At 40.1% G+C, this 123994-nt stretch overlaps 2 protein-coding genes and 1 non-coding gene across 12 annotated transcripts; 1 reads left to right on the top strand and 2 right to left on the bottom strand.

The window, feature by feature from the left end:
• Positions 1–611: 611 nt before the first annotated feature.
• On the bottom strand, positions 612–24866 carry NUDT5 (nudix hydrolase 5). 8 transcript variants are annotated; one of them, XM_032349407.1, is made up of 10 exons: positions 24771–24866; positions 13642–13749; positions 11937–12004; positions 8259–8308; positions 6924–7031; positions 5586–5681; positions 4863–4964; positions 3376–3384; positions 3188–3241; positions 612–854 (listed from the first exon to the last, which is right to left on the bottom strand). In XM_032349407.1, exons 2-10 carry the CDS (start codon positions 13702–13704, stop codon positions 745–747), a joined length of 660 nt encoding a protein of 219 aa, XP_032205298.1. In that variant the 5' UTR covers positions 13705–13749; positions 24771–24866; the 3' UTR covers positions 612–744. The 8 variants fall into 8 exon arrangements, with proteins under 8 accessions (XP_032205298.1, XP_032205300.1, XP_032205297.1 ...); XM_032349409.1 differs by lacking the exon at positions 24771–24866 and adding an exon at positions 24566–24729; XM_032349406.1 differs by lacking the exon at positions 24771–24866 and adding an exon at positions 24570–24728.
• A 145-nt stretch (positions 24867–25011) lies between these two features.
• On the top strand, positions 25012–80858 carry CDC123 (cell division cycle 123). Of its 3 annotated transcripts, none has more exons than XR_004287126.1 (13): positions 25012–25127; positions 29907–29978; positions 43506–43563; positions 43816–43848; positions 50250–50345; positions 52385–52491; positions 64155–64203; positions 67645–67720; positions 69566–69688; positions 71063–71091; positions 76523–76651; positions 79170–79313; positions 79899–79988. XR_004287126.1 is itself a non-coding variant. In XM_032349404.1 (13 exons), exons 1-13 carry the CDS (start codon positions 25054–25056, stop codon positions 80636–80638), a joined length of 1011 nt encoding a protein of 336 aa, XP_032205295.1. In that variant the 5' UTR covers positions 25012–25053; the 3' UTR covers positions 80639–80858. The 3 variants fall into 3 exon arrangements, 2 of the variants coding, with proteins under 2 accessions (XP_032205295.1, XP_032205296.1); XM_032349404.1 differs by lacking the exon at positions 79170–79313 and adding an exon at positions 80612–80858 and having other exon boundaries at positions 79899–80036; XM_032349405.1 differs by lacking the exons at positions 50250–50345; positions 79170–79313 and adding an exon at positions 80612–80858 and having other exon boundaries at positions 79899–80036.
• Positions 33741–33865, bottom strand: LOC116594640. Its single transcript, XR_004287349.1, has one exon. It is a non-coding gene; the product is annotated as a U6atac minor spliceosomal RNA (small nuclear RNA).
• Positions 80859–123994: the final 43136 nt, after the last annotated feature.

Consider the following 123994-nt stretch of genomic DNA (forward strand, 5'->3'; position numbering starts at 1 on the left):
AGGTAAGGACAGGAAATGAAATTCTAAAATATATATACCTGCTTGAGGCAAGGGCCCTGTATTTTCATTAGCTTCTTAACCTTGTTATAATGAATGGAATCAACCATTTTTCAATACCTAACAGCTTGTTTACCTTCAGTAGTTAGGTGGGTAGGAGGACACTAGCCAAATATAAATAAATATTTGTTTCTCATGGATGTTATTCTCTGTTGATTTTACACTCTCTGCTCTGCAGGGATGTGTATTAATTCCAAATAGCCGATAATTAATAGAAGTACCAAGAAAGTCCCTGTATAGGTCTGTCTTCAAAAAAAAAAAAAAAAATCTTTGTTTAAACACTGATGTAGTAAATAGTTACTTGCATACCTAGTTACAGAAGTTTATATGGGGACCGAGGGTGGGAATAATTGACCTAATTTGGAATTCAGGTCATTTTTCTTCCAGAAATACTCCTGTCTGTTGGACTACATTAGGTAAGTAACAGCTGAACTTTAAAAATTAACTGGATTAAAAACAGTATCTGCATTTATGTTCTTTTTCATTAGCCTTTGCTGGAGTTTAGCATTTAAATGAAGACTACAGCCTACCTGTAATTATACCATATCACCACATGTATTCCGTATTGCTTTTATTTAATGAAAAAAAGCTAATTTCAAGTCTACAGGAAGCTAAGCTGAATACAAAGTCTTAGTGAAGGAGGCCTGATGGTCTTATTTATAAAAACATGGCTACTGTCCTTTGGCCTTAAAACTTCAGGAAAGGCACTTCAAACGGTTTTGTGTTTGCATGTTTCAGTGCCAGAGCGTAGGAGTAGACCCTGGCGTCCACGGTCAGGTGTTCTTCCGCTACCAGAGCTAGAGGAAACAAAGCACACAAGTTAGATAATGAAGTTCATCAAGGAAAATGCCCTTATCAATCAGTCCGTCTTCACTGAGCTACTACTATGTGCCAGATGCTAGAGATCAAGTGGCAAACAAGACATTTTCTGCCTTCAAGGATCTTATTCTAGTGAGAAAGAAGATGAAAGGATATATAAGCAGGATTCCATTTCCAGCAAGAGACAAGAGCAAGAAAAAAGCGTAAAGGGAGAAGATCACACATTCAGGATGATTTTATGTGTTAAAACGGCAACATTCTAAGTTTGTGGATCAATTGTTTGTTCATAGCTCGTTATAGGGCTCAGTGGTGATTCAGTGGTGATTCTTCCATCCCTCATGGAAGGGTTCATTCGTTTTCTCCACCTCTAGGGAGAGGTGTATTTTCTACACATAAGTTAAGCTGTGTGCATGACAGGACTGGAGCTCTAGCAAGAATGAGGTCTTAGGGGCCCCTGGGGGGCTCAATTAGTTAAGCATCTGACTTTGGCTCAGGTCATGATTCTGGGGTCCTGGGATTGAGCCCTGAGCCCTGCGCCTGGCTCCCTGCTCACTGTCTGCTTCTCCCTCTCCCTTTCTCTATGCTTTCTCTCTCTCTCCCTCTCTCAAATAAATAAATAAATAAATATATTTTAAGAAAGAATGAAGTCTCAGAATCCTACATTGTACAGTGGGCTTTAAGGAGAACTTCTGTATCGCTCAGGTGGAGGTGATCAGACTTGGGATCTGTCACTTGTTTTCCTAGCCACTAGTTTAGGAACATGCTCAGAGATATGTTGATCCTGGAAGGCAGGGTTATGGCCTCCTTCTCTGTGCACGGCGGGAGCTTGGTAAGTGTTGAAAACTATTTCTTACAGCAAACAACTCAAAATACCTTCCCAAATGTTACTTGTTGAATAAATGGTTTGATTACCATATTTTGACTCTAATAAGGAAAAATGGTTTTTCTTCCCCTTCCTCTTTCTACAGATCTGTCCGTCTCTACCTTCCTTCCTCTTCTTTTCTGTCTTCCCCTTGTCTAAGGCTAAAAGCAGGCTGAGTTGGGTGGGAGGGAGAAGGAAGGAAATTCTTTGCGAGAATATTTCCCTGAGACATAAAGCATTTAACATTTAAGCCCTCTAGTGCCAACATTATCATTTAATTCCCTGCTGCCTCTTTGGAGACAGGGGCTACCTCTCATTCCTGTTTAAGGAGAAAAGTGAGGAGAGGCTGTGGACCGTGTTCTGGCTCATGACTAACGCATGGCGGGCGGAGCCTCAGACCCCGGCAAACCCGAAAGACTCTGAGTCGTGCTGTCCGTTACTGGCAGCCAGAGATTTCTCTGGGTAAACCATGGCTTTCTTCGCTGTGAGTGTTTCTAACTCTGAGACTTGGTGCTCTTTACCTCAGGTCTAGTTCTTAAAAAGATAAAGGAGGAAGGGACGCTTTCCGGGAATTCTGAAATCAGTCATTTTTGGAAGCTCATACTATACTTACTTTTAACACAACACGGATATCAGAAATAAAATTATAAGCCACTGGTTCTTACGGAAGGGGCGGAAGAGAGCCCTCAAAGCCTCAGGCCAAACAATGCTTCAAGTTACTTTTCAAAGTAAAAAATTTAAAATATTCAGATTAGAAAGACTATCTGTTTCTTTACAAATGAGCAAACGGGACCCTCCCAGCTGGGCCTCTGTCTCCAGTACAGTACATCCTACTGTCGCTTCATCAGAGCAGATTTGTCCACATGACCTTATTTAATTTTTTATCAAATCCCTCTGAGATGGGCTGGCTGGGAATGACATGACGGAACTACATGACCAGTGATTTCCTAGGGGTCACACTGCCAATCTGGCTCACTGTATCACCGTATTGCTCTTCATATACCTCAGTCTTTGTGGAAGGAATATTGTTAAATTCTCCTTTAACTTCTACCCTGCAGAGAACCATCCAGCAGGCACTAGGAAGATCAGCTGAGAGGGATCTGCTTAGGCCTCTGCATTGCCATGGATTAGAGATTTGAGGTATAGAAGTTTTGGCAAATCTGCAGGAATATATCTTGACTCTCCCACAGGAAAAAAACAAAACAACAACCCTACTACTCAAAGCTTTCACTTGATGCAGAATGTTCTGCTCACATTTTCAAACTCTGTGCTACCCAGAAACGAAAATTACTGTTGGGGAACTGCAGTTGTACAACAGTTTCTTCGGTATTTGACTTTAATGAGGAGGAATATAATTACAGAAATGGAATTCTGTTTAGTGCCCCACTGGCTGGGGCCAGGGATGGGGAAACATTGAGGAAGTTGGGGAATAGTCTTAAGAATGCTTACCATCCAGTCTCTTGAGCAGGTCATTCTTTGGTAAGGAAATTACTTCGACAAATTCTAAACAAACAAAGTGCACGTGAAAACAAAGCTGAAGAATAAGAGGGCCTACCAGAACACCACAAAATGCCTGCAGCCATTTCCACTGCGCTAAGCCATACACACGGTCAGCCACTGCCAGCTGGGTAACATACCTCCATCTCCTGAAAACAAACACAAGGACGACATTGGAGAAAGGCTCGCTGTGGGTGCTCGCTGTGCAAGACACACTAGAAGTGTGTAAGAATTCGGCAGAAACTTGGGTCTCTGTGTACATGGTAAAAAGCATTCCAACAGTACAAAACCATTTCTGTTCTCCAAATGTGTAACAGCAACATTTAAAGCATGTTCTAGGAGATACCCGTATGTATTTTTAAGTTGTTAAAATATACAAAAGTCCCCATTTTAACCATTTTTAAAGGTACAGTTCAGTGGCATTAAATTCATTCACGCTGCTATGCAGTTACCAGCACCTTTCTCATCCTCATAAAGAGAAGCTCGGTAGCCATTAAGTAGTACGTCTGCATGCACACTGACCTTATTGTATGTTATATCTCTCTGAATATGTGGAGTTTTGGCAACCTCATATGAGTGGAGTTGCCAGATTTAGGCTTAAAAACATTTTTTTTTCCTTCCTTTTTTAAAGTGAGCTCTATGCCCAAAGTGGGGCCTGAACTCCTGAGCCGGAGGTCAAGAGTCGCATGCTCTACTGACTGGGCCAGCCCGGAGCCCCTGCGGACGCTTTTTTGTCAGGCGGCAAGAAGCACTCAGCACAGCGTTCAGGGTTCATCCCATTATAGCCTGCGCCGGCCTGTCTCCTTAAGGGCTGTACACACACACCACGCGTTGTTTCTCCATGCACCTGCCAGAGGCCACCGATTGGGTACTGTGAGTGCCACTATCCAAACGCTGCGGTGCAAGGATCTGTGCGAGCACTGGCTGTCAGTGCTTTGGGGGTATAGACCCAGGAATGGCAGTGCTCTGAGGACAGCGGACTCTCGCACTGCGGGTCCTGTGCATATTAGCGAGTTTGAACTGTGCATTTAAAATCAGCTGTGGTGGGGGCTGGACCACTCAGGAACACCTGAGCCGGAGAGCAATGGAAAAGTACGGCTGTGACGGGTGTGTGTGTGTGCACGCGCGCATGTGTGTAAGCAGTGCCTTCATTGGGTGGGAGACAACAGGGATGGACAGAGGCATCAAAGTTCAAGTCCAAACTTGCTGAGAAATACAAGAGAGCCAGGAGTTTCCTAAACACTTCTCTATGGAATCCGGTGCACAGTCAGTTGCTGTCTGCTCACAATTATTTATGCCATGTTTGTAATACACACAAAACCAGAAATGAGTGACTCTCAAGATTTTTCATTGTCTACTATTCAGACCTGGGGCTCCTTTTACAAAGTGGGAATAAACTCCACACAGAAAATATGGAAATACTGTAATTTAACATTTTATAAAGCATAAAGATCAGAAAGCACTGAAAGAAAATGCTAAAGGACCTGAAGATCAGGAAAAAAGCCTGGAGCCCTGATGACGTATCTACAGGCCCATTAATCTTCTGACAAGTCACATACCGAAATCAGTAGCAAACTGAATATTTAACGCAACAGAATCACCTTAAACACACCCTCCGCACGCTCACCTGGCTTTGGCTTAGGTCTCACGTTTTCAGCATCATCTCCGTTAATAGTTACTGTCACGATGTGTGTGGTACAGTTTGTCAAACCTGGATCCATACACACGGCTATGGAGAGAAGCGACAGGTCACCCTGACGGACCCCAGTCACATGCCACTTGTTTCCTTACTTAAATATCTTTGGAAGAAAACGGGGCTCATGATTCCCGGTTAACACAGAACTTGTGAGGAAAGTGACGGCTGGCCCGATTCGCTCAGCAGGGCTGCGGGCCTGCTGAGCACACGCGCAGCCAGCACTCATGTTTTCCCCTGAGTTCCTCAGTGTGGTGAGTCTGAGCAAAATTAGACACTACGCTAATTAGGTCACGCTGTCAACTCCTTTCGCCATGTCAAGAAAAGAATTCTAGCGAGGTGCGTGGCATGGGGATGAGGTTAAGAAATAAAAGATGAAGCTTAGGATGTGGGAAGCTTGGGAAGGTAACAAATTTCACTTTCTGCTCTAGCTTTGCGGCCTTCCTGTTCAAAGTGGCTCCCTTGCGGGGGGTGGCTTCTGTGTAGAGGATGACCAGATCTAACTGGGACTGCTCTTCAGTGAACTAGCCAAGACAAAAGCCACCTGAATCCCGAGCTTAATGAACATCTATGTTATCTTTTACACACAGAAGAATCTATGCTTCACTAACTTTCAAGAGTTTGTCCCCGACTGCTCACCTGGACAGCAATACACACCTGGAGAACATTCTGCAACATCACCTTTATAGCCCGTTTCTTCCTCAAGCTCCCGAAGAGCGGCTGCCTCTGGGCTCTCGTTATCATCGATGAGACCTAGAAGTTCAAATCATTTGTGATTTGAGGGGGGCTAGGGAAAGCCAGATTATTTCAAAACTCTCCTCCTTCTAGTATAATTGCGGTCGAGCTACCTCAGAAGAATCAGAGGACTGTGGAACATGGTTGTACAGGTAAAGCTGACTGAGGTTTGGAACTTTTCTAAGAAAAAAGGGCAAAAGAGGAAAGCCCTCAGCAGATCGAGTAGGTTCCGACAGCTCCCTTCTGTTCATCTTACTTATACCTCAACTGTTTCCACAAGTGTCTCGGCACTCGTGTTCTGCAGCCTGGACACCACGGATGCCTGTGAGGAGAAATGGCTTCATGGTGTGGGACCACTGGCCTGGGTGACGGAACCACCTATGTGCACCAGCCTGGGAAGCCTGGCACTATTTTCAGTTTCCTCATGTCACAGTGTCACCTATGTGCTTTCCTCCCTTGCACAGGGATTCTGGGGCCTGGAGAGAAATGCTGGCATGAGCATCGTGTGCGAGGGAGAAGCTGAGAGGCTGGTGGACCTGAGGCAGCTAACAGGGAGGCCAAGTGGGGAGGACCTTAGAACTTGGATTATTTTACTCGAAAGGAAATAATGCAACGAAAAAGTAAAATACAGCCTATTCTGTTACTTTTAAAGTTCAGTGAAATGGCAGGTAAATGAGAAGGAACGTTGGTATGCATTCTCACGGGCTGGAATTTGTACAAAACCTATATACCGCTAATGATAAATAAATGAGATGTAATTTCTTCAGATGGGAACAACCCCATTAAGTCCTACAATGATATACAGCTTCAAATTCTGGATAGCTCAACTTAACTGTGCAACTCAAGAGAATATTCTAATGGAAATTAAGACCATGTCCCTGGCCTGGGCACATAGAGGAAGATCAAGATGTCTTTTCCATTTACACAGTAAAGAGTCTGACCTAGTTATTACTGTGAATTTCTGGTTGGAGATGGATCACTAGTGATGGAAAATGAACTCAGCTGACAAATTAGGAAAATGCAATTCCTCAAAGAGAAGCTAGAGAGAATGCTGCCAAGAGGTGGCTTGGAAAGGTCGGCTGGGACACCACCCTTGCCTCGCTCCCGGGCTTAGCAGGCCACTAGAATGCGACAGAGCAGCTCGCTGCAGGGATGCTTCTGTTTTACTTAGAACCACAGGCACAGATAAAAATGTGTTCAGGGTCTAGGCACTGCAGTTCGCGGTCCTGGGCCTGGCGGCCCCTCGGTTCACAGACTCACCTGCGGGGAACTCTAGGCAATAGCCTCCCATCGGCGGTCGGAACTGCTTCACCAGAACAATGCACTCGTAGTGAAGCGTGCGCTGCAGCACTGGGATGACCGCCACACCTGTGGCCGGGAAACAAGACCAAGGAAGATCCCTAATGAAACATCCGTGAACACTTAGCCCAGGGTCAAGGACACATTCTCGCCTACGCTAACCTCTGCAGAGGCTCATTTCTCACTCTGAAGCAAGCCAGACAAGGGATGGGAGTGGGGGAGGTGGGGGGTTGGGGGCCGGTGAAGGGACATTCATCTCCCTGTGCTTGTATTTCCTTTAAAGAATGAATCAAGTCAGTCCTGCTGTTTGTGGTAAACGCTAGCTACACTGGATTTCACAATTTTAGGATCAAGGACCTTTTCTCCCAAGAGGGAAACGTTTTACGTGGCTTTAGAACAAAACACAGAAAAAACCCCACTGCGTTCTGGAAAACACAAATTGCCTACGGGAAGCTCTTGGCTACCCCTTTGCCCCCAACTATCCTGGCAGGCAGAAACAGCAGCTAAGGCAGCTACTCTGTTAATTTCCAGTAAAAACAGACAACAAAATGAAAGGGAGAAACAGAGATCTACTGCCCAACTTCCTCGAGACCAGAGATGATTTTCAGGATCTTAGCAGTCAAAGCATTTATTTATGCCTGGAAGGGACAGTGAAATGAATGAATAGAACAGTCTTCTCCTAATTCCATTTCCTCATCAACTTATAAAGCAACTGGTCCATCATAATGTAGGGCCAAATATTTTTCCAAATTAAAGACTTTCACCTAGGGTCTCTGAACAGAATACAAAGGATTTCTAAAAGTCTTATCTAGACACAGTATGTGGCTTCAAATTACACTGACTTATATTTGGCTATAAATATTCATATACCCTCCCCTCAGAACACTGTACTGAGAAGAAATAACAGGAGGCAAAAGTTATTTATAAAGAAAGCCTGATTGGGATGCCTGGGTGGTGCATTTGGTTAAGCGTCTGACTGCTGGTTTCGGCTCAGGTCGTGATATCAAGGCCTGTATTGGCACAGAGTCTGCTTAAACCCTCTCTCCCTCCGCCCCATACTCTACCCTCCACCCCGCCACGCTCTCTCTCTCGAAATGAATAAATCTATAAACTAAAAAAAGAGACAGCCTGATTTAATCATGTAGCACCGCAAAAAGGAAAGTTAGTTTAATGATAAAAGATCATAATTGAAGAGAACTGCTCTAAGGTCTTGGTTAAAGTAAAAAGAACCCCGCCTCCGGCAATAATGCGCGGTGACCTCCTTCATGAAGAGCTGTAACGGGTTTGCACTCCTACCATCAGCCGACTGTCCTTTCCTGGTTGTACGTTTCACAGTTTCCCAAGTTCTGTTCAGGCAGAGAAGAAAAAAAAATCACTGGTATTACAGAGGGGAATGTCCTTGGGTTTTTGGTCTACAACCAGAACTTTCAAATGCAAAGCATGCAAGTGTGCTAACGATAATGATGAAGAAGACCACAGCCATACACATCGGTATAGGAAACGCCCACTGTGCTTTCCTGTTGCTTCTGAAAATTCTTCTGAAGAAAATGTGCCACCCAACTCTAACCCTCTGAGTGCTATCTAAAGACAAGGCCTGTTATTCACTTGAGCTGCTTTTCAAATCGTTCACTGGAAGTATTTCAGGCTGGGTCATAAATCCACAGGTGAGCAGTTAAGCTGCAAAGCTACTGAGCAGTGTGCAGATTACGGTCCTATGAAAAGTCCAGAGTTTTTGCTAAAAAGAGAGGGTATTTGGTACAATAGGAACTACTGAACTGTTATTTACATGCGACCTAAAATAACAATTGAAGAAAGCAGGACCATTCCATTTATTCACTGAGGAATTATTAAATTTAGGTAGTGCTCTCTTTTGCATGTATGAGATCTATCTTACCTAAGGGGGAAATGGTCCACAGAGGAAAAATGAGTAGTGAACAAGTTCCTGCTCCCTTTCCCTGAGTAGCTGTTTCTTTCTGGGGAATGCTGTCCTGAAAATCTAGTTATTGCTGTAATTGTGTCTGAAGGGGAAGGGCATATGAGGGAAATTCCCCTTCACTCTCTTATCCCTTCAAGAGAAAGGAATAACAGATGGGAGTGAAGAAGCAGATGACCTCTGGATCTAGGAGAAATAAGACATGTGAGTGGTGCTGGAGACTAGGGTAAGAAAGGCATCAAGGTCTGCCTCCCCACAGAGGAGTGGGTTTGAGGAGATGGGCTCCCCAGAGGGGCCCTCGCACTTTTGACCTGCTCCTTCTTAAGGGTTGGACTGTGCCAAATTTCTGTGGAAAAAAATCCAAATATTTACTCTAGTTAAAAAACAAAACAAAACAACCACCCTTCTGGGGATGCTGGGTGGCTCAGTCAGTTAAGCCTCTGCCTTTGGCTTAGACTGTGACCTCCAGGTTCTGCGATCAAGTCCTGCATCAGGCTCCCTGCTCAGCAGGGAGTCTACTTCGCCCTCTGCCCCTCCCTGCTGCTTGTGTGCTCTCTCTCTCTCTCTCTCTCAAATAAATAAATAAAATCTTTTAAAAAACAAACAAACCTTTCTTACTATAAACTGTAGATCTTTTGGTGTTATACTCAAATTTTAATGGCAAATGTGTCAAAACGAACCTAAGAAAACCAAATGCTATTATGACAACTCACAACTGCCCAACATTCTGGTTAGTAACAAGAAGCCAACCAACAAGCAATTCTGATCAGTAAATAATACAGGTTGCAGGAGACAAAACACCTTTTGGCATAGGTCTCTCTGTTGTCTCTTAAGGTTAGTTGTAAAGACTGAAGAAGACAGTGCTGAGGAAACTGAAGGTACCACCCCAAAAACACTAGGAATAAGGGAAACAGAAAGAGTACCATCATTATAGTGGTTAAGATCAAGTAAAATAACCAGTAACGAGCCATAAATCAGCAAGGAAATATAAATGCATTTATAAGGAAGCCAGACCAGGAATGCCTCACAAAAGCTCCAATCATCTTCAAGGGACTGAGAGAGACATTTGATTGAGTCAGAAAATCTTGGTCTCTGCCTGCCTACCAGCCAACCTCATAGCCACAAACTCCCTGAAACTGTTCTCAGTTGTAAAGCTATGGACTTAAGAGTTTAAGTTATCTCAAACGCTTCTTATAGCTCTAGAATTCTGATTCTAGCTAAGTTATTCCGTTTTTTGAGTCTTTGCTATAGGAAAGCCTGTTTTCCCGTAATATGTTGTTGGCCTAGTCAACAAACACAAGAGGCAGGAATGGAAACAAATGAAGACTTTGGCTCTGTCCCAAAAGTCCATGAAGGGGCACAATGCCAGCAGTTTTTACACAAAATCAATTCCATATCTTAATTTTCAGATAGAAGCATATTTGAGCATACTGTGTTCCTGAGGCCTGGGACCTGGCCACATTTCTGGACTGTGTTCCTGTACACTAGTAATTTCCTACTTTGTTCCGCCCATCAGATTCACATCAGATAAGTGTTCTGTATATTCCCCTGTGTTGATGGACTGCAGTGTGCTTAGTTTTCTTATTTTGAGGTTTTAATTTAATAGTGCTATGGAGAGCTTAATGTTTCCTGCAGCTCTCTCACACTGGCACTTAGTAATACTTCTGCTGGCTTAGTAAATGTAATTAAAGTGGTATCAGTTACTACTGGCAAGTGTGCGTACTTTCACACGGAATGTAGATGTACTTCCTCACAAAGAAACCCGTATTCTTACCTGATCACTTAGCAAATGGACTTTTTATATTAACGAATTTATATCATGTAATCTGGATACTAAATTTAGTTCTATTTTTGTATTTTCTCATTTCACTTCATTCCTTTTTATATTTCATTGAAATGCTTAACCTGTTTTTAAACTTTTTTTTCTGGTAGTTAATTATAATATAAAAAAATTTCTAAACAGAAAATTGGGGAAACAGAAAAGGTTTACCACACAGCTGCCTCTAATATTCTGCCAGTTTTCCTTCTAGCCTTCTCTTATAAATACATACATACATATACATACACACACACACACAGAATTTAAAACACATATCTACCATTTCCTATATTATTATCAACTTAATCACCTTTCTCATATTGCTAGACTGTCTTCAGAATCTGCTTTGTAGATGACTGCAGAGATTTTACCAAATGAATACACTAAAAAATTATTTTCCCACTTTAGACTGAAGAATTTAGACTGAAGAACTGACTCACGATATTGTATCTGAGGTGTGCAACACAGTGACTCAATAATTAATATTCACCACACCAAGGGTAGTCACCGAAGTTGTTATAGTATCACGGACTATATTCCCTCATACTGTACATCGTATTCTCTTATTACAGTACACTGTTACAGTCACTTCCCAATTTTAAAAATGGTGAGGGTGCTTTCGATTTGTTGTCTTTTTAAATTTTGATGAACATTTTTCAGGCACAAACGTAACTCTAGACAGTGTCAGGAATATGATCACTTAGGTCGAAGGGTGTCTTGTCATAGTTTCATGGAACTGGCACATACTGTGAAATGCTTTGCAAAACTCCCTCTCCCCAACCACCAGTTCCCATTTCCACGAGCAAGGTGTAAAGGATAGAGGTTTTACTTCAAACCCAGCACTATCCTCTCCTTAATCCTTCTAGTTTACAAATTAAAAACTGGTGTGACCGGAAGGAGGCACCCTGGATGGTTCATTATTCTGCTGATCAGCTTAAGTGAGGCTTGGCCCCAAATTTCAGGTTCATACAAACCTCCTCAGGGAGAATGGTGTTAAAAATCAATTCTCAATTAGTTGTTATAACATACTGACAGTGTAATTTTATTCAGAGATTATAAGCAATCTAGACATTCTGACAATGGGAAAGCACTGAAATGGGTTTTTCATTTAAGACCAAGTTTATAATGAGGACACTATCAGAGTTTATGCCAAATGCAAAATGGAGACCCGACTGACAACCCAAACACTGTGCATTTTACAAAAGGGAAAAAAATCCTTTACCTTATTTTACCAGTAGGATCCATGTATGTTGTTTTTTCAAGCTTGACCCATTTTCCTTCTGAAATTAACTAAAAGGAGACATTAAATTGGGAAACTTTCAAACTGAGGATTTTATTTAGAAGGTTTGTTTTCTTTCAGATTTTCTCTGCCTGGCCCTCCCAGTGACCATCTATCCCTCCCAGTAGTTGTGTGAAGGTTTTCAGTTCAAAGTATGGAAAGTTTTGTTTCTGAAGGGTGGTTCAGCTTCTTTCTGGAGTTTTGGAAGTGATCCTGGGAGGTGAAAAGAGGTGATAGTTGAAAAACTCTTGGGAAGGTGCAGGGGAGTGGAGAGGGAGAACCAGGAATGAGGGGTTTTTGGGGACCTAGTGTTCTATCCTCTGAGCTGGGCGCTCGTCACACACGTGTGGGTAGAGACTCATCAGTGTGGTTTATGGTCAGCGACCACACCGGGAGGCTGACTGAAGAAACCATGTTCAACAACTGCATTTCCAGTGACACGTGGGTTTCCCACCCCATCCAAGACAGGTGGCCCAGGATTGTTTTCCCTAGACAATGAGTTTCCATTACCTGGACTAACTTACCTATGGCACTACACTGAACTGACAGGAGAGATTCACTGTGGACATAAAGCAGTAGCCTTTTCCTCACTATCCTATCTCTCACTTCTGGCCAGCAGCAACCTAATAATTATCAGCAGATCTATTCACAGACAACATGGAAAGATTTTAAAATCGTAAACAACTGCAGGAAGATGTCAAGGTCAGAGTTCCAAGGTGAAGGACTTAAAATTTATCCATTGCAATGGTTCCTGCAGAAAGAGACTTATTAAAAGCTAAATCAAATAACATATAACACAAACATTAGTTCTGGAATTCAGACTACAACTAACAATTTAGATTGTTACCGTTCTTAAACACAGATATTAAGACCATAAAGAGCTAACTAAGACGTGATGTGATACCTAAGTATGAAATGTCTAAACCCTAAAACTCACATTATGATTTATTCTTCTACCCAGGGAAGCTTTTAATAAAATTTTGAGAATTTTTGTATTAACAGCCAAAATCCATTTTAAAAACAGCTTCCATTTCATTAGTGCATATCATTCAGAGACATACTATTGCTCCCTTATGTCCCTGGTCCTAAAAAGGGAGTAGGAACAGTGTTTAAGAAACTTTTTTTTTTTTTTAAAGATTTTATTTATTTATTTGACAGAGAGAGATCACAAGTAGGCAGAGAGGCAGGCAGAAAGAGAGAGAGAGGAGGAAGCAGGCTCCCCGCTGAGCAGAGAGCCCGATGCGGGACTCGATCCCAGGACCCTGAGATCATGACCTGAGCTGAAGGCAGCGGCTTAACCCACTGAGCCACCCAGGCGCCCCAAGAAACTGTCTTTAAGAATTAAATACACAGGGGTGCCTGGGTGGCTCAGTGGGTTATAGCCTCTGCCTTCAGCTCAGGTCATGATCCCAGGGTCCTGGGATCGAGCCCCGCATCGGGCTCCTGGGGCTCTCTGCTCCGTGAGGAGCCTGCTTCCCCCTCTCTCTCTGCCTACTTGTGATCTCTATCAAATAAATAAATAAAATCTTAAAAAAAAAAAAAGAATTAAATACAAGCATCTGAAACAACAGTTCCTACATTTCATTTAAACTCAGCTCTGGGAAGGGGGGTGCAGAGAGGAGAAAGGGAAGTAAAAAACAATTTATACCTCCTCTGAAATAATAGACTGTTTGGTATTTTGAGGAGGATCCGCTGGTTCTTGGTTCTCCATTTTCAAACTACTTCGTCTTTCTAGTCCTCAGGCGGGAAGTTCACGCTGGAAGATAATAAAATTTGTTTAGGCTACATTTATTTTTCTGAATTAAACATTTGTTCAGAGGCCACCAGTCAGAGTACTTAAATGGTGGAAAACTTTTCTGACATCGTCAAAGCCGCTTTTCTCACGTGAACCTGGGAGGACTGCCCCAGGAGTCCTGCCTGGCCAAGGCCCCAGGAAACATCCAGGGAAGAACCCTCAGCCATCCTAGTTAGATTCAGCTCATCTTAGCTAAGCTCTTATTGGGTGGGCGCTAGGCACTTACATTCGTGGATTTTTTGACTCTAAATTTAAAAGCTTTCCAAGGGGGAAACAGTACAAAAATTGTATACCACTCCCCATTCCCACCCCTTCACTGCTGTCCCTTATCTACCTTTGACAGCTCAACTGTAAGACTTCTATGAGCTGCCTGTTTTTACCTCCCACACATCTTTTTTTTAAACTTGTGGTAAGTGGTTATACCATTTTAATAATGTTAAATTGTGCAGCTCAGTGGAATGAAACACATTTACATTGTGGCCTGTTCGCTTTCAAGTTTCAACATGTATCGAAGTCACAGCTGTGCATGAGTTGGCCAGTAGCACCAGCTCTGTTGTGGAAGCAGGCCCTGTCCCGTTCCACGTGTTGTACACTACTCCAGTCTCTATTCTTGGCTTATTCTCCTGTTTTGTATACCCTGAGTGTCTGAAAATCTTCTTCTGCCCTCAAAGTGGACTGACTAACCTGGCTGCATATAGAAGTATGGGCTGAAAATCTCTTTCTATCAGAAATATGTAGGCCTTGCTCAGTTGTCTTGCGTTGGCTGCTGTGACATCCAATCCTTTTTCTATGGGGCCTATTTTATTTCTCTGGAAACCTGTAGTTATTCATGTCTTTGTGTTGATGTTATTGTATTGGGATCTCAAATGGGCCCTTTCTTATTTTTATTGAGGCATAGTTGGCATACAATATTTTATTAGTTTCTGGGGTACAACATAGTGGCTCAACGTTTATATAATTTATGAAGTCAACCCCAGGAAAATCCGCTACCATCTGTCCCCATATAAACTTGCTACAATATTATTAACTATATTCTCTATGCTGTACATTGCATTCCCGTATCTCATTTATTTAATAGCTGGAAGTCTGTATCTTTTGTTTGTGTTTTTGAAGATTTACTTTTGAGAGAAAGAGCAAGTGCTCACAACCATGTGAGTAGGGGAGGGACCAAGGGAGACTGAGATAGAGAAAGAGAGCGAGCCTCAAGCAGATTTCTCCCAGCTGAGCTCTGAACCTGTCGAGGTTTGATCTCACAACCCTGAGATCATGATCTGAGCCAGAATCAAGAGTTGAACACTTAACAGTCGGAGCCACGCAGGTGCCCCTGTAAGTTTGTACCTTTAATCCCCTTCCCCTGTTTTGTCAATGGGTCCTTTCAATCTGAGAACCATACTCTGCTTCTTTATGGGGAACTTTTCTTGAAATATTTCATTGATAATCTCCTCCCTTCTATTCTCTCTGTTCTTTCTTTTAGGAACTGGTATTTAGCTGTTAGACTTCCTGAACTGATCCTCTGTCTTGTCTTTTTTCAATCCTATTTTCTATTTCCTCATTATTCTCTCTACAGTTCTCAGTGGCCACTCCAGTGCTTCACTGCTCTTAAGATCTATAGTTCCCTCACCTACTGTACCTCTTAACGTTCGCTATGTTTGCTCCAGGGAAGATACAGACCATCAACATCAACTATCCTAGGAAAGAGTGTCTTTGCTTTCTCCCTTTCTTCCCTTCCTTTCTTTGATTTTATTTATTTATTTGACAGGGAGAGAGAGAACAAGCAGGGCAAGAAGCAGGCAGAGGGAGAAGCGGGCTCCCTGATGAGAAGGGAACCCGATGAAGGGCTCAAACCCAGAACCCTGGGATCATGATCTGAGCTGAAGGCAGATGCTTAACACACTGAGCCACCCAGGCACCCCACTCTGTTTCTTCTGAGACCTAAAGTAGTAATATCACATTTGCAATTTTTATCTCATATGGCAAGTACCGTCCATCCTAAAATACACCCAACAAAACAAACACATTTAACCTTCTCACAACCCTATTCTCTCCTTCTGCCTTGCTAGACTTCTCAAAAGAACAGATGATACCACTGTGTGCACTTACTCAGCCCAGTGCAGTCTACTCCCTTACCATCTGCCTATCTACTCCATCTACCCATCACTCCCACACCCCAAGCCAGAAGTAGAGATAGCTCCAATCCCTTATTCTCCTTCACCAATTTATAATTTATCCATTGTAAGTACTAAAAATTCTGTCTCTAACATTTCTTAAAAGTGTCCTATCTTTACCATCACTGCTCTGGCTGAAAACCTCCCACCTGGGATGAAATTTCCAAAGTCATCTCCTCGACGTTAGATTTTTCTTTATGTTGTCCAGTGTTCAACACTGCTTACAGTTGTGTTGGTATAGAAATACCTAAAATTACTGCTGAATAAATGAAGGAAGATGGGACACCTGGGTGGCTCGGTTGGTTAAGCATCTGCCCTTAGCCCAGGTCATGATCCCAAGGTCCTGGAATCCAGTCCTCCATCAGTTTCCTTGCTCAGTGGGGAGCCTGCTTCTCCCCTTGCTTGTGTGCTCCCTCTCTGACAAATAACTAAATAAAATCTTAAAAAATAAATAAATGAAGGAAGGAGTAAAATGAACCTGGCTGGGTAAGTCTAGACAGCCATTCTGTTCCTAAGTAAACTAGGTTAGTTTAGGACCTGCTTAGACTTACTTTGAAGAATAGTTCTTTGTCTACTTGTCTTTATTTGACTAACTTAGTTAAACTCAATTTCAAAATTGTCTTGGCACATAGTTTTAAAGAGATTCACACTTCTTGATTTCAAAAGTCACTATAAAATCCACAGTAATCAAGATGGTGTGGGTACCTGCATAAGGACAGACATATCAGCTGATGGAATAGAGAGTCCAGAATTAAACCCACATATTTATATGGTCTAATGATTTTCAACAAGAATGCCACCATTTGGGAAGTGTGGGTGGCTCATTGGGTTAAGCCTCTGCCTTTGGCTCAGGTCACCATCCCTGGGTCCTGGGATCTAACACCGTATCAGGCTCCCTGCTCAGCAGGAGACCTATTTCTCCCTTTCCCACTCCCCTACTTGTGTTCCCTTTCTTACTGACTGTCAATTAAAAAAAAAAAAAAAAAGAATACCACCACTCAAGGCGGGTAACAAATAGCCTTTTTCAAGAGCTTGTTCTGGGCTTAGATACATACATTCATAAGAATGAAAAAGAACCTCACAGGTGCCTTGGTGGCTTAATCAGTTGAGCGTCTGACTCTCGATTTCACCTCAGGTCATGATTTTGGGGTCACTGGCCCTGCATTGGCCTCTACACTTGGTGCAGAGTCTGCTGGCGATTCTTTCTCTCTGTTCCTCCCCCGCTAGCGCTCTTGTGCTAAGTAGATGGGATCTTCAGAAGAAAAAAAAAAAAAAAGAAAATGAACCTCTACCTAACACTGTGTATAAAAATTAACTCATAATGGACAACTAATGTAAGAGCTAAACCTACAAAATTCTTAGGAGAAAGCATAAGTGTAAATCTTCATGATCTTCAGTTAGGCAATGATCTCCTAGATGTGGTCCGCAACACACAAGCAACCAAAGAAACTACATATCAACTGGACTTCCTCAAAAGTAAAAACTTGTGTGCTTCAAAGGATCCATAGAATGGGAAAAAAAGTCTGTAAATTTGATAGGAGAACTGTGCCTGAAATATGTGAAAAATCTCAGAATGCAATAATTAAAAGACAACCTAATTAAAAATAGACAAGGACCTAAATAGACATTTTTCCAAAGAATATATACAAATGGCCAATAAGCCCATGAAAATATGTTTGGCATTTTTAGCCATCAGAGGAAGGCAAATCAAAACCACAATGAGATACCACACTTCACCCCTACTATGGAGATTATAATAAAAGGTGGAGAATAACAAGTGGCAGTGAGGATGTAGAGAAACTGAGACCCTCATATGCTGCTGGAAGGATTGCAAGATGGTGCAGCCATTTTGGAACACGGTCTTCAAAAGGTTAACCAGAGTTTCCATATGACCCAGCAATTTCACTCCTAATATATACCCAAGAGAAATGAAACAAACTCTCATAAAAACTTTTACATAAATGTTCATCACAGTATAATTTGTAATACCCCCAGAGTGGAAACCACCTAAATGTCTATCAGTTGATGAGTAAATAAAATGTGGTATATCCATTCAATGGAACACTATTCACCCATAAAAAGAGTGAAGTACTGACACCTGCTACAAGATAGATGAACCTTGAAAACATTATGCTAAGTGAGAGAAGCCAGATACAGAAGGCCAAATATTGTAAGATTATATATATGAAATACCCAGAAGAGCAAATCTAGAGATACAGAAAGCAGATTAGTTAGTGGTTGCCAAGGGAACGGGGGAAGGAGAATACAGGGAGTGACTACTTGCCAGTATGGGGCTTCTTTTTGATGAAAGGTGTTCTAGAACTTAGTGGTGACGGTGGCACTATTTTGCAAATACACTAAAAACCATGGAATTTTACAGTTTAAGAAGGTGAATTTTATGGTACGTGAATTGCATCTCAATTTACAATCACTACCTTTGCAGTCTTAAAATCCCCAAGAGACAAGCAGTTGGGTTGTTGAAAGCCACAGTAGATCCAAAGAATGACCAAGTCTAGGAGACTAGTTCATGGAGCTTTGCTTTGGATTCAACAGGCTAATAATATATACATGGCATTACTATATCCAAGTGATCATTTTACTGTCCACTGGGTGTATATTTTGCCTGATACTCAATATATATTTCTGTTGTAAAATTAAATGTATTTCTGTTGTATCATGAGATTAATCAACATTGTTGCCTGCAGATTATTTTCTGGGTAAACCGAGGAATTCAATTTCCAGTAAGAACTTTGCCAAAAAAGTAAAACTTGAGGCATTAGGGAAGAAAGAAATGACTTTATGCTAAAGAAATAAAAACCACTTAATGAAGACAGAAAGAAATGTGTATACATTTTCACACTCGTTTAACCATAAAGAAGTATGCACAAATTGTATTAATGTTTATAAAAAATGAATTATCGACTGGATCTTAAGTAACTTGGCTAGCGCACCCTGTGGCAGAGGGGCTGGAATTCCTGTGAGGTGTGTCCTCAGTGCTGGAAACGCAGTAGTACACTGCACAAATGCCCTGCCTACCAGGAGCTTACTTTCTGGTGGGAGGAAGGGGAGAAAACTGAGGAATATACAAAATTTACATTAGAGACTCTTAAGCTTTACAGAGGAAGATGAAGAAGAGTAGAGAAGGTGCAGGGCAGGTGCTGGTATCTTCATGACGTGATCAGGGAAGCCTGCTTTGATTTGGTGACGTCTGAACAGACGCTAGAAAGTTAAATAAACAGTAAGCTATGTGCGTATTTAGAGGCAATCATTTAGCACAGTGACTATATGCCTATAGCGTAACAAAAGAGGCAGTTATTCCTGGTAAACTTTTAACTAGCATTAGTTTACATACGGCAAATAATTTACATCGTTAGGCAATCAAAGCAGTCTGCTGATCCAGAGGAACACTAACCACAGGTTAAATCAAAGGCTGGCTACTGGTCATTGCCTGAGTGGTCTCTAGAACCAGATAAAAGAACTTTCTCTACCTAGATTTTTATCTTTCAGATTTCCATTTCCTCTCTATTAGGAACATATACATCACAGAAAGAATATTTCCTCTGCTCTTAATTCTGTCACTCGAGAGAAACTTTTAGGCATCCAAGGGAACACATTTAGTCCACGATGTAATCTGAAATTTACAAGCAAGATGGTTGGATTAAGTAAAATTTCGACCTCCTTTTGAAAAGTTGTATCTTTGACCCCAAATAACTTTTCTGATGCCTACCCAAACTTCTTAAAAACAAAACTGCAGACCTCAAAAGGCTGACCACCACCAGAAGTTCGTAAAAGAAGAGTTAGATCATCTGTAACTTTTCTGTTACAAGGGTTCCTAATCTGGACTCCCAGAAAGTCTAGACAAAATGGAGGTCATCCCCCATCCCCAGGTGAGTATATAGGGGCAAAGGGGCCACTAGCTCCTTCAGATTTACATATAACTTTAAGGCATTTAAATTATCTGCTAGGCCCCCTTATCTTTATCTCTAGCTGCCTCCAGACTGTAAAAGGGATTGTTGATGGCCAAAAGGTGGAAAGTACTATTCTGAAGGATGATCCATCATTTAAACAGTTTAGTTAAACTCTATTATACCAGTCTCAGTAATCAAAAGATGGGAGTTTTGGTCAGCAAATGTTAAGCTATAAACAGTTGTTTCAAACAGACTGTATTAAAAAAAATTTAAGCTAGATTATTAGAGAGCTAGGAAGACAACAAACTACAGACATAAATTACAAAAAAGGAAAAAAAAAGTGGGTAGCAGGGCTGAGCCTCTCCAGGGTAAATGGAATGCAATCAGCCCCAAGAGGCAACAGTATTTTGAAGCAATCTGCTGACAGTGTAAATAACCAAAAAATGTGGTAAAAGGGTGATTTCAAAATAATTTCTTTATTCTGTGATTCCCAAAATGTTCAGGATTATAAAAGCATCTCAAAAATACTACTGAAACAGAAAAAAGAATATTATTTTTAGCACCATTTCAAAACTGGAAGCTAAATGGTGCCATGTGGGGACTGGTCCCTACAAGTAAGGCAGTACAGAAACAAACAAGGCTCCATTGCGCGTGGAACCCTCCTGTTTCAGTGACTGTGATAAAGCTTTCCTGAGCTGACTCCATCCTATTTTCAGATTTAAAAGTAAAGTGTAATGTAAATTTTATCCACTCCCTTAGCTAGAATTTCAAGTCATTTACATTTTGCTGCTAAGCTGCTAAGATGTACATGTTATACTTAAAATAATACCCGTGTACATAATGTTGTGTTCTTCTGTTTTAACTCACATAATCTGTTTTATGTAGTTTTTGTTTGGTCTGAACACTGAAGGTCTATGATATGTTAGCTGTATTTTTTCAGGGCACCAGAAACTCTCATGAGGGAAGACATCACAGGATTCTTAGAACTGCCATACAGTGGTAGGCAGGAGGTTAACTGACTTTATGAGAGGGGCAGTTCAAATGTTTGAAACACACACACACACACACACACACACACACACAGAAAGTGCAAACTGACCCATAATCCTGCCCTTGGGGACCTCATAGTTGGACTCACAAGGAACCAGAAGGGTAAATGTCTATTAAGAGATAAAGCAATACCAGGGTGTTTTAAGTGAGCAACAAATCACATCCACTTGGGAGGCAGGGAAAGTAATAGACTTTGAAAAGTTGACCACTACTAAGAGGCCATTTGATATTAAGATATGATTTAGACACCAAGACAGGGAAAGCATTTCAGGAAGGAACCACATGAAAAACAGAAACACTAATTAGGGGAAGGGTTGAGAAATTACTATAGTAGAGTTTGGCAAGCTCTGTGGTTCTCAATCTTTCTCTCCCACACCCTCCCACACCCTCTCCCCCTGCAAACTAACCCCACATGATGGGTGATGTTAACATATGCAAACACTTTCTAAGGGCTTACACAGATTTGGCTCGATGCCTGCCTCCTCTCCCAAATTTGCGGGCAAATAAAAAGCCCCAAAACGCGGGCATGCCATAAGCTCTTGCTACTGTGTAAGCGCCTCTTGGGGATAGCACTTAAAAATTCTCCACTGAAGGGAGGAAGAAAAATGATTATTTTTTCACAATCTTGGGTATTTCAGTACTAGTAACAACAGCTGAATTCAGGTTAAGTGGGGGCGGAGTTTGCACTCAGGCTTCTCATTATTCAGTTATTACCATATTGGAATCCCTACGGTTTGCTGAAGTTGCAAAGTGAAGCAAAAAAATCAAGAAATAACATGCTGGCGACTTTCTCCCAGATAAAAGTTGAGTATTGTAAACATTGTTTACGTTCAACCAAATAAAAGGTGTAGAAGTTCAAATCACAAGCAAAGCTTCTGACTGACCAAGGTCAGGCAGTTGAAACAGTTTAATAATTGGATTGAGATATTTCCAATAAGGCATTTTGAAAGAAATTAAGTGGGAGAGGATTAATTTTTGCAAAAATAACTTTATGACTGTGTAAGTCAAGCATCAAATGCTTAGGCCTGTCCAAGATGTCATCCCTCATTCTTTCAGAATAATTACACAGAAAAGCCATGTGATTTATAATAAATAAGTAATCAATTGGGATAGTTACATTTAATGGTCTTGGTTATAATCATAAAAATTTTAAAAACTTAATTTTTTAAAAGATATTTTGATCATTCCTTCTTTTGTACCACTTATAGCAAAATTTTGGTCCATCTCCAATGGATCCGCTTCACGTGAACTCTCCATTGCTGACAACAATTATCCTCAGATACCGAAGACTTCCTGTAATTTGTTAATTATGGAAAGCCACCAAGTTTCTTTTCTTTTCTGGCAGATGTGGGGGTTGGATGGGCAGAGAGGTAACATTTTCCTGAAATGAGGCTACTTGGTGATTTATAATCATTACTTTTAGTTTGGGTTGTGGACTAATTACCCTTGGGAGGGTTAATTGGTTACAGCTGTACAATGAGACCAGTAAAGAACCTCTTGCAATAGCTCAAGCAAGAGATACCATAGGTTTGGTCTAGGGTGGTAGCGGTGGCAAGGAAACAGACTTAATTCCTTGCATATGAAACTTTATTACCTGTCCTAAACCAGTGTCTACGGAAGGGGTTTTCAAAGCTAATTCCGAGAAGAAGTTCTTAAAGGACTTTGGGGCTTCAGGAGAAAGGGGTGGTACAGTCTTTAAATATGGACACACTGAGTTTGAGATGTTGACATGATATCCAAGTGGATAAAACCAGCAGGTAGATGGAAGTATTAATTTAGAAGGATTAGTCATGTGGGTTCAGGGCAGGAAATGTTTTCCATTATTTAATTTAAAATTACACAATAAACCCCCTCCCCCACAATCATTTAGCTACTGATATTTTTAGGCATGCATGAGAAAAAGCAACTATTTCCATTGTTGTAAAGGTTTTATTGAAGAGACTTGAGAATAAACACTTCATGGCTAAGTGAAGAAAAGACAAACATGGTGGCTAAAAAATAATCAAAGGGAATTTAGCTGTATCCATTCACAACACCAGAGCATCCGTTTGTAATGTTGATTTTTTTGAGGCTAGTTAAATGTGTAACTAGTTAACTTAAAAAATCAACTGTAATACTAAAAAGTCACCAAACTCACTTCTAAAGTATATAGCCCAAATAAAAGACATCTGTAACAAATTCCGTCCCTGTAGTATTTATATTTAAGTTTACAAACTTGACTGCTTCTCTACAAATAACCAGTTCTGTACTAATGCTTTGCAGTTGCCTCTAACTCTACACTCAAGTTTCCTGGGCTATTAACATATTACTCCTCCCAGAAGGATTATATTCCCAGTTTCTACTTTCTTCTATACATCTATTAATTCCTATCTCCAACATAAAATACCTTACCCTAATTCGCCTCATCAATGCTAATTCCTTCAGCAGCAACCTATTTACTCCTAGGTCAAATCAAAATGAACATCTGGACTGATTGCTCCATTCAGCTTTAGGTCTCCCTCAGATCTGGCAGTCTGGCACAATTCTCTCACATCTATGGAATATTGCTTCATTTCCCCCTCAAAACAGAAAGCACTACATAATCCTGGATCTCAGAAGTCCTTAGGAAAAACTACTGCCGCCCCTCCCCCAGCATACACTGCAACATTGTAACTTACCTCTGCTTTGAAAAACTTATCTTTAAAAATGATGCTCCCAACTAAATCACTTAGCCAGTAACATTTTTGAGAAAAACAAAACATGAAACTCTTTGGGGGAGGAGTTTCTAACTCCAAATAGGCAGAGGATCCTATAATTATCCTAATGAATACTTTTCTGAAGAGGCCTGTAGACGGTGGGGTTCCCCCCTTTCTAATCTAAAACTGCTCAGACGGACCAGAGTGTGCCGTTTTAACGAGGTACCTAAAATGTGTGCCCTTAGACAGACGTGACTGGGACAAGCCCAAGTCAAATTACTCAGCAGCTAGAATCTGATTCTTCTGCAAAAACGAACAAAAGTGAACTTCTAAAATATTCTATTGTCTGGTCGCCATCTGATACGGAAGGAATAAGGAAAATAACAGTGATGGAGAAAAGAGGAGGGAAAAAGAATGATACTGCAAATTTCACTAGACTAGAATTCTTCCAGTCTTAGGATTCCAGCATGGCCCGGCTACTGATACCATCTGGCTGTATTTTTCCAGGCTGCTACTTTGGCAAGGCTGGGATAAATGAATTTCACGCTCAAAGGAGTCACTTCTCCCCCCTTTCCTCGGTTTCCCCCCAATTTCTCTCTCCTCTTCTACCTTCTCAGGAGCGGACGGACAGGGTTCTGTCCCTCTCTCTCAAAATCCTCCTCCACGAACGAAGAAGAGGTGCCATTCCCCCCTTTGCAGATGCTTCAACCACCGCACCCACATGAACAGGTAACTGCGGTGTTTCCTGCTTTCTCTGCACCGAAGAGCCCGAGCCCAAGCTCTTCTACCCAGCCTCTGGTTTTCACTAAACTGGCCCTCCTTTCCGCGCCTTCGCGGCGGCCGCCCCCTCGCTTTCCGGGACACGAGCCCAGTCCGCAGACTGGGACACGCGCGCGCGCGGCTGCCGGCACGCACCAGAAGTACTCCCTCCCTCGTCCCCAAAGAGGGGACTGTACAGGATTGGCCCGCGCCCAGTTACCTACTCCAAGTGTGGGGTGAAGGGGAGGGTACTCCTTTGGGGAGGGGGACGAGAGAAGAAAGCACGAATCCGAAGCAGCAATCTCAGAAGACCCGGTGCTACTGCTTCAGGCACAGCCGCACCTCGCGGTGATAAGAGGATGTGCGCTCGGCCCCTCCCGGCACCCGTAGAATCCCCCGCCCGTAACCTTGCCTGAGACAATTACCTTCCGGGGCGGTGCGCGTCTTAGAATCTCGTTCTTACCACGTCCGGAATTCCTTTTTCGGGACGCGAACGCTCTGTGTGTGTGCGTCTGTGTGCGTGTGTGAGTGAATACTGAAAGGACGCACCGCGACGCTCCTCGCTCTCTTTTAGGCCCCCACCCCCTTACTTTATGGACCGGAAGAGTCCCTGAGCCAAAATAGCTCGGCGGGTACTTCCGGGACGGGAGACCTGGGTTCCGGGAGGGTGCTGGAAGGAAAGGGAGCGGCGGCGGCGGCAGCTGGAGGATGAAGAAGGAGCATGTCCTGCACTGTCAGTTCTCCGCGTGGTATCCACTGTTCCGAAGCCTTACCATCAAGAGGTGAGACAGGAGGGGTTACGTCGGGCCGATAGGCAAAAGGGAACTGCGACATTTTGAGCGAGTCCTAGCTCCATTAAAAAAAAAAATAATGCAGGCCTTATAGAGATCGGATGGGAGCACCAGTGCCAAGATTTCGACTTCCTGGTGATATTTCAGTGGGGAGGAGAGGGGGTTAATGAAGTCGATCCTTGTTTTCTGTACCTCGTGTTGCGTTCAGGGGGTGTGCTAAGGGAGGCAGAAGGGCATGTCGTGGTTCAGTGAAGGTCGGAGGCGGGGTGACTGGTGGATTAGGATAGTGCAGGGCTTGGATGTTCACCATCACTGCTGTTAGGGTAGTCAGAGAGGGGACGTGATCAGGAGAACTGGGTGGTCTGGACTTTGCCACCGACCAACCCGCTGGTGGACGTAAGTTGCTTTCAGTCGATGTAAAATGAGAACAGTGAGGTAGACTCTACCTGGAATTCTGTTGCGAAGCTCCCATAAGATAGTGTGCATGGAAACGTTAGTGTAGTTACATGCTGTTATGTTGGTAATGTACTGTGAGAGGAAGTCATCCCTGGAAAAGGAATAGAACAGTATTTGGTTTCTGTTTTCCTGGCCTACAACAGGGAATCCGTCCCTGGGTTGCAGGTCAAACAGGAGTAACTGTTCCATCCTTCACGGAGTCATTCAAGGTAACAGAGGCAAGGCAGCTAGGAGAATACCCCCAAATATTCAAAAGCAATCGTAACACCTGGAGAATGGTGAAGGAGTAGGCTTTCACTCACTAAGAAGGATTGACAAAGAACTGCATATTCATGGACAGGATTTTCTGTGTTTTGCCCAGTCGCTCTTTAGGCCTTGATTGTCACGTATTTAGGTATCAGCTGTCCTTTTCACATTTTGTCCTCTTGGTGCAGAGTGTGCATGCAGAGAGGGTAATGGTTTTGAAATCCCAAGGGATTGGAAGAGCCTAAGGAGATTAGTCAAAGGACAATTCTTTTTCATCCTGTTGGTCATACATAGAATCTGCTTCTAGTTGGAGGTTAGAGCCCCTTGAAGGAAGATAGATCATCTTTGCATTTGAAGGTGGTTGAAAGTCACACTAAGACGAAAGGAGAGCTTCAACAGCAGCGGTGGACAGTACATCTTATTAGAGAAGTTATCTTCTCTTAGTATATTCCAGTCTTTGTCACCCTTTGTAATTGAAATGGGCGTTTGGGTCTGAGATGATGCTAGAGTTATCTGTGTTGGTGTAAGAGAAGGTATTTCTGTGAACCTCCCAGACACAGAGTTCACTTGAACTGACCTGCATTCTGTTCAGGTGCCTTTTGCAACTGCAGTTTTCCTTTGCCTTCAGCAGGAGGGCACAATGGTTAGGATTTGGATACTGGCATCAGGGCCATCTGCCTGGCGTTGAATTTTGGTTCCATCAGCATCTTGAGCAAATTGCTTAATCTCTCTAAGCCCCATCTGGAATTTGAGAAAGTAATAGGATTGTCATGGGAATTAAATGAGATAAAATATTTTAAAGGCTTGCCACAGTTTCTGGCATGTAGTAAACACACAGAAATGCTGTTCATTGTTACATTTTGGATTTAATCAAAGCTTCACTGAAGCAAAATAAGTTTAGGATGTGTACCATTCATAGGGAGCTGAGAATGGAGAATAAACCAGGAGGTGGGATTTTCCCAACAGTTCACAGCTAACCCGTGTGGCCTGAAACTGTTCTTTAAACTCTTTCTTCAGTCTGTTTAGTTCTGTAGTGATATTACTGGAACCTCACATATGACAGGATATCCCTCCACAGTGTGGGCGAATCTCGTGGGGGCTCTGTTAGCTTTGCGTTGTCATTGTCAGCTTCCATGCTGAGATCATATTCTTGTTACTGACTCAGCATTATTTTTCAGTGTTTATTAATCCTGGTTCAGAGATGATTAGGTGGGTAAGAATACAGTTGTATTTTTTGACAAGTTCTAGGACTTTGACTCAGGCTTAAGAATCATTAGCTAGATAACTTCAGGCCTCTTTACTTCATGAATCTGTTACTTTCTTCAAACATAAAGGCTATGATAAATGATTTTAAAAGCCCGTTTTTACCTCTAAAATTATATTAGAATAACTTATCTGTATGTGCATAATTATATTCACTTGAATAGGATCTAGAATAGGATGTTGAATATAAGATACTGAATAGGATATAGAATAGGACAGGAAATTTGCCATTTAATTCTTTTACATCTGTCAGGCCTCATTGGATTCTCACCTGCACTTGGATTTCAATGACCCGACTTAAGCTCTTCTCTGACAGCCTTGTTAGGTTTGTGAAAAGCTTCCCTGGCATTTACTTATTTATGGCCTCAGTCTTTTAGGCACAGATCCTTCTTCTGAATTTTTTTTTTTTTTTAAGATTTTATTTATTTAACAGAGATCACAAGTAGGCAGAGAGGCAGACAGAGAGAGAGGGAGGGGTCAGCAGGCTCCCCACCAAGCAGGGAGCCTGATGTGGGGCTCAATCCCAGGACCCCAGGACCATGACTGAGCTGAAGGCAGAGGCTTAACCCACTGAGCCACCCAGGTGCCCCCCTTCTTCTGAATTTTGGCAGCATTTGGTACATCCTCACCTGGGACAGCACTTAACATGTTGTACTGTAGTTTTTTTTTCTTTTGTATTTTTCCCTCATCATAGGCTTTCAGTTCTTAATGAAATCACTTTGGTATCCTCCTTGTCGTACACAGTGTAATGCATGATACGCTCATTAGGATGACTTCAGAACTGGGGCTTTAGAAGTCAGTGACCCATGAGAAGTCATGGGATCTAGATGTCAGCTAGTATCTGTAAGAGTTGAAGACTCTCCAGTAGGAAGAATATGCAAAGAATTCAGAATAGAATCCAACAATAAACAAGATGTTTTGAATCTGGTCAAGGGGTGGTGCAGCCTGAAGGGAAAGTCCAGATTCAAAAATCAGACTTGAGTCTGATTGAGTGTAACTCAAAAATGATGGACCTGGACTCTGAAAACATTGATTTGGGGGCTTAGAGACATGACCAGCAGGGGAGAGGACTCTGTGCTCTCTTTGGGGTCAGGAAAACCACCGTTGATGTCTAGGAACTGGCCTTCCTGCCAGCGTTTCTCAGGCTCGGGCCCCCGAAAAGATAAACTTCAAAAATTCTCTTGGAAAACGAGTAAGAAAATTTTTCAGGATTTTAGGTAGTATTGTAAAGTGTGCAAGAACCTCCGATTGACTGCATTTATGGTTTAGTTTGCTGGGTTCATTACAAGGTAAATATTTAGGAAGGCTTGTTTGTGATTAGACAGTTGACATATTTAAAAATAAAATTGGATAGTTCTTTTGATAGTAGAGTTTTAAAATTTTAAGCAACTTTTAAGTTTCAAAGGCTCACTTGAAATTGGTTAAAATTTAGCAAATTTACAAATGGAATAGTAAGATCTGGTGGGTGACCTTAAAATCCTGAAGGACTAGGCTTTTGAATGTAAAATTATGAATTTGATAGATCAGCTGTTAATCTTTAAAACTGAAATAGTCCATGAATAATGTTTTCTGTGCACAAAAACCTTTTTTTAAAAAAAAGATTTTATTTATTTATTTGACAGAGAGAGATCACAAGTAGGCAGAGAGGCAGGCAGAGAGAGAGAGAGAGAGAGGGAAGCAGGTTCCTCACTGAGCAGAGCCCGATGCAGGGCTTGATCCCAAGGGCCTGAGATCATGATCCGAGCCGAAGGCAGAGGCTTAACCCACTGAGCCACCCAGGCGCCCCACAAAAACCATTTTTAATGTGCCAGAAAATAAGTAGATGATGCGTAAGTCGATGATGTTCTCTTGACTCTATGAAAGCAGGCCATCATTTCTTTTTACTTTTTAAAGAATACATACCTCAAAATAATAGCGTTCCTTTTATGTACCTGCGGCAGAATTGCTTGATGATTTATTATTACAGAGTAAAAAATCTAATGATCCCATGAGATTTTGAAATGACTTCCAGTTATGGCTTTGCCATCCCTTAATTATCTGAAACAGAGTAGACTAAAGCAGCTTTATAGCTCTGGCAGTCAGTTGAACAGAAAGCCACCAGAATACACCCAGACACATCATGACTTCTTAGCCCTTCACTCTCATTGCCAACCAAAGAATGGTTTCCAGATCCTAAGTCTGCCTCTGCCCTCTATCTTAGAAGATGGTCAGATGCTGTTTCTGCTTTTTTGCTACATTTTCTGGAAATACCTCCTGGTTCTGATTTCTTAAAGACAGATACTCAGAATTTTCTTGAGCTGATGCGCTTCATACTGTGATTTCAGTATGGTTCTTCGGGTTTGTCTGGTTTTGTTTTACCATGATTGTTGTAGTACATGAGCTGAAGTTAGTTTACCACAAGATTTGTTCATTTTATTCTAATTTTCAATGTGCTGCTACCAAATGTACTTTAAAAAAAAAAATTATTTATTTATTTATTTGACAGAGAGAGAGAGATCACAAGTAGGCAGAGAGGCAGGCAGAGAGAGAGGAGGAAGCAGGCCTCCTGCTGAGCAGAGAGCCCGATGTGGGGGGCTCGATCCCAGGACCCTGAGATCATGACCTGAGCTGAAGGCAGAGGCTTTAACCCACTGAGGCACCCAGGCACCCGCAAATGTACATCATTAACATTTCCTACCGTATATTAAAAATAAAGGAAATAAGTAATTAAAAAATTGAATTTTGATTTTTTGTTTCTCTCTGCTTATGTTTGGTCTTTTAAAATGATGCCTTTTTGATAAATGCCTTTTTTTTTTTTTTTTAAAGCGTCATTCTTCCACTTCCACAGAATGTGAAGGATTATTTACTCGATGATGGAACTCTGGTGGTTTCAGGAAGGTAAAGTATACCAGAAGGAATTCTTGGAGCTTTATTATGAAGAAATGTTGTGATGATTGAATCTCATTGACTACCATGTAAAATAAATACATTAGCCTTGGGACCATTCTCTACTTTTTTTTCCCTAGCTAAGATTATGTCCTTATCTTTGTCCTTTGTTTCTTGTCAATGCTCAATTAATAGTTAAAGAATTGAGTACTTCCTCCTCTAAAAGCTACCAGTTAAGAAATTGGGCAGTTATTTTCATCTTTTAACTTGAGAAAATGAGTGTGATAATTCTTTCTTCTGGAGGTAGGGAGACAGGTTGGAGGGAGAAAGAGGACATGCTATGAAAGTTTATTTATTTAAGTAATCTCTGCACCCAGTGTGGGGCTTGAACTCATGACCCTGAGATCAAGAGTTGCTTGCTCTTCTGACTGAGACAGCCAGGTGCCCCAGGATACGTCAGCCCTTAAGATAAAAAATTGTATCATGTAATTCCCTAACTTCTTCTTCCCTACGGTTAACCCCATCTCTACCTTCATGTTGTTCCTCTGTTCAAAAAGGGAAGACATTGCCATGCTTCAATCTTTTTAGTGCAAACTTGGAAAAGTTTAAGAATCATAGAATTTAATGAAGTTCCTATTTTTTCATTCAGGTTTCTGCTCAGAGGTTATGTTACCTAAGTGCTTATCTCTCACCTGCCTTAATAAAACAGCCTAATGAGAAGGAAACCTTGCTATATACTGAACTCCTTTTTTTTCTTTTTTTTTTTTTTTTTAAGATTTTGTTTATTTGTTAGAGAGACAGAGAGCATGCACACATAAGCAGGGGAAGCACCAGGCAGAGGGAGAAGCAGGCTCCCCACTGAGGAGGAGTCAGATGCCCGAATCAGTTCCAGGACCCTGGGATCATGACCTGAGCTGAAGGAAGATGCTTCAGCAGCTGAGCCACCCAGGCAGCCCTGTACTCCTTTTTGGTAGGATTCTAGGTTGGAAATCATTTTCCCTTGGCAATATTACAAAAATTTTTGATTATGGTAAAATACACATAGCTGTAGATTTCCTATCTTAATTATATTTAAGTGCACAGCTCGGTGGTACTAAGTACATTTATAATGTGCAGCCATCACCACCACCCACCTCCAGAACTCTGTTCATCTTGTAAAGCCAAAAGTCAGTCCCATGGAAACACTGCCTCTCTTCCTCCTCCCACTAGCCCCTGGCCACCACCGTTCTACTTTCTGTGCCTGTGACTGGCGTACTCTCAGTACCTACCCGAGTGGAATCGTGCAGTATTTGTTGTTTTGTGACCAGCTCTATTTCACCAGCATGATGTCGTTGGGGTTTGTCCATGTTCTGCTGTTTCAGTTTCCTTCCCTGTAAGGCTGAACGCTGCTCTGTGGCATGAGTGGGCACATTTTGGTGCCTTACGCTTCACCCCCTTGCCTCACTTCACTTTTCTGCATAATCCTTTCCTGCATGGAGTGAATCCTTGCTGGCTTCTGGAGAATTGGGACATGGACAGTTCTGTTCCTAGCTCTTGGAGCAGTGTCTGACACACAGGAGGTGCCTAATAGACATTTGCTGAAGGACGAAAATTACAAATAGAATTGTATATGTTTTCAATAACACTAATTCTTAAAAAGATGTATTTATTTATTTTAGAGAGAGAGAATGTGTGCATTCGAGTTGGGGGAGCAGAAGGAGAAAGAGTTGTTTTTTTTGTTTTTTGTTTTTTGTTTTAACACAAGCAGGGGGAGTGGGAGAGAGAGAAGCAGGCTCCCTGCCGGAACCTGGGATCATGACCTGAGCCGAAGGCAGATGCCTAACCAACTGAGCCACCCAGGCGCCCCAGAAGGAGAAAGAGTCTTAAACAGACTTCACGCTGAGCATGGAGTCTGAGGTGGGGCTCGAGCTCACAACTGTGAAAATCACGACCTGAGCTAAAATCAAGAGTCAGACGCTTATTCGGCTAAGCCAGCCAGGTGCCCCAAAGTAACACTGATTTTCGACCCGCCCCCCTTCCCTTGTCATGAATTTTCTGTGTAGCTTTCTGGATTATATTTCTGTTTTGGTATTCTCAGCCTCATAATAACTTGAAAATTATTATTTGAGAGTCTCATTAACTTAGAATAATTGCAAGATGAGGAATTTTCCTATCCTAAAGGCTGAGGGAACAGCCTTAAGGAGGGCTCTGAGGCATGGAAGGTGTTGACCTGCAGGACACTACAAAGAGGTCATGTGGCTGGAGCAGGGAGAGCTGAATTGTGTAAGAGTTGGTAACTGCCATAGGGGAGGTGATAAGAGGGTGTGTGAGAGTCCTGTTAAAGATCTTAGAATTTGTTCTGAGGTCAGTGGGAATGCATTAAAGAGCTCTGACCAAGAGAGTGACGCTGGCAGATTACAGGTTTTGAACTAGGACCAGTTACCATGTGGAAATTGAAGACCAGTTAGGAGGGTACTGCCTTGGATCCAGTACGAACTGACAGTGGCTTGAACTATGGTGGTGTCCCTGAAAGGGGAGAAGTGAATGGATTTGCGGTGTCTTGGAGCTGTGCCTTCAGGACTTGGTGACAGAGAAGGAGGTGGCAAGAATCACCCTCTCATTTTTGGCTGAACAGCTAGATGAATGAAGATTTTGCTCAGGCTGAGAAAAGCCTTTGATTTGAAAAGGGAGGTAATTTTTAGATTGGATTCCTTTTCTAGGTAAAAACTTGAAAATTATAGGTGTAACTTAAATGACTATTCTACTACAGGTGTGATCGTAAAACAAAGGAGAGATAAATACAGACACCTGTTTCATCACCTCTTCCATGAAAAATACCAAACATTTCCAGTCCCCAAGAAAGTCCCTACTACCTCTTTTTGGTCAATCCTGCCTACTTCCCCCTGCCCCACCCCAAGCAAATGCTGATCTGATTTACATCTCTGTGCCTTAGTTCTGCCAGTTCTAGAACTTTCTGTAAGTGAAATATAGTATGTATTTTGTGTCTGGCTGCTTTAACTCCACATAATGCTTTTGGGATTCATCTCGGTTGCTATGTTTTATAGCTAAGTAGCTTTTAAAAATGTGTCTTCTTTTTTGCTTTCAAAGATTTTGTTTTTAAATAATCTCTATGTCAACTGTGGGCCTTGAACTTAAAACTCTGAGATCTAGAGTCCTATGTTCCACCGACTGAACCAGCCAGGTGCCCCAAATATGTCTTTTTAAAGCTCAGTATTTGTGTTTTGTGTCTGGGCTTGGTTGTGTGTGGGCTCCTTAATATATTCCTTGCTATCCTAATCTTTTTTTTTCCCTTAGAGTCAGTGATACTTTATTTTATGTTATTTTATATTATTTTTTTTAATCTATGAATATATTTTTTAAAAGACATTATTTATTTATTTATTTGACAGAGAGAGAGAGATCACAAGTAGGCAGAGAGGCAGGCAGAGAGCAAAGGGGAAGCAGGCTCCCTGCTGAGCAGACATCCCCCCCCAGTGCGGGGTTTGATCCCAGGACCCTGAGATCATGACCTGAGCCGAAGGCAGAGGCTTAACCCACTGGGCCACCCAGGCACACTGAACATTTTTTTTTTTAAGTTTTTATTCAAATTCCAGTTAGTTAACAGTGTACTATTAGTTTTAGGTTTGTTGTATAGTGATTCAACACTTCATACATCACCCCGTACCCATCATGACAAGTGCACTCCTTATCCTCATCACCTAATTCACCCATCCCACACCCACCTCCCCTCTGGTAACCATCAGTTTGTTCTCTGTTGTTAGGAGTCTGTTTCGTAAAAAACGATGGTTAGAGCCTCAAAGTAGGTGGCAGTGCCTTAACCATATATGTGTTGTTAGGCCCGAGAGTCTCTTCCATCCTTGTAAAGGGGAGTGTCAACCCACTCTCAGTTCATGTAACACTTGCTATCCTAATCTGTTTTACCTTCCAGTGAAGAGTGGGGGATTAAAAAAATAAGATGAGAAGACCCTGTGGAACTTTAATTTACCCCAAAATAACATAATTTAACCTAACCTTAATGGATATCAAAATATTAAATGGGCTAACAGTTTTGGTTGTGGTAACCTTGGAGAACAAAACAACTTCCGAGTGAATAATATCTAGACTCACTAGTCACAATATCAGTCATCACTTACTGATTCAAGGTATTGATCAACAGAGCAAGTTACCCTGCGGATAACAGCACAGTCTTATTACAGAGTTCATATCAGTAGTAGGATTCATGGCCTCCAATCAGGAGATCCTAATGGTTTTCTTTTGTTCAGCAATTAAAGCCCTACATGATTTCATTTAGGGCAGAGTAATCCAGATTGGATTCTACCAGTAATTTCATCCTGAGTTCAGATAGTAATAGCTTTAGGTGAATGTATGTTTATTTAAAATATTATTTATAGAGTACCATAACTGCATCTATTGTTTTGTGAACATTTTAGCTCCTTTGTATGGAATGTTGCCCTGCATCAAAGAATACATTATTATAGTTACAGATAAATAGAGTAGAGTTAATGAACTAGAGTTACTGAGTATTCTTTTATTGTGAGTATGTCAGTAGTGAACTACTACTTGTTATTTGTACATACTGAGATAGATCAGTTAAGCATCTTTCTTTAGCATAGACCATGATTTGGTTTTATTTGGTAAAATAAATTCTGAGATGGTAGGGAGTGGGACCAATATGAATGCTTAGAAATTCCATCATGTGTAAAATTGCCCCCATCTCATTTTTAATTATCAAGGTGTAATACTTGCTCATGATAGTAAACTTGAAAACTACACAAAATATAAAGAAGCAGAAAAATCACGTATAATTCCACCATCTTAAAAGCAAATGCTGTTCAAATATTGGCATATCTTCTGTAGTCTTTTTTTTTTTTTTTAAAGATTTTATTTATTTATTTGACAGAGAACACAAGTAGGCAGAGAGGCAGGCAGAGAGAGAGGAGGAAGCAGGCTCCCTGCTGAGCAGAGAGCCCGATGCGGGACTCGATCCCAGGACCCTGAGATCATGACCTGAGCCGAAGGCAGCGGCTTAACCCACTGAGCCACCCAGGCGCCCTCTTCTGTAGTCTTTTTAAATACTTTTTTAGCCTAAATTATGAGCATACTACATAGATAATTTTATATTCTTTTATCATTGAAACCAGAGTGTAATTTTTCCATGTTTTTAAAATGGCATAAAGTTATTTTTAATTGCATAATTTTTGCATATAGTTTTTTATTACTGATTTAATTTCATAGTTGGACATACATAGGTCATTTACAACTTTACTGAAAAATAATTCAGTGAACATATTGTTTTGTGGAACACTGTTTGCATTTGGGATTATTTCTGTGCAATAAGAATCCTAGGCTCTAGTCACATGGAAAAGGTTATAAAAATTTTTAAGATGCTTGACCAGGGGACGCCTGGGTGGCTGTTTGTTAAGCATCTGGCTTCTGTTCAGATCATGATCCCAGGGTCCTGGTCCAGCCCCATATCAGGCTCCCTGTTCAGTAGGAGTCTGCTTCTGCCTCTCCCTCTGCCCTTTCCCCTGCTCATGTGTGCATGCTCTCTCTCTCAAACAAATACATAAAATTTAGGAAAAAAAAAAAAGACTCTTGACCAGTATTGCCAAATAGCTTTTGTAACCATTGTACCAGTTTATGGTCTTAACACTAGTGTATTAGGATACCCATCTCAGAAAGTGAAATTCTTAATTAAATGCTTTCTTCTAGGTTTCCAAGTTAGTTGTTACAACAAAGAAAATAAAAGACAGACCAAGTCTTTGAATATAATTTCCTCAGTTTCAGCTCCCATGAAGTGAATGTGGCCTTTTATCTCCTTAACCTGCCATTCAGCACTCTCTTGTTTGTTCCCTGGGTCAAATGGGGTGATTTTGGTTTCAAGTAATAGCATATCTTCTGTGGTCCAAGGGTTTGTGTGGCCCCCAAACTCATATGTTGAAATCCTAACCCCCGAAGATATTTGTTATTAGAAGGTGGAACCTTTGGAAGGTGATAAGGTCACGGGGCTGGAGGCTTCATGAATGGTTTTTATGCCCTAATGAGAGGTACCCCAGAGAGCAACCTTGTGCCTTCTGCCATTTAAGGACACAGCAAGAAGGTGGCTATCTGTAGCCTGGAAGAGGGCTATCACCAGCACCTGACCCTTTTGGCACCCTGATCTTGGACTTCTAGCCTCCCGAACTGTGAGACATAAATTCCTCTTCATACCCGGTGTATGTTATTTTGTTACAGTAGCCCAGACAGACTAAGACAATATCCAGTTTTAAACATGGCTTAAATAAGGAGGCAAATAACTTATTTCATAAGAAGCCCTAAGGCATGGCAGTTATTGTAAAGTATAGTAGTTCAGTGATGCTTCTCTCTGAATTTCCTGGTTTTCCTCTAGAGAGTCCAGGTTCACCATAGTCGGTTCAAAGATCATGTCCTCACAATATCATATCCAGAGATCCTGTCTCATGTCCCTCTTTAAGAGCAGGACAAACTTTCTCAGTAAGTCTCTAGCTCTTGTTGGTCGGGGACGGGTCCCTCACTGGTAGGGGGGGATGGAATAGCCGGGAGTGGTAGATTAGTCTGTACATACTGTCGTGGCTGGGGAGAAGTCCATAAGGCACAGGGGCACTTTGTTTCTGGACACATTGGAGGTTTTATTAACAGAGAAGTGGGGAAGTGGCTGTTGGGGTCTGCCATAAGTCTCGATTCTTCATGCCTAATCTCCCATTACCTCCACATAGAGGACATTTTTTCACTCCAGACTCTCAGCTCTATAAGGTGTCTTGTTTATACTTAAAAAAACAGTCTGGGCTCAATAAGTATTTGTTGAATGAGTGAATAAATGAACATGATTACTTCACTCTTTCCCCTGGCGGCCTAAATGGAGTCAGATGAATGGTACACACCAAGGATGGTAACTGGGTTTATCTTGTTTGCCAGTTCAGATCTCCTGGTAATGGTTTCCAAAATTTAGAAAGGGTTCTGAGGCTATATCCAGGGTTCAGTGAGAAAGAATGCTTGATTTGATTATTATTGCCTACAGAGGGTATGGGAAAGGAAGCTGATAATGTGCATTTCTAGTATAGGTGATGATTCTTTTTATTGTACATTATTGGGTGTGTCCCACCCTCATGAGATGGGTGCCGAGTGCGCTACAGAAATAACAAGATGGGGGATACACTTCCTGGGGAGTCTCTCTTTAGTAGCCAAGTCAAAGATATAAATAAATAGAACTCTGTTTTCTTGGAATAAAAGCATCTGTTCTTCTAATAATGTTTTTGAAGTTTAAATAATCAGTGGGGTGATTCAGGAAGTTTTTATGTAGAGGTGATACTGGAACTGGGCTCATAGGTTGGATCTGACTCAGGTCATTTGATGCACTGCTTCCAGGAATTAATCTTTACTTGTCCCTTTCTGATCCCAAGTTCTTTCATCACTTGTCTCCCTAAGGCAGAAAATAATAAATAAGACGCCAGTTATAAAACCCATATTAGGTGTGTTCATGATTTGAATCTTCACAACTCTTCGGGATAGCTGCTACTATCCTGATTTTGTAGATTTTTTAGATGGGATAATGGTGCAAAGCTCTTGAGAAACAGTGGTGGAACTGACCCACTAAAGCTCTTTCTGATCCAAAGCCAGTTCTCTTAAGGTTTCCCATTGTTCTTATGTTCCATCTCTGTGCTGGATATGATACAAGAAATGCAGAATACCTTAAATATTAGCATCATACTTCGGCCAATTCAGTCCTCAGTAGTCAGAGATATACCTTAGAAAGCCAGTCTGGGAAACTTGCAGATTTATACTCACCCATCATCTACGGTGACCAGGTTTTGGGACATACCTCATAGCAGGTACTGCAATAAATTCTTCTGAAGAAGTATATGGATACACTGGTCATAAATATGATGTTTTAAAGACTTTTTAAATTTATTTGACAGAAATCACAAGTAGGCAGAGAGGCAGGCAGAGGGGAGCAGAGAGTCCGATGCACAGCTTGATCTAGGACCCCGAGATCATAACCTGAGCCGAAGGCAGAGGCTTAACCCACTGAGCCACCCAGGTGCCCCATAAATAATGATTTTTTAAAATGTATTTCATTATACTAACAAAGTGATGTTTTAGAGCAGCGAAATACATTTTCAAGTTCATTGAGTACCTTTTGTATTGTAAGGTTAAATAAACCTTATTAAAGATAATGTATTTAAAAATGTGTGGTATTTAAAAAGAGGTAAGAGAAAGTCTGGCTCCCTGGGCCGGGTTTCACTAGTGGCAGTGTGTTAGCATTATCACTGTACTATAGCATCTGGTTCTTAGCTTCATGGATCTGGCAAGTCAGTTCTTTAGGAATGTGAAGGGTTGGTAAAAGTTCAGGAACTGGGGTGCCTGGCTGGGTCAGCCAGTAGAGCATGCGACTCTTGATCTTGGGGTTGTGAGTTCAGGCTTCACATTGGGTGCAGAGATTACTTTAAAAAAAGAAAATCTATGGAACTGATTGATACATGTTAAACCAGATTGATTGAATGATTGACAAGCCAGTGTGTCAATTTCTTGATTTATGAAGGAGGGTATGTCTTTCCAGTGATTGCTACTGTATCGTTTGCCATGTAATATACCCTCAACAAATTCGAAGGGAACCACTGTTGGTAGCTTTGCATTTATTAGCAATATACTTCACTATTTCTTGGTATTAGATCCACCTTAGATATTATTTCTTGACTTGTATTACAGTGTTTGAAGATTTAGTTTTATTGTGCCTTCTCTACGTTCATTACAGTTTTTGGTTAAGTGAGAGTCACTATTTACAATATACCACATTATTGTGGCTGCTGAGCCACACTGTACTGTGAGTACCTTTTCTTTCCTAATAACCATGCTCTTTAAATGTGCTTTGTTTTCCATGTGTCTCTCACTAATACCTAGTAACTGTTCAGGAGACAGGTCATAGCCTGTTAGCTATTTCTCTAAATACTCATGGACACTTCCAAATGGATCACTTCCATTTTCCTTTCCTGGATATTTCACTTTAGCAATCCCCGTCGTCCTGTTCCGCCTGGTAGCTCTTCAGGTCTGGTATACAGTTGTCATCCTGATACTTTACTATTTTGTGTTGGATTTTCTCTCCCTTGGATATCACATTTTTGGGTCTCTTGAGTTACTTGTTTTATTGACTCTTGTGCTCTGCAGTGCATAGGAGGAAACACTTTTGAGTCTTTCCATACCTGAAAAAATTTTTTATTCTACTATAGATTTTCCGGGCGGTGGGATGGGAGCATGAATTGGCTTAGTATGGGATTCTAGGCAGAAAATTTACCTTGTGATTTTGAAGGTATGGTCTACTGTCTTCTAGAATGCTGTGAGGTCCTTCGTCACTTTGATTTGTCTCCTTTATTATGACCCAGTTTTCTTTATGAATGTTTTTAAGAATTCCTCTTTCATGTTCTTATATTTCGTGATAGTCCTCTGAATGGCCCAAACATGCTGACTTAGAACAATAAACATTTTGTTTGTCCGTGATTGCTCAGGTGGGTGTTGAGAGACAATTCTCGCATCTCAGTTATTGCTTGTCTTGCACGCAGAGGCACTAAAGCTTTTGTTCTTGACTATCCTTTCTAGGATGTTTATATAGCAAACAGCTTGGAAGGTAGAGGTAGTGGCTCCCTCCCTAGCAGAGAGCAGGTTTATTTACTGTCTAGTGCAGGTAAAGACAAGTGTCTGCCCTTGGGTCCCAGACCGAACAGGTTCACCTGCAGCCCATTATAAAAGATGAGGTTCCCTAAATTCAAGGTTCCTCAGTTGTGAGGCAAACCTGGGCCACTCTTTGACCTCCCCTGGGACAGAGGGGCCAGTAGAATCTGATGGACAGATGAAGTTCATGCTTGATGCTGTGCTGTAGGTCAGAGAGTCCTTTGTTTCTGACCTAGGCGTCTTAGGTCTTCTGCCAGAGTCCAAGAAACTGTGATGAGCTAGCCTGTTAGCTTGCAAGTAGGGTAAAATCTCAGAACCCCTACACTTCTTCATACCGGGTGAGTCTTCTCTTGGTCTTGCTAAGATCATGTTGTTGTCATTTGGTGGTTCTGCTGAATACTTGGGTGCTTTTTAGGGTGGCCTCATTCCCATGTCTGGCCATTGATGCTGGCTGGGCCTCTCTTTCCATGTGGTCTCTCATCTCAGAAGACTACCCTAGCATCTTCACATAGTTGGTGGAAGCATTCCAAACAGGAGAGCAGAGGCTGTAAAGGCTTCTGACACCTAGAATTACATGGTGTCAGTTGGCTACATTTTGTTGGTCACAGTGAGTCTTGAAGTCAGTTTAAATGAAAGGAGTGGGGGACATAAATGCCACTTTTTGATGGGAAGAGTGGCAAAGTCACCCCATAGAGGAGTGTGTCAGACTAGATGGGAAGAATGATTGTGGTAGCCTTTGCAAGTCGCCTGAGTCTTCCCCCACCCCGCATTCACTGTGCTGTGTACTTGGTGAGCCCTTCCCTTCTAGAGATGTATTTTTCAGTTTGGGAACATTTAAAAAATACTCTATCTTTGGCAATTTTCTCATATTTTCTGGTTTCTTTTTCTCGAGCTCCTATTATTTAGATACTGAAGCTTGTTGGAATCTCTGAATTGTATCATTCTTTCTCTGTTATCTGTCTTCTTGGTTCTTTCTGGGAAATTTCCTTCATTTTGCCATTCATTCTGTTGAATTTTTTTTTTTTTTTAAAGATAGTATTTTTCTGACAGAGAGAGAGAGAGAGAGAGCACAAGCAAGGAGAGCAGCAGGCAGAGGGAGAGAGAGAAGCAGGCTCCTCGCCGAGCAGGGAGCTTGATGCAGGGCTCAATCGCAGGACCCTGAGCTGAAGACAGATGCTTAACTGACTAAGCTACACAGACGCCCCCATTTTATTAAATTTAAAAAATTTATTTCTTTAAAAGATTTTATTTATTTATTTGACAGAGAGATCACAAGTAGACCGAGAGGCAGGCAGAGAGAGAGGAGGAAGCAGGCTCCCTGCTGAGCAGAGAGCCTGATGCGGGACTCGATCCCAGGACCCTGAGATCATGACCTGAGCCGAAGACAGCGGCTTAACGCACTGAGCCACCCAGGTGCCCCAAAAAATTTTTTTATTTTTAAGAAAAAATTTATTGACAGAGCACAAGTGAGCACAAGCAGGGGGAATGGGAGAGGAAGAAGCAGGCTCCCCACTAAGCAGGGAGCCTGACATGGGGCTTGATCCCAGGACCCTGGGATCATGACCTGAGCCCAAGTCAGATGCTTAACCTACCGAGCCCCCCAGGTGCCCCCTATTGAATTTTTAAATAGCAGCTGCCATGTTTTCATTTCTTTAGGTTTAATACTGTCCTCTGTTCCTTTTTTTCCTTTATTTGAAAAAAAAAATTTATTTATTTTTTAAAGTAGATTCTCTGCCCAGCAGGCAGCCCAAGGTGGGGCTTGAACTCATGGCCCTGAGATCGAGACCTCAGCTGAGATCAAGAGTCAGATACTTAGGGTGCCTTTGTAGCTCAGATGGTTAAGTCTCTGCCTTCAGCTCAGGCCATGATCCCGGGAGTCCTGGGACAGAGTCAAGCCCGCTTCTCCCTCTGCCTCTGCCTCTCTCTCTCTCTGTCTCTCATGAATAAATGAAATCTTAAAAAAAAAAAAAAAGAAAGTCAGATGCTTAACTGACTAAGCCACCTAGGCACCTCTCCTTTGTTCCTTTCTTACAGCTTCCTGTTTTTCTCTCATGGGTGCAATGTCTTCTTTTATCTTTTTATTAATGATTTTTAAAAATACTTTTCACCTGGTCCCTTTAATGTCTGTTTCTTATATATTACCTTTTCTCTCTCCTTTTAAAAATACTATTTTTCATCTTGGAGCCTTTCTTTAGTTTTGTATGATTCTAGGCCTTGATTCCTGTTGGACATACACCTCAAACTCATACTCATTCACTCTGTACCCAGATGAGGCTTGCTGACTAAGATTGCCAGCAATCAGCAGGTACTGATGGAAGTTTTCCAGATGACTCTTATCTGTAGGTCTGTCCTCTGAAGTGTTTAGTTTCTACAGAGAAAAGTCTTGTAATCTGTGTGTGTTCTGGGAGCAGGGTGGGAGGAAGGGGACTGGTGGCCTCTGTCAGTGTGACTTTCACATGGCTTCTCATCATACTATAGCATTTCACCCTCTTTTTCTTCTGGGGCATTATGGACCTGAGTCCTTAGCCTCTTTGGCTCATGGAGAAGGATTAGTTGTTAGGGTATGCAAGGTGAGGAGGGCTGTGTGCGGACTGCCTCTGCTGTGGGCACAGGTCACCTGTTGGTAGCCCAGAGCTTCGTCTCCATCATCTGTGGTATGTCCTGCCTGTTGCTCACTGGGTTATCCTCCTCATTGGCTTTCTGTTTCCTAAACTTTTTTTGCTGTCTCTTTTCTGCAGTTGTCTCCTTTTTGGTCCCTTTTTTCTCCTTAGGATTTTCCCTAAGGATTTTCGCCATTTTAGTGGCGTTTCAAGAGGGGGCATAGGATAGAGAACTGCCCATGGTCATCCAGAACCCTCCCTTTCCCTCTTTGAAGTTTCTTGGTATAGATCCTGTGCTGGTTCCTGTTCTGATTATTATTGTTTTCATTGATGTCGTGAGTTCTTTACGGGCCAATTATTTGTGGTTTATTGTTTCGAGAGGAAATACTCTGTTTTCAGCCTTTGCTTCCTCCCTAGGCGATGAAGATTGGCTGTTCGCTGGTCCTTTCCAACATGTGCTTTGCTCACAGGCTTCTTCAAAGATAGCATGTCTGAGTCTTTCTCTCTCTGTCTCCCCCACACCTTTCTGTTGTGCCTGTCCCGATCCAGGGTAATTGTTGACACCAGCCCACACACTGCGTTATCACAATATAAGCGAAAGATTCCTGATTTTGCTACCTGGGGGTATTCCAGCTCTTCGGTAGAACAGCTCTCTGGATGATTCCTTTTGGCTCCTTCATCTCACTTGATCTTCCTTGTCTGTGGTGGCCCTTCCTCATATGTCGGGATTCAGAGTTGTAGATGACTGCTCGTGTCCTCAGAGCCGAAGTTCAAGGTTTTCTCTTCCTTGGTTCTAGTGATTTCTGAGAAGAGGGCAAAAAGTGTTTCTTCTCTTATCGGAAGCGTACTCTTTAATTTTATATCAGCTTTTATTAGTTTCTGTCTCAAAAAATGAACCTTTTTTTTTTTTTTTAAGATTGTGTTTATTTATTTGAGAGAGAGAGAGACAGAGCATGAGTGGGGTGAAGGGGCAGAGGGAGAGGGAGAAGCAGCCTTCCCACTGAGCAGGGAGCCTGGCGTGGGACTGTGTCCCAGGAGCCTGATACCGGGCTTGATCCCAGGACCCCAAGATCATGACTGAGCTAAAGGCAGACACTTGACCGACTGAGCCACCCAGGTGCCCCTAAAAAATGAAATTTTCCTAACATCCTCTAATTCTGAGGCTATCTTTCTTTATGTTTTTTCCCCTTATGAAAGGATGACTACACATGGTACCGAAGCATTTTTCTTGCTTAATTTTTTTTTTATGTTCTTGTAGGGAAGATCCACCAACACATTCTCAACCAGACAGTGATGATGAGGCAGAAGAAATACAGGTTTGTTCAAAACATAAAATCCATTCTATAGACTCTTGTAATTTAAATGAGCCCTGGTTTGGTTCTGATATTTACATCTTAGCATACATTTGGTAAAGTGAGATATTATACAAAAACCTCACTTTGACATGTAGTTTGTCTTCAGAAAGAGGTGTTCTTGTATTTATGTATCAGTTTTAGATGGAGCATTGCTTTTTGGAAGCCCAGTATACTAACCACATTTAATATTTTGTTTCTGTCCTCTTCGTGCAGTGGTCGGATGACGAGAACACCGCTACGCTTACGGTAAGAGCAGAGCCATACCAGTGTGGGGACAGCCTCACACTATTGCTTAGGACGCTTCAGGGTTTCAGTTCACATCTCTCTCAATCTCTTTTACTCACTATTTCAGATGTATGCTTCTCTGTTGGTTTTGGTAGATTACTTTGAAAAGTAACTTGAATCATTGTTTATAGGCAAATATGGCCTGCCCTTCTTTCCCTTTGATTTCAAAGGAAGTATTTTAAGTGCGTAGTTGGTGCCTTGGCTTGTTTCTGTTGAGCTCTGAAAGAAGTAATTAAGCCTAACATTGAGTTTTGAGGTTCCCAGATCTGTGGAACCTGAATTAAAGTAAAATCTATAGTCACTTATTTAAGTATATTTAAATGGCATAAAAATTACAGTTTCTTTCAAAGGAGAGCAAAGAAGTGTGTGGCTTTAACCAATATCATAAAAATGTAGAAGTTGATTGAGTATATTATGGTCTTTGATGCTAAGAATGCTGTTGTCTAATTCAACTTGAAATATATTTTTAATAGAAATACTTTTTAAAGGAATGAGTATGGTAAAACATGTATTTCTAAAAATATAGTAGATAAATGAAACTTATTATAACTTGAGATAAAAGAGAAAGGTTTTTATATAATTTCCTGCAGATATATGTACCAAGCACAAGGGAAACTAGTTTTAGGGAAAGTTATAGTCTAATACAGCACTAAATAAGATACTTCTATTTATTTTAATGGAAGAGAACTGGTATCCACAGTACAAGAAAAGTAAGTGGAGATGCCTAAACCAGTATATTTTCTTAGGTATGAAAAGCACGCCAACATATGCAGAAAGAGAAAATTTCAGTGCCTTATTTTACAGTTGCTCTGCGTGTCTGAAAATCCTGTTCAGTTAAACATGCATATTTGTGATCTCTTGTATTTAGGGCACTGTAGTGGGTTCTGAACAAAGATGAATTTGGTTTGATTCCTGCCAGTAGTGAGTTTATAAACCTGCAGGGAAAGATGCCTCAGTTTGGGGGTAGATGGTGAAGTGCTGTCGGAACACAGAGGGTAACAATTGGAACTGAGGTCATCTAGAAATGGGGAAAGGGAAACATAGTATTTGAACTAGACCCTAAAAGTGGTGAGGATTGTCAGTGCCAGCTCCTGCTTTCTTTTTTTTTTTTTTTTAAAGATTTTATTTATTTATTTGACAGATAGAGATCACAAGCAGGCAGAGAGAGAGGAGGAAGTAGGCTCCCCGCTGAGCAGAGAGCCTGATGCAGGGCTCGATGCGGGGCTTGATCCCAGAACCCTGAGATCATAACCTGAGCCGAAGGCAGAGGCTTAACCCGCTGAGCCACCCAGGTGCCCCCAGCTCATGCTTTCTAATAGATGGCTAGATAGGGAAATTAATAATTTACATGTGTATATGTACCAAACTCTGTTCACTAAGGACTGGAAGCAGTGATGTGGTGACATCATGGTGGCAGGTATGGTGAGCATACCTAGTGCCCTGATCTTGGTTTCCAGATACCCTCTCCACTGAAATGAGTCGAAGCCCTTTGGAGAAAGTTTAGACTGAGGGTAGGAGAGAGAAGATGAACTTGTGACTGTGTCAGAAAGTAAGAATAAGGCAGACATGTCAGCTTGAATGGAGTTCTCTTAGCCAAATAGCCAATTGTCAAAACAGGGATATTAGTGGAGTATAACCATTTGCTAAGATCAGTGATTTGTGATCCCATACTGACAATTAAATGATTGTATTAAATAAATGGGAGCAGAAGGGAAAGCTCTTTATAGTAGAAAAGGCACCAGCTCACAAATGCAGAAGGAATTACAGAATCAGAAACCATCATTTGGCAATCTTCACAGTAATACTTGATGGAGTAGATGTTAAAACTAGAGGGTGAATATTAGATGAGAAAGAGGATACTTTAATACTCTCAAGATATTTCCACCAAAATTACTTGTTAATTATAAAGAGGAAAATAGTGACTTTATAGTGGGAAGACCTGGTAGCTGAATGATCATAGTTAACCTTGTCAGTGATGGCGCAGACCTGCATTGTGTACCTCTTGATATGATGCACTAAGAAGGACACACCACCTGCCAAATGTGGATAACCTAAATTAAATCATGAGGAAACCTCCCGCAAACGCAGCTCTTTGGAAATTATATAGAATAATTGCTAGTACTCTTCAGAAATATCAAGGTCCTGAAAGATAAAGGACAACTGAAAGAAGGACTATTACAGATTAAAGATCGAGAAGACATGACAGCTAAATGCAGTGGTGTGATTCTGGAGTGGGTCCTTGGTCAGAAAGAAATGTTTTCTTGGGGCGCCTGGGTGGCTAAGTGGGTTAAGCCTCTGTCTTCGGCTCAGGTCATGATCTCAGGGTCCTGGGATCAAGCCCCGCATTGGGCTCTCTGCTCAGTGGGGAGCCTGCTTCCCCCCCTCTCTCTGCCTTTCTCTCTGCCTACTTGTGACCTCTCTCTCCCTGTCAAATAAATTAATAAAAATCTTTAAAAAAAAAAAAAAAGGAAAGTTTTTTTCTTTTGCTATAAGGGACATTATTGGGAAAATGGGCACATTTTGAATAAGATCTGTAAAAAAGATAATGGTATTCTATCAGTGTTAGCTCCCTGATTTTGATCATTTTGCTAGGTTCTGTGAAATCTAATATTCCTGCTCTTTTAGGAAACATACTAAAGTATTTGGAGGTAAAAGGGCAGGATGACTTGTACTTACTTAAAGAATATAAGAAGAAATTTTGTTATTTATATGTGTGTATATATAAGTAAATGCACACATCCGCATAGACCTGTAAGAGAGAGAGGTTTGGATGGGGAACGATAAAACAAACAGAGTAAAAGACTGGCTGAAGTGTATATGGAAATTCTTGCTACTCTTCTTTTAATGCTTTCTGAAATTAATTTCAAAATAAAAAGTTAGTAAATGATTTGGGTTTTGCTGGGTGGAACTAGCTGTTGTTGAGCGGGAGAATATTCACGGCGGAACATTCTTAGTAGAGGAATCTGGGCCAGGACCCAAGGAGGAAAATATAAGGTATTGATAAATGGTAAGAGTCTGTTAATCTAGATACAGAAACACTGAATTAAAAATGGGAAAACTGGGGCTCCTGAGTGGCTCAGTGGGTTAAGCCTCTGCCTTTGGCTTAGGTCATGGTCTCAGGGTCCTGGGATTGAGCCCCCGCATTGGGCTCTCTGCTCAGCAGGGAGCCTGCTTCCCTCTCTGTGCCTGCCTCTCTGCCTACTTGTGATCTCTGTCTGTCAAATAAATAAATAAATAAATAAAAATACATTTAAAAAAATGGGAAAACTCTGTTGAGGTGGGTAAATCTCAAAAGCAAGAGCAGTTTGCTAAAAGTATACGTATCAATGACAGCAGTTGTATTAAATTTTTTAAATTTATGGAGAGGCACATATTATCATTCAGTATAAATCATGACTCTAGAAGAATATGTGCAAGTCTGTAATGCTGGTTGCCTGTGGGGAGGAGAAGGGTGAAGATTAGGGAGGAGAGTGAGCAAGTAAGGAGCTTCATTTGTTTTTGTTTGTTTGTTTTTTAAAGATTTTATTTATTTGAGAGGAGAGAATAAGAGAGAGAGAGTGCGAGCAGAGAGTGAGCATGAGAAGGGGGAGGGTCAGAGGGAGAAGCAGACTCCCCTCGGAGCAGGAAGCCTGATGTGGGACTCAATCCTGGGACTCCAGGATCATGACCCGAGCTGAAGGCAGTCCCCTAACCAACTGAGCCACCCAGGTGCCCTAGGAGCTTCATTTGCATTGTAATTGTAACCTTGTCCCCTTAAGAAATTTAAAGGTCTGGGTTAAGTATACCAAATTGTTGAATGTATGAACCCATGAACACAGATGTGTGTGTGTGTGTGTATATATATATATACACGTGTGTGTGTGTGTGTATTTTTATATATTTATATATATGAGATATTTTAAAAATTTCATGATTAAAAAAAAGAAGAAGAAATACCCTTTCTGATTGGGTATGGTAGGTATAGTTGGAAAGATGGAGTTTGGATTACAGAGAGTCCCCAGATACGATGAAAAATGTGGATTTTTATCAATCACAGCAGGAACCTTTTCCTGGAAAACTGAGGTGTATTGCATATTTAAAATCAACTCTTTGAGCTATGAGCTTAAAAGAATTCTATTAGTTAAATCTGTTGAAAGATAATTTTCAAAGAGCTAGACTCATGACTCCCATACTAATATAAAAATCTTTAACACATGTTGAAGTTTTTATTTAACTCATGGGGGATCTAAACAGATGTTTTAAGTGGCTCCAAAGGGAATGCAATGGACAGACACATTTATAGATCAGAAATATTGAAATGAATATGTAAATGAGGCAGAATTGGTTTTGCCTCTCAAGGGTTGGGGAGTTGGGGGAGACACTTGGCTCTCTATCAAGCAGGGTAGAATTTTTATGTCCATAGAAATACTTTTCATTGTTATCACTTAACGAAGGTGTCAAGTTGTAAAACAGCTCATAGACCTAGCTAGAATCCAGTCATCCAGAGGGTGTGCTGTAGGAAGATAATACATAGGTCTTCCACTGAAGCACACGTTTTTTCTCCATAATATGTAAACTTTATAATTTAAGTTTGTTTTAGGATCCTTATAGCAGGATTTCCTGAAGTTGAGTAATTTGAGGATTTGAGGGAATCTGTCACCTCTCATAATACATAAAATACAAAGCAATGGGAAATTTTATGGGTTAGGAAAATTGTTTTGTCTTTGAAAGTTGAATCCTTCATGTTGTAAAATTTGTATAACTACACTGAAAATGTTGCTAATGCAGATTTTATTTTATTATTTTTTAAGATTTTATTTATTTATTTGACAGAGAGAGACACAGCGAGAGAGGGAATACAAGTAGGGGGAGTGGGAGAGGGAGAAGCAAGCTTCCTGCCGAGCAAGGAGCCCAATATAGGGCTTGATCCCAGGACACTGGGATCATGACCTGAGCCGAAGGCAGAGGCTTAACCCACTGAGCCACCCAGGCGCCCCGCTAATGCAGATTTTAGATATGTGTTTTTATGGATAGAACCCTAGTAACTGAGCCACATCAGCAACTTCAGCCAGTCGTAAGGAAATTATTAGCTCAACATACATGGTAATTCCTTCTCATGGGGAGAGGCAAATGGTAGATAAAAGACTCAGGATGTACTCATTTTGAAAGCCTCTCTGAATGGCAGCTGTTTGATTTCCTGTGTCTAAGCTGAAGATGTCACAAGGAAGACGACACGGTTGCAGATACTAAAGATGCTGCCAGACTGTCTGGAGAGAATAGACATTTGTAGGAGAGAGGAAGGGGATCCAGTTGGCTGTGATCTCTCCCTTTACTCACTAGCCTACTGCTTAAAGCTGGTTTCTAGTTTGAGGGATAGATCACCTATTATTTTAAACTGACATTTTTTGCTATGTTTCCTAGACTCTTAATACAGTTTTCTTTCTGTCGTAGCTGGATTAGATCATGGGGGTTAACAGAAGCAGTGTGTATTAATTAAGTTCTTCTACAGAACTCATTACTGGACTTTTTCAGAATATGCAGTTGCCCAGTAGGGGGCGGCAGATATAAAGGGATAATGTGACTGGCAAACCTGTTAATGTTTTTGTATTCTGTGCCCTGCAGACCCCACTTCCGCGTCTCATAGTCCCCTTTTCTCTGCTAATGTTCATGTGCTCCTTAGCTAGGGACATAAGGCTCACAGAAGAGTGTTTCTTCATACTGTTTCTCTTGATTTCCTGGTTGAAATGACACTCAGGACGTTTTGGTTACTTGCTTATATAAACTGCATTTTAAAATCAACCAAAAAGGAAAGAACATTTTAACTGCACTACAGTCCTATTTTTGAGTTTTGTTTATATTAAAACTTGTCTGGAAATAGCAGCGTTTAAATACAGTTAAGCATATCATTTATTTCTCATTCTCATGAAGGCTTTTGGGGATATGCCCAAGAATCTTTTCCTCTAGATGGAAAGGTTTCTGGCCCTTTAAATGTGAGGTGTTCTTTCGGAGTGTTGGAGTATGGGTACAGGTGACATTCCATCTGTCTCTCCACTTAATAACTGTTAGTTCTGTAGATGTTAAGAGAACCATTCAGTCCTTCCTCACATTCCCAGGTGCCTCGTGACATCTGTCTTTTAAGCTTCCTGGGTTTTGATTGTTTTTTGGAAAGTACCATTTGGGCACTCTTTTTTTTTTTTTTTGCTTTTCTGGTAAATATTTGATCATTGATTTTATTTAGATCAGTTGAGAAATTCTGATAGTAGTTTGTATTCTAACTTATTTTTAACATGCCTAATTGTTTAACCTTGAGATTTTGATCTTGTATTCTGTATTTATTGTGCTGTTATCAACCTGCCCAAATGATTTCTCCTTTCTCTCTGTAGGCACCGGAATTTCCCGAGTTTACCACGAAAGTTCAAGAAGCTATCAATTCCCTGGGGGGCAGTGTATTTCCTAAGCTTAACTGGAGTGCCCCAAGGGTAGGAATACATCAGTAAATCTCTCAGCTATTTGAATATTCTTTGTTTTGCTATTCATTTCTTTTTATATTCCCACAGAGGGTCTAATTTTATTTCTAATTCTAGGGAAAACACTGTGGTATTTATTTTTATTTTTCCCCTCTTACTTTCCTGATTTTCCACTTTCCTGAGTCTGTAAACTACTATATAGTTTGCCAGAAGACAGTTGCAACCTCTTATGTTGCTGATCATACTAGAACCCGAGGAAGGCCATTCTCTGCCCCTTTCAAAACTTTAGCTATTCAGTGTAACAGAGAAATTTTTCTCTGTTGAAAAATAAGGAAAATTAAAGTCACAGGACCTAGACATAGGTCCTTAGAGAATTCAGCTGACATTTTCTTAAATTGTATTTTATCGTTATGACATGCATTGACAAGTTGTTTTTACGTCAAGGTCTGTGGAAAAATTTGGTCTTTTTTCTAAACCAGTAGAAAACAACTACGGCGGCAAAGTTCATTTAAAGACTCAAAGATTTACCTGCATTTTCAAAAATCATCCCGTGTGCCTTTCTTTTCTTATTCTAAAATGAATGACAAATTGTACCTAATCTAGCCTTTATTTTTACTGGTTAAAATTAGTTATGCATGTACATCACTTAAATTTTTAAAAGATCTGGACTCTTGCTCCCCCAAACCAGCAGATCCTGACACTTGCTTCGCTTTGCCATTTCTTATTCCTCAGAGGCAATGGCTGTCAGTATTTGAATGCTTTCTTTTGTTGTTTTCCTTTACTATTTTAGCTGTCAGTATTCATTATTGCTGCCCACTCAGGAACGAGAAGGTTCTGCTCTCTCCTCCCATTCTTGCTACTTTATATTCCACTCTCCTCAGCTGAGTACTGTCATGTATTGATTAGTGTCTCTGATGTTCTGGTACGCAGTGTCTCTGATGTTCTGGTAACGCAGACTCTGTGCACATCTGATAGGTAGGATCATTCAGTGTTCTTGTTCTCTGCGCATCTTTATAGGATGATTTCGTGTTCTTGTTCACCCTTCTGTTTTCCCTGGAGTTCATGGTTTCCTGTGCATCTACCGTTATTTCAGTGGAATTAAATCTCTGGTCAGTGTACCATTCTCAACCAGAAGTTCATCATCTTTTTCACTGGGAGAAATTATAAAGAGTTTATTATAAAGAAGTTATTCAATCTCATTTTTAGTTTTATATGAGCAGTAACTTGAATCATTTCTTATTGCTGAACTGGGCTGAGGGTTTCCACTTAAGAATGACAGATTATTTGTGGTTTGAAGTTGTTCATTTATTCATTTATATTTTACTTTTTGTGTGCCTACTGTGTGCCACTGCTGTCTTTCGTGTGTGGATAATTAGATATTTTTTTGCAGTTTTCTCGAAATTAGATACTGCCCTGTGTCTGATCTATGGGAGAAGTATGTTTAATAAATGGCTTAATTATTCTGTCATTTTTAGGCATGTTTTGCTAAGCCTTATGCCTGCTAGTCTTACTTTTTTTGGTTCATATGTATGAGACATTCACCATTGAAAGTTGTGATAGTGCAGAGTATCTCATCTCCTCTCTCCCTGACTTGGTAAACAGGGGTCTGAACTGCTTTAGTCCTCGTACTTCAGGTGTCCCAGCTCTCACTGCCCAGAAGCAAGAAGGGATCTCCTTTTTCTTAGAGAGTAGCCAGTCGGACTCTTTCTTTACACTTTGATCTTTTAGCTGAAGTGTCAGCACTTCTGATACTTCTTCCCCCCCTCTTTCATCATCAGTAAGACAAACGCAGGGAAGTGCTTGGGCCTGAGTGGGAAGGTAAGGACCTTACCAGCTCAGTGTTTCTAACCCCGCATGTAGCATGCAGTAGCCCTGCTCTTGGCCATTAAGAAGTATGATTTGACACTGGACAGTATAGTTAAAATGTCTCACCTGAATTTTTTCTTTAAATGTAATATGCATTATCAGTTTTGTATATTGGCCTGACCTCATTCATAGCAACTGACATGGAATATATGCTAAGTTGAGTGTGCTTTATCATTATTATTTAGGATGCATACTGGATAGCAATGAACAGTTCTCTGAAATGTAAAACCCTCAGCGACATCTTTCTGTTGTTCAAGAGTTCTGACTTCATCACTCGTGACTTCACTCAGCCGTAAGTATGTCTCTTGATCTCCCATGTCAGCAGTTTCTGTACTTAAGAGAGTTTTGCTGAAGGCAAAATCCCATTGCTTCTAGTACTGTTAAAAACAACAGTTCCGGGTTGCCTGGGTGGTTTAGTCGGTCAAATCATCTGACTTTGGCTCCGGTTGTGATCTCACGTCCTGGGATTGAGCCTCATGTCCAGCTCCCTGCCCAGTGGGAAGTCTGCTTCTCCCTCTCCCTCTGCCCCTAAACCCTCCTCTCACTCTCTCTCTCTTTCAAATAAATAAATAAAATCTTTAAAAAACCAACAACACAATAACAGTTCCATATAACAACATCTATTAAAGCAAATCTTTCTTTTCCTTTGATAGTAAATGCTCTACAATGAATATGTGTAAATATTTGTATCTGTCCATTAAATATTTTGGCAATTTTTTTTTCATTATAAAATCAGCATATGCTTATCATAGAAAAATAAAATTAGGAATTTGAGCTAAATAAAAACAAATGTGGAAATGTGGAAGGACCCATGATCTCACCATAGTTGGTTTTATGTACTTCCGGAATTCTTTCTGCGCATATGTATAATATAGGTATACCAGTCTCTAACTGTATTCTGACATTTTAACACAAAAATGGGATCATGTAGTTCATATTGCTTCGTAGCTTTCAGTGTATAGCTGACATCTTAACGTGTCTTTAAATACTTATGTGTGTCACTATTTAAAATTACTTTAATGGTATTCCGCTGGACACCTGCAACATGATTTGTTTGATCAGCCTTCTGTTTTTATAGAGTCCTACAGTAAATATCCCTAAGCTAAATTTTCTTGCATGTTCCTAATTTTTTTCCTAGAATATATTTCTAGAAGTGGCATTGCTATTTTCCTTTCTTTGCTAGTTACTCTTCAGCTAAAGAACTCATAGGCAGGTAACCCACCTCCACTGTTGACCTGCTAGTGAACTCTTTAGGCTCTCTTGTTCTGTTGTAAAGTAGGTATTCTTTTAGAATTCCCCTCTTACCATTGTAAACAGACCAGTTATCCCACTTAAACTAATACTTAAACTGATCTCTAAATTAAAGCGTATCACAAAATCCAGCAACTAAGCAGGTCAGTAGGGGTGGAGATACTGTGTATCCTTGGCACCTCTTCCCCATCCATTCATGTAGTCTGTCCTGCCCATTCACCCCATTTCAACTTCAGATCCTTTTTTTTTTTTTTAAAGATTTTATTTATTTATTTGTTAGACAGAGATCACAAGTAGGCAGAGAGGCAGGCAGAGAGGGAGGAGGAAGCAGGCTCCCGGCTGAGCAGAGAGCCCTATGCGGGGCTCGATCCCAGGACCCTGAGATCATGACCTGAGCCGAAGGCAAAGGCTTTAACCCACTGAGCCACCCAGGCGCCCCTTCAGATCCTTTTTTTGAGGAGAATCCTGGCACAAGAAAAAATAAACTCACTGCATGTCAGTTGTGCACCTGGTCTTTTGCCTCAGAGTTCTGCAGCTTGGGCATTGGTTTTAGTATTATAATAATGAAGGGAATGAAGTTTGGTGATAATAAACGAGCCTGGTTAAATTGTCAGTTTATTGTAAAAGTGTTTACCTGTGTTGATATTTCTGGTTCATTTACGGAGAAAAGCTTTATATTGTCTTGAGATCTCATTGTCCGCCTCTTGTGGTCACGTTGGCACAGATGTTACTAGGTGTACGGTGGCCCTTGTTTTAGTAATAATGCTGCAGCATTTCCCTTCTAGGAGAGGCTCTCTGATTCAAGGAAGTTGTTGCTATCTTCTTTGTCCATTATAAAGCTTTTAAATACCTAATGCTTTAAGTAAAGATGCCTTAAAATATAGTACATTAAAAATGCTCTGTATGTATTAGTTCATCAGATAGGGGTTCCTTCAACACCAGTTGAAGTGAGAGTATGAGGACATCTTTTCTTCTTTGTCCATTATAAAGCTTTTAAATACCTAATGCTTTAAGTAAAGATGCCTTAAAATATATTACATTAAAAATGCTCTGTATGTGTTAGTTCATCAGATAGGGGTTTCCCTGTTCCTTCAACACCAGTTGAAGTGAGAGTATGAGGACATCTTTTCTTTTTCAATCAAATCATTACTGTAAGTTGCTTTTAATTCTCTGTGGCTAAAGGTTTTTTTTAAGTCATCGCCCTTGGTGAACTTCTGCTGCTCTGTAACCCACCTCTGCCTCTTTGTTATGCATGAATCTAGTGGGAGTCCAGTAGAAGGTAGAAATACCAGTCAGTTGTCTGGCCTTCTGTGCTTTGGCTTGAGTTTCTTGGCTTTGGCTTTGTGCTTTTGCATGGGAGGGCAGTTAAGTCAGCAAGTGAATTTGAGGCCTAGGATTAAGAGTGTTTACCCACAGAATACCATGCTTCTCCTAGTCTAAATAATTGGGAGTTGGCAGGAACAAACCCTAAGTACCAAGCTTGCAGCCTTTCAGCTTGGCGGCTTTAATTAGTCACCCTCTTCTGGAAGTATTCCTGTGTACAATAACCAGTTGAGGAACTGCAGAGCTTAAGTCTTGTCGCCATAAAAATCTGTATTGATGAGCTCTTTAATGGAAGAGGAACTTCTGTTACATAGGCCTTTCAGGACCTCTGAAAGAGTAAATGCAGAGTGTAATTCTTTATAGACAAGATTGTGCCAATGATTTAATCTCTTTCCTTCTGTCAGCTAGAAAATCAAGGCCTAAATCTGCTTGGTTACTTTTCCCACAAACTAGTTAGTAGAACCAAAACCAGAATATAATTTCAGTAATGCCATTCTAAATGGTTTCTGTACTTTCACTTAGTAAAGTCGTAAATTCCTTTCAAAAATGCTTCAAATTAAAATACAGAATATCATAATGAATTTTATTTTATAAGAATTTATTATAAATAAAAATAAATAAAAACAATAAATATAAATGTAGACTATAAAAAGACATTATGGCATATTACATAATTATCTGTAATACATAGAAGATTATATAAAAGTGACATTATATTGTTTATACTTTTTTGGGGCTTACCTCAAAAAAAGAAAGCTATTCCAGTCAGGATTGCAAGCTAACAGAAGGCCAACTAAAAGTATTTTACACATACAGAGTTTTTAAAAATATATTACTTAACAAGGACTCTGGAATGTGGGTATTTCTGGGGTTCATTGAGCTGGTCCTCAAGGTCCCCAAGGAGCCAGGTTCTTCAGTTTTTCCCCCACGCTCATGCTTGGTTTACTGGTGTGGAATTTGGGATTATCACCTACTGGTTACAAGATTGCTGCTACACTTCTGGGCATCATGTGAAAAGACAGCAGTATCTGATCCAAAAATAGAAGGGGTGGTTTGTTTCCTCTCACTCCTCTCTGTACATGAGCAAGTAAAGCATTCTGGAAGCTTCCTGAGAGACTTCTTCCAGGCTCATTGGTCACACAGTGACCCAGGCTAATCCAGCAGTTGGCAGAGGGAACAGAAATGCAACGACTGGTTTAGACCAGAGCTTTCAGACGTTAGCGCGCATGAGGAGCATCTGAAGGGTTTGACAAAACACAGATTGCTCGTCCCCTTTCCAAGGTTCTGGCCCAGTAGGCTGCGAGTGGGACCCAGGAATATAATTTCTAAGAAGTTCCCTGGTTTTCTGATGATGCTTGTGCAGGCCCACCCCTTGATGACTGCTTAGATTAAGCAACACATGCCTCCCTGGGATTCCGGAGGGGCCTACAGAATACCAGTGCTTCCTGATCCAGCAATCACAGTTGTGTTAGCAAGGATGGAGGCTGGGGATAGCTCGAGGGAGACAAGCAGTACTATCTGTCACAGTCGTAAGCTGATAGAGATCATTAAGTACTTTTATTTTTCCTGTTCCTCAACTGGTTATTGTACACAGGAAGCTTTTGAAGCTTTAAAAAGTGGAAGTTGAAGTATGACACATTAACACAATCTGTCTGCACTAGACTCCCTGAGCAAACTGTTTGTCCAGATATAAACGTTTCATGTGGTTAGACTTGTTAAGTCTCAAGGCTGCTTTCAGTAATTATTTTATTGATTAAGTGTCACTTCAGTAGGCCAAGGCAAGAAAATAATACCTGGTATTCAACTGGCATTTGGAAGAAAGAGCTGAGCAAGTGAAAAAATAAATCCATTAAGTGTTTCTCTGAGGGATTTGTGACCCACAAGATAGATTTGATTAGAGGTCAGGAAATTTCACTTGTCTTAGTAATTTAACTCAGCTCTGCTTGACATAATTTGTATGCATTCTTAAGATTATCGTAAAACTGGTCATTAATCCTAAAATTCAGCAAGTAGTCTCAGGAGTACAATTTTGTGTGTAAGTTGGACTGATAGAACCTTTACCTTGTGATTTTTAGGGCCCATTTAATGAGGTGACACTTTTTCTTCTGTGGATTGTTTTAATTTTAGATACCATATTTTCTCTCTTTTTGAAGAAGAATTCTACAAGAATTCAGATGAACATACTCAGTAATCCTTAGTTCAGTCTTGTTTTACTTTTATCTTTGTTTTTCCACCACCAGTGAAATCTGTAATGGAATCTGTGCACCAGTACTCAACTTGGTTCTCTTGGTTCTACCAGAAACACTGATGTTTAAGGTTCCATGGCTCTGCATTGTGTATGTGTGTGTGTGTGTGTATGTGTGCGCACCCATAATTTACACTTTTTCTTAAACTTAAAAGTGTTTACCATGAGGTATAATGTAACCTTCCAACTTTTGATAAAAGCTTACCAATGAGACTTGTGTCCTAGTAAGTATCTAGGATGGTTTGCCACTTTAAAACATCAGTGATTGTGTTTACTGCACTTCAGAAAGCTTTAATGGAGATGTTTTCTTACTGCTTATAAAAATGGTCAAATTGTGATCTCAGCCAAGGGACTTAGGTAATACGTGATTTGCCTAGAGTAAATTCATATAGATGTTATGCTCAAAGTATACCCCTAGTGTGATTCTCCTTCCCCCACTCCTGCCATGTGTCTGGCCCAAATTACAGGCCCAAATCATATGCTTTCAGTAGGTAAATCTGTATGTCCAGTGCCAGAATCTCGCTCCTTAGCCCCACCACACGGAATTCATTTTCAACTTAGATGTTTTCCACTAGTATCATCTGTTTTCATCTCCATCTAGCTCTTTCTTACATAGTGTAGTTCTGAATTGTAGCACAACTCAGCATAGTGCAAGCACATGCATCCTTTTCTGGTCCTTTTCTCCTTTACTTGTAACAAAGCATGGGACACATTCTGCCTCTTCTGTATACTAGAGTACAGCCATATTTTCCTGAGGGTGCTCCCCTCTGCTCCACAAACCCACGTCCTAATCATTGAGTGTGTTACATTTGTTCTCTTTTGATGTGTGAAATATTTGGAACCACATGATAAAAACTTGTTGATCGCAGTTATGAAGTTCACAGAAAAAAGTATGTCAATATTAAGACATGTTTAGGGCATAACGAATAGGCCTATTTATGCTAAGCCCTCGGGACTGACAGGTAGTGAGTGCAGTCTTGTTGAAATTGAGGGAGTGATTTGGGCAGGACCTTGAGTAGACATGAAAGAAATAAGATGACCCTTCTGCCTGCCAATGATCCATGCTTACAGTTTTGGGCTAAGACTTTTTTTTCCCCTTTCTTCTCTTTTTAAAGATTTGGATCTGGAACATTACTTTCAAAAATTCCTATTAACTGGCTAATTTCAAAATGTTTTAAAAATGCACTGTTTTAATTTCATAGTAGCTTTTATCAGAATAGACTTTGGGGTTTTGTTGTTTTTTTCCCCAAAATAAAATCTTTATTATTTTTGTACCTGAGAATTTTTTTTAGTTTGTGATTCCCGCTGTAGATAATGTAGCATTCATCATTTAATAACATTTGTGTATAATTGGCATTTTAATGGGTAGCTAGAGGAACTATAATTCAGTATAGGAGCCTCCTTTCCATCCAGATTGTAAAGCAGTGACTTAGATTTAGTACTACTTTCTGTTGTTACCTTGTTGAAAATTTCAGTCAAAGAAATCTTCCAAGTTATAAAATACTTACCCAGGAAAATAAATTAAGAAGTGGGATTTAAAAACACACACACACAAACACACACACACAAAATAAGTTCCTAAGTGTACATGAAAATGGTTAGTAAGTACTAATTATAGTTAGACTGTTCAGGTTGGCAGGGATGTTTAAATGAGATTCAGAATGTTCTAATTTCTAATTGTAAAAGAACTTTAAGAAACTGATTGTTAATTTCTGGTTTTAGCTAAGTAGTAAGCAAGATAACCTGAAAAATCTTTTGTTACAAATTATCTAGAAATGTTCGGTAAAATATTAGCTATAACAAAAATTTAAGTGCATAGCTGAATTCAGGAGAAACAAAAGGCAAATCCCAGTTGCAAGAGATGTGAAGAGGATAGAAAGTCAGAGGGTGTGGTGAAGTCTTTTAGGGGTCATTATCAGAACCGATAAGGGACATAACTTTTAATCCCTTTATGGGACTAGAGGCTAAGCTTTAAGCCAAAATAAAGTGAAGATTTGGAAAAGAGACCATTTTGCATTTTCAGTAAAGGATGAACAAGAAAAAAATTCATCCATTAGCACAGAGACAGGGAAGCAGGATTGAAAATTCTTGGGCTTTGGCTTTTTGGTTTAAAAGTTTGAAACCTCAGGCCTGTGTCTCATGAACTTTGAAAAACAGAATTTGAACCACCTGCCTGTTAGAGATCTCCCATTAACTAAGAAATTAATCTAAAAGTCAGTCCTCCAGGCATTTTTACCCTTGAGGTGCCTAGAAGATGCAAATGCAAAGTGTTCTGGGAAGACTCCACAACCCAGGCCCCGGGGGACCCCCAGAGAAATGAGCCACACCAAATAGGTGCTCATGTAGAAATAACAAGATCTGTGAGAAAACAGCACATCGTGTGTCAAGGTGAGACAGTGGACTAGAGGAGGAAGTAGAGCTGTATGAATTTAAAATAACGGAAGTTTCAAAGATAATATAAAGGAAGTATTTTAATTAATTAAACTCAAATTGAGACTTTTAGTACAAATTTTAGGTCCATTAATTTATATTTAAGGATTGTAAAAATTCCAGGGTTGTTAGTACCCTAATTATCTTATTTTTGCTTTTTAAATCTACCTCCTCCAGAATGTAAATGGAATCTAAGTACACACAGCGTTCTTTGCAGTATTTCAGCTAAGCTCTTGAAAATGCTATTATTGACCTTTACATTTGGACTTAACTAGCTGGCTCTGTACTTCTCTTGCAGGAACTGTACTGGGCCATCTGGTTAATCATCTTAATAAGAAAAAGCCTTATACAATAATCTCACATAGCACAGACATTCTCACTTCTGCTTTCTGAAACTAACCAGGCTTTTAAAATAACATTAAATGTTAAACCAATCAACACTTAAAAAAATAGATGTTATAGGATGGGGGAATGCAAATATGCATTAAAACACACTTGTTTTAAAGTAGCAATATGAGGATTAATCAAGGGCTGAAATCAGTATTTGTAAGAATATCAAAACATTAAAAACATTATATAACGAAGATCTGTGTTTTGGAATTGTGTTGATTGGGTTTCCTGTAGTATTTTAAAAATAGTTAGATATAGGATCTTAATCCACCTTGTTCTTTATAGAGTAATAACAGTATTCTATCCTCTGTTATCTGATTTCTAAAAACTATGGCACCCACATGATTAAATCACATTTCAAGGGGCACTTGGGTGGCTCAGTCAGTTAAGCATCTGCCTTTGGCTCAGGTCATGATCCTGGGGTCCTGGGATCCAGCCCCACATCAGGCTCTCTGCTCAACAGGGAGCCTCTTTCTCCTTCTCACTCTCTCATATGCCCGCCCTCCCTCCCCTGCTTGTGCTCTCTGTCAAATAAATAAATAAAACCTTAAAAAAAAAATCACATTTCAAGAGTGAGAATGGTACTATACTTACCACTAAGATAATGCCATTATTTTACTTAATCAAATTCCTTTGTCATTTCCCTACTTCCATCTCCATGTATGTTTTAGATACATTTAAATTAAGAAAAGATAGTTCAGTTTTATCATCGATAATGAATTGTTGGTTAGTTGGAAGCCAAAATGTTACCTTTTTTTCCTATTGAGGTTTAATTGGCATAATGTTATATTAGTTTTAGGTGTATAACATAGTAATTCCATATTTGTATATGTTATAAAATGTAAAATATTAACTTTTAAAGTAAACTTGAATTGGTTTCCTACAAAGGCAATACATGTACACTTTGTACTTTTATGTATTTTTTAATTCCTCAAAATTAAAAGTTGGAATAAAATTATATATGTTTTAAGGACAAAAAGAAATTTTTGTAATAGAATTCATAAAATAGCATTTTTTTACTAATCAAAAGGCTTAGACTGTTAAACTAGGAATAAAAGCCTGGAATCTTTTGAAATGAAAAATTTATTATGTGGAACTATTAAAGATGATCAAGGATTTTTTTTTAGATGCATCTGGTATTTATGGTGTTTTGGTTTTTTGGCTAAAATTCAAGAGCTTTAACAGCAGCTCTTTTTTTTTTTGAGAGGGAGCTCTCGTGCACAAGGGCGGGGTGGGGCAGAGGGTGAGAGAGAGCAGTGGACTCCACACTGAACGTGGGGCTCGATCTCATAACCCTGAGATCATGACCTGAGCTGAAATCAAGAGTTGGACGCTTAACTGACCAACTGACCCACCCAGGTGCCCCAGCAGCAACTCTAGAACCTCTGTCCTTGCTGGTTTAGTGCCCTCCCTACCACTTATTTGATCTCTCACCTTTCAGAGCCTTGGTATCCTCCTGTGGTAAACATTAATATTAATAGCACTTTCTCATAGGATTATTAGTGCCTCTTCATTAATACAGAGAAAACCCCATTGCTTTTCAACAAAGCACATTGGGTGTACTTTGTATTTCAGATTATATCTGCCCATGCCCAGTTGTTAGTAGAAATAAAGGGTTTTGTCTGAGAATCTCAGCCAACCAACCTAATTGGAGTTGCTATTGTTTCTAGTATAAATTACAAATGATTACAGAGAATTCCAACCTAATCAAATATTCAGGGGAATTGAAAAGCTTTTCAAACTCAGTTTTACTTGTAAATTGCTTAAGTGATCTTCAGAAGTATTTTTTATTTTCTTTATGTGGGTTTTTCTTTTTAATAAAAATGTCTCTCGATTGCAAGTTTTACTTACTCTTTAATTTTCGCTGTTCTCCCAAGTTTCTGTCATCTGCCTGAGGTGATCGCTTCTATTTACTTTCTGGACTTTAGCCCTTATACCTATGTGATTACCTCCAGATAATTTTCTACAACTCCTCCCTCTCTTTCAGTTATGTTTTTCCTGGTTGCTTCCTACACATCTCTGTGTGGTTCTCAGGATGTTTCCAGTGCTCCACATACAAACATTATTCTCTCCTATCTTTCTCTCACCCCTGTCACCTGCTTTTCTCTCAGTCTCAGCGAATGGCATTCTCATCACTGTCCAGCCAGTCATCCCGCTCTCTTTCTCCCTCACCCCTCACTTTCAGCAGGTGCCAGGCAATGTTAAATAGACTTTGACTCCTGAATATCTTTTTAGAGTGCTTTCCTCCTCCCGGCCTCCCACTGCAGCAGGTAGACCCTTATCTCTCCCCAGGGTTATTGGACTGAGCCTTCTAACTAGTCTCTCTGCCTCCCTACTTGCCACTCTCCCCGCCCCCTCCGCACTGCCAGCCCAGCTGTCCAGTACCTTTACCACAGTGGTAGTCCTGAAGCCCTCACATGCTTAGAGACTTAGCTCCCCATTATCTATATAATATAGTACAACCTCCCTAGAGAGACAAACAAGACTCTTCACAATCTGGATACTCCTTTTTATCCAGAATTTCTCTCCATTGTCATCTTTCTTTTTTTTTTTAAATTGGATTATAGTTGATACAAATGTTATATTAGTTTTGGGTGTAAAACATAGTGATTTAACAAGTCTATATTTTATGGTATGCTCACCACAGGTTACCTGCCATCTGTCCCCATACAGCCCTTTTCCAGTGCCGCTGATTAGATTGCCCATGCTGTGTCTTTTCTCCCCATGACTTACTCATTCTGTAACTGGAAACCTGTATCTCCCACCCCATTTCACCGTTATTTGTTCATTCCCCCCATCCCCCTCCCTTCTGGCAGCCACCAGTTTGTTCTCTGTGTTTATGAGTCTATTTCTTAAAATATGAGTCTGTTTCTGCTTTTTGTTTGTTTAACACACCCCATATCTTCTTTTTTTTTTTAATTTTATTTATTTATTTGACAGAACACAAGTAGACAGAGGCAGGCAGATATAGAGGAAGGGAAGCAGGCCCCCTGCTGAGCAGAGAGCCCGATGTGGGACTCGATCCCAGGACCCTGAGATCATGACCTGAGCCAAAGGCAGTGGCTTAACCCACTGAGCCACCCAGGCGCCCACACACCCCATATCTTCTTTATCCATTCATCTATCGATGGACACTTAGGCTGCTTCCGTATCTTGGCTGCTAATAAATAATGCTACAATACACATAGGAGTGCATAAATCTTTTCGAATTAGTGTTTTTGTTTTCTTTGGGCAAATACCCAATAGTGGAATTACTGGATACCATGGTAGTTCTACTTTTACTGTTTTGAGGAAGCTTCGTACAGTTCTCCACAGCAGCTGCCCCAGCTTACTGTTCCCCACAACAGTGCATGAGGTCTAACCTCATCTTTCCGCGGTTCTCCTTGTGCACTCCACTCGGTCAGCGCGAGCGCAGTTGTTCTCTGTGCACTGCGTGACAGTTCTCATTTCCCTTCCTGCTCTAGTGCATGCTTCCCTTTGCCTTAATATGGACGCTTCCCTTCCTGTTGAACAAGGCCTTCTTGACTACCGCCTCCCCTCCCCCTCACACAACAGAGAGCTAATTGGTTTTTCCTTTGTGCTATCAGAGTATTTTTATTTTTGCTATCAGTATTTTTAATTTCTTTGCTTGTGAGGCTTTGCCCACCAGACTAACTTTCTCCTAAAGAACAAGGGACTTAGGCCATTTAGCATTTCTGGTGCCTAGCCAGTCCTTATAGGGAGGTATTTAACAAAGGCATTTAGAAAATATATGAAAAATTGTTCATGAAATGGAGGATTTTTAGAGACGGAAATAGTTTGCTTAATGAAGGGATGAGTAGTTCTAGCAAATATTTTTTTAAACAGCGTGCAGGATAAAGATTGGGTTAATTTTGTGTGGCTTTGGATGGTGGAGATAATGTCAGCCGAGAAGTAGACTTTTGCTTTAGCCATAAAGAAGGCAATGAGAATTATAGAACAGCAGCGCCATCCTGCCTTCATTTGGAATCTGTATTTAGACAACCTGAGTTTTAGCCCTGTCTTGGTCATTAAATTTGGTCATTTCTGGATCTAAGTTTCTTTGTTTTTTGACAGAAAAATGAAGACAATTGTAGATTATGTGGTGGTTTGGAGGACTAGTGAAATACCTTTTTGGGCTCCTCACCTATCATCTGATGTTGAATAGTACTTAATAAATGTTCATTGGGTTTGAATTAGCCTCCTGTTACTGGATTCTTTTAGTAAAACCTTACATGTATCACACTGAATATAAGTAAATGTGTGTACCTAAGCTGGCACCCAAAAAAGATACTCAATTGCCTTTTTTTCTCTTAAAGATTTATTCATTGTACTGATGATTCTCCAGATCCTTGTATAGAATATGAGGTAAGGATTTACTTTTTTAAATCTTGAAATTGATAATCCTAGATGAAGATGTGTTGGAAATTGCTATCTGTTCTTAAGCAGAATGAATAAAATTTTTTGAATCAATTTTTCTGGGAACCTGGAGCCACTGAATTTTTTAAATTTATGAAAAATATCTGTATAAATAAATATTTAACACTTAGACAAGACACAGTGTATACATACTATAGAATATATATATTTTTTAATGAAACAAATACTTTACATCCATCATCTGGCTTAAGCTGGGTAAGCTTTTTAACCCGGTATATGAAGAAAAATAACCACCATTTTACCATTTAGGCTCAGTAGACCTTTTTATTTTTTTACATTGTTCACTTATTTTATAAATTACATATAGAAGTTAGATCAAAAGGATAGTGGAAAACATTTTTAGAAATAGCAGTAAGAATTCAAACATAGCAAACCCAAATTTGTATTCCACTTTTCCTAGTTTGAAGGTTACATACTACCCCCCCACCAAATACCTCTCCCTGAAATGGGCAGTATTCTTGGACTCAAATAACTACTCATCAATTGTTATGAGTGAATACTTTTCTTTTAAATCTTGATTCCAGGTTTCAGCTACATCCCTGATAGGCTGTTCCTTATCATTACTCTTGGTTCTTCTTGCACTTGGATTGTCAAAATGTAACACTTTTGAAAACTTTGACAGCTCATACTTTGTTGAAGAGAGTGGTCATCTTGCTTCATAATTGCAAACCACTTGCATTTTTGGATTTGTAACATTAATTAGAATTAGTCCAGTAGTCTTTAAAAAAATTCTTCATTAAAAAAAAAAAAATTCATTGTTTGCTTTGTCACCTTTGTATACACACACTTTCAAAACTTGCAGACTGACTCACTATATCAAGAAATTTTTAGTGTGCTGAATATGTATTGGTATATCTTCTGTGATTTTACCATGTTTGTAGAACAGTTAATTTACTATTTATTAGGCCACCAAACTGGATCTTTTATCACTTAAAATTGAGTTACATACCAGTTGTGAAGGGTTTTTTTTGTTTTGTTTTTTGTTTTTGTTTTTTACTTAACAGCATATAGTATGAGCATATTCCTAATCGTTAAAGATTTTTATAACATTCTTTATATGTATATATTATATTCATATATTTTGTCTCACTGAAAACACATCTATTAAATCCCTGCTGTGTCTTATCATTTGGTGCTGGAAAACACAAAATGACAAAGATGATTTCTGGAGGCTTGCCCTGAGGCATAATCTTTGTTTGAGATGTCATCTTCTATCCCCAAGATTGATTTCACCAACAGTTTGCTCTTTTATTGCTTTCTTGGAAATGTGCCATCATCATGGTAGTAGTACATAGGGTTTAAAACTAAGTTTTAAAAGCTCAGGAAAGTGATATACTTAGAATAATTAAAATGAAAAAAGTTGCAAGCAGAATCCTATATATGGTGTATTCCTTCTGTGTGTATTTAAGAAGATACATACATGTATTCCATGCTCATTTATTTCTAGATTATATCTGGAAAGCTATATGAGTAATTGAGTTACCTCTGAGGGGGAGAACAGAGGGACTAGATGGAGTCGGGGGGAGAATTCACATTTTACCCTTACGTGTTTTTTCAGTCACCTATACAGTGTATGTGTTACCTGTCCAAAACATTATTTTAATAAAGATTATGCAGATTATCCAAAAAAATGAATGTTAGTTTACAATAACTGCTTATTTCTTTGTTGCTTAAATAAAAATTATTGTAGCCCTAAAGAACTGTATTTGTCAGTATTAGCTTTTAATAGATGACAGCTGTGTACATTTTTAGTTTTTTAGTTCTTCATTTAATAATTAGGTTCTTTTTTTTTTTTAAGATTTTATTTATTTATTTGACAGAGATCACAAGTAGGCATAGAGGCAGGCAGAGAGAGAGAGAGGAGGAAGCAGGCTCCCTGCTGAGCAGAGAGCCCGATGCAGGACTCGACCCCAGGACCCTGAGATCATGACCTGAGCCAAAGGCAGCGGCTTAACCCACTGAGCCACCCAGGCGCCCAATAATTAGGTTCTTTTTAAAAAATACAGCACATATAAATCTTGACTAAGAGCTTATAATAATGAAAATTGAAATCAGTGCATTTAAATCTTAGGCATATTTTAAGGATGTAAGTTTAGTTTTTTTAAGAAAAGCAATATACTATCAAAAATTAAAAAGTATAAGAAGATGAGAGGAACATATCGCCCGGATGTATCCTCAGTATTAGCATTTTGGCATTTAACTGCCCTTTCCTGAGATAAGTGTATATATGTGTTTGTGTGTATATATATACTCTCTTCATAAAATACTTTGCATACCATTTTCTTTCATTTATGGTTTATTTTTCCAGCTCATTAAATATTTTTTATATCAGGATTTTTAGTGGCTGTGTATCTTATATATTGACAACTTTACTTAGTAACATTTTTTAAGCATTTGGTAGGTATTATATACTTGTGCTGGGAACATAAAGATGAATTGAGACCTAGTTCCTTGCCCTTTCTGAGTTGCTAGTTAGGAGGGTAGAGAGACTTGTTCAGATTATTGCCGTGTATAACTTGGTATATATGTGCATACTATGGAATGTTAGATACAAGAAACTTGGAGCACAGGGTATGGGAAGGGAGGATACTGAGGCCACTGGAGGTTATTCGAGGAATGGGGCTTAGTGTGATTTAAGTTCCATCTCTTAGGCCTTAAAGGGCAAAGAAGTGTATGCCAGTCTAAGGGAGGCTGGCCACATATTACAGTTAATACTTGGAAGAGTAGGACTGGTTTTCGCCAAAGAACATTTTAAAAACAGACTCAGAAGTGTACATCTGTCAACTATAGTATTTATAAAATTGCAGCAATTCAGTAGTATATGAGAATTTGTATATATTAATTATAGTAGTGGAACCCATTTATGACTTGAGCCAGTAACAGAATTGTTTTACTTTAAAGTGGAGGCAAAAGTATTGAGGGTTATAGTGATTTTTAGTGATAAATTATAATACTTTGATCAGAGTATTACACAATAGTGCGAAGAAGGTAGATAACTAGGATATCCTTTTTTGTTTGTTTTAAAATATACTTAAAGGGGTGAAGAACAAATAATTAGAGGGCAACTGTATGCAATGATGATAGGATTCAACTTCATCCTTGGGTTTATATATTATGTCAGCTCTTAAAGTGATGAATAAATGACAAAAGTACTTTTTGTCATAAAGAATTTTAACAGTGTTTCTGCCACTAATTGGACTAATCAATTTGTTCTCTATATCTCATGATAAGAATGGTTTATGATGCTTTTTCTTCCAAACTATTTGATAATGGCAATTATTAAAACATACTCTTGGCATAAAATTATCTGTTAGACCAGTAAACATTCCTTTGTTACATGGTTGTGTTACATTTTTCCTCTCTCTACAGCTTGTTCTTCGAAAGTGGTGTGAATTAATTCCTGGGGCTGAGTTCCGATGTTTTGTCAAGGAAAACAAACTTATTGGTGAGTTTTTTTACACATTAAAAGAAGACAAGATTTTTTTTTTTCTTTCTAAATTTATGTTTTACTTTTACTTCTTTTTTTTTTTTTTTAAGTAAACTCTACACCACACGGGGGGGCTTGAACTCACAACCCCGAGATCACAACCCTGAGGTCATGTGCTCCACCAACTGAGCCAGCGAGGCATCCCTGAAGTTTATTTATTTTTAGTAATCTCTACACCCAACATGGGGCTCAAACTCATGACCCTGAGATCAAGAGTCACATGCTCCTCCAACAGCCAGCCAGTTGCTCCAAGAAGACAAGCTTTTGATGGAAGTGAATTTCTAATAATTAGGAGAGGGTAGTAATCAGTTTTTATCTCAGATGCTACCTCTAGCCAATTAGTAGTGACTCTCTGAAATTCTCTATGGATAGTGCTCCTGAGGCCATATTCAGTTTCCACAGAGAAGTATCTTGTCCATTAATCATGTCTGGATTCTGGAGATGAAAGTGATGGTCTTGGCCATTCCCAATTTAAGCTACATACCATGTTACCTGCTTTCTCTTTGGGACTTTCCTAAGTATTACTAGCAACACACTACTTATTTTAAGCATCATAAAAAGTCAAGTTTTGGGATCTTTGTTTCTATTATTAGAGCAGTGTTTATTATTCTAGCAAGAGGAAGTATGTAGACAAATAAGTGCATTACTTAAAAAGCCACCCATTTTCTTCCTCTCAGATTATTATTTTGTTTGCTGTGATATACTCAAGTATTGAAGATAATCTGCTCTTTTTGTCTTTGCATGTTTTCCATGCAGTAAAACTTATCTTTGACCAAGAAAAGTGTGATTTGAATAAAATCACATCACTATTTTTAAAAATTTTTTTAAATTTAAAAGTTTTTAAAAATTGTCTATTATTATTATTTTTTTTAGAGAGGGAAAGAGAGACAATCTTATCCAGGCTCCACACAGCTCAGGCCTACAACCCTGAGATCATGACTTGAGCTGAAACCAAGAGTCAGGAGCTTAACTGACTGAGCCACCCATGTGCCCCACATGAGCACTGTTTAGTGAATGTGACGTTCTATTAATTTACCTGAAAGAAATTTGGGGTGTTTGAATTGATCATATTGTTAGGTATTTCTGGAAGAAGGTGCAACATAAGCAGAGCTAAAGAAGTCATATTGTCATTGATGCAGAAATTGGGTGGAAACCCTTCTTTCAAAGTAGAAAACTTTCCTAAGCCTAGAGCAAATTGAGGGAGTTTTTACAGTAATCCCTTTAGTGTGTCTGGAATAAAATCAGCAAGTCATTCTGAAGAAAGGAATGTTTACTTTTCCATGGCTTGAAACATCAGGCTTGTGAAAGGCATTGTAGCATGTGTGAACAGGAAAAATAGCCTGTTTCTGTGAAATACAATATGAATTGGAAGACATTGGGAATATTTTAAGTTTCCCAAAGAAGAGTGGAAAAGAATACCATTTTGTAGAAAGTTCGTTGGAAAAAAAAATCAAGAAGCAATTGTGTATGTGTATAGGTTTAAAATTGCTTCTTTCATTTTTTTACATTGTAAATATATTTATGACTGAGCTCTTTATTATACTAAATAAAAATAACTTTCTAAAATAAGAATGCATGACAATATGGAACCTAGGATATCTATCCATATGAATGGATAATTTACTAAGTTTTTTACCTGTATAAAATGCTGAATCATGTATTATGCAATACTCATCTGATTGGTCTTCTGATCTACTTTAATGGTTCTCTCAAAATGGTTCTCTCAAAAAATGTTTAAATTACATTTTGATGTTTTTGAAAAGAATGTTATATAATAATGGATATAAAATACTTTCTTGTCAGGTATTTCTCAAAGGGACTATACACAGTACTATGATCATATTTCTAAACAAAAGGAAGAGATTTGCAGATGCATACAAGACTTTTTCAAGAAACACCTACAGTACAAATTCTTGGATGAAGACTGTGAGTATTTTTTATTGACTCAGTGAAATGAAGTACATAATGTTACTGAACATTATTTCATGGTGGTGCAGATTTTTTTTTTTAAAGAATTTATTTATTTATTTGAGAGACAATGCACCAGTGAGGGGAGGGGCAGAGGTAGAAACAGCCTCCCCGCTGAGCAGGAGCCAGGTATGGGGCTTAATCCTAGGACCCTGAGATCATGCCCTGAGCCAAAGGCAAATGATTAACCGACTGAGCCACCCAGGCACCCTGGTGGTGCAGATATTAGAACTGGATTTAAAACACTGTATTTTAACCATTTTGCTGTATTACTGTATCTGATGGTTGGTGTGTTAATTTTATCTTATTTTAATCAGTCACTTTTTAATACCAAGGCAGATACTTCTTTTGTCATTTTAGACGTTTTATTATTCATCTCAGAGGGTCTGTCTACAGAGAGCAAAATGCTTGTGTTACTCAGACTGAATTAGCTAGTTGACTGATACATCTTTCTAGATTTTTTTATTTGAATGATCAGATAGTACCAGTTACAAGGTAAACATTTGTGACTTGCTTTTAAGAAAGTATATTGTATATGAAAGAGTTTTCCTGCATTCTAAAATCTGTTCTGATTTCTTCTTGCCAAACCTGGGTTCTGTGGCAAATTTGATTTTAAAAAAGATGATCATGCCATAACCATAGCTAGATTTTATGCTTTCTTACTACAGATTTTACTGAAGTCATTCCTCATCAAATGAATTAAGTGATTGATGTCTTTGTCATTAGTACATGTTATTTGTTTATTATGGTGAATTTGTTGGGATGATGTGTTTGGTTTGAAGTTTTAAATACAATTAACTTTTGATTAACCCAGGTTTGAACTGCATGGGTCCACTTAAATGTGGATTTTTTTCCTAATACATGCAGTGTGGGGCTGTAGGTATATTTTCCTTACAACTTTACTAATATTTTCTCTACCTTTAATACAGTATATAATACACAAAATACATGTTAATTGTTTATGTTATGGGTAAGGATTCAGGTCAACAGTGGGCTGTTAGTAGTTAAGTTTCAGGGAAGTAAAATCTTAAGCATGAGTTTTCCAATTCTGCGGGGAAGTCAGCACCCCCAGCCCCCGCCTTGCTTAAGGATCAACTGTATAAAGGATTATGGCCAAGAGTAGAGTAAAGGAAAACAAAATCATGTAATAAAACATTGTAGGCTATCTTATTATCTTAAAAAATTTTGAGATTTAGAAGCATGAAGTTCTCAAGGTACTTATATCCTGCTATTTGAGTAATGAATAATAAGATTCATTTTAATTTTCAAAAGGAGACTTAGATCATGAAAATAGTAGTTCATTGTTAACTTTGAGTTTTTTCTGCTTTACAGTTGTGTTCGATATATATAGAGACAGTAGGGTAAGTAACAACTATCTGATACGCTTTAAAATCAGGGCTCGTCTTCCGGAGTGTGTAGCCATTATGTAGGGGCCCGCTGCTCAAAAAATACTTTCTCAAACCAGCTAAGGTGTTTGAAAGTCACAGTGGTCAAGAGTCTCCCTTAACATATACTTAACATTGGAACACATATTTTCAATAGTTTTGTGGATTAGGATTTATTAATTTAACAGACGACTAAATGGCTACTTGATGTCCTGCTTTCCACTTTTGTTGGGGTTCTAGGCCTGCTTAAAATAGTTCAGTTGGCACATGTAAGTGTGGCCAGGAGTTTGTCTTTTAATATTTGGGTCATTATTTTTAATCAACTAAAAGATCCTTAGCATGATTGGGATCACTTTTATCTTTAGACTGAAGATGAGGATTTGCTTATTCTTTAAATCTTAAAAGTGTTGGAAACTATATAATGAAAAAGAGAACAAAAACTTGACTTCATTTAATCCTATAGCAGAGGTTTTATTATCAAGACATGCAGTCTTTAAAAAAAAAATCTGGGTCACTAAACGTCCTGTGATTAGTGCTTATTGACTAAGCTGTTGGGAAGACAGCAGGTGTGTTTCCCGAGTATGTGACCATATGTTTTCCAAATGTTACCCGCACATTTCTCATTCCCTCTCCAAGCTCAAGCAGCTCCACTGTTGTGATGCTTACGATACCTTTGAATCATTTTTTTGGACAAAAGGTCTGGCCCATATGGTCATGTCCCAAAATACCTGTTAACTGTTGACTTGCCTCTATTTAGCCAAAAGATGCACTTACTCTGTTTTCACCTCTATGTCTTCAAGGGTGAGAGTGTCTGCTAAGAGTTAGAAAGACGAGTTACAAATTGAGATGTGGTAAGGAAGAGGGATGTTACTTTGTACTTTAAATTTAGTGGAAACAAAGGTTAGAGAAAGGACAGGAAGCTGGTGTGATGGAATGGATAGAAACCAGGGCTGATCAACAGGAGCCCAGGCTCTAGTCCCAGATCTGCTTCTGACTGATAGACACTGGCCGCTCAGTCACTCACACAGCTAACATTTATAGAGAGCCTGTACTGTCAGATGCCATGCTTCTAACAAAAAGCTTCCAACAAGATGATTTCCTGACCTGCAAGGAGCTTATCTTCGAGACTTAACCATTCCAGGGAATTGGCTGGTCATAAGTGGGATCAAAGCAACCAATTAGTGAATGAATAAACCTGGCTTATTACCCTAATGTGTAGCTCAGAAAAACTTTTTTTTTAAAGATTTTATTTATTTATTTGACAGAGAGAGATAGATAGAGAGAGAGATCACAAGTAGGCAGAGAGGCAGGCAGAGAGAGAGAGAGGGGGAAGCAGGCTCCCTGCTGAGCAGGAAGCCTGATGCTGGCTCGATCCCAGGACCCTGAGATCATGACCTGAGCCGAAGGCAGCGGCTTAACCCACTGAGCCACCCAGGCGACCCTCAGAAGAACTTTATTTATATTTAACTCAGGTTACCCATATAACCCTGTGAGGTATGTGTTATTCTCATTTTATAGATATTAAAACTGAAGTAACTATATTTTAATGCAGTTATATTAATGGCATTTAAAAATTTGGAATTTACTTAGGTCTGTCAGTATTTCCCTGGAAAATGTCCATATCTGCTTAGATTCACTATTGCTGGCAGGTCAGTGCAAATGTGTAATTTGGTGAAAGAGTTATATAAGTGAAGTTGGACGTGTAGAGAAATAATTACTGCTATGATCTAACAGAACTGAAAGAAGTTGTATGTTTTTAAAAGTGAGAAACATACCAGTAGAAACATGCCAACAGTTTCTGAGAAGAGATTTAAACCGTGATGTAGAACACATTTGCATATACTCAGTGACACTTGTATCACTGTTTTGTTAGGCACTTTGCGGAAATTTGGTTTTATGACTTTTGCAGAAAACTAAGTCTTTATGGTGGTCTCTCCTATGCGGTGGAACTGAAGTCTGAATTTGGCGATATTCTGATGTGTCTATTTTCTTACAGAAGCTGGGCAAGTTGACTCAGTGTTGATAGATTCTAACAATCACATATGTCAGAGATGGCCCACACATTCAGTAGGTCTGGGATGAGGCCTTGGTATATGTATCTTAAGGAGCTCCTTAAGTGATGATAGCTCATAACTAGAATTTAGAATAACTACTTCAGAGACTTGGAAAATTATTGTAGTCTCCTTATTATTTTAGTGATGGCTGTTGTTTTGTTACTAATTTTTGTTGTAAGGACTAAAAATGTCTGATCGTGAATCTTTGATATTGTTGAGATTGGCTTTGCAACTTGGTCACTTTTTTGCGTCTGTTCTGTGTGTGTTTGAAAAATTACAACTAATGTGTGACATTCTGTAGATGTTTGTTAGATTAAGCTTGGTAATAATAATTGTGAAAATCTTTTTATAGATTGTGAATGAAATGGTGTCTGAAGAGACCTTCAAAACAATACAGATTTGGGGGGAATGGATGGATATAGATGTAATAAGATTGGCTGTGGGGCTCAACAAGATAATTGTTGAAACTGAGTGATAGGTATTTGGGTTCTTTATATTTTGTGTGCTGAGTGCAGGGCCAGAAGGGGGGCCCAATTCCATGACCCTGGGATCCCAACATGAGCTGAAATCAAGAGCCAGGCACCCAACTGACTGAGCCACCCAGGCGTCCCTGTATTTTCAATCATTTAAAACTACTGAATTTTTTTGTTAGAGTTTTTGAGAAATAACTTACACAGAGTAAAATTAATCCTTTTTAGGGTACAGTTATATGAGTTTTGACAAATACATCCAGTTGTATAACCACTATTACAGTGAACATGTAGAACTCCTATCACTCCCCCAGATTTCCTGATGACCCTCCCTGCACCCTAGCAAACATCGCTCTGTAAAACCTACTGAGCTTTAAACTTTTTAGTTGAGAATATCTTCACATTGCTCAAAAATTAAATCAGTGTGAAAATACATATAGAAAGTCTTGCTTTTCTTACCTCTGTTCCTCTATACCTCCTACAAGTACGCTTTTATTAGTTTTTTATATATCCTTCCAGTATTTGCTTGCAGAAACAAGCAATATACTTACCTTTTTTCCATCTTTCATACACAAGAGTTAGCAAGTGATATATGTATGCTCTGTACCTTGCTTTATATACATTTGTTTAAAACACTGTATTTTTGGAGAGCTTTCTACTTTCATACAGTGGTGTAGTATTTTATTTTGAGAATATACTATGTAGTTTGTTTAGCCATTTTCCTATCTATGAACACATAGCTTATTTCTAGGCGTTTACAAACTGCATCAGGCAGGGGGTGTATGTGTGTGTGTGTGTCTTGGCCCGAGCTCTTTGAAGGAATAGATTTTGTGTTATTGGTCTTTATGCTTCAATGCCTGGTAATGTTTGGTGCATAGAGATTTCTTTGGGCAGGTAGCGGGGTGGTTAGTTGGTAGATACCAGGAAGGTCAGTGTGACCACTCTTACCTGATGGATTGCCTAAAAACGGACTTTCTCAGGATGTCTTGTGCCTCAGGAGTTACATAAAAAACATGTTAGAGCTATAAAATCCTTGATAGTGTCATCTTGATAGTTTCATGCCTGATTACAGCTGGTTTCTTTTTCCTTTAGTAAACTAGAGGATGCCTTCTGAACAAACTCTGCCAGCTGATGTTTTAGTTTTGCTTGTTTTTTATAGTATGACATATTTTTAGTTTATAGAGCTCAATATTCCTGTACTAACAAGTATCCCCCCCACCCTTTTAATAAAGGGGTGGTTTTATTGGTTATGAAAACTCAAGTAGAAAGAATTTGGGGGTTAGAAAATACCTATTTTGTTAGAGTAATATACAGTGTGTTAAAGACATCTTACTAACCACCCCAAAACAAAGCTAATGTCACACAAAGAAGTTGATTAATAGCTAACATTATTTCACTTGAACATTGAACAAGTGGTTTTGGAACCTGTGTGAGAAAACAGCTCAGGTGGCAAGAAAGAGATACAGGCTTTCTCCTGGGCTGGGGGGCTGGTGGGAGCAAGAGGGTATTAGTATATAATAGGAAACTTATAAAAAAAATATGTGGTCCAAACTTCCTGTAATGGTTTTTGGCTACTTGCTAGATGTTTCTGATGTTTGAAGCTAGTCCTAATAAGATGCTTCATCTTTCTTAAAATTTTCTTTGAACCCAGATGAGAAGCAGTGCTAGAGATTAATAATGCCAGCTCAGCAGTCTAGTTCCTTAGGTGGATATAATTTTATGCATGCACATCTGATCAAGACATGATTACATATTTACCAAAAAAATTATCAACAGCAAAATGGTGCCAGTATATGAATGTTTCAGTGAGGAAAAAATCAAAGATAAAAGTTTCAAGGAAACATTTACTAAATGCCAAATACATCTCTGTGATCAAATGTGGCTTTAATCTCTTGGCACAATTACACAGATTCCCCAGGTCTGTTATATCAGTGCTCTGCTGCTTTATAATACTAAGATGCACCTGATTCTAATCAAACTCAGAATAACTAGGATAGAAGTATTCTTTCTCCGCATCTAGAACCTTTCACATTGCCCACCAGTACTCAAAACAGAAGATAGAAATTGCTTTTAAAGATTGTTATTTTTCATTTCCCCTTCATGTGCCACAAACTCTGTCATACAAAGCAAATATTACATGAAGACTGAAGATAACAGAATTTCCCTACATTTTTCCTGTGTGTGTGTGTGTGTGTGTGTGTGTGTGTGTGTGTGTTTTAAGTGCCCCTTTTGCAGCAGCCTCTCAGGGGTAAGGAAGGTGTTCTCAGATCTGCTGGTTCTTCCCTGCCTAGCTTCCTCAGGCAAGATGATTGCAGACACCCTTGAAAGCATTCCAGTCATAGTATTTTGGTGAAACCATTCTGTGAGCTTGTCCTTTCTCCTGCTTGGATTTTTGACTTAGTATTGTGTGATTTTAGGCAGGAGTTGGCATATCTGCCTTTGTCAGGGCTTTTCTTTCCTAGGTCCCTTCTCTGCATTTCTTTTCTTTCTTTCTTTTTTTTTTTTTTTAATTAATTTATTTATTTGACAGACAGATCACAAGTAGGCAGAGAGGCAGGCAGAGAGAGAGGAGGAAGCAGGCTCCCCACTGAGCAGAGAGCCCGATGCCGGGCTCGATCCCAGGACCCTGGGATCATGACCTGAGCCGAAGGCAGAGGCTTTAACCCACTGAGACACTCAGATGCCCCCCTTCTCTGCATTTCTTTAGACAAGTGATCCTTTCTCAGCTGGGACCTGGAGGAACTGTCTTTTGAAATAAATTACAGGATTTTTAATATTATTATTTGGGTAAAAACAATATGAAGATGATCTTTTCGATAAGACAGATGACAAACTTGTGTTTGTTTTTATTTCGTGCTTACTAATTCTCTGTCTGTACTCTAGGGAAAGGTGTGGCTGATTGATTTCAACCCGTTTGGTGAAGTAACTGATTCACTGCTGTTTACTTGGGAAGAACTGATATCTGGACGAAACTTAAAAGGTGATTTTAGTGAAGGAGACACTCTGGAGCAGGTAAGAGGTTAAAAAAGGATTACAGGAAACCTTGTAATCCATTAAATAATTGCTCCTTTGTTCTTTAGGCATCAAAACAGATTTACTAATAGGTACTCAATCATGGAGGTGACCAAAAAGAGTGTGTACCTGATTCACCTGAAAGAATCTTGACCCTGGGTCATTTCTATGTTGGCTCTGATCCTAGCTCCAGGCTTCTGACCCCTGAGAGAGGAAAACTGCAGGTGCCCAGCCTGCGTTCTTGTCATAGTCATAGTCCCCATCAGGGGGACCTTACTGCAGTGTTTCCCTCACCAGCTTTCTCTTCCACCCATGGTGGCCTTCCATACCCCTGTGGAACCCTTTAGACCGCCCACCATCCTCCCTTTCTGCCCCTCAGCAGATGATTCCACATCCTCCTTCATAGGAAGAGGAGTTTCTAGTGCAAACTGACTTTGTGTAATTGTCCTCAGACCTCTGAGCGTCCCTCTGTCCCTCCTCCTTAGTCTAACAGTTCCACCTGCTCAGCTATTCCTTACCATCTCTTGTGGTACTCGTGTTGCCACTCACTCCGTCATGTTTCCCGTTCTCTTCTTGTCCACCCGCCCTGTCTGTGTTCACTTATCTTCTGTCCAAACGAGACAAACTTCTTCAACCTCATGTCTTCAGCCAGCAATTGTCTCATCTTCGCAGCCAAACTTTCTTTGAACAACACCTTTGTGTTACCGTTTTCTGCTTATGAAAGTAATACATACCTGCTGTTGAAGAACATTCTGAAGTACCCACAGTCCATGTTGAGAACCACGGTTTATATTTTCTATATCATATTTTGTACACATAACATGCTTGGATACATACTCATAAATGTGTTAAAATAAATGATTTTACTATATATGCGTTATCTTTGTGTTTTTTTTTGTTGTTTTTTTTTTAAAGATTTTATTTATTTATTTGACAGAGAGAGATCACAAGTAGGCAGAGAGGCAGGCAGAGAGAGAGAGGAGGAAGCAGGCTCCCTGCTGAGCAGAGAGCCCGATGCGGGACTCGATCCAAGGACCCTGAGATCATGACCTGAGCCGAAAGCAGCGGCTTAACCCACTGAGCCACCCAGGCATCCCATCTTTGTGTTTTTTAATGTATTTTAAAAAGCAGGGTTTTTTTAAACACATTTAAAAAACCAGGGAATTAGAACAAGGCAAGACTTGAAATCCTACCACCTGGAAATTGCCATTCTTACCCCTGCAGTTTATATTGTCCAGGCGTGGTTCTGTAATCATATGTACAAGTATTTTCCTACTGGCTTCCCTCATGCTAGCAGGTGACCTGTGGTTTTGTAACTGCTCACAGCCGGTCTCCTCACTTTGCCTCTCCTGCCTGCTGCCTCTCTATACCTGTGCACCCCTCCTCCCGTGCGGTTGGCCTCCGCCCCTGCCTCTCCACAGGCGGGGGCTCTACCTGCTGGCTGCGAGGGCCAGGGAACGATGCACAGCAACATTTGAATGCGTTACCCTCTTCCATGTTTTCACCGCACATTTTCCCCTGGTTTCCATGATCCACACTCTCTTCCTGGGTTTCTTGCTGCTGCCTTGCTTTCAGTGTGAGGATCTTTTGTCTTAGCTCTGAAATACTTCTTTTCATCATTACTCTGTCTGGGCCCTTTCTGGCCTTGTTTTTCTAGATCTGGCTCAGATGGCTATTTTCCCTGTCAGGGCTCTTGCCCTGTTGTGTTGTGCTTGCCCCACACTGTAAGTTGCGGGGGTGGGAGTATCTCTCATGTTCTCCACAGATTGGTGTGGCTTAGCACAATTCAGGCACAGTTGATTTTTGTTGAATTAATGGCTGAAAGAATTGTCTTCGTGCTGGCATCTTAGAGTTGGAGGCCATTAAATCTGAATGTCAAGGAAAGAGAGTGTAAATTATTCAGCACAGGGTTATTTTTAAATATGAGGGACACAGTGGATAGAAACAGTTTGTACAAAATTCACTCTGTGATCCAAATCCTTTCTTTCTTTTTAATTTAAACAACATTATATTGGAGGTCAGGGGCTGACAGGAAAACAGGAGCAAGCTCCTGCCTTTTTCCCAGAGTCGTGTCCTGCCTGTCTCACCGTCCTTACTCCCCTCCACGGAGACCTGGCTTTTCTTCTCATTCTCACAGCTACAAAGCCCTGCCTCGGGATCTTTGCCCTGGTTGTGCCCACTGCTTTCCAAGCTGTGCCCGGTCCCTGCCTGAGTTCCCAGACCTCCCAGGGCTCTTTCATCGTACTTTTTGGTCCACATCTTCCATCCTTAGCAAGGTGTTACCTGACCACCCCTGTGAAGTGGCCTCTTATCATAGCACCCTGTTGTTGTGTTTTTAGAACACCTCTCACTATCTGAAATGATCTTGCTGTTGTATTTATTTGCTTATTTATTGGCTGTCTGCCAGACTGGTTTACCAGTGTATCTCCTACACCTAGGACAAGGTCAGCGCAAAGTGGGTGTTTCCTAAGTATTTGTCCGATGACTGGTCTGTCATAAGATATGGCCTGCTTTCTAGGGCTCTACGGTCCTGTTCCACTCAAGTTCCTGGCCTGTCTCCATCTGCTGGACACCATCCATCCCTCACCTAGATACCTGCCACCCATGAAGTCCAAACCCAAGGCCTTCTGTCTCTGAAATCCTTTTTGGCACAAGGCAACATGTAAATATAAAATGCAAGACTCTAAGCAAGTACATTGAAGAATATGAAGACTTGTTCATTAGGATACTGAAATTTGCAGTTTTCCATAGGTGCTAAGAGAGATACACAAATATGTAAGTTAAATGACTAAGAGAAGCACAAAAGTGTTAGGAATTCATAGCACTTGCTTGCTCTCACTATTAACTTTATTCTCCAGGGTAGTACTTCCCCACTGTGCACCTGTAGAAAATGCTAATATTGATAAAGCTCTCTGACCGAGAGAACTGGCCATAGGCCTCCAGTCCATTCAAGGACTAAGGAACCCATAACCAAATCGCAGTGAATAGTGGCTGGTAGCATTTAGGGATTGACCGAAGCTCTCCATGAGGGCACTGTTTTCAGATACTGTGTATTTATTTTCTAGTGAACATGTGGAAACAGTCTTAAAATTTTGGTGTTTCTTTTACTTCAGAATCTTATTTCCTTCCTTACCTACTACAGAAGGGAACATGAATTTGAAATTGTTATACTAGTATCTTTTTCACTTTGAAGAATAGACTTAAAAAGATAATTCCTCACAGCCTTTCCCTTTTTTTCTTTGTAAAGGATTCTCCAGCTTTCCGTTGCACAAACAGTGAAGTGACAGTTCAACCCAGTCCCTATTTGAGTTACCGACTTCCGAAGGACTTTGTAGACCTGTCTACTGGGGAGGATGCTCACAAACTCATAGATTTTCTTAAACTGGTAAAGTATATGTGTACTTAGTACACATATGTGTACACCTTTGTTTTCAAATTGACTTTGTAAAATTTCATTGTACCCATATACTACCTAGATTTTACTTGGTTAGGTCATTCTGTAATGAAATATATAAAGTAAGCTGTAGGAATAATTTATTGCTTAGAATGATAGAAAATCTGTTTTATGATATTTATGCTTTTTGAATAATTTTCACAATACTTGTGCTTTTGAAGAAAGTCTGTATACGGTTACAGAGCTAAGAGAAGATCCAGCTCTGAGCCGTATTACTCAAGGGGAATGTGTATATTTGTACTCTTATGTGTTTTGCTATGTGGGAACGTTTGCACAAATGGAAGAAAGAGAAGTATTCAAGTACCTGAGGATCATGTGCCTAGCAACCAAAGTGATAAACTTATCTGATGAATTAGTTAAGACATGTTTCTCCATGATGATTTTTGACCATATCTATTGCCAAGGGCTCTAGAAAATTATACTTGCTGACAGAAAAAGTGATCTTGGCTGAACAAATATCCCAACTAGAATGTGCTAATTTAATGTATCATGGTTTCTTTTGACAGAAAAGAAATCAGCAAGAGGATGACTGATGAGAGTGCCAGAGTTAAGTCCGAGGTAAAGACGAAACCACGTTGGCATCAGGAGGCTGCTCTGACTTCACAACTTCCTGTTATCCCACTTGGGTTGGGATGGGAGGTGGAGTGAAATCAGTAGCTTTTTATATCCATGTACATTAAGCTGGAAAAAAAATGGAGGGACTTTGCTATTTGTAAAAATAAATAATAAATAGATCTTAAATATAAGAAACCATACTGTTCTGATGATAAATACCTTCTCTGAAATACCTCACTCTTTTGGCTCAGTCTGTTGAGATTTATCTGTGTTTTCTTGTGCTATTTATAGATGTTTCTTGTGCTACCTATTGGGTAGATGGGTACATTTATATTTGTTATACAGAAATGGGTTCTTTTTTAATCATTGCTATTTCTTGGAAAAAATAGAACCTTATACTGCTATAGAAAATATTTTTCCTACTTTGAGAGGATTTTCATATAATTTTTCTATTGGTTTATTTTTGGTTTGCATATAACTAAAATAATACAGAATTCTGAAGCTATCAGCTAACCAGAAAATGTCAGTATATTACAACTAGCTTAATATTTAATGTGTATTAGTAAAACTATCACAGATTTAATTAGAATTTGACCTTTTTCAAAAACATCAGAATTTTGGGGAGGTAGATTCACTTTTCTGAGGCCACCATATGAGTAATTATTCTTCAGTGCACTAAAGGATGATAAATATATCAATAATATCTAATTTACTCAGTACTTACTATATGCTTATTATTACTTATTAGTACTTATTATATACTCTGCTATGTGTTCTTTGTTTATTGTTTTACGTCCTGGATCAATTTTAAAGAAATTGACTTTACCGTTTCCCAGGGCATCTATCTAATGTGCTATCATAGAATATTTTACTAGTTGGAGGTATGTTTTTCAACTTAGGAGTGCACATTTGAATGCTCCCATGGGAAGATAGAAAAGTGGAATAGAATTTCCCCTTTCTGTGTGGTTATGGCAGATTATACATAATGATAAAAGATGCTTGATTTTTTTGTTGTTGTTATCTCAAACTCTGTAGCTTTTTGTGTGGTTATAATCACTTGGATATTAGTATTTTTAAAAAAAACACAGAGATCAAATTGTGATCTTTGTACTCAGTATATCCTATGCCATTTCTGAGGCCAGTTGTTTGAAGTTGAGGTGCTTCAAAATATTTTTTTTAAGCCACAATTGAGGGAGTTGACTGTTAACTTGTAATAGAGGGATTTATTATCGTGAGTTGACTTAACCTTAGCTTTGGAAGCTGGCTTCATCAAGGTGGTACTTCACCAGTCAAAAAAAAAAAAAAGATGTATTTAATACCAACTGAAAAGAAATGGACTACAAATAATAGAAGGACTTAAGTAAAATGTGGCAAATATTTTATAAAAAGTACAATTCTTGATATAAAACTCATTAAAGTTTTGCATTAGTTTTCCCGAGGCATTACTGAGTTCAACTCTCACTTTTAAAAATGTGATTTTTATATATTATTTCCCTAGTATATTTAATTTTTTTAATTAGCTTGATGTTAATAGTAAATATAGGCCAATGTGCAGGAAATGTTTTCCTACAGTCAAATGATCATTTATGCCTGCCTAAAGATTAGTTTTGAATTATCCTTATATTTTATTGGCATCTGCTTTTTCGTTTTTTGTTTGTTTGTTTGTTTTTTGTTTTGTTTTGTTTTGAGGTACGTCCGGTTTGTGCCTGAATTTAGAAAGAGAATTAGCTTAATCCTGAAATTCTACCTTTTGAAGAGAAGACATTGTAGCTGTCAGTTTAGTCAGGTTGGGACAAATATTTTTACTTTGTCCTGTGGAACAGTAGCATGTTATCATGGGCCTCCGATACAGCAGACTGTCAAAAAGTTCTGTTTTTAAGTCTCATTTTGATATGTATTTTCATAAATTTTTCCCATCTCCTCAGCCATTTCTCTTAGGGTAATTGAGAATTGTGTCCACTGTTAAAAATCAAACAGTAGAATAATAGTTGAAAATTCATTTGTTAAATGAGAGCCCATGTAATTCTTTTCATATAGTATATCACTACGTACATACTAAACCCCCAGCACATGATAGCTGTCATTATCATTCTGCTTTGCAGACCTCTGTGTATTAAAGGCAAATTCTTTTTTTAATAGAATCAAGAAAATTCTGAGTGGCAAAGGACTTCCAAGATGATTCGCCCCAGTTTCTTTTCCTTTTTCCCTCCTTTCCTCCTCCCTGTCCTGACTTTTTTTTAACAAAGCAGAAAACTGCTGCCCAGAGGAGTTAAGGTTTTTCCAAAATTGAAGCGGAATCAGGACCACAAAAGAACTTCTAATGCTCTTCTCTAAGGGCTGTTAGCATAATATTTTTTATAGATAAGTTTCAACCAGGACAGATTAGTATTTTAATAATAGAATTTTCAAAAAAAAGTTTTTTCTTGAATATAGTTGACTAGTTGACACACAGTATCACATTGGTTTCAGGTATACAACATAGGGATTCCGTAAGTTTATACATGATGCTATGTTTACAAGTGTAGCTAGGGATTTTTTTTTTAAATAAAGGTAAGTACAAATTCACATTTGTGTGGAGGACTTAGATGAGAAAAGATATTAAATACAGACATTAAGTGAGGAAGTAACTGTCTTTGAAAAGTTAATTCAGTCTCATGTTTATATTAACCCAGCTCATCCTGAGAGGTGACTAAACCATGTTTAGACATTTTAAAATTCCTATTTAATTCATTGTTATATTTACCTGTGCTAGCACACAGAAAACAGCTTCTGTAAGTAATCTAAGAAAATAAGTGATGATCAGCGCACCACTCACACACAGCACAGATGTGTCATGGATACACATGGGGAGGCTTGCGGGGAAAGGGAATCTGAGAGAGCATGCATTCAAATGCGTCTTTTTTCAAAGAAGCAAAACCAAACCAAAACAGTGTCCGGAAGGACAGATAAGCTGGTAGAGGTGGGATGACACTTGGCTACCGCAGCGACTGGTCCCTGGGGCAGAGCCTTGGGGGCTGGGCCGGAGGTCGGTGCTGTGCGCGCGCATCCAAGCGGTCCTGCCTCACAGACCGCGAGAGCGGGCACCGCTCAGGATCCAGCAGCTGTGGAGGTGGGCGCCGCGGACACGGACACCTGCTCTGGCAAGAAGAGATTTCTGAGGTGGCGACAGGGAAGCGATACCGGAGGTTGGGGAGAAGCCATCCACGTGAAGCGGGGCAGGAACGGCCCACAGGAGCGTGGCCTGAGGTGGGAGAGGCGACCGGGGTGAAGGCTGGGACGAGGGCGAGGGCCGGACGAGGGCCAGGGCGCCGCCCGTGGCTGACGCGTTGGGATTTCATTCTTGCGGGAGGTGAGAAGCCAGGGCAGAGGTTGAAGCAAGGGAGAGAGATGATGGTCTGGGTTAAGTTTTCGAAGTGGTTTTCTGGTTTGTGTGGAAAGCCGATCAGTTGGGAGAAGGGTGCCTCATGGCGATCATGTGAGTAGCCTTGGGGGGAACGGGTGTGGGGCACACTACGGGGGCGCCACTGAGGGGGAGCACGGGCGGGATGCAGGGCGGAAGGAGAAGCAGGAAGCCGACCCGTCTGTCAATAAATAAATAAATAAATAAATCTTTTTTTTTTTTTAAAAAAAGCAATCATTGGGAAATTGAGTATAAATAACCTTATATAACCTTCAAAATAAGCTAAGTAATTCTTAATGATTTGGGGAGAAATCAATTTCTCAGAGAATTTGGTGAAAGCTGTGGGCTCTCCCAAGAGGGTCATAGATCCTAGATTAAGAATCCCTCGTGGGATGCCACGTAGAATCAGATTGGAAGCCAAGGATTCTGTAGTTGTAAGAATGGAGCCATCCCATACTGTATAGTATCCTACACTTTTAGTAGCTTCTAACTTTGATAGTTTCTTTTTTTAACTAATTTTTTTTTTTTAAAGATTGTGTTTATTTGTCAGAGAGCGTACAAGCAGGAAGAGAGGCAGGCAGAGGGAGAAGCAGGCTCCCTGCTGAGCAAGGACCCTGTTGCAGGACTCAATCTGAAGGCAGACGCTTAACTGACTGAGCCATTCAGGTGTCCCTAACTTTGATAGTTTCTAACAATAGTCTTTTTGTAATTCATTTATCATGCATCCGTTTCAGATTGTCAACTCTCACAAAGTAAACTGTGTGTGAGAATTCAACCAGAGAATCAGAACCAGTATGAGATGCCTATGTACATGCATACAGATGTATATATAAAACCTTACTACATGTGTGTTTATATGTAGATATTATATACACACATACATGTAAGTACATACATTTGTGTGTGTAAATAAGGGTTTTATTACAAGGGATTTATTTATGCTGTTGAGATGGACTGGCCATGCAAATCTGAAGTGTATAGACCAGGCTGGAAGTCGGGGCATGGGCCGAAGCTCTTGTCCACTGGTAGATTCTCATCTCATTTAGCCTCAGGAAAGCCTCAGCCCTGCTTTAAATGTCCTCCAGGTGGTTAAGTCAGGCCCACCATGAAAGCAATCATTATTTAAAGTTAACTGATAAAGACTTATTTAAAGTTAACTGATAAGGACTTTATTTACATCTGCAAAATTTTCTTTTCTCTTTTTTTTTTTTACTTTTTTTTTTCGGCATAACAGTATTCATTATTTTTTCACCACACCTAGTGCTCCATGCAATCCGTGCCCTCTATAATACCCACCACCTGGTACCCCAGTCTCCCACCCCCCCGCCAATTCAAACCCCTCAGATTGTTTTTCAGAGTCCATAGTCTCTCATGGTTCACCTCCCCTTCCAATTTGCCCCAACTCCCTTCTTCTCTCTAACTCCCCATGTCCTCCATGCTATTTGTTATGCTCCACAAATAAGTGAAACCATATGGTAATTGACTCTCTCTGCTTGACTTATAACTCAGCATAATCTCTTCCAGTCCCGTCCATGTTGCTACAAAAGTTGGGTATTCATCCTTTCTGATGGAGGCATAATACTCCATAGTGTATATGGACCACATCTTCCTTATCCATTCGTCCGTTGAAGGGCATCTTGGTTCTTTCCACAGTTTGGCGACCGTGGCCATTGCTGCTATAAACATTGGGGTACAGATGGCCCTTCTTTTTACTACATCTGTATCTTTGGGGTACATACCCAGGAGTGCAATTACATCTGCAAAAATTTCTTTGCAGCAGAACTTAGTATTTGTGTAACTGCAGGATGCCATCACAGATGGATAAGAAGGTCACATTGTACGTTAGAAGCTAATTCTTCTGATGGATTATAATTTAAAAAGTATACTGTGTGACTTAAATAATAATTCTGATTGTCTTTAAAGGAGCAACTGATTATTCACTGGGATAGGTGTTTATCCTTGGAAGCAGGTGCTTTTGAGAATACTGTATATTTATTTTGTGATGCTGCCACCACTCCAAAACCTTTGAGTTTTTGTTTTTGTTTTTGTTTTTTTGGAAGTTCTATCAGATCAGTTTATAAGCCACAGAAGGAAATCTATCTTACTATTTTATTCAATACCTTGGTTTAAAAAAAAAAAAGATTTCATTTATTTACTTGACAGAGAGAGACAGTGAGAGAGGGAACACAAGCAGGTGAGTGGGAGAGGGAAAAGCAGGCTCCCTGCTGAGCAGGAAGCCCAGTGTGGGGCTAGATCCCAGGACCCTGGGGTCGTGACCTGAGCTGAAGGCAGCCGTTTAACCAACTGAGCCACCCAGGTGTCCCCAATACCTTGTTTTTTGACCAAAAATGATAAATACTTCCATATCACTTTTCTTATTCATCAGACTTGGTTCAGAATTTTTCCAAAATTCAGATGTCAGCCTCAAGAGGCCTTAATCCATTGTATGCACCACTAGGACATTAATCTTTCTGAAGCACAATTCTAGTCATTCTAGTGCTTATAGCCTCCCAGGTTCCCATCTCTTGCAAGTTAAAGTAGACTTCAGTGGGCATTCAATGCCCTGTGCAGTGTTGCCTCAATCTGTCTTTAGAGACTAATTTCACCCTAGCAGCCCATACTATTCTCCAGCCAACCTAGATTACCTGAGATAGCTGAGGATGTCTTTATCTTTCTCAACTGCTCCCTTTGCTGTGCCTACCCTATTTACCCCCACTCACCTCCTGCTCAGTCTTCTTATTCAAAGCCACCTTTCACAGCCTGGCTCAAGTGTTATTTTCCTCATGAAATTATCTAAAGATTTTCTTTTGTGCTAGAATTTCTTTCTTCATTCCTTCCTTCCTTTCTTTTCTTTTTTTAAAGATTATTTATTTGAGAGAGAGAGAGAGAGGGAGAGGGAAAAGCAGGCTCCCTGCTGAGCCAGGAGCCCGATGTGGGACTTGATCCCAGGACCCTGGGATCATGACCTGAGCCAAAGGCAGATGCTTAACCAAGTGAGCCACCCAGATGTCCCTCGTGCTGGACTGTTCCTCTTATATTTAGAATCCTGTGCAGTATTTTAAAGAAGTAGCTGTCATGGGTGTAAACTTAGGGCAAAAACGGTGTACTGTGGGGTGTCTGGGCAGTTCAGTCAGGTCCGAATCTTGGTTTGGGCTCAGGTCATGGTCTCAGGGTCCTGGGATTGAGACCCAGTTGGGCTCCCCACTCTGCTCCGAGTCCACTTGTTCCTCTCCCTCCTGCTCCTCCCCTTCCTCCTGCTCTCTCTCTTTCAAATAACTAAATATATTTTTTTAAGATTTTGTTTATTTATTTGACAGAGAGATCACAAGTAGGCAGAGAGGCAGGCAGAGAGAGAAGGGGAAGCAGGCACCCCGCTGAGCAGAGAGCCCGATGTGGGCTCGATCCCAGGACCCTGAGATCATGACCTAGCGGAAAGCAGAGGCTTAACCCACTGAGCCACCCAGGCACCCCTCAAATAAATAAATCTTAAAAACAGAACAAAAAAAAACAATCTTAATTAAAAAGAAAGAATGATGTACTTGCATTGTTTTCTCATAGGGGTGTGGTGCTTTATCTTGGCCAAATGAAATGTGATTTAGCATCATTGAAGGTATTCTGACTTAGAAGCAGTTCAAAATGAGTTCCCAAAACACTCCACAGTGGGAGCATCACTCAAGCTAATAATGTGTCACTCTTAAGGTCGACAATTTGAAAAATGCAACACTGAATTATATATGTTAATTTTTTCCATTCACATTATAGAATCACTACTTCCGAAGGTTTTTAGAATTCTTATCTTCCCTTAACTAAACCAGATCATCAAGACCTATTGCTGTTACCTCAACACAGCATTCGTGACAGAGCACGCTGGCCCTGTGAATAAGCCCCAAAGGAGTAATTATTTCTGCCTGTTTGTTCTAAAAAATGCTGTAGAACTTCAGTATATCTGTGTTTGCTTGCCTTGTATTTTCCAGACATTTACACTCCTCCTGCTTCCCCATGCCCAGCTCTAACAAGCACTGTCTCCATATGAGGCAGGCCCAGACAGAACTGTAGCCACTGCCTACAGAGCTATGCCTTCCATATGTTTAAAGAGTCATTCAGAATGATAACCTCTTAGGATGAAGTTGTGCTTTTATTTTGTTTTACAATTAAGTGAAAAATCATGCTTACGAGTTGTTGGATGTCAGCACAGCCCTAGGAACCCAGCTGCCTGGGTTAGGATTGGCTTTGTCACCTACTGCTAGCATGGTCCAGGACCAGGTAATGTGTCTCTCTGGCCCTCCGTTTCCTAGTCTACAAAACAGAAATGGCAATAGTGCCTACCTGTCTCAGTTGTTGCCAAAAGTCAGTATAGGTCAGTTCTTGACATCAGACTCAATGCTCGGTATATATGAGCTCTTACTTGCTCTACTATATCACCGTCATCATGTGATTCCAGTGAGCTGTTAACATCTATATTCTAATAATCCAGTAATATGTTCTGCTTTCTGCCTTCCTGTGTTTGGGGGAAGAGAACCAACACTCACCCAGCTTCCCAAGACTCTGACTTCCTGAGTGTCAGTGTGTGTATTTCCAGAGCCACTCCACTTGGCCTGGGACAGGAGGGAGCAGCAGGGGGCTAAAGAGTTAGTTGAGAATAGAACAGATGTATCAGGGGGCACCTGGGTGGGTCAGTCGCTTAATTAAGCGGCTGCCTTCAGCGTGGGTCATGATCCCAGAGTCCCGGGAACGAGTCCCGCATCAGGATCCCTGCTCAGTAGGTAGTCTGGTTCTCCCTCTGCCACTCACCCGTTCAGACTCGCTCGCTCTCAAAGAAGTAAATAAAATTAAAAAAAAAGAAGAAGAACAGATGTATCAGGAATGCTTTAAGTGCAGTTATATTAACACAACAGAGTAAGGACTAAAACAAATGCATCCATTCAGAAGACATAAGAAATGACCAACCTGATAGTAAAAAATTCTAGGATAAGGGAATGCCAAGTGTCTTGTGGACATTAACTAATTTTAAATTCTGTAGCTATATGAATTAAACCATTTTCCCATTTTGCAGAAAATGAGTCGGTTGCTCAGATAATTTGCTCTAGATAATAAGCAGTAAATGATAGACCTATGATTCAAACCCATATTTACCCTATGTTTCTCTCCTTCAAAAATCACAGGAGAATAACCTGAAGTCCATACAGGTTTATCCAGACTGTCTTTAATTAATCTGTGGCTCTTTTGATTTTCCCCTACAAGTAAAATATATACAGCATTCTCAAAAAATCCTACGGGAGGCCACTGATCCAAGGAGCTCCTACTTTCATGAACTGGATTCCAAGTAAAGGAACAAATGTGGAAACATAGAAAATAAGACTTGGAATCTCCATAGTACTTCTAGGACAGACTTCATTGTCCTGTTCGAAGAGTTCATGATTCTCTCCCCTTACCAATCACTGCTCACTTAAATTAGTCAAGCTGCCTTATTGTAGCTGCACAATAAAATTGCAAGAGGCCAGCCATTCTTCCTGGCGGCCAGGGAGACAGCCCTGCCAGAGAGCGTGTGTACTGTGCTCTGGACTTGATGAGCGCCCTCTGTTTTGTCTTGGTTCTGTAGTTCAGGGTCAGTACTCGTGGCTCCATGTGGACATTTTTATTGTGTGCCCTCAATTAAGCTTTTGGCTTCATGGGATCCCTTCTACTGAAGCAGTAGTGATGCTGCGTGGCTGGCCCTTGTACCCTTGTATTCTTGTTCTAAGTAGATTGTGATTGAATAGATTGCTCAACTTTCATTACATTTTAAGGAAAACAACAACAAACCTAAAAAACTGAAAGCTAATGTGTTCATACTGGGCACTTTTTTCTTGCCTTTCTCCACTTCAGAGTCTAAGTATAATGCATCTGTGTCTGCTGGGAGTCAGCCTCAGGACGAATGTGATATTTTAGAATGTTCACTTGCTTCTGAATCTTAGGTTACTCTATTTCTTTTCTCTGATTTCCCTTTTTTCTGATTCCCCTGGACTGGTAGGAGGTTTATAGGCCAGTGGTAAAATAGGGACACACACAAATAGAGGATGTCTGAGAAAGAATAGATGGATACATGTATGTATTAACAGCCAAATGGTAGTAAATGAAGATGTGCCTTGATTTGTGGTTGGTTTTATAAGGTGTGGAAAGTGAAATTTTACAATTGAAAGTTTAATATAATTTTTTGAGTTTATGAGAACAGGACTCCATAGTTTAAAAAAAAAAAAAAAACCAAATCCTCCCCTTGTGTCCCATTATGCAAATACCTATTCATCAAATGATCAGTTCTGAATAGGACTGCATATCTGTTGCTGCATATCTGTTTTCTTTAATGCCACACAGTTCCATACACAAAATAGGGTGGTATTTGAGAAGGAAGATGGGGCTTATGGAAGGAATTGTACTTTCCTCATTGTGATTGGAGAACCAGGAGACAAGAGGATACTATGTGGGTGCCTAAGCTGTGATATACTTTGGTCTTTATGGGAAACCTGTGTGCAAAGCATTGAAAGAAAGGCTTTGGCTCCTACCTTCATGCCCTGCATTTATTTGCAGTTCACAGGGTGTCTAACTGCTCAGAAGTTCAGCCAACGATTTCTCTGAACAGGTGGAGGCTCGTCTTTCTTTTGATGGGATGATTTCTTAAGAAGTAAGCCCAACCTTAATCTCATTGAGTTCTTTCCCGTCACATCATTGCAAAACATTGGGCTAACAGGCATGGTTCATTATTTACCTTTCTTCCCAGCTCCTAACCCCAAATAAGAAGCGGGGGTGGGGGGTAACCAGGCAAGAAAGAGCACAGAGGTTGTGTATGTACGTGTATGTGGATACATGCACTCACAAATGTTAAAGTTGATTTGCTTTGGTGCACTTGGTAGGACTTGAATTGGGAATAAGGACATGTGCCAGAGACACGAAGGAAGAATCATCAAAAGATAAAATACTACAGCTTGAGAGGTGACTGGGAATGACCTAATCTCCGTGGAAACTTCTCAGTGGGTCATGAAGTAGGATAAATGGCAGCAGAACCCTGGAGGGTTTTTCTCTAGACTCTCCTGTCAGACTCACAACATTCACTAGATAAATTGTAGATTTTCTTTTCTTTCTTCCTCTTTCCATTTCCCCACCTTTGTCCCCTTTTTTGCCCCCAAGAAAGCATCTTGTGCAGCCACAGTTTATATGTGGGGCCCATTTTGGGGTTTTAAGGAACTGGACAGGACTGTACCCAGCACTGTGCATTTACTCTTGCGGAAATAACTGACAGCTTACCCTTCAATGTCTACAAATTGCTTTCTAGATGAAAAGTGTTGCATCAATGCCAAGTAACATTATCACTTTTAGGAGTGCTTGTTGTCAGCATGGTAAAAGGCTTTTGTCTCTAGGCCCACTAGAAGCCCAATCCACAGCCTGTTTCTCCTGTTTCTCTCAGATACAAGAGAAGCATTGATGATGCTGGGAGCATCATTGTTCTTAGTTTTTTAAAATAAAGCGGTCACTCGAAAAAAGAGGACACTGGGTAGGGATGTGGGGAAGAAGGGATGCAGAGGCATAATCTCAAATACTCTTCAGTGGCACCTGATCTTGACTGCAAGGGAATTTAGGGTTGGAGAAATAGATGGAGTAAGAAGAGACACAACATTTTACTTTTTTAAAGATTATTTATTTCTTTATTTGGCAGAGAGAGACACACAGAGAGAGGGAACACAAGCAGGGGGAGTGAGAGAGGGAGAAGCAGGCTTCCCGCTGAGCAAGGAGCCCAATGTGGGCCTCAATCCCAGGACTCTAGGATCATGACCTGAGCTGGAGGCGGCCGCATAACGACTGAGCCACGCAGGCGTCCAACACAGAATATTTTAAACAGATGACTATAAAATACACTCTAGGGCAAAAGGATCATGGGGACCTCTTCCAATAAGTTAGTAGGTACAAGAAGTGAAAAGTACAAGGCTGGCAGAGGGCTGCTGCTCATCACTATTTGTTGTTTGCAAAGGAAATGAGAATCCCTGGGGTGAACAGCTTTAGAAAAGGAGAAACAGGGGTGCCTGGCTGGCTCTGTTGTTAGAGCATGTGACTTTTGATCTCAGGGTTATGAGTTCAAGCCCCACTGGGCATAGAACTTACTTAATTAAAAAAAGGAAAGAAAAGGAGAGATAAAGATCCTAGGATATACCACACTCACTTCTGGATTTTGAACACAAAATAGAGCTGTGACACAGTTTGAATAATGGGAAGGAATATGGTCAATCAATAAAGCTTCAGTCGCAAGCAATGGAAACTAGTTCTGTTTAACTGTAGGCAAAAGGATGTACTGGCAGGATTTGAAGGACCCCAGAGGCTTAACAGCAAAACTGAATAGACAGGGACCCAGGAAATTTTAGAGATCCAGGGGAGAGTGTTACCAGGACTTGGTCACCAAATAGATTGCGGGTTCCCTACTGTTGTTAGTCTGCTTAAGGCCCAGAATTCAGGAGAGAGAGTCTGATGAGCCCACCCAAGGTCAAGAGGAAATTACTGCTAGTTTGAACAGTGTGAACCATAGTTCTCTAGAAATTCAGCCGAGGAGGGGGTTGATAGGCACAGTGGTCCAGGAAGCTCTCAGGGAAGAGGAGAGGTTTAATGTCAAGCACAAGGCCAAATGCGTAGGTAGTGGTTGGAGACCCTAGCCAGGGTTGGCAGAGCACTTTGATTGACAGGCCCAGCAAGACTGTGTGCGCTGGGGGAAGGGAAGTTCCCGAGTGAAAATAGGAGCCAGCAAAGGAAGGGAGTCCTGGGTGACAAAACAGCAGAGACTCATTCATTCTACGTGGGCAGGAGATGGCGAAGGGAAAGGCTGCTGCGGGGACACATTGCTCGAGATTCTTAGCAATCCTTATTGGAGATCAGGGACAGCACTCCAAGGCCTTTGTGGTATCAAAGCTTGAGTTCTTATCTCTTCTGTGTTCATTTTTCTTCTCTGTCACGTGCACTTTTATATCTGATGTATACTTTGATGTTCCAGTTTTACCTCATTCAACTCTAGCAACCACAGTGCAGTGGAGCAGTTGCTACATGAGAATGGTCATGCCGAGTGTGAATAAACAAGATGCTCTCTCTGACTTAACATCCCCTAGAGGGAAGCTCAGGATGTAGCCAGATATATGCTCTTTACTCCACGACAACAATTTCTCTTAGGCATTTACTTTTTATTAATAATATATGCCCAGACCGTCAGCCTCAAAACCTTGAGATCATTTATAACCCAACCTTTTTCTTAATCTCCCATATTTTTATCACTTATCAACTTACCCACTTAGCCAGTCCTACCAATCCATCCTTCACAGCCTTACAGTCGTGTCTGCATTTCTGGGTTGATAACCACTGCAATAACCACATAGTTGAGCTTCCTAACTTGGTGTCTGCCTCCCTCCTGCCTTTCCAGTCTGTGCACGGGTTCCATAGGCCCTCTAGGCATTTCACTCTGACCGATGCAAACTTATTTCCACTACTCCCCACACATCCACCCCTCCAGGCAAGTGGGTCTTCTTGTCCTTCAGATACCCCAGGTTTTTGCCTTCATGTTCCTGCTCGTATTCTTTTCCTCAGCCACGGTGCCCTCCTGTATCTCATCCACCCATTCAAACCAGCAGTTCAAAGCTGGGCTATGCATTCTAATCACCCGGAAGGGGTTGTTTTTGCCTTTTTAGAAAGATTTATTTATTTTAGAGAAAGCGGGAGAAAGTGTGAGCAGGGGGTGGGGTTGGGGAGAAGGGCAAAGGGAAAGGGAAGAGAGAATCTCAAGCAGACTCCCTGCTGAGCTTGGAGCCTGACACGGGGCTCAATCTCACAGCCTGGAGACCTTGACCTGAGCCTAAATCAAGAGTCATATGCTTGGGTGCCTGGGTGGCGCATTGGGTTGAACCACTGCCTTTGGCTCAGGTCATGATCTTGGGGTCCTGAGATCGAGTCCCGCATCAGGCTCCCTGCTGAGCAGAGAGCCTGCCTCCCCTTCTCTCTGTCGGCCTCTCTGCCTACTTGTCATCTCTCTCTGTCAAATAAATAAATAAAATCTTTAAAAAAAAAAAAAAAAGAGTCAGATGCTTAACTGACTGAGCCACCCAGTGGCTCACCAGTGATGCCCCATTGTTTTGTTTTTTGATGCCAATGCGAAGGACACAGCTCGATCCCGCAGATAATTCTAAGGTACTGTTAGAGTTTAACACAACTAGTTAAAACCTCAGGCTTGCTGCCAGTGTCCACGAACCAATCCTGCTCCTGAGGGCCTCCTGACCCACTGCAGCCCCTGTGCTTTTGATCCCTGTCTTTCTTTGAACTTCTAGAAAACTATGGTCCTCTTTGTCCAAACCAGCAACTAATTTCCTACTTTATTATATTTTTTCCTAGTAGTCTCTTGTGTTTGTTTATATCACAAACTCCTCAAGGGCAGGAATAAAAGGCTTGGGTGATTAGTAAGCTCTTCCAGCTAATGACAAAAAGGAGATCAATCCAAAAATGTTTCAGACACTTCTGTGTGGGCAGTGAAGTGTTAGGGACTGAACTGTGTCCTTTCCCAAATTCACATGTTGACTCACTAACCCCTAGTACGTCAGAATGGGATTGAATTTGGAGATGGGGCTTTTTAAAGAAGTTCTTAAGTTAAAATGAGGTGGTTAGGGTGGGCCTTGATCTTATCTAACCGGTGTCCTTATAAAAAGAGGAAATGTGGACACACAGAGAGACACGCACAGAAGAAAGACCAACTGAGAATATAGTGAGAAGAAGAATATCCGCAAACCAGAGAGGCCCCAGAAGAAAGCAAACCCTTTAAAAATTTGATCTCAGATTTCCAGCCTCCAGAACTGGGAAAAGATTACTTTCTATTATTTAAGCCCCCCCAGTCTGTGGTATTCTGTTATGGTCGCCCTTTCCAGACTAGTATATGAAATGAGGGGGTGGGGAAATTCAAATAATGAATTTGGGGCAGATACTCAATACTTGTAAGCTCTGAGCTGTCAGATACCGCTTATTAACAGAATCAGACACTACTATAGGCTGTCCTCCTAGGCAATAGCTCGATGTGTTCATTACTAAATGCAGGGATGCCTTCACAAAGGATATTGGAAACACACAAACACCCCCACACACAAGGCAGAGAAACGTCTACACCTGGGAAGCTGTGTGTGCAATTCAGGTGAGCTAGTACTCTTACTCAAAGCCGAAGGATTTTTATCTGTACTGATGTTTGAAGATGCAAACTGCCTGCATGTTAGGGCCACTGTAACAACCTGGACGCTAATCCTTCCTCAGTCAAGCTTCCATTTGTGAACACTGACCAACCAACACCCAGATTTCAGCCTGGTGAGTCCCTGAGCAAAGAAATCAGATAGGCATATGCTTCTGACCTCCAGAGACTGTGAGATGAAACAACTGTGTGTTGTTTTATACCGTTAATTTGTGGAGATCTTTTACATAGCAATAGAAAATGGATACAGAACTTACTAAATCTTGGAAGTATAGAAATAGCATTGAAAGCTCAAAAGAAATTAGTTTTTGAACACCTAAAAGTTAACATGACTTTGCACAACAGAGATTAAATTTATGGAACCAGTTATCCAAAGAACCCATAGCATCAAAAAAACAAATAGGTTTTAGGAGGATTTCCATGAATGACCTTTCTAGAAAATGAGAGCTCGTTCTCTATTTGCTTCCCAAAATGATCTGAGGTGACTTTTATAAGGGATGTTTAATGATAATTAAAAAGACAAATAGAGGGGCGCCTGGGTGGCTCAGTGGGTTAAGCCTCTGCCTTCGGCTCAGGTTGTGATCCCAGGGTCTTGGGATCGAGCCCCACATCAGGCTCTCTGCAGAGCGGGGAGCCACTTCCCCCTCTCTCTCTACCTGCCTCTCTGCCTAGTTGTGATCTCTATCTGTCAAACAAATAAATAAAATCTTAAAAAAAAAACCTCAAAAAAAAAAAAAAAGACAAATAGAAGTTGTAAACCATGGAGGATGAGATGTGAACAATATGAAAAATCTTGGCCAAGTATTATAAGGAATCCAACTTTGCATGTCTTAGTAGTTAAGATATTTTTAGAGAGGTAAGATGATAAACTATAGGAGGGATTCTCAGTCCTGGGTGTACACAACAATTCTTGGGAGAACTTACCAAAAATCATCAGTGCCCGAGGCCCATGTACCCAGATTGTGACTTAATTGGTACAAGGTGAGGACGGAGCACCTGGAGCTGGTCAAACTGCCCAGGTGATTCTAAGACGGAGCCGTGGTGGTGAACCACCAAAGTTTTTTTTATTATCAAACAAAACCACACATACTGATTCATTAGGAGAGATACATTATGCTTTGGGATTTTATGTTGTGAAATTTGTGTAATTTGTCCTTATGCCTTTATGCTTAAATAGTTTTGCAGAACACGCAAAGATATTTATATGGCTATTTCTTTAAAAAAATTTTTAAGTATAGTTGACATACAATGTTATATTAGTTTCAAGTATACCAAACAGTGATCTAACATCCCTCTACATTATGCTGGCTTTACCACCATGTAGCTACCCCGTGCCACCATACAAGGCTAGTACAGTACCACTGACTATATTCCTTAAGCTGTGATTTTTATCTCCGTGACTTATTCATTCCATCCCTGGAAGCCTGTATCTCCCACTCCCCTTCATATATTTTGCCCATCCTCCCCAGCCCTTTTCTCTGGCAACCATCAGTTTGTCCTCTGTATTTATGAGTCTGATTCTGCTTTTTGTTTATTTTTTTGTTTTTTAGATTCCACATATGAGGAAATAATATGGCATTTGTCTTTCTGACTTATTTCACTTAGCATATTATCCTCTAGGTCCATGCATATTGCAATTGGCAAGATCTCCTCCCTTTTCATGGCTGAGTGATATTCTATTATATATATATATACACACACACACACACACACACACATATATATATATACATACATACATACATACACACACACACACACACACCCCACATCTTCTTTATTCATTCATTTATTGATGAACACTTAGGTTGTGTCTGTATCTTAGATATTGTAAACAACGCTGCAATAAACATAGGGGTGCATGTATCTTTTTGAACTAGTGTTTTCATTTTCTTTGGGTAAGTACCCAGTAGTAGAATTTTTGGATCATACGGTACTTCTATTTTTAATTCTTTGAGGAACCTCCTTACTGTTTTGCATAGTGGCTGTACCAGTTTGCATTCCCACCAATGGTGCACCAGGGTTCCATTTTCTCCACATCGTTGCCAGCACTTGTTTCTTGTCTTTCTGATTTTAGCCGTTCTGACAGGTGTGAGGTGTGAGGTGATAATCTCATTGTGGTTTTGATTTGCATTTCCCTGATGATTTGTGATGTTTAGCATCTTTTCATGTGTCTGTTGACCATTTGGATGTCTTCTTCGGAGAAATGTCTATTTAGGTTCTCTCTCTATGACTTTTCCCTTTCTCCCCTTCCCCCCTTCCCTTCCTTTCCTTTCCTTTGTTTCTTTTGAGGTTTTATACCTTTGACAATCAGCTGGTAGTTTTTATCCACATTAACTCTGTAGGTTTTTGAAAGTACATAGGTAACCAATGGATAGAGCTTGTTTGGTGAATCTTTATTCTCATTACATTTTCTGGACAACCACACACAGATGCGGTATAGAACATTCCTTATTCCTTTGACCCAGACAGTTTTGTTGAGCCTGGTGTCAATGGGAACATCTGGAGTTTCCATCTCCTTCGTGGCAAATTTCCGGATCTCTCTGAGTGCCTGAGGGGCAGGCTTCTTGAAATTCACTGCGTGGATGTGCTTGTGGATGCTGAATATTCAAAATAAAATGAGAAAACTTCATTTTTATTACCTGTTCCATCTGCCACAGGAGATGTTTCATTCAGGGTGGAGTTAGAGAGTGGAAGCATGGAGGCCACAGCAACGTAACTTCCCACAGGATGCCTACACCCAGTGGCCTTGAACAGACCAGAGAGCCAGCCCTCCACCCCAAGGGGCTTCCCTGCCAGCAGATCCTCAGGCAATATGTTATACACCATGGGCTGTGAACAGCAGAGAAAGGAGTGACTAATGCCTCGTGGAAAATTCTGCTCTTAGGAAAACTTTTGCATTGTTTGTTTTTCCCTTTCTCTTCCCTTAGAGTTTGTTATTCAAGATGGCCCCAGGATAATGGACATTCTTTTTGGGAGATACAGGTGGGAGAGTGGAGAGCAGAGAGTCCTTATATGCCTTCCCTAGTATATAATGTGTTCCATAGGGTATCATGTGTTTTAGCTGTAGTTATCCTCACCTGAAACTGAGTCTGTGATTTATTCGTTGGCCTGATGACAAGGGCAGAGGCAGGGGCCTTTGGGGTGGGGAGCAGCTGGATTTACTCAAGGGTGTGATTGTGCCCTCCCGCCTTAAGGACTATGCCTGTCTGCCCTCCCCCCTCCTTCTTCCCTCCCTCCCCCTTATATCACCCCCCCCCCCCACTTCCTCACCTGTTCTGTGCGCAGCTAGCTGGCCCCTGCCTCTCTCACAATAACTTCCTAAGTGCTACTGTCAACTCCTCTCTGGGGCCTTGTGGGTATTTCCATTGCTTCTCCCAAGACTGTTTTCTCTTCTCCAACTTGCCTCCCACTGTCTAATTATGCCCTAGGCATTTCTCCTTCCATCTGTACCCTATTTTCTGGGACCTCTACCCTTCCTTCCAATTGGTCCATCACAAATATGTCCCTGGGGTATGTACTCTAGTAATGGAACAGGAAGAATATGGACACCCCAAATCCATACTTTGTCACCACCGTACCATCACTTCCCTTAGTCATTTGTGTTAATTTTCTTTCCCTTCTCACATTTTCTGTAGGCTGTGAAGACCAACAAATATAAATGTTTCTCATTTTATTTTATTTAAAGATTTTTGTTTACTTATTTGCCACATAGAGAGAAAACACAAGCAGGGGGAACAGCAGGCAGAGGGAGAGGGAGAAGCAGGCTCCCTGCTGAACAAGAAGCCCAATGTGGGGCTCTAACCCAGGACCTTGGGATCATGACCTGAGCCAAAGGCTCAACTCAACTGACTGAGCTATCCAGATGCCCCAAATGTTTCTCATTTTAGACGCTTGCTTTCTCTCCTCCATGAAATGTCAGTGAACAGGAAATTGGGGAGATAACAAAATTTCCAAACTCATTCATCTTGTTTACCTCCTGTCAACACGCTTTGATCCTTTGTTCCATCTGAAGATTCTCTGCAGAATAATTTCTGCTGTTGGGCCGTCTCTGATGATCTTCCTTTCCTCAGGACCTGATGGCAAGCCTCCAACCACATCGCTTTTCATCTTGCCCTTTTTCTCTGACCACGTCTTTCTTCTGTCTCTCTCTGACTGATGGCATCATCTGTGGCTCTCTTTGTCTCATCTTTAAGCTATGCCCGGCACCCTGCTTTCTGAGAGCTGAACTCAGAGGCCCTCCTGACCCGGAAAGATAATTTTCAGTCACACCCTCACCACTCCATTCCCTGAAAGCTAATTGTGAAACCTCTTGTACTTCACTGCGTATTTCTTCCAGTGGAGTGACTTCCCAACACAAAGATGCATGTTTACCAAAGGTTAAAAGGATAAGAGGGCTGGCTGTATACATACAGCAAGTGAAGATACATGTGACTCTGCCTGGAACATACCAGTGGGCATTCAGTAAGTGTTTGGTTCATCCGAATCTGAACAAAAGAACTGAGTTTGAACAAGAGAGAATTCTGATTTACATTTTTTTTTTTTTTTGAAGTACAGTCAGGTATTTATTGGCCATCATGTTCCAGACACTAGGTTCTTAATGATGCTCACTGTGATGAGATGTATCAGCAGTCACCCTGGGCAAGAGTGTCCACTGAGTACTTTCTGTGAACTTGGCACTGTGGTATCACTGTGGAGAGAAGGACTTAGGAAGCTTTTAGGGGCTGTGGTATTTGACAGGCTGATGAATTTCAGGATCTGTTTACTATAAGGCTGGTCAGACATCAAAAGCGTCCTGAATGTGACCTGAGCCCTCTCCAGTCCCCAGTTTGACAGGTCTGGGCATATTGCTCAGGGGTCTCCCTGTGACTCCTTAGCTATGGGTCTGTCACTCTAATCTCATAACCACCCCAAACGTCCAACTACACATCACTTCTAGCCAGTGTGGGTTCACTATCTACATTAAGCACTCAGATCTACAGCAAAGACCGTGGGACTAGAGGTGAGGAAAGCTTTGTTTCGGCTCTGGTTTTACAGATGCACACTGAATTGTGTGATTTTCATAAGGGCACAGGATTCCCTGTACCCTTGATATGTGAGTTTCAGGGAGACCCCTCCACTGGTTAACCTTTTCTCAAGATTAAAAAAAAGCAAACAGAAAAATCCAGAGCCCATGTGCCCAGACCTTGAGTTCCTTCCAGGTTGTTTGAAACCAATCTATCAACGACCATCTGGAAAAATTCCCTTACCTTTTAAGCCATTTGACATGAGATAGTACAACATAGTCTAAAGCTTGAATCACTGCATGACACTTTTTTTCTTAAATAAAGAAAGATAATTACAATTTAAAAATAGATTTTTCTGTGAAGCAGTCAAATTCCTTCCTCGATTTTATGATTGTTGATACTGGGGTGGGGAAATCTCAATCAGTATTCATTAACTTTTAAATCCAATGGATAATTTATCTAATGTATCAGAAATCCTTTTTTAAAATTAGGAAGTGAAAGCTCAAGCTGTTTTAAACTAAATACTGTACTTCATAAAATTTATAATTTTATACATTTTAATTGTATATATTACTTCAGAACTTGGTAGTTCTATAAAGTTGGCCTTGTTACTTTCAAGTCACTAAAGAGACTCACCACAAGATGGCACTATGCAAGCAGTAGTTAATAAAGAGTCTTACCCTGTGCGGAATGTTTATCTTACATTAGGCCCTCTTAAAAGCAGTGGCACAGGGTAATCTGATAAAGCTATGCATACAGAGACAAATGTCTGTCTTGCTATGTGGGTTTTTAGTAGTCTTTCTTTTGTGTTCTTCATATGTGCTCCTCCCTTCAACCAAGCCTTTCTGGGTAACATGCTATTATCTTGACAGCATGAAGCCAACGGTTAGTTACATATTTTGAGCAGAAGGTGGCTTAGTTAGGTCAGCCTCTGAAAGCGTGTGTTAAGTTTTTCCCTTGGCAAGTGATGGAAAGTATGGGAAGATTATGTTCTGGGTCCTCTGTTGTATTTGCTGTGGATTTCCTGAAGCACCAAACACTTGGTTTCCTTAATTTATCCGTGGAAGCTGAGCAGAACCAGAAAATTCTGCCAGGCTTGTGATTCTCATTTCTGAGAATGCAAGGATGAGTCTGGACTTCGGGGCTCAGTGGCAGCCGTTCACTTCACACGTGAGAGAAAACCTAATATTTTTTTCCACTGGGTGTTCGAATCCTGGATAACTGGGTGATTTGGGGATTAAAGGGGTCCAAAATTCACGTGGCTTTTAATGCTTGGAAAGAGCCACAGGGAAGGATGGAGCCTTTTTTATGTGTGTGGAGAGAATGGTGTGCAGGGTGTGTGTTCTTAATGTTAAATAGAACTCTAACTAGCACTTCCCTGTTGCCATGTAGCTAGGTAAATATTTGCTAAACGCCTACCGCTTCTCTGGATTTGGGGTACGTGTCTACCGGGTATGAAACAGTCTCTGTGGGAAGTGAGCTTACCCCACCCTTATCTCTCTCTTGTGACAGAGTTCACCGAATGACACAAACTCTAGAGGGAACGGAGGCCTTGCCAAGTCTTATCGTTCCCTCTCAGCCACCACTGGAACTTCTGGTGGTCAAGACCAGTGGGTCATTTGTAGGAGCCTTGGAGATAAGGGTAGGCCCAGATGTTCACCTTCTGAGTGTACATTCCTGAAGCAGTAGTATTTCCTAGGGCCTGTGATCAAAATGTATTGAGGAGTAGACCACTTAGTTCTATGGTTGTTAGGGGCCTTGATCTGTAAGAAACACTAAAATACTGTGGAAATGCAATGAGATGGAAAAGGCTATCTTTCAGAATTTTTCTGTGGTAGAATATTCTAAGGGGTAGTAAGAAGTACTTTGATGAGTGGCTTAAGGTAAAGGGAAGCTCGCACCCCCACCCTGCCATACTCCTAAGGGCATGCTAGAAGAAAGACAATAAGCTGTCCAGCAGCCTCCCAGCTGGAGAACTTGTTTGCTAAGTGGGATATACAGTGTGGAGCCTGAATTTTTAGGGACAAAGAGAAGAGGCCGAGTTATCAGACACTTCCGTTTTCTCTGTCTCCCCATCCCTTAACCCTACAGACTCTCGTAATCATCAAACAAATCCTTAAAGATCACAGATTTAAAGGAGTGTCCAGTTATAAGCCTGTGAGAACACCAAGTGTCAAATGTCTTTACCCTGTCCTGGAGAGAGGGCCAGTTGCTGGGAGGACTTCTCAAAGAGAAGCACAAGAAGAAGTTCATGTGAAAAGCTCCTTTTAGAGGGCTCCCTGGTGAGGACTTCAGCTTTTCAGGCCTTCCTTGATGTCCCTCTCCCCCAGGCATCTCAGCATGATGACAGCCACAGATCCTGAATTTTCAAGAACAGTCTGGTTTGAATATTCTGTCCATTTGGTTCAGCTAAGTATATTTTGATTTGACCTTAATGTCTCAACTTCTGACTTCTGATTCAGAAAATTAGTTACCATAGACTCAAGAATTTTGCATTCAGCAGTTCTCTGTTTCTCGTAGTAGGAAATCCTGTACCAGGTCATTGGAGATGGACCACTTGGAAACTGCTAGGCCAGGGGCTGGGCATTGCTTGTGTCAGTCCCCTTGGAAGAATATTGTGATTTGATTTTTTTTTCACTGAGTATAGTTGACAACATAATGTCACATTAGTTCCAGAGGTACAACATAGTGATTCAACAAGTTTACACATTCTGATGTGCTTACCACAAGGGTAGCCACCACCTGTCACCATACAATGCTATAACGATATCATTGGCTGTATTCCTTATGCTGTGTCTTTTATTCTCATGACCTATTCATTCCATCACTGGAAGCCTGTATTATTTCCTACTTCCCTGCACCCATTTTGCCCAGCCTACCTCCTGCCTCCCCTCTGGCAATCATCAGTTTGTTCTCTCTATTTATGAGTCTGATTTGCTTTTTTATTTATATATTTGTCGTAGTCTTTCTTTCTTTTTTTCTTTCTTTCTCTTTTCTCTCTCTCTCTCACTTTCTTTTTAGATTCTGTCTATGAGAAAAACCATATGGTATTTGTCTTTCACAGTCCAACTTTTTCACTTAGCATAATATACTCTAGGTTCATCCATATTGTCTCAAATGGCAAGATCTCATCATTTTTTATGATTGAATAATATTCCTGTGTGTGTGTGTGTGTGTGTGTGTGTGTGTGTGTGTGTACTACATCTTCCCTATCTGTTCCATCGTCGATGGTTAGTTGCTTCCATATCTTGGCTATTGTAAGTAATGCTGCAGTAAACTTAGGTGTGCTTATTATATCTTTTCAAATTACTGTTTTTATTTTCTTGGGGTAAATATCAAAGAGTGGACTTATTGGGGGGCACCTGGGTGGCTCAGTGGGTTAAAGTCTCTGCCTTCGGCTCAGGTCATGATCTCAGGGTCCTGGGATCGAGCCGCACATGGTGCTCTCTGCTCAGCAGGGAGCCTGCTTCCCTTCCTCTCTGCCTGCCTCTCTGCCTACATGTGATCTCTGTCTCTCTCTCTGTCAAATAAATAAATAAAATCTTTAAAAAAAAAAAAAGAGTGGACTTATTGGACCATAGGTAGTTCTACTTTTAATTTTTGAGGAACCTCCATACCATTTTTCTACAGTGGCTATACCAATTTAAATTCCCATAGTATGTGAGGTTTTTTTGTTTTCCCCCCCACATTCTCACCTTCTTTCTTTCTTTTTTTTTTTTTTTCCATTGTGACAGTATGAAGTGGTGTCTCATTGTGGTTTTGATTTGCATTTCCCTGATGATGAGTGATGCTGAACATCTTTTCAGGTGTCTGTTGACCACCTGGATGTTGTCTTTGGGAAAAGGTCTATTCATTTCTCTGCCTATTTTTTAATTGGATTGTTTACCTTTTTGGTATTGAGTTGTATAAGTTCTTTAAATATTTTAGATATTAACCCCTTACTGGATATAGCATTTGTAAATATCATCTCCCATTCAGTTGGTTGGCTTTTGGTTTTGTTGATGGTTTCTTTTGATGCACAAAAGCTTTTTATTTTGATGTAGTCCCAATCGTTAATTTTCCTTTATTTCCCTTGCCTTAGGAGACATATCTAGAAAAATGTTGCTATGGCCAGTGTAGAGAAATTACTGCCTGTGTTCTCTTTTAGGATTTTTATTATTTCAGGTCTCACATAAAAGTCTTTCATCCATTTTGAGTTTAATTTTGTGTATGGTGTTAAAAAGTGGTCCATTTTCATTCTATTACATGTAGCTGTCCAGTTTTCCCAACACCTTTTATTGAAGAGACTTTTCTCCATTGTATATTCCTGCCTCCCTTGTCATAGATTAATTGACCATATAATCATGGCTTTATTTCTGAGCTCTCTATTCTGTTCTCTTGATCTACATGTTTATTTTTGTTCCAGTACTGTACTATTTTGGTTACTATAGCTTTGTAGCATATCTTGAAATTTGGAATTATGATACCTCCCGCTTTCTTTTCTTTATCTTTTTTTAAAGACTTTATTTACTTATTTGAGTGGGAGGAGAGGCAGAGAGAGAGACACATACTCTTTCCTGAGCAGGGTTCCTGACGTGGGGCTTATTCCCAGGACCCTGAGATCATGACCTGAGCCGAAGGCAGATGCTAAACTGACTGAGCCAACCAGGTGCCCTCTAGCTTTATTTTCTTTCTCAAGATTTCTTTGGCTATTTGGGATCTTTTGTGGTTCCATACATATTTTAGTATTATATGTTCTAGTTTTGTGAAAAATGCTATTGATATTTTGATAAGGATTGCACTGAATCTATAGATTGCTTTGGGTAATATGGAAATTTCAACAGTTCTAATCAATGAGAATGGACTGTCCATTTGTTTGTGTCACTTCAGTTTCTTTCCTCAGTGTTTTATAGTTTTCATAGTACAGGTCTTTCACCTCTTTGGTTAAGTTTGTCCCTAAGTATTTTATTCTTATTGATGCAATTGTAAATGGTGCTATCTTCTTAATTTCTCTATCACTTCATTATTAGTGTATAGAAATGCTGATTTCTGGTTATAATTTGGTATCCTGAGTTCATTTATTACTTTTAGCAGTTTCTTTAGGATTTTATATGAATAGTATCATGTTCTCTACAAATAGTGACGCTTTAACTTCTTTACTGATATGGATGCATCCTATTTCTTTTTCTTGTCTATTTGCTATGGCTAGGATTTTCAGTAGTACATTGAATAAAAGTGGTGAAAGTGGGTATCCTTGTCTTGCATAGAAGGCTATTATTGATGCTGAAGTAAATTGGTCACTGTGGTAAGGAGACAAAATAAATTAAGGACTTAATTTAAGCTTAATGGAGAGAAATATTTTTAGACAGCTTTGAGTTATTCAAGAAGGGCCCTCTTGAAGTGTGAATGGAGTATAGATACAGCAGTCCAATCTCCTGGCTCTGGAATGTCATCATTGACAGAAGGTTCTTCAGATTGTCCAGCCTCTTGCATCTTCTGGGTCATATTTAGTGATCCTTTCTTATAGTCCATTTCTTTCCATTTCTTGAATTCCTCTTTTATTTTGCCAAAGTAGTCTATCAGGTAATCTTTTCATGGTGGATACATGGGCAGTTAACCTTCTGAGTTTTTGCATGCATGTCCCACAGTGTCTTTCGGTTCCTTCACATTCGATTGATAATTTGAGATTATCTGGATTCAGAACCATATCCCATTAAAAATTTGAACATATTGCTTCATTGTCTACTAGAAGAAAATTTAAATGAGAGCTTTCTTTCAGCCATTTCTGTCAGCCATCAAGCGTCTCCACTCCTATTAACTTCTGCTTCTTGGGCAAAGCATTTCCTCATAACCAGAGTGGGGTAATAACTTTTGGTTAGAATTTCCTCTGAGAATGCATCTGCCTCAAGAGTATTAAGCACTTATACTCAGGGTGAAAAAACATTAATTTTCAGGACCAGGGTCTGGAAGTTGGGCCTTTTATGGAATTAGTGGCTCATCATCCAAGAGACTAAAAGATTAATTTACTCCTGGTGGCCTCCTAATTGCACTGGGCTGAACGCCAGCTACATGCCTAAAATCTAGCATCTAGACACCATTTTAACTAACCAGGGAGCTACCTATTTCTGACTGGGCTTCAGAGTACAGAATACCTGTTTGGTAATTGTCAACTTCCTGGTCTTAAAAACATTTGCAATGCTTGCTGAGTCATAGGAAGAGAGATAACTAGGACACTTGGATGCCAGTATAAGGGACAGGAGTAAGGGATGTTCTTAGCAAGAGGTGATAGCTGATTATAGTCCCTCAATATAACTGATGGTTTTGAATTATGAATCAACTGGAGGAGAAATTGCTAACTCTCAGAGCTGGCTAAAAGTGGGAGGGACTACCTTGGGAATCTGTGAGTTCCTCGATATAGAAATTAGTCTTGGTGGAGAATTTCTCATGGTTGAGAAAGAAACAAGTTCTTTTTCAACCATGATAATTTATGTTTGCAGTTTTAAGCATGACACCTGGCACACAGTAGATGCTCAATATATACTAAATAAAATATTTGTGGACTTGATTACCATGTATCCACCAAGTTAAATGGCATCACTGTTTTTGCTTGCTATAGTTCAAGTTTATACTAAGCAGGTTTTAGTTGCAACTAATATTAGCTACTTATATCGAAAAGTTAATAGAATAATCTCTTCCACAAACAGTAGCTGAGTTTGAATTGGGGACCAGCACTGCTAAAAACTGGTGAATGGACCTAACACACAGGTAGGGAACATGAAGCAGTTAAACAGCAAAGACCTTCTTCTTCTTCTTTTTTTTTTAAGATTTTATTTCTTTATTTATTCATGAGGGGGAGAGAGAGAGAGAGAGAGGAAGAGGCAGAGGGAGAAGCAGACTCCCTGTTGAGCAGGGAGCCCGATGTGGGGCTCCATCCCAGGACCTGGGATCATGACTTGAGTAGAAGGCAGACACTTAACCGACTGAGCCACCCAGGTGCACCAGCAAAGCCCTTCTTAATCATGTGGATTAGGCACAGGGCTTTTGAATAATAGGAAACAAGTTCTAGGCAACACCACACCTGGAAAATACAGCTTTCCTTGTCCGTGAAGGTTGAAGAAGGCAGAGCATGGCCCATCTCCTACAGTTCTTTCGTCCACCTACTTGTGGAGTGAGATTAGAGACAGAATCTGTAAGGGTGGGGACAACAGAGACACAGTTGATGGTGCCCATTCATTCAGTTAGAAAGCTTGAAAAGATGGAGACTTTCTGGTAGAATGTGGAGGAGGAGCCACCCAAAGGAGCACAAGTATCTGCCCACCTGGCCTGGCTGACAGAAAGTAAGGAGTCTGGCAGCCCAGACTTACTGCCTTCACCTCATGATGTTTCTGAATCAAAAATCAGAACTTATGGTCTGAGGGAGGATGTATCCTGGCTTGTGAATTTATTTTCATATATGAAAATAATATCACAAGGTTATAGGAAGATACAAAAATACCTCTGGGCTCTCTGCATATCACATATAATTTATTAGAGATAGATGGGCTATTACAGTTGTGATGCCAATATAATGTTTACAGTTGGCATTTTTTCCCTACTTAATATATACATTTTGCTAGATGGTTTCTCTTAACTTGTGTTTCACACTTTTAGCTTCTTGTGGCTAAGTGGTATTTTGTTAAGCAGAAGGAATGATAACATCTAACATGTACTGTTTGTATTATTGTCAGCTTTCCATGTTTATCTGATTTATTTCTTACAACTTTAGGATAGCAGCTCTTTTATTTATTTATTTATTTTTTCAGATGAAGGACTGGTAACACAGCCCAGGAGTGGCAGAGCTGGTTCTGCCCAGGTCTAATTCCAGACCCTGAGCTTTTTTTTTTTTTAAAGATTTTATTTATTTATTTGACAGACAGAGATCACAAGTAGGCAGAGAGGCAGGCAGAGAGAAAGAGGAGGAAGCAAGCTCCCCGCTGAGCAGAGAGCCTTATGTGCTGCTAGATCCCAGGACCCCGGAATCATGACCTGAGCCAGAGGCAGAGGTTCAACCCACTGAGCCACCTAGGTGCCCCTGGGCCCTGAGCTTTTAACCAGGGTGCTGATCATTTCCTTTCTATGTGGACATTTAAATTACTTCTTTTTTTTTCTTTTGTTATTATAACCAAACCCACAAGGAACATCTCTATCCATACGCCATCTCTGATGTAATGTTGTTGCTCTAAATAATGAAGTTAGAATGTGACTATTTTAATGACAGTTGGCGCATTGTGCTAAAATGACTTCGAAAATAATTATGCCCATTTGTAATATATAAATGACATATAAACATGACACCTTCTTTGTCCATCAATCTATAAATTACATCCTGCTAGCATTAGTTAGGTTAATGTAAAATTTTGTTTTGCTAATTAAGTAGCAGAATGAAAATACAGTATTTTGATATTTATAATTAGAACAATTAAATAATATTTCATATATATTTCCACTGGCTAAATAATTCTTTGAATTGTAGCTTTATGTCCTCTTCCCATTTATCCAGAAGATGTTTTAAAAAGTCAATTATAAGGATTTTCTCTTAGTAATAACAATATTAACCCTTTGTTAGAGTTGGTGCAAATATCTCTCTTGGTCTGTTTGCATTTTAATTGTTTTTCTCATTTGACGTGTTTCCAAATATGTCATTTCAAGCTGTTTTATTTAACATGCTGCTTCTAGACACAATTATCTCTTCCAACTTCTCCAGATATTTCAAGATGATCTTACTTTCCTGCTCTTTGGTTAAGCAATACTGTTTGAAATTTATACCGATTTTTGGTGTGACAGATATGCCTGACATGCTCAAGGCTGTTTCACAACAAACAAAAAAATCTTTCACCCCAACCTGCACCCACCCAGCTCCCCACCCAGCGACTGCTCTTTCTTCACTTCCTCACCTCCCACGCACCTCCACCCACTCCAGTTTGGATTCCATCTCAATCATACTAACAATATCCTTCTCCACTCACCAATGACCTATACTTTCATCTCTGTTGAGTAAATTACTAGGAGTTGGCAGATCATACGGCAATTATATATTCAGTCTTATAAAAAAAAAAAAAAACCTGCTACGGTCTTATCCAAAGTAGTTGTACCATTTTAAAGTCCTACTAACACTGTAAGAAAATTCCAGTTGCTTCATCCTCTTGCCAGCATTTCATATAGTCAGTCTTTTAAATTTCAGCTTTAATGGGCATCAAGTGGCATGTCACTCTGAGTTTAATTTTCATTTCTGCAGTGACTTAATGATTTTGAACACCTTTCTTTGTGCTCGCTGGTGATTTGTGTATCATCTTTAGTGAAATGTCTGTTAAAATCTTTTGTCCATTTAAAAATTAGTTTTGTCTTCTTATTTTTGACTTGTGGAAATACTTTATATATTGTGGCTATAAGATTTCTGTCAGATACATGTATTGTATATTTCTCCCAGCCTGTGGCTTGCCTTTTCAACGTTCTTAATGGTGTTCTTTGAACAGGGTTTTTAATTGTGATGATTTACAGTTTATCAATCTTTTCTTTTACAGTTAATACTTTCTGAGTTCTAGGAAATTGTTGCCTACCCCTAGGTCATGAAAATATTCCTATTTGTTTTCTTCTAGAAGCCTTATAGTTTTGGCTTTTACTTTCAGGTCTAAGATCCATCTTTATTTTTTTTTTCCTAAAGATTTTATTTATTTATTTGAGAGAGAGCATGAGAGAGAGAGAGAGAAAGAGAGAGAGAGAGAGGGAGGAGGGGAAGGGCAGAGGGAGAAAGAGAAACAGACTCCCTGCTGAGCATGGAACTTAACGTGGAACTCGATCCCAGTACTCAATGCTTAACCGACTGAGTCACCCAAGCGTCCCTGTCTAAGATCCATCTTAAATAAATTTGTGTGTGTGGTGTGAGGCAAGGGTCAAAGTACACTGTTATTTTAATATGGATATTCAGTAGTTCCACCATGACTTGTTGAAATGAATTCCCACTCTAAATTACCTGTGCATCTCTGATTAAAATCAACTGATCACATTTTACACATACACACAATTTCTGGACTCCCTATTCTGTTCCATCGATGTCTTTGTCTGTCTTTGCACCAATACCAAATTGTTTTGTAGTTTTATAGTAAGCCTTGAAACTGGGTGGTATAAATCTTCTAATCTGGTACTCCTTTTCTCCAAGATTAATTTGGCCATTCTGAGTCTTTGTATCTTAGAATCAGCCTACTAATTTTTTTTTTCTAAAGATTTTATTTATTTATTTGACACGGAAAGAGAGAGAGAGAGCACAAGCAGGCAGAGCAGTAGGCAGAAGGAGAGGGAGAAGCAGGCTCTCCATGGAGCCAGGTGCCCCATGCAGGGCTTGATCCCAGGACTCTTGGATCATGAGTTGAGCTGAAGGCAGCTGCTTAACTGATTGAGCCACCCAGGTACCCCAGCCTGCTAATTTTTTTTTTTTAAGATTTTATTTATTTATTTGACAGAGAGAGAGATCACAAATAGGCAGAGAGATAGACAGAGAGAGAGATGAGGAGAAGCAGGCTCCCTGCTGAGCAGAGAGCCCAATGCGGGACTCGATCCCAGGCCCCTGGGATCATGACCTGAGCCGAAGGCAGAGGCCCAACCCACTGAGCCACCCAGGCGCCCCCAGCCTGCTAATTTTTATAAAACCTGTTGGTATTTTGATTGGGATCATGTTGACTCTATAGATCACTTTGAAGAGAACTAACGTCTTAACAAACTGAGCCTTCCAACTCATGCATATGATGTGTCTATTTATTACTTAGGCATTTAAGAAGTTCTTCTCCGCAATGTTTTTGCACCATTTTATTTATTTACTTAAATTCAATTAGCCAACATATAATAAGTTATTAGTTTCAGATACAGAGTTCAGTAAGTCATCGGTTGCATGTAACACCCAGTGCTCATCACATCACATGCCCTTCTTAATGCCTATCACCCAGGTACCCCATTCCCCCCATTCCATTTCCCCCAACCACCTCCTCCAGCAACTCTGTTTCCTATAGTTAAGAATCTCTTGTGGTTTGCTTCCCTTTCTGATTTCTTCCCATTCTCTTTTCCCTCCCTTCTCCTATGATCCTCTGTGTTATTTCTTATATTCCACCTATGAGTGAAACAATATGATAATTGTCTTTCTCTGAATGACTTATTTTGCTCAGCATAATCCCTCTAGTTCCATCTACATTGATGTAAATGGTAAGTATTCATCCTTCCTGATGGGTGAGTAATATATACCATATCTTCCTTATCCATTTATCTTATCCATTATCTGTCAATTTAGCCCTTTCCACTGTTTGGCTACTATGGCCATTGCTGCTATAAACATTAGGGTGCAGGTGCCCCTTCCAGTTGCTACATTTATATCTTTGGGGTAAATACCCAGTAGTGCAATTGCTGGGTCAAAGTGCAGCTCTGTTTTTAACTTCTTGAGGAACCTCCATACTGTTTTCCAGAGTGACTGTACCAGCTTGCATTCCCACCAACAGTGTAAGAGGGTTCCCCTTTCTCCACATCCTTAGCAACATTTTTTGTTTCCTGAGTTGTTAATTTTAGCCACTCTGACTGGTGTGAGGTGGTATCTTATGGTGGTTTTGAATTGTATTTTCCAGATGCCCTGTGATGTGAAGCATTTTTTCATGTGTCTGTTGGTCATTTGTATGTCTTCTTTGGAGAAATGTCTGTTCTTGTCTTCTGCCCATTTCTTGACTGGATTATTTGCTTGTTGGGTGTTAGGTTTGATAAATTCTTTATAGATCTTGGATACTAGTGCTTTATCTTATATGTCATTTGCGAATATCTTCTCCCATTCTGTAGGCTGCCTTTTAGTTTTGTGAAGGTTTCCTTTGCTGTGTAGAAACTTTTTTTATCTTGATGAAGTCCCAATAGTCCATTTTTGCTTTTGTTTTCCCTTGCCTTTGAAGACCTGTCTAGTAAGAAGTTGCTGTGACTGGGGCACCTGGGTGGCTCAGTGGGTTAAAGCCTCTGCCTTCAGCTTAGGTCATCATTTCAGGATCCTAGGACTGGGCCCCACATCAGGCTCTCTGCTCAGCAGAGAGCCTGCTCCCCCCTCTCTCTGCCTGCCTCTCTGCCTACTTGTGATCTGTGTCTGTCAAATAAATAAATAGAATCTTAAAAAAAAAAAAGTTGTTGTGACTGAGGTTGAAGAAGTTGCTGTCTTTGTTCTTCTCTAGGATTTTGATGGATTCCTGTCTCACATTTAGGTCTTCCATCCATTTTGAGTTTATTTTTGTGTATGGTATAAAAAAAATGGTCCAGTTTCACTCTTCTACATGTGGCTGTCCAATTTTCCCAATGCCATTTGTTGAAAAGATTATCTTTTTTCTGTTGGATCTTCTTTTCTGCTTTGTCAAAGATCAGTTGACCATAGAGTTGAGGGTCCATGTCTGGGTTCTCTATTCTCTGTTCCATTGGTCTTTGTGTCTCTTTCTGTGCCAGCACCATACTGTCTTGATGATTATAGCTTTGTAATAGAGCTTAAAGTCCAGCATTGTGATGCCCCCAGCTTTGATTTTCTTTTTCAACATTCCTCTGGCTATTTGGAGTCTTTTCTACATATTTTAGGATTATTTGTTCCATCTCTGTGAAAGATGTTGATGGTATTTTTGATAGGGATTGAGTTGAATGGGTAGATTGCTCTGGATAGCATAGACATTTTAACAATATTTATTCTTCCAATCCATGAGGATAGAATGTTTTTCCATCTCTTTGTGTCTTCCTCAATTTCTTTCATAAGTGTTCTGTAGTTTTTAGAGTACAGATCTTTACCTCTTTGGTTAGGTTTATTCCTAGGTATTATATGGTTTTTGGTGCAATTTTAAATGGGATCAACTCCTTAATTTCTCTTTCTTCTGTCTCATCACTAGTGTATAAAAATGCAACTGATTTCTGTGAATTGATTTTATATCCTGCCACCTTGCTGAATTCCTGTATCAGTTCTAGCAATTTTAAGGTAGAGTCTTTTGGCTTTTCCACATAAAGTATCATGTCATCTGCAAAGAGTGAGAGTTTGACTTCTTCTTTGCCAGTTCAAATGCCTTTTATTTCTTTTTGTTGTCTGATTGCTGAGTCTAGGGCTCCTAGTACTATGTTGAACAACAGTAGTGAGAATGGACTTCCCTGTCATGTTTCTGATCTTAGCGGGAAAGCTCTCAGTTTTTCCCCTTTGAGAATGATAATTGCTGTGGGCTTTTTGTAGATGATTTTTAGGGAATTGAGGTATGTTCCCTTTATTCCTATATTTTGAAAAGTTTTAATTAGGAAAGGATGCTGTTTTTGTCAAATGCTTTTTCTGCATCAATTGAGGGGAGCATATGGTTCTTGTCCTTTCTTTTGTTAATGTGGTATATCACATTGGCTGATTTGTGAACATGGCCCTGTAGCCCAGGAATAAATCCCACATGGTCATAGTGAATAATCCTTTTAATGTACTGTTTGATCCTTTGGGCTAGTATCTTGGTTAGAATTTTTGCATCCTTGTTCATCAGGGATATTGGTCTATAATTCTCCTTTTTGGTGGGGTCCTTGTCTGGTTTGGGGATCAAGGTAATGCTGGCCTCATAGAATGAGTTTGAACATTTTCCTTCCATTTATATTTTTTAAAACAGCTTCAGAAGAATAGGTGTTAGTTTATCTTTAAATGTTTGGTAGCATTCCTGTGAGAAGCCATCCAGCTCAGGACTCCAGTTGATTGGGAGATTTTTCATTACTTCTTCAATTTCCTTGCTGATTATTGGCCTGTTAAGGTTTTCTATTTCAGTTTTGGTAGTATGTAAGTTTCTAGGAATACATATATTTCTTCCAGATTGCCTAATTTTTTGGCATATAGTTGCTCAAAATACATTCTTAAAATTGTTTGTATTTCTTTGATGTTGGTAGTAATCTCTCCTCTTTCATTCATGATTTTATTAATTTGGGTCCTTTCTCTTTTCTTTTTGACAAGTCTGGCCAGGGGTTTATTGATTTTATTAATTCTTTCAAAGAATCAGTTTCTAGTTTCATTGATATGTTCTATTGTTCTTTTGGTTTCTACTTCATTGTTTTATGCTGTGATCTTTATTATTTCCCTTCTCTTGCTTGGTTTAGGCTCTATTTGCTGTTCTTTCTCCAGCTCCTTTAGGTGTAAGGTTAGCATGTATATTTAAGACTTTTCTAGTTTCTTGAGAAAGGCTGTATTGCTATGTACTTTGCTCTTAGGACCACCTTTGCTGCATCCCAAAGGTTTTGAACAGTTGTGTTTTCATTTTCATCTGTTTCCATGAATTTTGTTAATGCTTCTTTAGTTTCCTGGTTGAGCTGTTCATTCTTTAGTAGGATGTTCTTTAGCCTCCATATTTGAGTTCCTTCCAAATTTCCTTCTATTAGAGTTCCAGTTTCAAAGCATTGTGGTCTGAAAATATGTAGGAAATAATCACAGTCTTTTGGTACTGGTTGAGACCTGGTTTATGACCCAGTATGTGATCTATTCTGGAGAATGTTCCATGTGCACTTGAGAAGAACATGTATTCTGTTGCTTTAGGATGGAATACTCTCTATATATATCTGTGAAGTCCATCTTATCCAGTGTGTCATTCAAAGCCCTTGTTTCTTTGTTGATATTCTGCTTAGATTATTTGTCCACCACTGTGAGTGGGTTGTTAAAGTCCTTTATTATTATTGTATTTTCAATATGTTTCTTTAATTTTGTTATTAATTGGCTTATATAATTGGCTGCTCCCAGTTAGGAGGATAAATGTTATAATTGTTAGATCTTCTTGTTGGATGAACCTTTAAGTATAATCTAGTGTCCCTCTTCATCTCTTACCACAGCCTTAGGTTTAAAGCCTAGTTTGTCTGATATAAGGATTGCTATCTCAGCTTTCTTTTTTTTTTTTTTAAGATTTTATTTATTTTTTTGACAGGCAGAGATCACAAGTAGGTAGGCAGGCAGAGAGAGAGAGGAGGAAGCAGGCTCCCCACCGAGCAGAGAGCCCGATGTGGGGCTCGATCCCAGGACCCCGGTATCATGACCTGAGCCGAAGGCAGAGGCTTTAACCCATTGAGCCACCCAGGCGCCCTCAGCTTTCTTCTGATGTCTATTAACATGATAAATGTTCTCCACCCCATCACTTTCAATCTGGAAGTGTCCTTGGGTCTAGAATGAGTCTCTTGTAGAGAGCATATGGATGGGTCTTATTTTTTATCTAATATGATACCCTGTGTCTTTTGATTGGAGCCCATTTACATTCAGAGTAAATATTGAAATATATGAATTTAGTGCCTTTGTATTACCTGTAAAGTCACTGTTTCTGTATATTGTCTCTGCCTTCTGGTCTATGTTATTTTAGGGGTCTCTCTTCTCTTACAGGATACCCTTTAACTCTTTTTGCAGGGCTGGTTTAGTGATCACAAATTCCTGAAGTTTCTGTTTTTCCTGGAAGCTCTTTATTTTCCCTTCCATTCTGAGTGACAGTCTTGCTGATAAAGGTTGCATATTTTTCTCATTTAGTACCCTGAATATATCATGTTAGCCCTTTCTGGCTTCCCAGGTCTCTTTGGATAGGTCTGCTGCCAGTCTAATTAATGTATCTACCCTTGTAGGTTAAGGACTTCTTGTCTTGCTTATCTTTCAGGATTTTCTTATCTCTGAAATTTGTAAGCTCACTATTATATGTCGGTTTGATCTATTTTTGTTGATTTTGAGGGGGGTTCTCTGTGCCTCCTGGACTTGAATGTCTGTTTCTTTCCACTGATTAGAAAAGTTCTCAGCTGTGACTTATTCAAATATACCCTCTATACCCCCCTTCTCTTTCCTCTTCCTTTGGGACCACAATCAATCTAATACTGTTTTGCTTTATGGTATCACTGATTTCTTAAAGTCTCCCCTCATGATCCCTTAGATGTTTTTCTTTTTTACTTAGTTTCCTTACTTTCCAACATTTGTCTTTTATGTCATGACTCTCTCTTCTGCCTCATTTATCCTAACTGTTAGAGCATCCAAGTGCAACTCCACTTGCCAGGGGCCTGGGCTCATTGTAATTGCTTCAGGTTGCTCTGTGTGGCTTTTGCTCCCTGAAGACTTTCTGCACTGCTGTAGAGAGTGAAAATAAAAAAGGCAGTGCCCCAATCTCCAGCCTCATAGCTGAAAGATCGCAACCCTTGCTTTTCAGTAAACCCTCAGGTAGAGGCAGTCTTCACATTTGTGTGCGCCAAACTCTGCAGACTCCTGCCATGCACACCCTCATTGATCCTCCCTGGGGAAGAAGGAGGGTTGCAGGCTTTCTGCCCTTTGAAAGGCCCCCAAATGGAGAGTGGTTGCCCAGTTGTGCCGGGATTCGCTGTTTATGGCAACACTGAACTGAAAGCCCACTCCTGGATTGCTGTTTGCAGCTGGCGTCTCTGCTCTGATGCTTGGAAACTCTGCCAGCTCAGGCACCCCTGTTCTTTCTTTGACCCTGAGGATCTGAGACCACACTGTCCCATCTAGTATTCTGCCCCACTTTACCACCTGAGCACCTTCCAAGCAAGGTTGTCTCTGATTTTTCTGATTTTGTGCTTTGGGGCTATATTACTTTCCAGGAGCTGGCTTTCAGAGCCTCCCTTCGCCTTCCGTTTGTTTTCAGATATATCCCCTAAGATTTACTCCTCTGTACCTCCTACCTTGCAAAAAGTGGTCACTTTTCTATTTGTAGAATTCCAGCAATTCTTTTCTTACACTTCGGGTTGAATTCACAGGTGTTCAGAGTGGTTTGATAGATATCTAGCTGAATTCAAGGGACCAGATGAAACGAGGTCCCTTACTCTTCTGCCATCTTGCCGCCTGTTTTGCCCTTTTTAATGTAGAGATCTTACACATCTTTTATGTATTCCTAAGTATGTCATAGTTTTGATGCTATTATAATTGTCATTTCAAAATTTTATTTATTTGTTTATTTATATTTTAATTCTGGTATAGTTAACATATAGGGTTATATTAGTTTCGGCTGTACAGTATAGTGATTTAAATTATATTTATTGCTAACATATAGAAATACAGTTGATTTTTGTTTATTTAACTTACATTCTGTAATTTTACTAAATTCATTTATTAGTTCTTTTAGTGGTTTTTGTTTTGTTTTTCCAGTTTCCTTAGCTTTTTTTATGTTGACAGTAATACCATCAGCCAATAATGACAGTTTTAATTCTTCATTTTCAAGCTCTATACCACTAATTAACTGATTAACAAATGAATTTTTGTGTTATGGCACAAGCAATGTCAAAGTAGTAAAAGCAGACATCCTTGCCTCATTCTCAGTCTTAGAATAAATTAAATATTTCAACCTTCAGTATGATATTTTTATCATGAATAGGTGTTGAAATTTGTCAAATGCTTTTCTGCATCCACAGTTACCATGAGTTTTCTTATTTATTCTGTTAATGTGGTGAAATATATTCATCTATTTTCAAGTACATCCTTGGAACAAAACCCACTGAGTTATGATATATTATTACAAATATTTCTTGCTTTGCTAATATCTTGTCAACAGCTCCATCTTTGTTCTTGAGGGATGGTGGTCTATTCTTTTCTTTTAATTTGTAATACTCATCAGGTTATTTCACAGGGTTTACTTTAGGCTATTTGTTACAATCCTAAGGTCATATCCTTGCTGTTTAGTTTGGAATATTTCTGTTCATCTGTTTGGGTTCACTGATTCTCTTCCTATTAATGCCAGGTGATGAATGTTATTTCAGATATTTTTTCTGTTCTGGGATTTCCATTTGGCTTTTTTGTTGTTGTTTTTCAATATTGCTTTTATGAGACTGATGCACTGCCTACTGCACTAAGGAGGCACCTCTTGATATTGCTTTTAAAGTCACCATTTCTTTCCCCTTTGCATCTGTCTTTTCCTTCACAATTTTTTGCCATATTAATTTGCTAATTCCAACAAACAGTTCATCCCTGGGTCTGCTTTTATTAGCTGTTTTTCATCCTTTTGCCATTGGGTATACTTTTTCCCTGCATTTTTTCCTGTCTGGTAACTTTTCTTTTCTGAGTTTATAATTGTTATTGGCATGAAGATTAATTAACAGCAAATTACTGGTAGCAGAACTCTTCCTATCCTTTCATTTGTTCAATAAATAAGTTAAAGTGATTTTCAGAAGTTATAAACCCTAGGCTCTAGTCCCATTCCTGCTACTTGTTAGCTCTAAGATCTTGGACAACTTACTTAGCTTTTCTGAGCCTCATGTTTCTTTATACTTCAAAAAGGTATCACCTAGCTCTAAGATTCTGTGATTTTATGATTATCAGGTGTTGGTACTAGGACTCAAGCACAGGTTTGGGGACCAATTTTCAACTCATTTACCTCAGAAAGTTCTGCTGACTGAATACCCTTCCTATCTCTGAAAAGTTTTGTCTGTTTTCCTTTGCTAATATAACCAGCCAACTGCAACTACCCCACCCCAGAGAGCCTTCACCTTTGAAGTCCTTTTTTTGCCCCAACATATCTCTTTCAGGAGAAAGAACTGGAAAGAGTATCTGGGAAGATAAGCATGGATGGAAAACATCTTACAGCAGAGGAATTTTTGTTGCTAGAAACTTGTCACCAATGGAAAATTTGGCTCCACCTTGAACATACTGAATCAAAAATTTCGGGGGTGGGACCCAGTACTGTGTGTTTAAAAAACTCTCCAGCTCTGGGTGATTATAATGTATACTCAAGATTGAGAACCACTGGTACAGGGGGCTTAGGTGAAAATAGAGCATGAACTATCAGAGGGTCTTGTGGTGGGGGTGGTGGTGAGTGCAACAGTAAAACACATAAGAGTTTTTTTGTTTTGTTTTTGTTTTGCTTTTACTCTTAAAAATAGAAACCAGGGACTATTTTGGTCTTTGGAAAATGGTCACTCAAAGGAGTGTGTTACATTTTGGGGGGAGGGTGATATTTAGGCTGTTTCACAAAGTAAAGGATTGAGGCAGAACCCCATGACCTGTGGACAGACACTTCTCCAACGAAGATATACAAATGGCTATCAGACACATGAAAAAATGTTCATCATCACTAGCCATCAGGGAGATTCAAATTAAAACTACATTGAGATATCATCTTACACCAGTTAGAATAGCCAAAATTAACAAGACAGTAAACAACATGTGTTGGAGGGGTTGTGGAGAAAGGGGAACCCTCTTACACTGTTGGTGGGAATACAAGTTGGTGCAGCCTCTTTGGAGAACAGTGTGGAGATTCCTCAAGAAATTAAAAATAGAACTCCCCTATGACCCTGCAATTGCACTCCTGGGTATTTACCCCAAAGATACAGATGTAGTGAAAAGAAGGGCCATCTGTACCCCAATGTTTATAGCAGCAATGGCCACGGTCGTCAAACTGTGGAAAGAACCAAGATACCCTTCAACGGACAAATGGATAAGGAAGATGTGGTCCATATACACTATGGAGTATTATGCCTCCATCAGAAAGGACGAATACCCAACTTTTGTAGCAACATGGACGGGACTGGAAGAGATTATGCTGAGTGAAATAAGTCAAGCAGGGCGCCTGGGTGGCTCAGTGGGTTAAGCTGCTGCCTTCGGCTCAGGTCATGATCTCAGGGTCCTGGGATCGAGTCCCGCATCGGGTTCTCTGCTCAGCGGGGAGCCTGCTTCCCTCTCTCTCTCTCTCTCTCTGCCTGCTTCTCTGCCTACTTGTGATCTCGCCTGTCTAATAAATAAATAATTAAAATCTTTAAAAAAAAAAAAAAGAAAGAAGTCAAGCAGAGAGAGTCAATTATCATATGGTTTCACTTATTTGTGGAGCATAACAAATAGCATGGAGGACATGGGGAGAAAGAGAGGAGAAGGGAGTTGGGGGAAATTGGAAGGGGAGGTGAACCATGAGAGACTATGGACTCTGAAAAACAATCTGAGGGTTTTGAAGGGGCGGGGGGTGGGAGGTCGGGGTACCAGGTGGTGAGTATTATAGAGGGCACGGATTGCATGGAGCACTGGGTGTGGTGCAAAAATAATGAATACTGTTATGCTGAAGATAAAAAATAAATTAAAAAAAAAAAAAAAAACCCATGACCTAGAAGACAGGGTAGGATTTTCTCCATACTGTTTCACTCCAAACCAAGTTGATTCTTAGGTCCTCTGAGGTCAGAATTATTTCGGGGAGGTTTCCCTGCAGTCATACTGACTCTGATATGGATGGAGGTTTGGTGCTGGTTTTTCCCATGTAGGAGTTTAGGTTGTCCGCTTAGACTCTCATGGAGCCCACTGTTTGGTTCCTATGGTGACTTGAGTGTGGTCACTCAGCCTATAGGCAGGTCCTGGTTAGTAGGCCTAGGAGCAATCTGGAAGGTTTGGCTGACCTGGGTTATAGCACACAGGATGTTATCTTGGCAACACACCAGGGCCTATGGTTTTATTTCCAAATAGGGAAAGATGGAGGTATTTCTCTAGCTAGAGGGACAAGGGAGCCAACATCTTTGGAGCACTTGTTAAGTATAAGTGGATTCAAAAAAGGAAGGGGCACCTGGCTGGCTCAGTGGGTGGAGCATAAGGCTCTCAGTCTTGGGGTTGTGGGTTCAAGCTCCACACTGGATGTAGAAATTACTTAAAAATAAAATCTTTAGGGGCACCTGGGTGGCTCAGTGGGTTAAAGCCTCTGCCTTCGGCTCAGGTCATGATCCCAGGGTCCTGGGATTGAGCCCCGCATAGGGCTCTCTGCTCAGCGGGGAGCCTGCTTCCCTTCCTCTCTCTCTCTGCCTGCCTCTCTGCCTACTTGTGATCTCTGTCAAATAAATAAAATCTTTAAAAAAATAAAAAATAAAAATAAAATAAAATCTTTTAAAAAAATAAGAACAAGAAGGAAACCTGGTTCATGATTGGGCTGAGGAAGAGTCTTATTTAAACCCCATGGTAGGTTTGGTGAAACAAGTAATATAGACTTGTCTAGGAGAGAGAGAACATCCTCTCGTGTTTCCTGGTTTCGTAGGGATTACTGTACTTAAAATCTTGTTAAGAAACTTCTGCTACCTGGTAGAGCATTGCTTTCATCATATCATCCTCTTGCTCAAGACTTCACTCCTGTCCGCCATGCAAAGGCTGCTTTTTTGCTCCAGCCTCTTTCCCAGACTTTCAACCTCCTTCATTAATTTGGTGTAATCCCACCTTTCTAACCTACCAATATCAACTGCTGCATGTTCCCAGCAATTTCTGGATGTCTCCTTGCTCACACCGCTCTCTTGCATACCATCATGTCTTTACTCAGCCTGCTTGCCTTCCCTAAGCCCGCTGACCATCTTTCATAACCCAGCACCCAGGCCGTGATTATATCAGCCCACATTAGACTCAGTTTCCCTAATTCAACCACCAATTTAGTGCCTGCATATACACTATCTTGCATTTTTTAACTTATTGGCTCTCTAGCTGGTTATTCACAGATGCTTGAAGTCAGCCTCCTTTGCATTCTTTGAAAGGGCTGAGTACAGGAAAAATGAAAATACCCAGTCATTGGTAGAGCAGAGATTTGATATGTTGGATATTAATGAATGGAATCAAGGCCTTCCCAATAATGTTCCAAGGAGCATGAGCTGGGTGTGGTGATAATAGTTCTGTCCACATATAGAATGCCTCTTAACATCTTTGATTGCCCTTCCCCAGTGGCAGCAGTTCTTCATGTTACCCCATGTAACATGTTACCCAATTAAAGACAATAAGCTGAAGTTTGGTGGATGGGATTAAAAATAGGGTTGTTTTTGTTTTTGTTTTCACATGGCCATTTCTGTTCCACTTGTTTGGACCACAGCTGCTGCCCATTATTATCCTGTGTATCTGGCTAATAGTCTGCAGGGGAATTTTTCAGTTTTATGAGAAGTGGCGCTAGGCATTTCCCCCTAAATACACAGTGACTGTAAAATTTTAGGTGGTTCTTCAGATAATGTTGCCTCTCTTAGACATTAATGACATTGGAATGAATTGATGTCACCAATATGGAGGACATATGGGCAGATGGATAGACACAAATAGAAACCAGACTCAGCCCAACATTAGAAATCTGTTTACCCCCAATGGTTCTTTGTCTATGGACTTTGCTGTCTGCACATACACACATACCCTAAATCTCCTTTGTTTAACACAGACAAAACCGACAATCACAATCAATCACACAGGGAGACTGATCCTGCCCCTCCTCCCTTTTGCACTGATGAAGTTCCTTTTAAAAACTTTAATTTTTGCTATGCAAATAATATATGGTAAATGCATGAAAATTAGAAATGTAGACAACAAAAAGAAAGCATTTACTTGAAATCACACCATCCAGACACAACTACTCTTACCATTTTACCCAATGCATTCCTCTCATGCGGATGAGTGTATAAATAGAAGCATGTAAACTTTTAAGAGTGTAGTCACAATAAACATATTGTTATAAAGTTTTTCATTCATTGTATTTTTTAAAACTTCTTTTCAATGTTCCAGAATTCATTGTTTATGTACCACACCCAGTGCTCCATGCAATATGTGCCCTCCATAATACTCACCACCAGGCTCACCCAACCTTCCACTCCCCCCCCCCTTCCAAAACCCTTAAAGTTTGTTTCTCAGAGTCCATGGTCTCTCATGGTTTGTCTTGCCCTCCAATTTCCCCCAACTCACTTCTCTCCATCTCCCCATGTCCTGTGTGTTATTCCTTATGCTCCGCAAATAAGCGAAACCATATGATAATTCACTCTGTCTGCTTGACTTATTTCACTCTGCATAATCTCCTCTGGTTCTGTCCATTGATACAAAAGTTGGGTATTCATCCTTTCTGATGGAGGCACAATACTCCATAGTATATATGGACCATATCTTCTTTATCCATTCGTCCGTTGAAGGGCATCTGAGTTTTTTCTACAGTTTGGCAACTGTGGCCATTGCTTTTATGAACATTGGGGTACAGATGGCCCTTCTTTTTACTACATCTGTATCTTTGGGGTAAATACCCAGTGGTGCAATTGTGGGGTCATAGGATAGCTCTATTTTTAATTTCTTAAGGAATCTCCACACTGTTTTCCAAAGTGACTGCACCGACTTGCATTCCCACCAACATTCTCACCAACACCAACAGTTCCCTTTTCTCCACATCCTCTCCAACACACGTTGTTTACTGTCTTGTTAATTTTGGCCATTCTAACTGGTAGAAGGTGGTATCTCAATGTGGTTTTGATTTGAATCTCCCTGATGGCTAGTGATTCTAGTCATCAATGTATTGTAATCATATTTTCACCTCATGAGTTGTCTACATCATTTTTAATGTCTAATAATATTTCCTTTGTTTGGAGGTACCCTAATGTTTTAACTATTTTCTATTGGTTGATATTTAAATATATTTTTTAAAGATTTTATTTATTTATTTGACAGAGACACAGCGAGAGAGGGAACACAAGCAGGGGGAGTGGGAGAGGGAGAAGCAAGCTTCCTGCCGAGCAGGGAGTCAGATGCAGGGCATAATCCCAGGACTGTGAGATCATGACCTGAGCCGAAGGCAGCTGCTTAACAACTGAGCCGCCTAGGCACCCTGATATTCAAATTTTTAAAAAAATTTTGTAATAAATAAGATGTCAACAAGCATGCTTCAGATACATCTTCAGTGACTAGTTTGATAATATTAAGAGAAATTCTTACAAGTGGACTTACTAGGTCAGAGTATACATTGTTTTAAGACTTGTG

Source organism: Mustela erminea, chromosome 6 (assembly GCF_009829155.1).
Source record: "Mustela erminea isolate mMusErm1 chromosome 6, mMusErm1.Pri, whole genome shotgun sequence".
NCBI lineage: Eukaryota > Metazoa > Chordata > Mammalia > Carnivora > Mustelidae > Mustela > Mustela erminea.

Excerpts from the sequence above, each read along its gene's own strand:
- NUDT5 (XM_032349407.1), bottom strand. The coding sequence starts at position 13,704 with ATGGAGAACCAAGAACCAGCGGATCCTCCTCAAAATACCAAACAGTCT. Across the intron at positions 7,032-8,258 it reads GAAAGGACAGTCGGCTGATG|GTGTGGCGGTCATCCCAGTG; the intron begins GTAGGAGTGCAA and ends TCCCGGCCACAG. Across the intron at positions 4,965-5,585 it reads TGTTGCAGAATGTTCTCCAG|CCGTGTGTATGGATCCAGGT; the intron begins GTGTGTATTGCT and ends TTCTCTCCATAG.
- CDC123 (XM_032349404.1), top strand. The coding sequence starts at position 25,054 with ATGAAGAAGGAGCATGTCCTGCACTGTCAGTTCTCCGCGTGGTATCCA. Across the intron at positions 64,204-67,644 it reads ATCCTTGTATAGAATATGAG|CTTGTTCTTCGAAAGTGGTG; the intron begins GTAAGGATTTAC and ends CTCTCTCTACAG. Across the intron at positions 71,092-76,522 it reads ATATATATAGAGACAGTAGG|GGAAAGGTGTGGCTGATTGA; the intron begins GTAAGTAACAAC and ends TCTGTACTCTAG.